General features: G+C 53.0%; 4 protein-coding genes across 6 annotated transcripts; 2 read left to right on the forward strand and 2 right to left on the reverse strand.

Annotated features, from left to right (window-relative positions):
- The first annotated feature begins 39,699 nt into the window (after positions 1 to 39,699).
- On the forward strand, positions 39,700 to 44,239 carry RLIM (ring finger protein, LIM domain interacting). 3 transcript variants are annotated; one of them, XM_086469819.1, is made up of 4 exons: positions 39,700 to 39,883; positions 40,737 to 40,820; positions 41,661 to 41,955; positions 42,004 to 44,239. In XM_086469819.1, the coding sequence occupies exons 1-4, from the start codon at positions 39,715 to 39,717 to the stop codon at positions 43,193 to 43,195; spliced, it is 1,740 nt and encodes a 579-aa protein (XP_086325945.1). In that variant the 5' UTR covers positions 39,700 to 39,714; the 3' UTR covers positions 43,196 to 44,239. The 3 variants fall into 3 exon arrangements, with proteins under 3 accessions (XP_086325945.1, XP_009954773.1, XP_086325946.1); XM_009956471.2 differs by having other exon boundaries at positions 41,661 to 44,239; XM_086469820.1 differs by lacking the exon at positions 40,737 to 40,820 and having other exon boundaries at positions 41,661 to 44,239.
- A 16,862-nt stretch (positions 44,240 to 61,101) lies between these two features.
- On the reverse strand, positions 61,102 to 94,104 carry SLC16A2 (solute carrier family 16 member 2). The gene is made up of 6 exons (XM_009956472.2): positions 93,756 to 94,104; positions 68,457 to 68,601; positions 63,920 to 64,382; positions 63,355 to 63,498; positions 62,598 to 62,826; positions 61,102 to 61,322 (listed from the first exon to the last, which is right to left on the reverse strand). Exons 1-6 carry the CDS (start codon positions 94,102 to 94,104, stop codon positions 61,102 to 61,104), a joined length of 1,551 nt encoding a protein of 516 aa, XP_009954774.2.
- A 19,238-nt stretch (positions 94,105 to 113,342) lies between these two features.
- Positions 113,343 to 118,456, forward strand: LOC104343563 (actin-binding protein WASF3-like). Its single transcript, XM_086470236.1, has 8 exons — positions 113,343 to 113,475; positions 114,914 to 115,048; positions 115,189 to 115,342; positions 115,690 to 115,807; positions 116,003 to 116,178; positions 116,597 to 116,863; positions 117,296 to 117,678; positions 118,299 to 118,456. Exons 1-8 carry the CDS (start codon positions 113,343 to 113,345, stop codon positions 118,454 to 118,456), a joined length of 1,524 nt encoding a protein of 507 aa, XP_086326362.1.
- Positions 118,457 to 134,971: 16,515 nt separating this feature from the next.
- Positions 134,972 to 136,051, reverse strand: LOC104339997 (G protein-coupled receptor 12). The gene has a single exon (XM_009960290.2). It carries the CDS (start codon positions 136,049 to 136,051, stop codon positions 134,972 to 134,974), a length of 1,080 nt encoding a protein of 359 aa, XP_009958592.2.
- Between the last annotated feature and the right edge of the window lie 4,026 nt (positions 136,052 to 140,077).

Here is a 140,077-nt window from a genome sequence, read left to right on the forward strand (position 1 = left end):
GGGAAGAAAGAGCTCGGATCGCTTCTGCTTTAAAGAAGTGTGGCCATTTTTAGTTGAGAAACGGAAACTTCAGCAAACGGACGCAGAAGTTGTTCCCAGTTCGCCTCCCGAGATGGGGCTGGGCAGAGCGGGGTCCCCGTCCCACCAGTGGGGAGAGCGGGGTCCCCGTCCCCCCAGCGGTGCTCCAGCACATCCCCAGACTGGCCTTTTCCTGGGAAGGCGCAGGTGGGTGCAGTGAAGTGCCCCGCAGTTCTGAGCGCTGCTGTCTTCATTTTCTAGGGGAAAAATGCTTTAAGAAAATTTAAAAAAATTACCATTCCTTTCGTTAGCACTTAATGTTGATCGGGACGAGGTGGGGGGCATTCATTCAGTCTGAGGTCTTTCCAAGCCCTGTCAGCAGAAAGCAGGACGTGGGCACCGCGTTCAGCAACCCAATCCCTCGGCAACGGGGTGGGAAACGATCCCCCAAAAGCCAACCTGGTACCTCCACAAGCTGCCCAAGTTCCCAGACTGGTTGCAGACGAGCGCTGCCTCCCGAAAATTGCGCCAGATGGGCACAACGGGACACAGGTTTTCAGTGCTTCCCACCGGTTGTGCGGATCCCAATGCTGGGAGCCCGGAGCAGCGAGCGGGGCAAGCACTGGAGCGGGGCTCCTGGCTGGGGAAGACTGTGGGCAGCTCGGCTTTAAGAAGGGCCAAACCTGAGCTGGTGCTGGAAGGTTCTGCTTTCAGTGAACAAGAGGTAAGTAAGTAAGAGGCGTAGAGGGGCTGGGGCAAGCCCATGGCCACCAAACCCATCCAGTCTGCCCTCCTATGGGGGATCGGTCCCACAACCCGCGGACTGAAAATAGTTCTGGCTCCTTAGCGCAAGTCTTGGGGACAAATGTTTTGGGAGGGCCTGTTGCAATAGGACAAAGTAATGCTTTTATGCTAAAAGAGGGCCGATTCAGACTAGATATAAGAAAGACATTTTTTACACTGAGCGTGGTGAAACACTCGCACAGGCTGCCCAGAGAAGCCCCATCCCCAGGGACGCTCGAGGTCAGGTTGGAGGGGGCTCTGAGCAACCTGATGTAGCTGAAGATGTCCCTGCTCCCTGCAGGGGGGTTGGACTGGATGGCCTTGAAAGGTCCCTTCCAGCCCAAACCAGTCTGTGACTCTGTGAAACCGGTGTGCCCGCAGTGACGCTGCAGCAGCGCGAGGCAAAGGATGGCGAGCCACCACGAACGCTTCCCCTGGTGCCAGCAGGAGCCCTGCGAGCGGGCGGGGGGGGGGGGGGGGGGGGCGAGGGGCGGGCGGGAAGGCTGATGTTTCTCTGAGCTATTATTGCAGGTTGTCTCCAAAATCGGGGTTATGTTGCTTAAAAAAAACAACCAAAACACGTGCTTTTGAGTCCCTGTTGCAATCTCGTGCTTTCTGCAGTGAGACGCTGACCCGACCCTGCGACTGGCCCGGCCGCCTGCCTGTGCGTGTTTGGTGTGGTACCAAAATTTGGGGTGGGGAGATGTGCTGGTGTGACCTCCCCTGCCCAGGGAGGACACCCATTGCCGAAGGACAAAAGTTGCTCTTTCAGTTTCTGACCCTCCCAGGTCCCCATGAGATGGGGGACCTGGCGGGGGGGGGGGGCGGGTCCTGGGCTCTCTCACAGCTGGCTCATGGGCTACGAGTTGGCACAGCCACCAGCACCCTTCCCACTACAAAGATCAACACCAAAGCACTGGGCTCAGCGGCTTCTCCGGCCACAATCGCTCCTGCATGGTGCGGGCAGTGCCTGGGGGGCGTCTCGCTTAACCCCCATCGATGGTTAAGGCTGTGGTTGACAAAACCTCAGCTGTTCCTCCAAGGGGCTGCTCTGCTGCTGTCATCGATGGTGGCCGCTTGCATCAAGACTTTTTTTTCGCTTGCTGCAGCATCCCGCCCTCAACGTCCCTATGGATGCAGAATTTGCTGGGAATGGGATGGAGCAGCCCGGTCGCGTTCCCAATTTGTAACGGCAATCGAGCATTCGGTGGCTGTGCGAGCGGTGCTGCCCCGGCGCGGGGGCCAGACGGAGGTTTGGTGCGGCATCGGGCTGGGGCGGGGGGTTGAACGTACGTAAGGAGGGGTGATTCAGCTGGAAAAGGGATGCTCAGGGATCAGCCCAGGAGCAGAGCGACAAGAAACGTGCCTTAGTGACTGGTTTCAAATCCAGCTGCGTTGAAGAAAACCAGGCTTTTGCAGCTCGTTTCCCGTTACCCTGCCTCCAAAGCCTTAACTCCGCTGAACTCGGTGAATAAATACCTGGTGTAAACCAAAGGTTCGGCGTATTTCCCAGCCCACTGATGTGATAAACTTAAAAGCAGGTCCCTGAAGAAGGCTCGCACCAGATCCCCTGAGCCATTCAAACCAGGCGATCCCAAAAGCTCTTGGAGCCTCCCGCCATGGACAGATCGAAAATTCAGGCTGGTACCGATGGGGGCTCCACGCTCGTGCCAAGCCACGGGCAGATCTCACTGCCCGGCATCCAAACCAGCGAAACAGAAACCGATGCTTGATGGCTGAGCTCCAGCAGCAGTTTTTGGAGCGACCCGAGGCATTTCCTCTCGGCAAAGCCCAAACCAGCTTGCAGAGGTTAACGCTGCTGGTCCAGTGACCCCTCGTGGTTTTGGTTTGGCCATCTGCCTGCTTCACTTTGGTGAGTAGAGCTGGTGATCCCAGGCGTGGCTGGATGGAAGGGACTCATGGGGATGCACGGAGAAGTGCTCCCATCCCGGGGCTTCCCGGGTCGGTGGTTTACTGCAGAGCTGAGCAAAGCCAAGGATGGCCATCTACAGCCATCAGTGAGCTGCCCAGAGCTTCTGCTCGGCAGCTGGGGGGAAATTCTTCACTTTGGTCTTCCAGACAAGCCCCCGCTCAGGGAGCTCATGTGCTGCTCTGTAGGAGAGCATTGCATGAATCCTGATTTCCAATAAACCCCCATGTTCCGGCATTGTTTGTATAAAAGGTGTTGAAAAGAGGGACTCGAGTAATTTCAGTTCCAGCTGTACTTTTGTGGGAAAACCCACCAATACAAATATTTTAATGATTTGCTTCAGAAATCCCTGGGGAGCTATTTTTGACGTGCAGATTCCTCTGAAGTTTGAGCAGGATAAACGTAGCAGCCCCTGCTACAGCCTTCAGGTGGTTCCAAAGCTAACCAGAGCTGGGGAGCGCAACTGAAATGTCATCGCCTTGGCGAAGCAAAGTACTGGAATGAAGTCAAACAGTCCAGCTGGGAAGGGTGAATTGGGGTTAAAATTACCCTCCACTTGACTTGCACGGTCTTATCTTTGCAGTGTTTTAAAGGCAGAGGTTTCATCACGGTAGTGCTCCTTTAAAGGGTAAAATCCCCACTTTAAAAAAATGTAAAATACAGTGAGAACTACCCTATAAAATAAGGCAGCTGTTAACTGTATAAAGTCTCCATCTTTTACCCAAATAAAACACGTTTAATTAAGCAGCGGAGCCTTCATATACCTGAGTAATGCCACAGAAAGGGCCCTGTTAAAGTGGGTTTGCGTTTATCTAACGCATTTATATTAGAAACACATACTCAAAATTCACGAGCATCCTCCATCTACATGTACAGCCCAGTGACTCTTCCTTGTGAGAGGGAAACGGGACGCATTAAAGCGCTTGTCCTTGCTTTCTCTGCCTCTCCCACAGCCGGCAGCGAAGCAGTGCATGGCTGCTGGTTGGCAGGGAAGGGAGAGGAGCAGTGATGCCATCCAGTCACAGCAACCCCGCGTGTTTCAGCAGGGGACGCTCACAAAGCTCATCCAAATCCAGGTGGGAATTCACACACGGCGTCCCAGATTTCTGGAGCGGGCTGAACAACAGCATGGAGCCACTTCACTTGATTGATGGCCCCGTGGTCTGTCTGTCTCTCTCCCCCCCTTGAATGATGCTGTAGGTAAACCCCGTGGGCTTGGGCGTGAGTTTCCCACCGGGAAGGGTTCCTGTGGTGATGGGACCCCTCGGGTCACCCCGCTGCAGCCCGCTGCCGAGGACGGGCGGCTTGACCGCGCAGCTCCCCTTCGGCTGCTCACCCAGCACCTCCTCCAAGGAGAGGAGACATCCAGTTTTCATTCAACCGGGTTGAATCATGGTGGTTTTTACCTGAGCAGAGCATGGGAGAAGCTGATCAGTTATCCGATGAATTTGGTGCTTGGTTTTTTTTTTTTTTTTTTTTTTTTCTTTTCTTACTGCCAAAGCTTAGAGGCTCTTTTATTTTGAAGGCCGGGGTCAGTTTGGTTTGATGTATTGCGCTGAGAAGGGTCAGAGAATCTTTGGGGGCTGTTCGAGTGGGTTTGGGACTAGAAGGGTGCTTTAGATGTGGTTACACACATTTTGGGAACCGCAGCCGTGCCGTTTTCCAGCTGCTGGAGCACCTGCCTTGGCGAAGGGCGGACGAGCCCTCATGCCCACGAGGGACTCATTCGGGTCTCCCTGTTGCCAGGTGGCAGAAAGGGTGGGATGCCACCAGTGGGGACACGTTGGTTGTTCCCAGGCTCGGGGTGGACCCTGATGCTGTGAGCTGCAGTTCAGTATGGGCTGAGCCCTCAGAGGGATTAATTTGAGAAACGCCTGATCTGGGCACCTCAGCGCTAATGAGATCTGCGATAATCCTGAACTGCTCCGCACCGAATTGCCACGGGTATGTCCGTCTAGAAATATAGTGCCCACAGGATTAGGCATGAATTTTCTGATGATGACGCGTTGGGATGGAGGCAGGTCAATTCTACTGTGGCCCTGCCAAAGTCCTTGGACATTTCAGGACGTCTTTGACTTACCTTGAACTGACTGGTAAACTTGATGGAAGGAAGATTTGCTCCTCCACCTCCTGTGTCCCCGGCTGGTGACTGAGCTCCTGGATTATCTTTCCATAAACGTGCAAAATGCGTTGAAGCCCGTCGAGACCATTTGAGTCATCTCTCAATGAAGAGCACCGAGTAACTGTGAAGCTGAGACCGCTTTCGCCCCATGCTGGGAAGCCGCACCACAGGCAGCGCACCGGATCATTGCACGTGGATTTTCGCACACCGGGGAGTGGCATGGATTGAATTACATGTGGAAGCTGAGCTTTCCCCCTACATTTTCTTGCTTGGTCTTTGCTTTAATATAATCCATCTCTCGCTGCAAAGCACGCCGGGGGAAGATTTGCAATACGCTAAACCCTAAGAAGCTGGAGTGTGAGCGAACCAGCAATAGGCAAAATAACCCAACAGCCCCTAAACTTTGTTTAACTGCCCAGTGAACCACTCAAAAAGGCTCAGAAGTGCCAGGGCTGCTTTACACAGCCTTTAGGGATGGTGTAGATCCAGCCCAAAAGGTCTTGCGCAGAGGGACGGGCACGCAAACGTCAGAGCGAGCCGCTGCAGCCCGAGCTCCGCCGAACGTTCCAGTCCATCCGCCAGGCCGGCACCTCGGTTGGATTTCTAACCAAAAGAGAAAAGGCTGGGTGGGCTGCGGGACCGTTTGTTCTTTCTGCTGAGCCATTCCCTGAGTTGGCAACATCACATCTGGAGGCATCAAGACTTTTTTTTCTCCAAGCCTGGGCCTACGGGCTGGTGTCTGGCTCGCTAATGAAACCTTCCCCCGCTGCGCCACCGGCCGCGGCACAGCCCGGCCACCAGCCCAGGGCACGCGTGCTCCTGGCCCTCCTGGGTTCATTAGCTGAAAGGACTTAGCGCAGGGTGGGAATATTCTCATCAAACCAGCGTGTGTGCTGCAGCGTTTGCAGGCTGGAGGCCTCTAGAGGGTGTCAGGTGATGAGTTTAAGTTGCGGATGTATTTTTCTCTTTTCTGGCAAGAAAGTCGATACAAAAAAAAAAAAAACCCCGGGAATCGCTTTGTGTTGGGTATTTGTAAGTGCTTCTCTTAAATATATTTCAAACTTAGAAAGGACAGTGTTTCTGGGACCAACAAATTAGGAGGCCCGGTACAGCACTGTGAGAGCCCCCTCTCATCAGCAGGACGCGGGTGCCAGGGCCTGAACGGGTGCAGCGCGAGGCTCCTGCTTCACCTCCATGAAGTCACAGCCAAACCACAGACAATGCCTTACGCTGCACGCAGGTGGCATTGCACCATCCGAAGCGGGAATTTGGGTTAGGATTAATAAACTCAAATTTTACAGGTTTATTCTGTGTTAAATGTGTTACACGTCCAAGCTCTGCTCGCTGGAGCGATCGTTTCTCATGAGGGTTTGGGGTGCCCTGGTGCTAACGCCCATATGCTACAGCCATGGTGGTACGTACAGTCATGATGGTACAGTCTGATTTCATGATGGTTTACTGTGCTATGGCACCGTATGTTTGCTGCAAATGAAATAAAAACCAAGTCTCGGCCATTGCAAGTCATGGATTGAGAGGTTATTTCAAATAAGACAGTTAAGCTCCAAATTTGAAGCGTGGAAATAACCCTTCCCCCACCCTTCCACAATGCTAAATTCATAAATATTTGTGTTGCTCCTGGGTACTGGAGTGATGATCTCCGGTAGGAAAGTACGTGAGGAAACAAATAACCTTGTCTCTGGAGCTGGGTTTAGACAGCAGGCAGTAAATGAAGCCCAAAGTCACACATTGGCCATGAGGTGAAAACAAAATACCAAATAGCTGCTCATCAACCGGGCACCATCCGCTGTGGGCGCTAAATGACGCCGGGACCCGAAGCAGGAATAGAGCATGGCCTGGTAACTGCGACTCGTAATATTCTTTTACTACCGTTTCTAGCAGGAATGAGGGATGTTCAAAGAGCCTTGCTGGCGTGTTTGACCGTGGGCCAGGCCTAGCAAAGCCCAGTCTGCGGGAAAAGGACTCAACTGTGACCTGAGGATGCGTCTGTCTCCTTTTTGGCCAAGGACGAAGCTTGCCCGGGCTGCTCCTGGCCAACTGGATGCTGCAAACCTGAAGCTGGGTGAGTAGCAGACCCTCCTGTGGACTGAAGACTGTCAGGGTCAGGCGATTTGGGGGATCCAGCCCCTTTTACCTTATTCTCTGAAAGCCAAAGTGGTTTTTCCTCCTTTTGGCTTCCTTTTCTGCTTTCAGCTGCTGCCTAGCCGCTGTGGTGCCAGGAGAAGGGCCAGACCTCCCTGGCTGATGTCCCACCATGGCTCTGGCAGTCCCCCCAGGCCAAATGTCAGATCTCCTTGGACTCCTCTCGGAGCAACTCCAAGCTACTGCCACTGGGGTTACTGGCAGATTTTCTGGAGGGGAGGAGGAGGTTCAGGTGCCCTCAGGGCATCAGGTCTCATCCTGGCCCCAGTTACCACCAAAAGCTACTCCACCCTGAGCTTATTAAAGCTGAGCTTTACACCCAACCTAACTTAGCTTTAGTAGCAGCCAGCTGACGGATCCCTGCCCTGAAACAAGAGCCATTTCATACCAAAATCAACCATCGCCTTCACCCGGTGAGCCTTTGCAGATTCAGCAGTTCAGTTCTCCAGCCCATCCCATTCAGAAAGCCTGCCAGAAAGCCCAACCCTTCCTTCTCAGACCCAGGACCCAGCCCAACCGCTGAAGCCATCTCCAAAGCCTGTTTCTTCTCCTGCCCCATAAATCCGCCTTTCCACGGCAGCGTGCCAGCTCCGGTGCTTGGTGGAGTCGAGGAGGTCTTCTTTCCGTCTCCCACCCTCGCACTGCCCCAAAGTCAACACGTAGACCAAACCTCCCCCAAATCTCAGATGGAAGCCCAGCAAGCCATGCAAAACCCAGCAGGCATCCAAGCTGGGAAGGTCTTTTCTCTAACCCACAGCCGAGCTGTGAACGCTGCCGCTCCCGCTGCCATGGTCCCGGCACAGCTAATCGCGTTCCGCTGGCCTGCCAACATCATATCCAAATGTTTTTTTACACCTCATAAAACTGCAGGTACGAGCTGTCAGAACAGGCGACGTGTGGTTTATGGTGATAAATGCACACCGGCTTCCCCCCCGTCAAATTGCTGGGGTTTTTGTGGATTACACCTATAGCAGCTTTCGCTTCGCAAATACACTTTAAGTTACAGGGAAAGTACTGGTTCAATAAAGCACTTAAACACACACTTTATCTTAAGCATGTCGGAGATTATATCCCTCTTTAGCAAAGCATTTAAGTATGTGCTTAATTTAAGGATTTAATTAAGGATTTTAATTGTAGACTTCAGTATGTGCTTACCTGCTTGGCTGAATATGGGTGAGATTACTACATGCTGAAGATTTCTACATACAGCAAATGACTAATTCTGTCTGAATGAAGATGCTACATTATTCTCCCACAATGCAGTTAAAATATAAATAGGAAAAGGCAAGAGGCAGTTAACTCGATTCCTCTAGCTGAAAGCAGCATCCATGACCAAATCTGAGTTGATTAAAATCTAATATTATCAGTTATAAACTCTAAAGCGGCATTACAATAGAAAGGGGCATCTTAAAAATGAGTCTCCAGCTCATAAGCTTTAATTATGAGAAAGGAAGCATTCCGACATCCTCTCTCTCTCATTGGAGACAGAGACCTTGTAAATGGCCACCAAATAATGGGCTGTGAGGCCATTTCTCCAACCAACAGGGGTCTTAAGCTGAGGAAAAAGAGCCTCTGCACTTGCAGTGCCAGACTGTCTTTTGGCCCATTCCAAAGATACCGAGCTCCAACAAGTTTAACGCAAACAAGTGACTGGTTTTCTGTTTCTCCAGGAGTGTTTGCTGTCACTGCAGAGCTTCCTCCATCCCGATAGTGGGACAGATGCTGCTGACCTTTGAAGGTGGATGGTGCCCACCTCGCTGTGGGACTGAAACTTCGCTCTGCATTTCCTACTCTGTCTTAGGATGCTCTGAAGCTCACAAGCTAACACACGCTCAGAAGACATACGGCACTGCAGCTTTATCTGAATTATTTGCTAGGGTGTTCATTTTATTGCACGCCTGGAAAGTGTGTATGACTTCAACACACAACAGTGATACCACTCAGAGGTACAGGAGTCACCGTGCTGTACTGCTAAAGGCAGCAAAACACCCTTGTCGTTCCTTTGCCTTTTTGTTTGCTCAGTTTTTTTGCCATTTTTACTGTCCCTAGTTAAAGTTACATCATCAGCAATGCGAGGGAAGGTGTGGTAGCTATCTACAAGTATTTGGAAGAGACAAAGACATGCAAATGCGAGAGAAGGAGCTGAGACTCAGAGGGGTTGGAGGAAATAAAGAAAAAGGAACGAGCCTAAAGCCTAGCGATGCAAGAAAGGTGGTTTATCAGTGTCTGGTGGTACTCCTCACCACGTCTCCCAAAACAGCAAGAGACGTTACGTCCATATGGAGCTGGGTCCTGGGTGTAAAGAAGTAACTGGGATGGTCAGATTTTTCCTCTTCTTTTTTGGTTTCATTATCTTTCAAGATGCAAAATTTTCATTATTTTTTTTCCATTTCATTCAACTCCCCTCCATCCTCTACTCTCACCATCTAAAAAACTTACTTCTCAAGCACTTCCCTCCTTCTGCCTGGACTTCTGCATCTGAAAAGCATCTTTCTGATTTCTTCCAAGAGAAAAGGAACAACAGACGTGCACTGGGTCTGGCTGGGGTGGAGTTAACTTTCCCCCCTGGCAGCCCCATAGTCTCTGTCAGTAGAAAGGTGTTGAGAACACGCCGGTGTTTGGCCACGGCCAAGCAGCGCTCGCACCATCAAGGTGTCTCTCCAACATTCCCCACCCCCACCCCCACAGGCCAGCAGGCTGGGGGTGGGCAAGATTTTGGGGGATCCCAGCTGGGACGCTGACCCAAACTGCCCAAAGGGATGTTCCATAACATCAGCAGCCTGCTCAGCAGTAAGTGCTAAGAGAAGGGAGGAGCTTGGGGACGTTGATTATCGTGACGTTTGTCTTCTGGAGCAAGAGTGGCGCCTGCTGAAGCCCTTTTTCCTGGGAAGTGGCTGGACATCGCCTGCTGCTGGGAAGTAGAGAACAAATCTCCCGTTTTCCGTTGCTTTTGTGTGCAGCCTTTGCTTGTGCTTTATCAAACTCCCTTTATCTTGACCCACGATGCTACTTTTCCATCTTTCCATCTTATTTTCTCCCCTCACACCCTCCTGCTGAGGAGGGGAATGACAGAGCAGCTTGGTGGGCACCTGGCATCCAGCCAGGGTCAACCCACCACAGTCCTTTTTGGCACCCAACGTAGGGCAGGAGACAACGGCAGTGTTGTACTAAGCGTGCTGTAGCTAGAGCAGTTAGGAGGTGGCAAGCTTCTGCGGGGGTCACGGAGTGTGTTGGCTGTGCTGCCTATCCCTGTATTTTGCTGAGCTTGGGAACACGGGAACAAACAATGACTACGGGCTGTGCTCTCGCACTGATGGCCTTGCTGTGCTGGGGCAGCTATCTCGGGGAGAGGATAAGGAGCCCGGATCCCTCCCAGTGTGGCACTGGCCCTTCTCTGTGTCTGAAAAAGTGATCCCTCTGCTGACTGACCGCAAAATTTGGAAATTGCCTTCAGCACAACTCGCCCTCCTCCCTTTCAGCCTGCCTATCACTGCCTCGCGGTTTTCATCGCTTCCCACCTTTGCCTCCTTCCCTGCCATAGGAGCTCCCCTTTCCCACTTGCCCTTCTTGTCAGGATTGCTGAATTTTGGTTTTTTCACGGCGCTGCTCCCAGCTGTGGGAGGACCAGGACGTCAGTCCCATCCATCCCCGCCCACCATCCACGCACCCCGGGGCTCCCCGCGCCGGCTCCCATCTCGGCTCATCCTCTTGCCCAGTCCCAGTGCACTTCCAGCCTCCTCTCCCATCTTCTCGTTGGGTTCCTGGCTGTTCAGGGCGACTAATCCAAGCCGTGCAAAAAACGTTTATTCTGCAGCATCCCTTAAAATGTCTTTTCTGCTTTATCTCCTTTCACTCCTACTCTAGAGGCGTCCCACTGGGCGCTGTATGACAGGACTGGTGTCCATGACGCCGTAACGCTGCTCTCCTAAGCCTCTCTAATCTGCTCTGCCTCCACCTCTGTGTTTAAGGACATGGAGGGGTTTTCATGCCATATGGAATCCTCATATAGCAGCAGCGATGCCTTTTTTGCTGGCAGCAGTCAACAAACAAGCAGAGAAGATGTGTGTTACCCATAGCTGCTGCTTACGGACAGAGGAAAAGATGGCCCTGGCTGTGCGAAGGTACCTGAGATGGAGAGCATAGCCTGCCACGGCTTTGTGCGCTGCCTCGCAGAAACGATCGTGGTGTGCTCTGGCCAACTGGTCCTGCTGGGATGGGATGGCAGGGCTTCACGGTCAGCCCATAATTAGCTGCAGCGACCATAATTAGCTGCAGCAACATTCAGCGCAGTGGCTGGACGTGACACCTGGAAAGGGCTCAAGAATGGGAGATCGGACACTGGGTAAGAACTGATCTCATAGAAACTGGCGGGAAAGAGGAAGCTTCTGCTCCTCTAGGCTGTAAGGTTGCTCTTGAGGGAAACCCCACGTGTGACCTGGTTTGGGACGGAATCCCAGCCCGGCCATGTGAAGCAGCCTGTTAGCAGTTTTGAGCCAGCCAGGGTGGCTGACCTGGGTTAGCTACAGGTGTAGCCCATCCCATAATGCCATGGTCATTATAAAGGGGGGAAGGTTAATTGGCTGTTTTTCTCACTGGGGATCCTGCTTGGGGTCCTCCTGCTCCTCTTCTTTCCTTCTTCTGCTGCTCCCGAGGACTGCAATGGCCAGACATTCTAGGCTGAGTATAACTTTGTGCATTTTATTGGTTTTATTGTTTCATTAACTCTGTCTTTGCTTTGACATGTGGATCTCCTTTTCCCAATTCCCCTTCTCAACTGGGGAAGGGTCATTGGGCGATAGAATACCTGCTGTAGTTTAGCCCCAGGTATGGGCTAAAGGAAGACAGTGTGTTTGCAAGTTAAACCCAGTTTTTTGTTGGTGCTTGGTCTTTGCTGTTGGGTTTCCTGCCCTGCAGTGAGCCCGGTTCAGAGGAAGAGCCTGTGTGCTGCCACCCTGCAAGTGGCTCAGATACCCCTTGGTGTACCAGTTCTAGCGTCTACCAGCGCTGCAGGCTGCCTCAGAAAGGCAAAGTCTGAGTCCCCAAGGGGCACCCCAGTCTGCCCTTGGGCTGCTAAAAGCTGAACGGTGCCAAACCCGACGTCTTTTTGTGCGATACCACAAAGTATCACAAGCCCTGACTGGATTTTTCCTTTAAAGTTTATATATTGAGCCATCTCAAAATGCAGAAGGGGAAGCAATTGTGATCTGGAGAGGGACTAGCCAGAAGATCTATTAGAGGGTACCCAGTCAAGAGGCCTTCCAGCTGAGCTGTCCCAAGAGATAACCCACGCAGCCAAAATGACATGGCAGGCTCTTATTGATCCCTGTCTGAGGGACAGAGGGACTTAACCAAACACCAGTGAGTTTCTGTGGAATTTTGCATCTTGCATCTCTTTGTTTCCCTGCACAAAGCATAAAGGACACTCCTACCTACTCTTGTCTATACCTGCACCTTTTTTTTTCCCCCTTTACCATCAGGATTCATTTAGAAATCTTCCAGACTGCATGATTATGCAAGGCTAGGCTTCCAGCCTTTTAATGGAAATAACAATAGGGGTGGGTGGCTGTAAAGGCAGCTTCAGACAGCAAAGAGAAAAGTACTTAAGGGCTGTGTTCTGTGGAGTGCGAGCTGTTTTGCAGGTAGGTTGTGTGGCAGAAGTGTCCCAAGAACGGTGGCTGTCAGCTGGCAAAGTGGGGATGAGGGTACCGAGGAAAATGGGAGCAGGAGGGCTCCGTCTGTCCTGCTGTCTGAAAACACAGCGTGAGTTACTGTAGCAGCAAACGGCTGGTGTGAGTCAGCTTTGCCTATCACAGTATCACCACTTCAGAGGGTCACTCATCGTCATTGAACATACCCTCAGATGATGATCTAGAGCAAATAACCAGGGTGATGCGTGATGTACCAACCTTACTATCAGACACCATGTGTTTCTTATCTTTTCGCACACTGCACATCTATTTTCCTCTTGGAGAGGAGGGGGGAAGGGAAACTTTGGGCATTTAAAAAGTGGAAATGGAAAAAGAGGTCTTCAGATGTGGTACCAAAGCTGTGATGACCAGGATCCTTTATGCCTTATACTGTGCGATACAGTGTGATCACGGAAAGCTTTATGTGGAGGGCAGGGCTGGGACTGACATGCTCCTGTTTCAGTGCACTGCCAGTCCAGACAGAAGAACATCTCTGCCAGTTCTGAGCCGGTAAGGTATGTGACCTACAGATGAGTCAATCTAATTTTATCCTGTAGTGAGCACTGGTACACCTGTATAATGAATAGCACATTATCACATCCTTTGCTTGACTATCTCAAGGTATTTAGTCTTCATATCCTTCGGTACATCATCTTATTTATTCTTTCATCTAATGTATTCAGAGCAACTTGCTAGCAAGATGAAGCCCTATTTATCCTTCTAAGGACAACAATAGCAGGAATAAATGTTAAACTAAAGGAAGGAATAAAAAAAAAATAGCAGCTCTATTTGTGCTATGCTGAGATGCATTTCTTGGCAGCCTCAGAGATTCAACAGTCTGGTATTTATCACAATGAAATGCAGAAATGTCTGATGATTACACGAAAGAAAATAAAGAGATGGAGCATAAAACTGCAGACTGAGAGATAAGGGCACATTTTTACAGCAGGCAGCTGCTAAAGCGGTGGTATGTTGAGACAGCCCCGTGCTGCAGCAGAGGAGGCTGCACAGGACAGGGCAGTCAGGGGCAGAGCTGAAACCAGTGACAAACAGGACAGTTTAATACCAAGGAGGAGAATTAGGCAGCCTGCTTAATCGTGTTATTTAACACCAAGAGATTATTTTTAAGGAATTTATCCCTCCTTCATCTCCCATCGGGTGATGCTGCAAAATGCTGGCGTTGGCTATGGAGACTATTTAAGATCTTTCTATTTGAAACGGGCTCCTGGTGCGGTGTTCGGCGAGAGGAGTCTGTCCAGCAGCACCCAGAGCTGCGTCAGATATTTAGAATCGACTAGAGTCTCTCAAGGACATGGTCTGGCCCTGGCTACGAGGTGGGGGCTACAAGCTGCCCGTGAGATGCGAGCTGGATGTGGCCCTGGCATGACCCCTCCGCAATGCGCCCTGATGCAACAGGGACAGGTCGCACTATTATAGACCCTCTCTGGGAACAGGCTTAATGCCCTCAGGGGTTTTAGAGGTTGAGTGGAGGAGGAGAGTTTCTCTTTCGGAGGGTGGGAAGCTTCCAGTCTCTGTTGGGGTTATGATACCAGGATTATTGCAAGCAAGAGCTGAAGAGAAGGTTTTATTACTGAATCCAAAAGGCCCAGGGAGCTCCTAGTGCAAGGGAGACAGTTACTGTAGGGCTTTGGTCAAGGTTGCTTGAAGCTAGGGTTAGGATTTGAGAACAGAAAGGTACAAATGTCTCCATTATTGCCAAGTCTGTAAAGGCTGCTAACCTACAGGAATTGTGCTGAGGTGGAGGCTCGTGTTGGTGGTGGAGAACAGCTGCTGTGTTGTTGAGCAAGGAGTGGTCACCAGTTTAACTTGAGGGCTATGGTTATGAACCGGGTTAAGACTTCAGTTCAAAAAAAAGAAAAAAAGAGAAAATATGCTGTTGCTTGGACTGTTCTGACATCACCCAGGCCACGTTCTTGGTTGAAGGATGATGATGAAATTCATTATTCTGTACAGAGGGAGAGAAGCTCCTGGTCTTCAGCAGTTGCATCCCAGTGGTAGAAGTCCTCCATTCCCCTGACACAAGCAGAGAGCCAAACTAACACATGATCCTTCTGGTTTGGCTTCATTTCCTCTTTTTACCGTATGGCATAGCTGATGCAAGATTCAAGGGACTGATGATGTGGTGGTTTGACCCTGACTGGATGCCAGGTGCCCACCAAAGCTGCTCTGTCACTCTCCCCTCCTCACCTGGACAGGGGAGAGGAAAATGTAACAACAGGTTTGTGGGTTGAGATAAAGACAGGGAGGTCACTCGGCATTTATGGTCACGGGCAAAACAGACTTGACTTGGGAGACAAATGTAATTTATTACCAACTAACTCAGAGGAGTAATAAGAAATAAAACCCAAATTTTAAAACACCTCCCCCCCCCCCCCCCCCCCTTCTTTCCCGGGCTTAACTTTGTTCCCAATTTCTCTCCCTCTTCCCCCTGAGCAGTGCAGGGGGACAGGGAATGGGGGTTGGGGTCAGTTCATCACACTGTTGCTGCTGCTCCCTCCTCCTCAGGGGAAGGACACCTCACACGCTTCCCCTGCTCCAGTGTGGGGTCCCCTCTCATGGCAGACAGTCCTCCATGACTTCTCCAGCATGAGTCCTCCCAGGGTCTGCAGTTCTCCATGAACTGCTCCAGCGTGGGTCTCCTCTATGGGGTGCAGTCCTTCAGGAACCGACTGCTCCGGTGTGGGCCCCCTCCACGCTCCGGTGTGGGCCCCCTCCACGCTCCGGTGTGGGCCCCCTCCACGCTCCGGTGTGGGCCCCCTCCACGCTCCGGTGTGGGCCCCCTCCACGCTCCGGTGTGGGCCCCCTCCACGCTCCGGTGTGGGCCCCCTCCACGCTCCAGTGTGGGCCCCCTCCACGCTCCAGTGTGGGCCCCCTCCACGCTCCAGTGTGGGCCCCCTCCACGCTCCAGTGTGGGCCCCCTCCACGCTCCAGTGTGGGCCCCCTCCACGCTCCAGTGTGGGCCCCCTCCACGCTCCAGTGTGGGCCACAGGTCTTGCCAGGAGCCTGCTCTGGTGCAGGCTTCCCATGGGGTCACAGCTTCTTTCAGGCATCCACCTACTCCAGTGTGGGGTCCTCCATGGGGTGCAGGCAGTCATCTGCTCCACCGCCCACGGGCTGCAGGGGGACAGCCTGCCTCACCGTGGTCTTCGTCACAGGCCGCAGGGGAATCACTGCTCTGGCGCCTGGAGAACCTCCTGCCCCTCCTTCTGCACTGCCCTGGGTGTCTGCAGAATATTTCTCTCACATATTTTCACTCCTCTCTTGCTGCAATTACTGCTGCACAATCACTTTTTTCCTTTCTTAAACACGTTATCCCTGAGGCACTACCATGGTTGCTGACGGGCTCAGCCTTGGCCAGCGGTGGGTCCGTCTCGGAGCTGGCTGGCGTTGGCTCTATTGGACATGGGGGGAGCTTTGGGCAGCTTCTCAGCAAAGCTACCCCTCTAAGCCCCCTGCTACCAAAACCTTGCCACACAAACCCATTACAGATGAATTGCACTCTAGAGCTGACATTTCCGAAGGACAAGTCAATAAAACCATATGGATGTGGTGCACATGATATAGATCTTACACTCTTTGTTGGGTTAACATAGGTAGGAGCGTGAGTCTCTGCCTGGCAAACTCTTCTGACAGATGCTTTCCTCATTCTCTCTGCCCCAGATAAAACGACCAGCCTTTTAGGATCAATAATCTCTCGTGCAGGTGAGGAGATTATCGAGTTACCCTGGTAGCTTCCTAGGCTGGAGTGCAGACCCTGTCACTCAACAGAGCCAAGGGCATCAGAAGCAATTAAAGAAAAATGAGAATTGATTTGGAGAATGTAATAATAATTCATCTAGCTGGGGAAAAAAAATTACTTTATCATCGATATATTAGAAAGAGTAACATTTACTCTCTGATAAGCATTATGGCACACACCGAAGTAAGTCTGAAACCTCAAGGACTTGCACCGAAAATGATTTAATTCTAAAGGATAAGAAAACAATAATGTTGCAAATCGATCCAAGAGGCTAAGGCTAGAAGTGGGCAGGGGAAGGGTTTCTGACTCCAGCCTTGGCCCAAAGTAAGAAGCCAAGCATCTCCCTGGACCCCATGCCTGCCTCTTCATTGCAGTTTTGCTTCCCAGCATATCACGCCCAGCTTGTTCCTGTAGTCAGTGTGGTAGCGACTCTTGGAAATACATGGATGTTCACCCTTCGTGGATCACACGTGTCCTGTCCTGCTGAGGCAGATGTGCTCATTGCAGGGTGAACTTCGATGGGGACGGTGATCTATAGCTACAGAGCATAGAAAACCAAAGAGAGTAACAAAGCAAGGTGGTTTTGAGGGAGAAAACTGAAAACTGCCACAGCCTGTAAGTATCCCTGCTTGTACTTTGGTGGCTGCCCTTGGACAGGCAGTTTTGTCACTCTGTGCTCAGCTCCTTGTTGCTCTAACAAGGAACAAGGAGCTTCATTGATCTTCGTAAAGCATTCAGTTAGCGCCACATTTTTCTTTCATGTTCTGGATGTCCCTGCTATAGAACACATACATCAAACCCTGCTCGTAATGGAGTAATTAAATGGCACTGCTAAAGGGATGTCATAGGATGGGACTGATTACAGCTTAACCAGAAATGTCTTCCCAAGTCCCAGGCCCTTTGACGTGATTCTCCCCCCTTTCTCTGAATTTCTTCCTGCATTAATTTCAGCCAGTCCTGGGATTATTTGAAAAAGGGCCTTGGGGGACTTGTTCAAAGGCACTGCCACCACGGACGGCTTTGCTTTCTGAACTGAAGCATTTCGCTCCTATCTGTCTGGACATATGAGCTGCTCAGCGCTGCTTCATTAAGCAAGTTATTTTTAAATTCCCAGAAAGAGCAAAACATTGAGAGAGGAATTAGCATTTGCTGTTGAAACAGCTGCAAAAAAGACCAAGCAGAAACCCACTCTGGGTTCTCCCTGCCAGCCCTGTGACTGCCCAGACAGCCGTACCCAAAGTCACTGACACGTGCTGCACAGGAGATGTTAGAAATCACACCCAAAGATAAGGGTTGGTGAGAGACCATCAAAACTGCTTTGGATGTAAATAAAAGGGCGACCATCAACACTGAGTAAGAAAATGTCTTCGAAAGATCTCTCTTCCCTCCAACCCCATCTTGTGTTTCACACTTTTTCCTTCCCCCATTTTTCTCTTAAGGGCTTTGGCACTTAAAACCCCCTCCATTTTGGTTTCTCAACACAAATGAATGAAAAGATAAACCCTGCCCAGGGTCCTTGCTTCCATTAAACAATAACTAAAACCTAGTGGGCACCAAAATGCCAAGGGACAGCAATAAAGCTGATGTTATTCGGTCGTACTCTAGCCTGGTAACATATTTTAAGTTTCCCAATGGCTAATACTGCTTTTACAGCATGGAGTGAAAGCGAAAGGCATGGCAATAAAACTGTTAGGGGCACGTTTTGGTAGCTGTCTTTTTGCAACTGCTGGTTGCCCTGCAGCATGCGCTGCTGAGGACAGCTATGGCTCACGCTGATAATGTGGGGAAAAAAAAAAGCCCTGCAAGTCTGTAGGCTGTTAAGGATACAGCCTAAACCTGAAAAGGGAGAGAAAAAACTCAAAATGGCCTTTTCACCTAAGTGGGAGCACGCAGGTACTGCAGCTCGGGCTGCCTGCCTGCTTCACCTCTCCCCTTCAGCCCTGCCTGCAGCCGTAGTGTTGCTGTATTTACTCAGAAGAAATCTAGCAGGAGCTGTTCTAATAACCTGCTCCCAATTCCAGCCTAATGAAGGCTGCCGGATTCCTCTGAATTAGTTCTTGTTCAAACTGGAGTGTTTCCTTTGGAAAAAAAGAAAATCTCATTAAGTTTTTCCAGTGATTCTTCAGTGACGGGCGCTCTGCCGTAGTCGGCAAACTGTGGGTGGGCTGTTTCAGGGGACAACTTTCCCCACTGCTAAAAATATACAGCAACCTATTTTGATGTCCAGGTACCAAGCACCACTTTGCCAGATAAAGAACGCTTTTAGTGTTCAACCTGCCATGTGCCTTCCTAGAGACTGCATTTACAATGTCCCTTAACCTTTTATTTCTTAATAAACTGTGTTCCCTGGGTGTTTTCTCAGGAAGGTGTGTTTTCCAGCCTTCGGGGAAGTCTTCTTGGAGCCTGCAACAAAGGTAATAAAACCTCCCTTGTCTTCCTTAGAGTCTCCCTTTTTGGTTCCATGGAAGCATTAGCTCCTCTTGGTAGAGCATCTCATTAGGAGCTCAGGTTCAGCTGATTATTCCTCTTCTGAATCACTGTTTTCTATGACTTTGTCACCCACCCCGTAGTCTAGCTGCCGCTCTATTCTCACGCTGACGACTTTACATCTAGTGGCATTGAAAAACATGTTGTTTACTCAAGCTTAGCTCATTAAGCGATCCAGATCGGGTTTGGTATCAGTGACCCGCCCCTAACTTCTGTGCACCTGCAGTTCACCAGTAATGATCTTATATGTCCTTGTAGGTCACATTAAGCGGTGTGGGGTCAAGGAAGGGAGCTGTGCCTTGTTCAGTGATGCTTCTGCTCACAATTACACTTGGAGACCTATCAGAGAGTTTTCAGTCCAATTAATGTTTGTCATATTGACTTACATCGTTCCTCTTTCTCAACCAAAATATTGTGAAAGACAAGATGAGATGTCTTACCGACTGAGGGCTTATTCTCTCAGCACTACTACTTAAAATTAAGGAAAGTATCTCGTTAACTTGACAAAGCCCACTCTTCATAATGTTACACCATCTTCTTGAAATTATGTGTTAGCGAGGCCTCTCGCCTACATTACTCTACATTAGTTTGCCTGGCAGTGCTGTCAGCATGACAGAGACACACTGCGTTTGCTCCAGGAAAGGCCCTGCTTTCCCCCCGTCCTCAGACGGGCTCAGTCTTTGACGGAGTCTTTCCTGGGGCCCTGCTTTACTGCAAAAAGCGGTGTCCCTACCACCTCTTTTGCCGCTGGCTTGTGCTTGTTTGTGACCGCTTCCAACAGGACACAGCATGAAGGAGTCAGATTTGAGGAGGGAAACTGCGGAGTCAGCATCATGAGGAGTGGTAGGCAGCTTCTGCTTGTTGAACGAGCACGAATTAAATGTTTCGGAAACCTGTAAGCAACTTCCTTTCACAAAGGTGCAACGACACTTCTCTACCGCAAAGTTTTACCCAAACCTGCCCGTTGTTACTCTTTCTGAGGGATCCTGGATCACGGAACGTTAACTAATCTGTTCCGTTAACTTTTTAGGAGGCCAGTAGCTGCAGCAGACTCCATCTGGGCTCTTCTCTTGCAGCTGGCACCTGTGAGAGGCCAGGCCAGCTGCCCCCTGCCCGGTTTGCCACCGCCTCTGCCCAGAGACAGGTCTCCAAACCAACCGTGCGCGGCGGCGGGGGAGCCGCGGCGGTTTTGCCCAGCGCCGCGGGAACCTTTGTACCTGCGATGGGAAATCCAGCAGCTCCGGGGCTTCCTGCGCTGCGTTTGGCACCGCGGGGTCTCTGGGCAGAGCTCAGGTGTCCTCCAAACCCCAAACGTTTGGTTGGACGCTTCCAGCTCTCGCCTTTGAGAGCTCAGCGCTGGGGTGCGGGTACACGAATACCCAGGAGCTGAGGAACACCAAGGAGACGCCTTTTCCTGTCTAAACAGAGAGAAAAGGAAAAGAGCTTCAAGTGTTTTTGACACTTGGAAGCGAGAAAAAAACCATCTCCTTTGTAGGACTCTTCACCAACACAGCCCCGGGACGGCCTGTTTAATGGTAGCGTCTTGCAGTTGTGCCGTTTCTTAGCGTGTAACAATTTCTTGTTGGGTTTTTTTGCTGCTCGTTTTGAGGAGAGGCGATGGAACAAGGTTTACGAGACTGCTGTAGATCCATCCGCATCGGGAAAATCCTGATACAGAGCGACGAGGAGACGCAGAGAGCGAAAGTGTACTATGCCAAGTTTCCCCCAGACATTTACAGGAGAAAAGTTCTTCTTATGTACCCCATACTGAGTAAGTGTCTTTCATCATTATGTACAGTGAGACTCACCTGAGCAGTGAGTGCGCTGAGTTTAGAGGAAAGTTCCCAAATTTCAGGGGCTTTGAGGAGGTTTTTTGCTCGGTTTAGGTGACACCACGGGGAATTGATCAGGCTGTGCCAGAACACGCATTAGCCAGCCTGCACCAGCACGAAGGCAGAGCGAATCATGTGGGCACGCCTGCGTTTGTGAGAAAGGCTGAAGCATTAAGACTTGATACAAATTTGATGGTTTCAAATTTTGCCATGAGAAAAGACTCAAACAGTATTTTTCTCGTGCTATTAAAAGACATTTTTGGATTAATATTCTAATCCTAGAAGTAAATGACTTTAAAATTAAATACAGTTAATACTACCAGAAAAGAATAAATCTGGTAAGTGTGGTAAGGAGTTTGTCGGGGTGAAGTAACTTTTCCAGTCTAAGATTTAATGCTGGTTCTACACGTGGAGCTCTTAATGGCCATTTTACTGTTTTAGATGAGCTTGCTTGCCTCAGGGCTTTAATAAAATCCACCGACTTCAGTGCTTCAAACCTGGCAGAGTTGGTCTCAGAGCAGAGATGAAGTTCCTTCATGAGGAGACCAAAGTTTTCTCCAATCAATACCTGCAGAGGAGATAAGTTTTCCAGTGGGAAAGGCCAGCGTCATCACTCAGTCACACACCAGCGTTAACACAGATATTCTCCGATGGCCTGGGACAAGTTCTTCAGCTGGGGGGGGGAAGAAATAAAAATCTCCCTTTTTTGCCTTTCAGGTACTGGTAACACTGTCATTGAGGCTGTCAAAGTCCTTGTGGAACATGGCGTACAACCAAGTGTCATTATCCTGCTAAGACTATTCTGCACACCTCACGGTAAGTTGAGGCCTTTGCCCTCTCTCAAAAGGTGCCAAATCCATCATCCAGGAATTCCCAGAGATCACCATTTTAACTACAGAAGTCCATCCCGTTGCACCAACACACTTTGGACAGAAGTATTTTGGAACAGACTGACACGCTCGGAACAAACGGATGTGACTGTATGACGATACAGGAGGGGGTTTTCTACGGTTTATTACTGTCGAGAGGGTTGAGGGCATGTTCAAAAATCTTTTTGGCCAAAGGGGGTAATACTTGACTTAGGTTAGTTCTGGCCAGTTACTGCCTGAACACGGAATCAGGGCCAGTGCCGAAGCACTCTGTCAGCACAAAGCCAAGCATCTCAGCGCTGGGGTTGTAGAGATCGCTGCACTCTCTGCTTTAACTTATTTATTCTTCTCTAGTCTGGATTTTTTGGGTGCAACTGGATTTACAGCACCTAACTAGGTAGAGACTGACAGTAAATGTCATGAGAGAAATCCTTTGGGCCTTTTCCACAATGCAGCATACAGATCTATCCTACAGACTGCAGCACTGAAAGTGGAAATGGATTTTACCCCTTCAAGAGCTATTTGCCTGTTCAAAAACCTGCCGTGCACTCAGATGAATACTTTAACTCTTTTGTCACCTGCAGCAGTGATTACAGCCTGAGGAATTTGTTTTCCAGTGCATTTACCCAGCACATTCAACAGGACTTTATGCATTTATCACGGTCTTTGTATGCAATTTTCAGAAGCTAAGGAAAAAAAGGCCGATTCAAAAAGTAAACAGCAGCCCAGCTTTCAAACCACAGGTAGCAGGGGGTGCAGTCGCAATTACTGCTTTTACGCTGCCCAGATGTCTAGTTAATAGCCTTGTTAAAGGCCAGAAACGCTCCTTGGCAGAACTGTGTTCTCCTGAGCGGGCCATCTGCAATTCTGTTTGCGGCATCAGCTGCAATCGTGCATCAAGCAGGAAGATCTCAGCATCAGTATTTTGAGAAGCACGAAGCTTCCCCTCAGGGATCCAAGCGTTCGTTTACGAGCTGCCTTGAAGAACACGGACACGTCGTGTCCTCGGCCAAGGCCCCACTGACGCCGCGTTCCTGGGCGCCCACCTCCCGCTGCAGCTTTCTGCCCTCGGCTGTAACCGCGGGACGCAGAGGAACCTGCCCAGCTACCCTGTGCCGCGGGAACGCAGCCCCAGCGGCCCCAACGCCGGGCGCAGCGTGCGGAGATCTCCTCTAGGGAAGCAGAAGAGAACGAAATGGAGCTCGTTCAGGCCCTCACACGTGTTTTTTCCACGTTTCGTTCTGCCTTATTTTTACACGACTCCTGTAGGTGTTTCATGTTTCATCCTGAAGCTTCCAAAAATCTGACGTGGGACTATTGATTCGAAGTGGTTCTGAAGCGATCAGATGATTTATTGTGTCTACCTGGACGAGAGTTTGGTATAACCAAGCGAGGCTGAGGCGCCTTTAAAGAAAGGGGAAAATGGGCCACAACTAACTACAAGAAAAGCTACTCAATAAGAGCAAGTTACTTGGAAACCTATAAACTCTTTCCAAATCTGAACTGGATAGCTGCGTTATCGTAAAGACATCTGGTTTAATAATAACTGCAAGACAAAACTGATTTTATATACTGCCCAATGAAGAGTGCTGCAGCCAGACAGCAGGCAGGGACGCTGCCTGCCGACCTTGTAGGTAGCTCTGCTGCTGCTGCTGTTGCTGCTGCTGCTTGGCAGAGAAACGACCCCGGGAGAAGGACACGGCTGGAACCAGAACCGAATCCAGAAAGGATGCAAGAGCCTGCTCAGAAAACTCCCGTAAATCCACACGGCTGCAGACACAGCTCTGATGCTCCTGTCTTAAAAATACGCTTCAGTTGACAGAATGAAACAAGAGTCGCCAAATCCTCTTCTTGTTTTTATATACAAGGAACTCGGAGCTTTAAAAGGCACAAAGAGCACCTCTGGTGGTGCTAAACTCCTAGACATCTCCTATCGCGTCCAGCTGCCATCTTCCTCTCGAGATCCCCCGGCAGAACACATGTTGCCAGACACGAGGTGAATAATTCTGCTGCCACCTTTCATCAAACACCGCTTGAGGTCCACCATGAGACATGCATCAGAAGCGCAGGTTTGGATTGACAGGACAGAGGTCCTGGAGGGCGTCCAAAGAAGAGCAACGAAGCTGGTGAAGGGTCTGGAGCGCAAGTCTTACGAGGAGCGGCTGAGGGAACTGGGGGTGTTCAGCCTGGAGGAGAGGAGGCTGAGGGGAGACCTTATCGCTCTCTACAACCACCTGAACGGAGCGAGGTGGGGGTCAGTCTCTTCTCCCAAGTAACAAGCGATAGGACGAGAGGAATCGGCCTCAAGTTGTGCCAGGGGAGGTTTAGATTGGACATTACGAAAAATTTCTTCACCAAAAGGGTTATCAGGCATTGGAACAGGCTGCCCAGGGGAGTGGTTGAGTCATCATCCCTGGAGGTATTTAAAAGACATGCAGATGTGGCGCTTAAGGACATGGTTTAGCATGGACTTGGCAGTGTTAGGTTAATGGTTGGAATCAATCCTAAAGGCCTTTTCCAACCTGAAGGCTTCTATGATTCTGCCTGCTCCCCAAACAGGCTGGGAATTTAAAAATTTGGATGGGAGGGTCAGTACCTGAATATATAAGTTCTCACCGCACTGCCAGACAACCAAGACCTAGACCAGAATTTAGCAAATTACTGAACACTATTAAAAATGCTTCTTTAAGGCGCAAATTCTCCTCCACCTCTTTAAAACTCTAGCGTGCCAAACCTGCTGATTTAAAAATAACCAGCTGGAATAAGCTCCTAAGATATTGTTTGAATGGAAAATACTTTGTTGTATAAGACAGAAATACGGGTTTCTCTCCCCACCAGAGAAGGGACCCTCCATCTGCCTGCCTACCAAAGGAGAGGGCCTGTCACCAGCCCGGTACAGCAGCGTAGGCAGAGTGCTGAGATGGAGAAAAGAGCCAAGTCAGACTGTCAGGAATCGTTACATCCTTGGGGTTCCTCTCAAGTTTGTTCTGGGCTGGTACATTAGTACAAATTGGCTTCATTTGCCTGCTCAGTACTTGGCTCTGTTAATATTTTGAGTATATAAGGATTTGAGTTTGTTGGGTCTTTTTTTTTTTTTTCTTTTTTTTGCTTCAGGTTTAGAAGCTCCCAAGAGATTCAGATTTTTCTCACCTCACAGCATTTGGATTATTACTTATCTATATTGTGAATAAATTATTTTAATATCTTTTTAGGAAAAAAAAAAAAAAAAACCACAACATTTTTCTCATCTATCACTGCATACCAAATAAGCAGGTTTTAAGACCCTGGGGGATTTAAAGCAAATTTATTTACCCTCATTGAAGCAAACGACATTAAACTTAGGATGGAAAAGTGTTGTAATTTTCCTTCGCTGTACATACATTAGCAATTTGAAAACACTTAAGTATGAATTACACCCTGCTTTTGCGATAGATTTTGGATTTTTCCCTATACTGCAAAGTTCTCTATGCAAATATATTTTCCCCTACAAGCTTTTTGAAATACACTGCTACACCGATCCGAACTTTTCCAAAGCTGTGAAGGAGCTATGTGTGCACAGGCCACTCATTGTTATTAATGTCAACTGGATACTGAAAGCCACTAAGTGGTTTTGAAAAATCAGAGCTTGTTCTGCACCTGATCTACACAGTGAGGGCATTTGCAAATAAATCACCAAATCTCACGCCGAGGCAGGTACTTTTTCTTTAGCTGTCTGCCCTGGACCTCAGCTAAAAGGTCCTGCCACTCAGGTAAGGTGTGAATCAGCAGAACCCAGCTGATCGGTGGGTGTTCATCTCCCAGCAGACTGGCAAACAGCCCCTTGAAGAGTCTGAACTCACCCACAGAGGTAAAGGATAACATGTTTTATTCCTCTGTTGCTTGCCATTTGATGATCTTCAAGGCTTTTGTTAAGATTAATCACCTAGAGGTGTTATATTGAGGGGGAAAGAAAGAGACAAACAAAGTTACTTGACAGATGTCATAAAATACAGAGGGGCTGGTCCAGGAGCATAAACCATCACCTTATCCCTCTGTTCAAACAGCAGAACGTGTTTTACCTCCCATTTGCTCAATAATCCCTTTTGCTCAATAATCCCTAACATTTTGCTGCTCAGTTTACCGGTGTATTAATATGCCAATTAATATGAAATATTTTCCTATGAAAAGCCATACAAACATGACCATGTAATTCCCTTCTAACAGAAATGTTCCATTAATATTTCTGATAGAGGTCATCAATTCTTCATCATGTTATTTTTACCATGACCAACAGTTATCTATGACACCAAGGACACCAAACATGCCCCCTATGCTTTTTTTCTCCCCTCCAATGTTTGAGTTCATCTTACCACAGAAGTTTAGTGATGATGAAAAATCCCGGACAGGAGCCTGCGCAACTTGGAAACAGGGCAACCCTCCCTTTCCCATAGCACCCCTGACATTGAAAGGCAATTACCCAGATGAAAGAGGTTTGACTTCTGTGCCCGTTCCCCCAAAGCCTTGCTCTGAGGACTTCCAGAAAGAAGAAAAAACCCCCACAAATTCAAGTTGTAATGCGGATATTTATCCATCAAATATGTTAAAATTACAACACTTGCATAGGTCACCAAGCACTTATCATCTGGCACGCTTTTATCCTGCTCTGACCTTGCCTGGTATTCAAAAAAGTGAAGAGACAAAAGACAGGACTTACTTTCACGCGTCAATCGCTGTCGCAGCCACATCCCCTCCTGTTTCTTCAGTACTCTGAGGTCTGCCATTGGAGCACTCCGATGGACATCCTGCTGATTGACTAACTTCCAATACTCACACCCAGTGGCTGCCTTATCAATCGTTGGCACGAGGCTTTCTATCATAAAGTGCATCAATTGCACGCCGATCGTCTGCTCCCTGAATTATCAGTGTTTGACCACGGAATGATTTTTTTTGCCGCCTTCAACGATGTCTGCCTAAAATGAAAGGGTACGTACACACGCAGCCACAGGGTCTCTCTCTTCAGGGGATACAGTTTCTCCAACTACTGGAATCTGACAGAGGTAGGAGCACTGTCTACATAAGAAGATCCGTTTGTCATGGTTTGGGAACAAGGCAACTTTTCCCAATGACGAATATTTTGGTTCATTGAAACTGCAAAATTGCTTTGTGACATTAAAACTATTCTTCCTAATTTTTCTTTTTTTTTTTTTTTTTTAAATTTTACTCACATGGAACAGTCAAACCCGAGCTGTTAGGTCATGGTTTGACCCTACAGTAAATGCAACTGTAATGCAGGATCTCTGTTGCAGCCATGATGCAAAGGACTGGTCTGATTTAAGCTCAATCTCCCAACTCCAATTTACTTTTAAAAATGTAGTGGGTTAAACTTCTGGAAGCAAGTTTTGTGCTGGATTAGGTATCAGCTCTTCGTCACTCCAACTATATCCCATATCAAGTCTCATCGGTCCTCCTGCAGCTGGAATAAACTTTTGTGCTTTATGTCCTGGTACTTCAACGTAAATATAGTTGGGAACCTACATCTGCTCCAGATGAAACCAGGAGTGTTTCTGCTCTCCGTTACTAATGGTTTTGGTTCAGTGAGTTTCTAACACTCTTCCTTTCCTGGTCCCGTGCTGTGCCAAGCAAAACTGATGAGAAATATGCCCTGTACCTGACCCCTCCGTTCTCTCCAGCACGAACACTGGAGCTGCCTTTGAGTACCCAAGTCTGAAGGGGGAAATTTAAACTGCGAATATATAAAACCACTTCATTTACACTAAAAGTTGGGTTTGTATCTTTCTACGCATTTAAGTTTCAACAACCTTTAAAGGCAACTCCCCCCTAAATTTGACAGTAATCTCGCTATCATTATAATAACCTGCCAAAAGGAGAAACGAAGGTGTCTTGTGAGCTTCCTGAAACCACGTAAATCCTCAGAAATACGTTTTTTTTTCGCTATGTGCGGGATCTTGCCTAAAGATGAAGACGACTTCCTTGCAAGTCCTTTGGAAGATAAGACTTTTCAGACATCAAAATAGGATCTTTCAAAACTCCATGGGAATTCCTTCCGTTCTCAATGGGAGACAAGTCTGTAGAGCCTTAAGCTTTCCCTCTCCTTCGACCAGCACTGATACCCAGTATGGCAGAAGCCCCCTTGGGTTCAAACGTGACGCTGTAGCTTTTTCTCTCCTGGTTCTCTCCTATTACTTTTCAGACACAGTTTTCTTCCCGCGATGTCTTACCGATTCCTGGTTTCACTTCTCTGCCAGAATGCCACGAGTGAGGTGGGCCAACCCTGGCGGTAACACAGCTGCCACCTATAGTTTCAGTGGTGAGAGGGGAAGAAGTGCAGAAAAATTTAACCCAGGAACAGGCCTTACAGAACACATGGAGCCTGGTGTTCAATTAATTAAGGCTCATATTGGAAAAGAGGAATGTCTCAGTGTGACAGTTTAATACACAACGCGTTAAGCAGCAGAGAAAAGGCAGTTTGAGAGGTGAAACCCTGCCGAGGTTGGAGGGTGAGGAGGCTGAACATCCCCGCTGACAGCCACCGGTACTCGCTGCCAGTTTTCAACTTGGATTTTGGAAATGTTGGCCACCGCCAGCCTTGGGCGCTGGCACCTCAGCATGAGGCGACGTGAAATGGCCCCCACACCGACAGGCCCGGCTCTTCTGGGGACACAGGCCCTACTGCTGCTGCGCCCTAACGGCACCACAAGTGGGCACTGCTGAGCCCCCCGGGGCACCAGGAGGCTGTGGGCCGAGGGGGTGGCCCTGAAGGCCGCCGGCAGCCGCCTCCCCTCCATCCCACCCGGCCACAGCCCTCGGCCTTGACCCCTCTTCAAAATGGCGGCGCCGCCGCGGCGCTGGGGCCGCTCTACCCACACGGTCCTCCACGCTCCTCTCGTTGGGCCGCCCTCCCCCCCCCCCACCCCCCCGGAGTGGGTGGCGGCGCCTGCGCAGAGGCGCGTGCGCCTTCACTTCCGTTTCTCGGCGGCCGCTTCCGGGCCCCCGTTCCTTGGTAACAATGGAGCAGAAAATGGCCGCCTGAGAGGGGAGGGAGGGCGACGCTGCGGGTGTTTAGGGACGGACGGAGCGGGGCGAGCCAGGACCGAGCCCGCTGAGGAGCGGGGAGAGCAGCGGACCGAGAGCTGGGGAGGCGGCGGCGGGCGGTGGCGGCGGGCGGTGAGTATCGAGGCCGGAGGCGGACTCTCAAAATGGCCCGGAGAAGGGAGAGGCCCAGGCCCAGGGGAGGCGGCGGCGGCTGCGGCCCCCGCTCGGAGCCGGGGGCGGCTGGGGGCCGCGGGGACCCCCTCTGCCCCTGCTGTGGGTCCCCGCCGTGCGGACTGCGGTGTCCCGGGCAGAGCAGGGCGGCTCCTGGCTCGGCGGGGCTCGGGAGGCCGAAACCGCTCGGCGGCAGAGGCGGAGCGGGGTGCCGTGATGGAGCTGGGGGCGGTGATGGCGGTCTGAGCGCGGGTGTGCCCGGGGCATTGCGAGGATCCTCGGGCCCTGTCTCTGCCGGATGGGCCGGGCTCTGTCACCCTGGGGGCTTCTCCCCTTTCTCCCAGGGCGTGGGGCAGGGCCTCCCGCCCAAGGCGGGCCGAACCTGTTCCTCCATTTGGAGCTGGAGGATGGTTTGCGCCCCCCCCTCCCCCCTTCTCGGAGAGGGCTGCTGGGCCTCTCACCCTCTAGGTATGCGGTTGGGCTGGGGAAGGAGTTGAAACTAGCCCCTTTTTGGAGGGGTGGAGTGTGTGGGGGAATTGCAGCCGCTATCTTGGGCCTCGCCATACTCTGTAGTGCCTACTTAAGGAATCGCAGCTTTTCAGGACTATGTTTTCAGTCTGTTCCCGTGAGTTAAGAGGAGAAGCCCTGTTGTGGGAGACAGGCAAGAGGAACTTTTCATATCTTGCCGTGTCTGTTGTAAGGGTCTTGATCAGCCTGGGACCTGTTAAAACCTGTGATGTTTGCTATTCCTATCCCGTTCGTTTCTCTCCAGTTAATAACGTCATCTTTGCTCTGTTCACCGTAGTTTCCTGTGCAGGTTCTTCCTTCCCTTTGCTGGTTGTTAACACTTAAGATTTCAGTTACTTCAAAACCGTTGTCAAGTCCAGCTGGATGTATGTATTTCTGCATCTGCAGTTACCTGCTTTAATGGAGGAGCAATATCTGGTTGTATATAACAGTATATATGTAATGTAGTTATTAAGGTTTCTTATGTGTCTTGATTTTAGTGTGCAGTAGAACAAGCCTGAGTAAAGGTTTCACAGCAAAAAATACAGATTTTTTTTCTTTTATAATAGTTTAGTTTGTTTCACAATTTTTCAGGAAGATAAGAGTCTTTATACAGAGAAGCGCGTAAACAAGAATTCAAACTTGAATTCAAACTAGTACCATCACGCATCTGATTTATTTTCCCTGTCCATACTGGCAGTACTGGTTAGTTTCAAGTCAAAAATCGTGGTCAAAATGCTGAAGAAGCTCTGACACCGAATTGCCTCTGAATTTTAATTGCAGTGACTTGTCAAGTCTTTTTAAAGAAATAAACAGTTGGCTGCTTCTTATGCAGTTAATTATCTTAATTGAGAGTCAGATGCTTAGTTTTGTTGTACTGGTCAACTAGCAGTTAAACTGACTGTATTCCCTCTACAGGTTTACCATTTTGGAGTTAAACTATAGCTTGGAATTATGTCTTGCCTGCTCCTGACAGGGAAAAACACACCACACATCGTAAAATTAAGGGCTTCGTGTTATGTTAGACCACTAAAGCATAACAACTGCAGTGTTCTCTTCATCAGCAATTCTGGCTACGTAAATGTTTGTCACTGAAATAACCACAACAGCATTTTTGAAGCGTGTAGTGGTTGTTGTCTGTATTGTATTTATTTTTCATCTATTCCTGAATTCACAGCCATGTCAAGGTGTACTGGAAAACAGCGTTACAAGTGTCTGGTCTCCACTATGTGTCTGGGTTTTGGTGGTGGTTTTTTTTTTTTTTACTGGCTTTTTTAGGGGAGTGGGTAGTGTGATCCTTAAATGGAAACGCTTTCAAAACACCTATATATTAGTATACCTGCCTAGCTTGTTCCTTTATTCCTCTTCCCTACGGGAATGTGTCAAAATAAATTCCTTGATCTTAGTAGAATGCTTCTAGTTGCAGTGGAGGTGATGTACTTTTTTTTTTTGACAGCCATAACAATGTTATGACTTCATATGCTTGGGTCTAAAGTGTGCATTCAAGTCCCATTTAATAAAGGTTAACACATTACTAGGCTGTTTTAATTTTTTGGTAGAGAACTCTGTTTCCATCTATTAAAACATTTGAATCCGAACAAGATTATTTGGTATTTATCCCAAATTTTTCTGAGTTCATTTCAGGCTTGATGAAAACTTACCAGCTCTTGAGCTTGCAAAAATCAGTCTAGAAGGGATAAAGCCAAATGGGAACATCTCTGTCTTCAGTGTATTTTTGTGACAGTCTTGTGGATCTCAAACCCAGTACTTCAAGACAGTATAGCAGTGTAATAACTTACGAGTCGGGACGTTTGTACGGTGAGTAGGGATAGCCAGAAGCATCACAGAGACTCCATTTTGCTTTTGGACAGGTTCCTGGCTGCAGTGAAGATCGTAAGAAACACACAAGCCTGTGTCTCCTTCAAACTGTTTAGCTTTGTACTAACGAGATACTTGATAGTCACTTTTTGCTGATGTGCGGTGTTGAAGCTCAGCTTTTTACTCAAGGAAGTTTGCAGAGTTCTCTCATAAAACCACCTAATGATCATTGAATATGTAGGAAAAGTCAGCGCGTATTTTGTCTTAATTTAGTAACTTAAAAACATTTTGCTTAGAGCATTCTGAATTCCAATATGCAAGATCTGTGTGCACGTAGTCTTGTTGGAATGCTTGAGCCTGCCTTGGTATATAATCAGAAATGGAGTTCTAGTCTCACAGATACCTGTTTAAATTCAAGTAAATTTTACTTTATTTTCCACTTCTGTATTTGTTAGGCACTAGACATCAATGACAACAGAAGTCCATGTCTCAGAATTCCTATGTGGCTTGTGGTTGTAGTGATTGTCATTCTTTTATTCGTCTTTTATTTTCAGTAGTAGCTGCGTTAGCAGCAGTTTTGTGGAGATGGTGAGATTTGGTGGTAAATTTAAAGATGAGTTTCTCTCTTTTTAATTGAAATTTAGTGAGTTATGATTGGCTTAGTGCTTTCACTAACCAGAAGTTCTGTTTCTTCAGAAATCAAAACACTACATGGTGGTCATCATGTAGTTTTGTGGGTACAGCTTCCTTGCATGTCAATCCTGTTTATTCTGCTGTCTTCAGTGTCAACGCTGGTTACTTGCGTGTAACATTACTTCTTCCTTTGAGCTTCAGAGCGGGCCTTCTGCTTGCTGACCTAGCAAGAAGCTCAGTTCTGGGGGAAAAGAGCATCATTTCACGAGACTCCAGTGCTAGAAACTTGTTACACCTTGTATACGCTGAGCTTTTTTCTTCTGTGATGTCATATGAATTTGAGGGCAAAAGGCGGTACTATCTTAATTTTATTTTCAACTTGTATGTGAAAAATGTTGGTTTAGTAAGTGCAGATGATACAATACGAGGCCCTGGGTTTTGGCAGTTCTTACTGCATTTTATTTTCAGAGCTCCATCTTCATTTCACATGCTCTCAGTATTCTGGAATTGCTAAGCTCTACCCTTTCATATGGAAGATAACATTGGAAAACTCGGAATGAGTTTTGTTTTTTATTTAACTAGGTCTCTTTGAGTTGGGGATTTATACAGTAAGATGTCTGCTCTGCCTTGGCTACTGTAGGACTGTTGGAGCCTGCTGGGATTTTGCACCCCGATTTCTTCACTTCTTTCTGACTTCTCGGGATTTGATAGTACATCTAAGAGTGTTTCTCTTCATCTCAGCAGTTGGTTCTGTTGAAATGTTTTCCCCTCTCATTTTTTTTGTTCTCTTGAATTTTCTACAACTCTTCTGCAAGAGTATTCATCTGCTTTCTATTGTTTAAAATGCATGTTCAGAACGACATCTTGTTTTACAGCCTTTGCTTTGAAATATACTGGGGTAGTGAAATAGCTGAACTGATGTTTAACACTCCTTGTGAAGCTGGCATTTAAATTTTATAGCAGTTTACATGGAACACTCCGTAGAAGACAAAATTTTCTTCCAGCTTTCCAGAAGTTGATACATGTTCCATGATATTTTTTGAGGCAGAGGACATAGGGAGTTCTTGAGTGCTTAATATTTGTGGTAAGTTTAGTAGAAACCTAGTAAGAGCATAGATCTGTTGTTCATCAGTGTCAATAGAAGGGAAGAATATCAGAAAAGCAGGAGTATATAAAAAATTCATGATGTGACTTTGAAAACTAGAAAAGTTTGTCACTTGTTGCTCTTTGTAAAATGTAGATGAGTGAATTGTACCTATGCTGTTGTCAAGGGTTGAGGCTGGGCTGGCCACTAATGAATGGCAGACGCTCTCTATTAACCCCTCTCCCCTCCAAGAAGGGGAAGGGAGAGAGAACAAGGGAGAGAGACTTTACCATTTGGAAGAGAAAACTAAAACAGCTTTAATGAAACAATAATGATGAGAGAAAAGATAATAAAAATAAGAAAATAAAGAAGTAGATACAACACCAACACCGAACCCAACTCACCCCACCCTGATGGCAGTATGTCCCCACTGATGCTGCAGGGCTGGCACTGGGGCAGTCCCAGGCTGGACTGGGCAGCAGACAGGGATGGGAGGCAGGAGCTGGGCTCAGGCACTGGATTCAGGGATGCACGGATCGGGAGCGACGACAGAAGGACAGACAGAGCCCTCCTCAGATGTCGCCATCGAAGAAGAGAGACAGACCCTCGTGATCCCTCAGCTTATACTGAATATGACATCTATGGGATGGAACACTCTGTGGGTCAGGTTTGGGTCACCTGTCCGGTTCGCTTCTCCCTGCAGGTGCGGCCTTTCACGTGCTTGTGACCCTTTTCACTCCCACACCCCAACACACGGTACAAGATTCAGCAGTGACCTTGGTCGCTACAAGAACCAGTCCAAGCCAGGGCCTCTCTGCATCCCGTTCCTTGGGACTGACTGTAAACACCAGGGGTTGGCACTGCTGGGAGCGGTCACTGTCTGGGAAAACATGCTGCTGTTTCAGAAAGTGCAGTTACTTAGAAGAGACTTAACTGAAAAGTAAAATGACTCAAACAGAATTAGTTCTGGTTTAACCCAAACCAGAACAGCTATCAAAGCCTCCAGCGTGATCACAAAAGGAAACTAGTGCACCTGCACAAAAGGGGGAAAAAAAAAAAAAAACAAACCACCCAAACTTGACATAATGAAGCTGCATGTATAATGCAAATAGATAGCTGTTTCATTTCACTGGTTTATGGTATCTTCTTCCTTTAATGTTAGGATTCACTGACAGTCAGTTCTTGCTTCTACTTGTGAGCTTGCAGACTTGAATGATGAAACATTGAAGATGAAAATGTAGTTTCTGTTATGTCTTACTTCCTGCTAGTTTTAAGTATTGAGAAATCGGATACTGACTGGCATGGAGTTAAGTTTTTCAACTTTTAATTCTTCTAGGAAAACCTAGTAGTGGTGAGGTGGGGTGGGTCAGCTGAATACCGCACGTGAAGTTGGTTCTGTTTGTGCTTAAAGAACATGGGGTAGCAGAACTGCCTGTTCTAGCTGCTGTTCCTGTGTCATTTGAGAAATGGAATTGGAGAGACTGCTGGCTGGGGCTGGTCCTGCCAAACGGGATGGTATGTTGGAGCTGCTGAAGTCAGAGTTCATGGAGAGCACTTTGAACAGACAGCTGTGTTGTGCTTCTGCTGTAGAGCTAAAGTGTCTTTGAGATATGTTCAGTGAAAGCAGGGGAGGAAAAAATAGTTAATCTGTAACAACCCGAAACAGAAAATAAGTATTTCTGGCTTCCACTACTGAGTCACTTCTTTTAGTCAAAGCATTTGATGATTTCTGCAGCCTGGAAGTAAGCAAGGTGCTCTACCGGTTGAAGTACCTAATTTTAAGATGAGGTTATGAATCATAAATGAGAAATTAGCCTTCTGCTGAGCACACCTATGAAACACTCATATTGTCATCATCTTTTTTGTTTATTCAAAGGTGTTAATTATGTTGCTGGGACGTGAGGTAATTCAGGAAAACGTTCCTAACGTACAGGGCGCTACAAATTCTCATGTAACGTTGAAATCCCGGTGGCACCTAGATGGGGGGAGTTTTAGAGGAAATTTTTGTTGCACAGCTAACTCTGAGCATCTGGCTTGTTTCTGCAGTTTAACTACTTCAGTACCTTTCTCCTGTTAGAATTTGAGACTTGCCCCATAAATGTAGTGAAGATAACAGCTTTAAGGTATTGCTTTTTCATTTAACCCCGCAAATGAGCGGTTTCTGAGTTTGTTAGATCTTCCGAGTATTGCCTAGTTAGTTTAATGAGAGTTCTAATGTTTTATGTAATCTTTTTTTTTTAAATTTAAAAAATCAGAAATACGAGCTAAGGTAGTGTCTTGGTATTCAATATAGATAACTAATGTCAGGAGATATTACACATTGTTGAAGGAGGAAGAGCTGGTGATGTATCACTGTGCCTCGTGGTCCGTTAGTACTATTTCTGGGAAGAATTCTGTAGTCCCTAAGTGCTAAGCAATGTGGAGATACACAGCGTTATTGTTGAAGATAGATGGACAGCACAAGTATTTTATCACTGCTTGCTGTCCCACCAGATTTATTTTTTTTAAAGTAGTAAATTCCTGACTGATTGGATGTAGTTTACACATGACTTGGCATAAGGGAAAATGTAAAATATTTCTTGTACTGTAAGAATGATAACTTTGCATTATTGAAGGAATATCCAGTACTCTTATGCTCTTGTGGATAGGAACAATCTAATATTACTTCCTCTTGAATAAAAGATTGTAAGAAACAATACCTTTTGTGGGCTTACTGTTTGTGCTGCTGCAGTCTCTAGTGGAGAGACAGCTAGTCGTTTGTGCTCTGAAATCTCTGAGATTGTTGAAGCATAACAGCAGGGAAGATGCTTTGCTGACTTGTGGAAGGATGGGAACAGCAATTAAGAATTCGGTGTAGTTATGTGTCTGGATAGTCAGCTGCTGAAGAGTAATTCCTTTTTTTTTTTTTTTTTAACAAGAAAATAATTTATTCTAGCTAAGATTATGTTGTTTTGTGCAATCTTCAGGTGATTCTTGCCCCCCTCCTGGTTTTCCCATAAGGTGATTTTCATTGCTGGGTATCTCAGCTGAAGTTGGCAATAATCATCAACAGATCTGAACTTCCTGCTGATAATTTGACCTTCCCCACCCTTTGTCAACTCAGTGCTGATGAGGGAGGACACTAAAGAAGGAAATTCTGGATCTTTAAACTTGGATAAGAACAAAGTCTTACTTTGAGTTGAACTGAACCACTGGAAGAAAGAGAAATGAAGTGTACCTGCTTATTAGATAATCAAGTGTTGGTTATTTTGTTGTAATTTAATAGTATACCTGTTGGTTTTCCCTCGCCAGGTTTCCCTGTGTTACTGTAGTCAGCTTCAATTAAGCTAGTCTTAATTTTCTGCTGTGTATGAGCTGAGAGCAGAATCCTGAATGAGGGTCAGGTTTTCAAGTTATTTCTGCAACGCTCTACCACCCTGAAATAGGAGCGAGGTGACATAGTAACTGCCACCGTGGAAATCCTGTTGTACAGCCAGATGGGACCCGTGGAGTCATGCTGAGACAGTAGTAGTCGAAATATTCTGGTAGGTTCAGTCTGGTAATGTAGTGCTCTGCAGTGGTGTGTGGGCGGCGAAGCTTAAAATGGACAATGTGGACATTGAGCTGAGTGGACAGTGAAGAGAGAGAAAGTAACAGAAGCCTTGGGGTAGAAATCCTATTTTCCGTTTACTGGTTCTAATATCAGAGCTTGAGTTTGAAGAGTGTTGTCCCATTTGCTGTCGGCAGTAAGGTAGGGAGAATGTGTTGCTGTGCTTTTACGTGTTTCTTTGTTGTCTGTTTTTCCATCAGTGTAAATGTCCCATCTAGATATATGGTATTTTTAGGACATTGAAGCTGAACAGCATGAAATTGGGGTACAGTGGGCTAGCGTAATCCGTTACAGTAGCTTGCAATAGGAAAATACCGTGAGTTTGTCACTAGTAGAAATAGTTGTAAAGTAAATTAAAGGCTTAATTCAAGATCCCACCTCTGAGGCTTTTTTCTTAGCAATAGTGTCTCTACAGTCTTGGCTTGGTTTGATGGTTTAGGAGAGAAGGTATGAGATGGTGGAGGAGAAAAGAGGAGCAAACCCGGAAATAAGTAAGACTGACTTTGGCTTACGCCGAGCATTTCCGAAAGGATCACCTGTCGAAGTGTACATCTGCCTGTGGGTAGAGAAGAAATCCCCACCCCCCCTGCCCTTCCCTTGTTTTGAGTTTCCCTTTTTCCCTGAGCAAGAATGGTGCCCCTTCCTCTTCTGAAACGGAGCAGGCAAATGTCTTTGACTCAAATAGGCGTTATATAGCTAAGGTGCCTGCAGGCACTGAGATTTGCAGTTAAAAGGAGAACTTCAGAGCATAAGCAGTAAACAGAGCTCATGCAAAGTGCAGTTTTCTTTTTTTAAAAGCTGTGGTAGAATTAGTCTAATGCTTACAAATATGTTAATACTGCCATCTTTATGAAGACATTCTATGTGTTTTAAAGTCGGTAAATACCAAAGTGGCAGTCGTTTGGGGGAAAATATTTCACAAAACTTTGTGCTACTGCTGTCCCTGAGCGTCTTACTACGTTCCCATATTTTCTTAATCTTGTTGTCAACTTTCTTTCATTGTTGTCCTAAAAAGGAATGCCTGTTAGATTATTGCTGTGGATCCCCAGAGAGCCGGTGCATCTTTCAAGGTTTTATTTTGGATGCAAGTCTCTCGTTCTACTTGAGGCTTTATTCAGACGCTTCTTTTAAAAGCAGCTGTCTTTGTGTTTCTGGTACCTTCTCTAGAATGAATATGTCCTTAAGTGAAGTTACTTGGAGTCATAATTCTGCTACAGAAAGCTTGTAAAGAGTTGTTTGAGTGTCCAGCAAGCTATGTTCTCATTAGAAATATGTGTCTTGAGATTTGAAGGGCATACAGCTTTCATAACTGAGCCCAGGCAGAGTGGGACATACCTGATGAAACCATTGCTCAACGTCCACTGTGAATGGGCTCATTTATCGGGGTATTTGACAGCACATCACATGCAAGTCTTCAGACGGGCCATGCAGTCTGCAGATTGCACCAGAGATTTGGCAATGCAGGGAAAGCTGATAGGCTTCCATTTGAAACGGTGGCGACCCTAGTGGTTGCTGCTGCTTACTGATAAAAAGGTGAAAAATAATTTCTTTGGTAGAGTGGCAGAAGTTCACAGAACCAAAAAATACCAGCAGCCTCTCTCATACTGTATTACTGAGTGGCAACAAGTCATTTGTGCTTTAATATGACTGACTTAAAAACAAGTTCTACTGCGTCAGAATTCAAGACAAAGAGGGTTGGAGCAGCTCTTTTATAATTTGCAAGTCTGCAATAATGGGATGTCCCATCCTGTGGAATTTTCTACTCTCACACACTGAGGTTGTCAGTGCGCTTTAATTTTCACAACAGCAGCTGAAATAAACTACCCGCGGAGATCATGCAGTGCTGCTCTTCTGTGGAGAAGCACTAATGTAAACTGTGGGCAGTCTTGACTTGACAGCTGTGCTGACAAACCAAAAAAAGATGCTTTTTGCACTAGACAGATGTCTAAGTGTTGGAAATTTTCCAGTGAGAAGCAGAAAAGCTTTATTCTTCCAGTATTTTCATGTCACATGAAGTATGGTTTAAATGAAAGGAATGTTTTCTGATGGGGAATGTTATTGCAGAGCTTTTTAGCATGCAGAGGATTAGCTTGCTAATCACCTCTCTGAGTAACTAGATTCTACCAGTTGTACAGGAAAATTCTTGATGTTGTGAATAGCAAGGCATAGTGATTAAGGAAACCAGTTATTATTTTAAATTCATTTGATATATTTGCATGGTGCAACTAGTGCCAGAATGTCTCCTGCATTTGCATGTGTTTTATTACAATGTTTATCAAAGGGAGGCATGGCGTTCATCAATAATTTTTTTTTTTGAGAGAGAGATGTTGTCAAGGGTCTCATCCAAATCAAAAACAATATGAGGAGAAGATTATTAAAGCATGCAATAGAGAAGACAGCTCTTTATAGCAGAAGTTACACCTGGTATACACTGTGGAGTTTTGTCCTGGAAACTTGATTTGTCAACATCAGTAATTCGGTAAATGTCAAAACTTGCAATTAAATTTTTCTCTTGAGAGAGAACTACAAAGGTGATTTACAAACCCTTTTCCTGTTTTGAGGAAACGAATACTTGTTTTCTTTTTGCACACACAGTGTTCCAACAGCATCCTCTGTCTTCTATGCTGAAATTCTTCATAGCCCCTTCATTCTGCTAAAAATCACTTGGATGGTGAAGGGGGTGTTGCTTGTCACAGGCAGGAGGAAGCAATGAACGTATAATCCCATGTTCTTTTGGAGCTGGAGAGCGTAATCAGGGCTGGCTTCTGCCTTGCGCTGCCCTGTTGTGTGGCACTGTAAGGCATGCTTTGTGAGGCAGGTGCAGTATATGGGAGTATTTTATGCTAAAAGCAGGTAGTCATGGACACCTTGTCAACTATGGGAGTGTACAGATGGACTAAGGGTGATGGCTGATGATATTCCACGTGTTCACACTTGCTGCTTTATGCTTTATGGAGTATTTGGTAACGATGGGCATAGATTTTGTTTGTAGCTCTTGAAGAGGTTCATGCTTCGAGAATGATGTCATTTTTGATCCCCGTGGTTATGCACCTCATCTTAACTGAAGCTTCATTAGCAAACTACTTCCCCCCTGCCCCACCCAAAATTTAAGGATAGCCATGAAGAATGTGGTACAGGTTAAACATGCCTAAATTTCATGCCGTATTTCACTACAGTGGATGAAGGGTTTGTTTTGTCTTTTTTTTTTTTAGGTACTCTTCCACGCATCAAGATGGAAAGCTCAGATTCTAGTGACAAAGGAAGTATTGATCAATCGGAAGCCCAACGTCAGAGTCAGCTAGATCGGTTAGATCGAGAAGAAGCTTTCTATCAGTTTGTCAACAACCTGAGTGAAGAAGACTACAGGCTTATGAGAGATAACAATTTGCTAGGAACACCAGGTAGGTAATGCTCGTGTACAGACATCTCACTAGAGTTACTTGTAGGCGGTTTGTGTCGTTTCCTGTTCTCCTGAAACTGTTCCACCCATTTAGTTTGTGTGCTGCAGTTGTGTTCCATGGGAGGAAGCAGCTTCTTGCTAATTTGTGCATACTCAAATTTGAGCAGTCCCCTGTAGTGGAGAGGTAGTTAGGATCATGTGGATTCATCTGCTACAAAAGTCTAGTGTTTACTTGACAGGAACACCCAGAGTTGACCCAGTTCCACTTATGGACCCTTAGACATTTTTGATGGAAAACTAATCTCCCTTAAGCATCTCTGTGAAAATTTTGTGCTGGTGAGGTTAAGGGTTTGTAACTAGGGTAAGTAGTGTGGTGTGAGATTGTGCATGGGCATTTTTAATGTCAGTTTTCAGTTGACTTATTACTTTAAATTGACTGTAGGATGATACCTAATTCAAACCAGTTCCAGCTTAAAACGTGACTTCAACTAATTTAAACCTTTTTTCATGCTTGCGAAGGGGTTATCTTGAATATTTCACTCTGGACAGCCATTTAATTGGTATAGGATGACAAAAATTGCTGATAAGTTGTAGAGATTACGGAACCAGAAAGCATATCGGTCTTGAATAGGTTGAAACTGTTGGATCTTCCAGCTTCAGCAAAACTTGCTTGGGACAATGGTGCTGAGGTCTCTGAACTTCCCCGTAGCAACCTGTTTGGCAGTCTGATTATGGCAGGATTTAATTAGAAAACAAGACAAGCAGTGGCTTGTACCTTCTTTAGAAGCTTTTGATAATGCTTGCCATACATATGATTTGGAAATATTTTTGGAAAATTTTGCTTATTTTCTAAGGTGAAATTACTGAAGAAGAGTTGCTGAGAAGGCTACACCAAGTTAAAGAAGGTCCGCCACAGCAAAACAGTGATGAGAATAGAGGTATATACAGTATTTGTGAAAACTCTTAACTTTAGCATCCCATACGGACCTTAACTTGAGTGCAGGAGTGGAACAAGTTAAGCCTAGGCAGGTGCAAGGTGAGCTTTGTTTCGAAACTAAGTGAACGTTATGTCTGATAATCTGCTGCAGAGGTCAGTTTGGGACAGATTTCACGCACAACGCATCTGTTACTTGCATCGAGATAAAGTTTCATTTAGGTTTCTTTCTTTTCTGTTTATTTATTTAAGATTGCCTTCCTCTCTGCTCCCTTCTGGGATGCTTTTTGGCAATTCCCCCCCCCTTTTTTTTTTTTTTTGATTCACCATTCTTCCAAAGATGTACTGCTCTCGTTGTCTCCCTTCTATAGAGACTGGTGGAGGATGCTTGGAGCTTACCGCTGGGATTCCTTCTTAGTGAGATAGATTTGCTATAAAGCTATTCTTCAGGTGAAGGGTCAGGACAAACTTAGTTCTCTGTTCAGCGGTCGATGGATCACTTAATTGTTTGGAAAGGAAAACACAGAATATTGATGTGTTATGACACCTGAAATGTGACTTTCCATTTCCTTACGATAAACAAGCTGTGTTATGTTGATGACTTGTTCGCTATGTGATGGCTGCAGCCTATCTGTACATGTTAGAAAAATGTCCACTCCTGCTCCCTTAAAAGAGCTCTGGTAGATTAGAATTGTGACACTACGTGTGAAACCACGATAGCACTCGATAGGATTAAGCCCTTCTAAATTGTCCCTTGTTAAACTAAGCAATTATGTTCTTGGAAAAGATCACTCCAAAATTAGCTCAGTACTCTAATTTTGGTAGTTCCCTGTCTTTTTCGCAGGTGCAGAGTCCGCAGAAGATGTTTCAAATGGAGATTCTATAATAGACTGGCTTAATTCAGTCCGACAGACTGGAAATACAACACGGAGTGGGCAGCGAGGAAACCAGTCTTGGAGAGCAGTGAGCCGGACTAACCCAAATAGCGGTGACTTCAGATTCAGTTTGGAAATAAATGTCAACCGTAATAATGGGAACACAAATCCGGAAACTGAGAATGAACCATCTGTAGAGCCTTCCAGTGGGGAGGATTTGGAAACCAGCCAAAGTGACTCTGAAATTCCAAGGTCTGAATCACCATCTGTAAGGCAGCCTGGATCAGAAAGGAACACGTCAGAGGAGCTGACGACTGAGGGAGCTTCCCCTCCTAGAGGGCAGAGGAGAGCGAGAAGCAGGAGTCCAGAACAGCGGAGAACGCGGGCTAGGACTGGTAGAAGTAGGTCACCTATTAATCCGGTGAGTGAGACTCCTCGCAGGTCTCATCACAACACATCATCTCAAACACTTGACCACTCCTCGGTGAATGAAGCTGAGGGAAGCTCTAGAACTAGGCAGCATGTGACCTTAAGGCAGCACACGGTGGGGACTGAGGTGCCAAGTGAAAACGCGGTTCTGTTTTCGGCCCCTGAAACAAGACCTGTTCCGCAAGCAGCAGGTTCTTCAGAAACGAACGGCACCAGTGAGTCCGCGGCTCCTGGGCAGAGGCCTCCTACTATAGTCCTTGACCTTCAGGTGAGAAGAGTTCGGCCAGGAGAATATCGGCAAAGAGACAGCATAGCCAACAGAACTCGGTCCAGGTCCCAGACACCCAACAACACAGTCACTTACGAAAGCGAGCGGGGAGGGTTTAGGCGCACGTTTTCACGCTCGGAACGGGCTGGAGTGAGAACTTACGTCAGTACCATCAGGATTCCGATCCGTAGGATCTTAAACACGGGCTTGAGTGAGACCACATCAGTTGCCATCCAGACTATGCTAAGGCAGATAATGACAGGCTTCGGAGAGCTGAGTTACTTTATGTATAGCGATAGCGATGCAGATCCCAACGGCCCGGCTCCCAGTCAGAACGTGGATGCTTCTGAGCCGCAGAGCGGAGGTGGTGGTTCTTCAAGCAATGAAAGTACAGATGTTAGCTCAGGGGAGGTGTACGAAGGCGGTAACGAAGGGGGTTCAACCTCTGGTGCCAGACGGGAAGGTCGGAATACGAGGGGATCGGTCACATTTGAAGAAAGTGGTTCTCTACCATTCCTTAGCCTAGCGCAATTTTTCCTACTCAACGAAGATGACGACGACCAACCAAGAGGACTCACCAAAGAACAAATTGACAACCTAGCCATGAGGAATTTTGGTGAGAGCGATGCTCTGAAAACCTGTAGTGTGTGTATTACGGAGTACACGGAAGGCAACAAGCTCCGTAAATTGCCTTGTTCGCACGAGTATCACGTCCACTGCATTGACCGCTGGTTGTCAGAAAATTCCACTTGTCCCATTTGTCGCAGAGCAGTCTTAGCTTCTGGTAACCGAGAGAGCGTTGTCTAAAGGAGATCTGCGTTTATGGCCGAGCAGCTAGTGTGATAGTGATGGGCAAAGAAGTCACTTCCTTTATGGCCACTTTTTGAGTGGTACCTCAATGTATAGTAATGACTTGGAGTGAATCTTCCCTCATGAAAGCCTTTTCTCCGGATTCAAGCTTTTAAAATTGGAAAATGTCTTTAATTAGGGTTTTCAAGATCTAGTCAGTTTGGGTGTTAAATTTGTCCAAAGACATCTGACCACTTCAAAATTTATTTTTTTTTGTTTGTTTTTTTTGTTTTCCTTTGTGAAGAGTATTAAGTTCTTTTCCCCCACCCAGCCTCTGCCATCCCGGTCCAATAAACATTTTGTCCTCAAGGTTGTGCTGATGAGGAGTTCTTTGAGAAGTCGTCCCAACTAAATGTACATGAGTCGTAGAGGAATTTTTGCAAGAAATCCAACTATCTGAAACAATAATATGAACTTAATTGCACACTCGAACATATTTTTAATTTTCATCCTGGGTTAATATTGGACGTGTCTGTGTAAATAACACTAATGTTAGCCCTTTCCCCATCACTATGGCACGCTGTAGGATGAGCTGTTAGCTTAATTGGGATATTTATCTTGTTGTGGAAATATAAGAATTGCCTATGCTTGTTTAAATAAAAAAAAAAAAAATCTGTTTTAAAATTGTAAAGCTTTTTTGTAGAAGCTCAGTACTTTTCCAATGCACTGTTGTACTAACGCATTAAGAATTAAAATTGTACCATGCTTAGAAATCAAGAATGCTTTTCATACAAAACCCACCACACCGAGAGCGAACTGAATACGAGAGCTGCTTTTGTAACTGTGTACCTGTCAAGAGCAGTGCATATCTGTACTATTTATGTGAACAGCTACTGTAATATAAAAAACAGTCGAATTAGACATCTTAATTGCATTAAAAAAAAAATGGAAATTAAATGTTATAATTGCAGTGTTTTGGCTCAGTAATGCCACCAAAAGAGATGATAAAAATTAGAAACTTTTCTAATGACTGGTTATTTCTGGGTATGGTTGTTCATATGTAATAATACAAACCGGTACGTACCAGCTCATTCAGGGAGGTTTGTGCCCAGTTTTTCTGTCAACTTTTACTTTCAGTTTTTGAGGCAACTTGTGTAACTATTCAGCCGACAAGCATCGACAGGTTTGGGTTTGTTTTTTTTTCTTCCCCCACCAGCTTCAACGCTGTTAGTAAGTTCCGGACCTGTGGAGTGAACGTGCTGATATATCCAGCGTTGGCAGCCTGTGACTCGAGTGCCACAGAAAAATAACTTCACTATTAACTGGGAAACAGATTATTAGAGCATTAGGTTAAATTTGAAAATTATGTTTAAATGTGGAGCAAGTTCTAGTTAAAAAGTCCAACAAACTCTTTATACTCCTGTTGGACAGTTGACAATGAGTTGAATTTAAAATTACGTCCACGGCATATTGAGAATGGGAGAACGTACCTCAGCTCTCATCAGTGGCAGGAGAGAACGTCCCTCCCCCTCAGTGACCCGTTCTTTCTTTTAGTCTCTAATTTTTATTTTTTTTTTCTCGCTTAGATGTGCATCAGGGAAAGTGAGTTTTATTTCAACTCCAGGGCGGTAGTTGGGAAGGGATATGAACTGCTTTTGCGGGCTATAGGGGAGATGTTGTTCCTCAGATGACAAAACCAAAGCTGGCCTATCTCTTTTTTTTTTTTCCTAATTAAAACACATTTTTGGTGTTTTACGGTGGTGGTTGCATAAACTATAGTCTCTGCTTTAAGCCATTGGAACGTCTCATCAGCTAGTTAAGGATTCCGCAATGTCCCGAAATTCCAAATTTTTTCTACGTGTGCGTTTTTGTGGTGTTTGGTTCGGTGGGAAACCCTGCCTGGCTGTTGAGCTCGCTTTCCTCCTGGTGGGACGCCGTCGCGGCAGAGAGGACATAGGTGTTGGTTTTGAACAGAAGAGTAAATAAGCTCATGTTTTTAAATTCTTCCCTCTGACATGCCTCACTGTAAAATCGGAGGTTAGCTATGAATTTCAGGTGCTGGACTCTCTATGCCAAAATTTCCTCCACAAAGTGACACCTCTGAATCTCTTCCAGTAGTATTCACGTAGCAAATACGTGCTATCAGGTGCAGTTTCCAGTGGCTTTACTGACTTACTGGAGCATAGAATTGGAAAGGGGAAAAAAACCCGCTGTCTACGTGAATCCTGTGTTAGATTTTGAAAGTCTGATGTGCATCTCTGAGGACTAAAGCTGGTGCCCGGAAAGCGAGGAGCCCACTAGTGCTGCTTCACGCGAACCACGGCTGTGGTACACGTCATTCACCATGGCTTTCTTTTTGATGTTCTGAGTTTCCAGTAACTGTTCACGTTGATAGGATCAACTTTACAGTTTTGTTATAGCTTAATTGTGGCATGCCTTAACATTTTCTCTTTCTGTAACAACAGCAACTAATAAAACGTTGGAGGTTTCCCAAACGGTACGAAGAACGAGTAATTTCACCGCAGTTCAGGAGACCTTGAATGTTTTCAGTGTTTTCAATGCCTTTTCCAATGCTGAGCGTGCTAAAGGTGCTGGGGTTCGTTGGCTGACGTCTGGAGGAGTTGGCAGAAATTAAATTGCTGATTCAGCAAAGACCTCTCTATGTAGCTGAGTCATCTGTCAGCCGCTGTGGTGATTCAATTGCTCTTCTTTTAAAGTCAGACTGGAGTTAGGAAACGCCGACAGTCACACTTCAGTTGTTAACAAAATGTGAAAGACCCTGATTTACCAAGGGTCACAATTAGCCTAATGTAGTTTATGAATTGTTTTGGGATTTGAGTGTACTTGCCGCTTCCCCTCGGCTTGGGCTTTCTCGGTCTGGCAGGAGGGCTACAGCCGCTTGAGTCACGTTTGTAGCCACACGAAGGGTTAAAAGGGCCGCTTTGGGTATTTTCCAAGGCCTGATTGTACGGAACCGGCGGGTCTGAAGAGGCAGGCAGCCTCTGGAGCACCGGCTGCCTGGTTCACAGTGCCACCGTGTGGGAGCCTCTCTCAGCCTTCCTTCAAAGCCGGGTAACCGGCTCCTCCCTGGGAGCGGGACAGGGGTTTTTGGCGTTGGAGGCTGTCACTTTATTTGAGTTTGGAAAGAGCTTCCTTGCTGCTGCCTGCCTCAGTAGTTAGCATGGGGGTTTTCAAACTCCTGCTGGGAATATCTGTCCGGTGTGTGAGCTTAACTCCTGTCTGACAGGGCAGACCTGTACCCCCAGGACCTCCATCCACAGCAATTAAAGCAGTGACGAGGCCAAAACCTAGAAGAACACACAGTATTTTTTGTTTAAGGGTGTGTTTGGTAGTTAGATTGTGAACCAATACCCAGTTGTGGGTGCTTACTTTCTTTTTTTTTTTGATTGGCGCTTTATCCGTTAAAAGGACTGTGGAGAGTTATTCCTGGGGTTTGTTCCGTTTCTCTTTCACGTGCACTTTTTTTATCTCTTCAAACAAGTTGGGGTTTTTTGGCAGAGAACTCGTAGGCAGTTAATCGGCAGCTTTCAAAATGATTTGGTTAGTGTAGGTCCTGCCTGCCTAGAAATCAATAAAACTTTTGTAGAAGTACCGATGTGCAGGCACAGCAGCTGCGCTGACGTGATACCCTACCGGTTTTGAAGGGAGCCATAATTGTCCATTGTGTCAACTTGCAGACGAACGGATTTCCCACCGAAGTGGGCACAATGGTCCATAATGACTGTCATTCCAGTTTCCTGTCACTCGTCTGGATTATGCAAATGCGGAGAGCCCAGAGGACTCTCTCCCGTGGTATATCTGCAGTCGATGTTTATCCCAGAATGGTTTCCTACGCCGAGAATCGGTTCCCAGTGGTCTCATGGTAACGAGGGTCTAATGTGAAGACGAGAAAAGAAGCACAGTTAAGGCTGACCACCGGTCTCCGACTTTTAGGAGTGCGAGGGGGGGATTTCTGAATCTCCCAGCAGCCTTCTCGTTAGTTTGGGATCCTTTCCCTGAGCGCGGCACTGTCCGGGGTCTCGGTTGTCTCACCGCTCATCCTCGCTCCAACCGCGGGGGCTCGAGGGTGTGTCGGCAAGCACGGAGCTGGTGAGGTGCTCAGCCGTTACGGAAATGCCCGCCTGCTCCTCTGCCTTCTCCCGGCAGGGTTGGCGTGGAGCCACGTTAAGGGAATTTGTAACAAATTCAGAAATATTTCCGACCCTCACTGGGCTTTTTGTTTGTTTATCCGTGACTAGGGAGGGAAGAAGGAGGGTGAAGAGACAGAATCAGTGGTAACTTACCCAAAGTACGTACAAATTGTGCTGCGTTAAAAAAAAGGAGTTTGCATCTGTTATACCGGGGCTTCCCAACCTCTTTTTGACAGGAGGTGTCTCTTTTTTTTTCCCCTTCATCTTACAGGGAAAATCACCATTGAATTTATTTTGATTGTTTTACCAGTTTTGTTCCCTTAAGCTAAAATACCTGAGACCCCGTCCTGAATTTCACTGTCTGCTAGTAAGGCTGTTGGGAAGGTTGGGAAGCCCTGAATTCAACTGAGAATGTAACAGTTGGGGGGGTTGAGGGGTTTTTTTGGTTTGGTTTTGGTTTTGGTTGGTTGGGGTTTTTTTGTACAGTGCTTTACCTCTGTTTATACAGGACTTGTTTAACACGAAATGGTACTCTGAGGTCGTGGGACAACAGTTCGACCAGATTTGGTAGCTAACATCTAGGAGGAGTTTGTTCCCTGTGTAAGATGTCATAATGCAAATTTAAATAGACTCAATAAAATGCATGAAGTGTTCATTTTGTTCTTCATCATCGCTCCTTGGGTTTGTTCTTCTTGGCGGTGGGAATGCGCTGGAGGAAAGGACAGTGGATGCGGTAGGAATTTATTCCCCCGTGTGCCTTTTCCCTTTGAGGCTAGGCAGAAAGGAAAGGGCCAGCATGGTACAGAGTGAACTTCTCGGAAGAATTTATTGCTTCTTCTTACATAAAACTGAAGCAATAAATCTCGCCGTGTCCCAGACTTCTGTAAATCTCTCCGTGGATCATGTGGGATGCCAAAGCAGCGTCCGCAAGTTGTCTTTCAAGTAGTAACTGGGACTTTTACGGGTCAGTACCAGGGCCCGGTGGTCAGGGCTGCTGGAAATACACTTCGCAGCGTTCAGTGGCTTTTCATGAGAACCTCTCACATATGGCTAAAAGCTTCGTCCTAAAATTAGTAGCTGAAGTACGTGCAAATGCTTAACTGGAGTGGGAAGGAAATTTTGGAGGGCGTGGGAAGCTCTCTTGATTACCGCCGCTTCCCTCCCCTCAGCTCCGTTCCTCGAGTAGGAAGCGGGAGCCGCTCCCCGCAAAGGGCTGGGCTGCCAAGAAGGGGGAGGAAGGTGGCGTGGGGCTTGAAAACACGCAGCGCCCGCTGGTTCGGGTGCCCCGGCCGCGGGGAGCAGGGGCGCAGCTGGGAGCCACGCTCTGGTGCGGTAGGGAGGAGAGTCGGGATCCTGCCCCCGCTTCGCTCTCCATGGGGAAAGCTCTGGGATAAGGATGGGTTTGTTTTTTTTTTTTCCCCATTCCCACACGCTTCCTCTTGAGCTCCGTGGTCTGTCTCGCTCCGCGAGCGTACGGCTCGGCCCGAGGCAGGCTTTAACGTAGGTATTAACTTCTGTTTCGGTGACTTCCTTCATGAAGTGGTTCCCGCACTTTCTGTACCAGGAGCTCTTTGCCAGGTCGCTGACTCCAGCCCCGCGTCTCCCTGTAGGGAGTCCTTTGGTTTGGGCAGCCCTGTATTTATTTGTTCCTTAAAAACTGTTGATTAACCCCAAACTGCTTAAAGAGTCCGAACCAACCTTGGAGCGTGTTTGTGGCTGACTTCATCCCTAATGTTTGTTTTCTTGGGTAGATTTGAGGTCTTTGTTCTGACCTGTAAAACTTTATATAACCTCGTTCCTCCCTCTTGGTGCTCAAACCCTGTAACCTTTTACACTGTCCTGTTCCTCCCTTCAGGGTAAATGTCTGTGGCAGATCCAGACCTTTACAGGGGAATGTTTGGCCGCTCTGCTGGTCCTGCTGCTGGGTGGGAGGAGAAAGGTTGTGTTTGGTGGACCTGGCCATCCCAGAGCGACGGGGGTGCAGGAATAACCGTGCGTTCGGGGGCTTCTCCCCGCCACAAGGGCTCTTTCTGACCGCTCCTCGGGGGGATCGAGTGTTTGGAAATAGAGAGGCGGGGGAGAAAAAGCAGAGGCTGGCTGCTGCTCGCTTGCCCTTCCCAGCTGTTTCGAGTATGATTGAACCTGTTTCGGGGCTGTTAATATAACGAAACGAAGCTCAGCTCTGTTGTGGCTCCCTCCACACTTACAATAAAGTTATATAGGGGAAATGAAACCCACTTTTTCGCCTTAAACTAGAGGGGCATTGTCTCTGACACTAATGAGATGCCGATGCTGCATGCTCCAACTGTTCCCCTGAATAAATCCCCTGTTAAGCCGAGCATGTGAAAATCCAGGCGTCAAGTCCCCTCAACAATGATTACTTCATAAACCAGGAGTCGTCCCGTCTTCCCTGAGAGTTCCTTGAGGTTTGGCACCCTGCGCCAGCAGCCTCCTGCCTTTTCACGGGAAAAGCTGACCCGTTGGATGGCGCTGGGAGCAACCTGCTCGAGCGGAAGGTGTCCCTGCCCATGGCAGGGGGTTGGAGCTGGATGGTCTTTAAGGTCCCTTCCAACCCAAACCCTGCTGTGATGCGATGATGCCTGCGATAGCCCTGGGGGAGTTGGGCTGCTGGAGCTGGACGGGGGCTGCGGCGCGTTCCCCCCGTGCCTCGTGGGCTCCTCCTTGCCAACAGAGATGATTTTCTTTTTTCCCCCCACCATTTTGATTTCTCGGGGTGGATTTGCAGAATACGTTTTCTCCAGGCTGCAAGTTTTGAGGCTGGTGGGTTGTTTTGGGGTTTTTTTTTTTGATCTGGAGCAACAGCTTTGCTCGTTGTGATGGGTACTGTATGAAACGCCGTGAAGTTAAAAGCGCCTGGCTTGGTTTCTGGGCTTTAATACCTGCTCTGGTCTCTCACAGCAGTGAAACACCCGCGACGACACCACTCCAGACTGAAACCCCACGTTTTGCCCTGGGTCTGCAAAGCCAGACCGTGCCCGCAGGGTGGCTGGCGGGCGGTTTTGCTGGTACTGGAAGGCATTATGGGTGTGAAAGCTCTTGAAACAAAGCTGTTTCAGGAGTCCACCGGGTTCATCTCCTGACCCCAGAGCAGGGATCTATGCTGGGATACGAACGGAGGTGGCACCGCTGCCTGCCTGCCCTGAGCACCGCTGCCTGCCGGCCGGGGGGAAGGCAGTGCCAGGCAGGTGAAAGGCAGGAAAATAAGCAGTGGAAGAAACAGTTTCATCTCAGTAGGTACTGCTGCCGTCTAAATAAATCCTAAAGAAATCCTAAATGAGCTTGGAAATGACTTGGCCTTTGCAGCTGGCACCTGTGGGACGATCTTGCTTCGTTTGTAAAGATGGATGTAAATAAACTGAACTACTTGTGGGAGGGGGAAGAGGTTGGGAAATGCCCTGACTGCTGATCGCTGTCGGCTGGTGTCCGGGCAGTGCTGCTCGTCCATCTTCCCTGCACATGTGGTGGGGCCAGGAGGGAAAGATGGGGGCGGGGAATGATGGAAAGGGATGAAGGACGGAGGAGGGGAAGGGAAAGAGGAGGTGAATTAAACTGAAGGAAAACTAAAGAAGGGTAACAAAAAAGAAAAGGCTTTTGAACTGTGCTCGTCTGAGTGGGACGGGTGAAAACATCAACACAGGTGGAAGAAGAACACGGGTGGGAGCAAAACCACGGGGAACCCCAGGGTCTGGTCACGAGGACGCAGAGCAGGTCCAGAAGAGACGCGGGGCCCACAGTGCAGGACCCTTGGCGGGGCTGAGCGGGAGGGCAGCAGGCGCTGCTGGGGGCGAGGCGGTGTTGGCCCAGTGCGCAAGGGCTGGCCCAGCCCGAGGGATGCTCCAGATGAGACGACGCCAACAGGTTTGTAACCATGAAATCCCGATCCTGGGTGGAAGAGGTGGATGCCGGAGCAAGAGCTGGAGCCTGCGAGGGTGGTGGGGGACACACACACACACACACACGGGGCCCTGCTCACACCCCACCCCGCAGCCCCAGGAGGGGCTGTTTGCACAACCCTGCCTAAAAAAAGCCCCCGACCGCTGCTTGTGTTCCCAGTGCGGGATCGAGCGGGGCTGCAGGTGATTGGGAGGGACTTGTTTGCTGCAGCTCTTGTGCCAGAGAAAGAAAAGATGAAACAAGCCTACCCCGAAGCCTGGGCCAGGATGAAGCACGCACAAGCCCACGGGTCCAAAAGCAATCAGTGCTTCTTGCAGCCCAACGTGTTTCTCTCCTCCTGCGCCGGTGGGGTGGGCTCGGGCTGCCTCCCACCGCGGGGGTGCTGCGTGGTGAGCGGCGGTGTCACCCCGCCACCAGGACCACGGGGAGCCTGGTCTCTCCCCTTCCTCCCAGCCACACGCACCTCCTTGCTCTCTTTTTTTTCCCCCTCTCCTCTCCTTCTTTTCCTCCCCTCCCCTGCGCTGGGTTTGCCTTAGATCTAAGCCGAGCTGTATTTTTTTTTTTCCCTCCCTCGCTTTGCCCTGCTGCCAGTACGAAGCAGTTTCCCGTACTGCATTTAAAAAAAGCCCCGACAACCCAACCTGAAGGAAAACGAGCGCATCCCGAGCTCACCCCAGCCCTGCTGCACCCTGTGTGTCCTCCTTGCACCTTCGGGGACACATCCCAGGCCCCAGCCATGGGCGCTGGGCACCCCGCTCTGGGGACAAGGGTCCCCCTGGCTCGATGCCCTCCCACAGCTGCCTGAGCAACAGCCCCGGAGCCCTGCTGAGCGTGGGTGCAGCTGCACAGCCCTGGGAAGGGAGCTTTTCCAAATTATTGCTTTAAATAACGACAGCAAAGCAACGGCTCTAGGAAAAAAATTTGCATTTGAGAGGCAGAGATGATTAAAAAAAAAAAACAAAAACCAACCTCCTGCCACTCGTCGGTGCATCCTTCAAGTCCTTCAAAGGCACTTGCAGATGGGGTTTGGTTATTTTTTGGGAAGGATTATGAGATTTAAGTCCCATAAAAAGAAAACAGATGGAGAAGAAGACAATGAGAGACAAGCAGCCCAGTCCAGAGCCCACGGGGAGAGGAGCAGTGGGGCGGCTGGGCACAGCACACGCCTGTGGCCTCCAAATGCCCAGTAACCACAGGCAGGCGGTCAGCCTCACCCAACAGCAGTGTGTATACACTGCACATACATATATATATATATATATCTGTGTGTGTATATGTATACACTAAAAACCCAGCTAAATGTAAGTATAGGTATCATATATGCCATTCGTGCATGTATATGTCTAAAACGCACCTAATTTATAACTATTAAACTAACATAAAACATTGAGATGTGTTCCATATTTGATGAGTAGAATGTACACGTAGATTTTGCATTTTGTAAGCACAAATGTAAACTATTATATATAATCAGCTTGTTTCAATCTATGATATTTCGATTTTAATGCATGAATAGATATATAAATACTCAACTAGTGTGTTACAGTAATGAAAACATCCTTTTGGTGGTGGTGTTTGGTTTGGTCTTCTCTAGTTTGTAGCTTTTCCATCAAAAAACTCAGGGCTTTGCTCTAATCCAAAATATGGGGGGGGGGTGTTTCCCCCCACTTTTTCAACTTTTCCACATCTCAGGGCCAGAACCCAGCAGCCTGGCAGAGCCCGAGGAGGCTGGTGCTGCGCCGTGCCCCGGGCTCAGCCAGCAGCGAGGCTGAGCGGGGATTCCCAGCGGGCACACGCACCAACACACCGATGGAAATAGATGTAGGTATTTCTTTATTTCTGTGGAGCACGTGGAGGTGGGCTGTGATGAGCTCATGCTCCCGGCAGGGGCTTCCCCCACCCCATTGCCTCTCTGGGTGTCCCCGTGGGTCTCTTTTATCACACCCCCCCCGCAGCCTGGCAAGTCCCCCCCCCCCAAATCTGCAGCCATCCCAAGAAGATGGTTGTCATGCTGGGCGAGCATCGCGGGTTGTGCTACCCGTAAGCGAAGCACCGTGCTCCCCGGCACGGGCTGCAGCGTTGCCTCCCCTTGCTCCGTCCCTGCATGCACGGCACGAAGTCCTCCGGAGGAGCTCGTTGCTGTAGTCCCGTTCCCTTTGAATCTCTATTTTCATCACCTCTTATCTCCTCGTGGGTTTTGGTTTGGGTTTTTTTTTTTTTTCAAATACTATTTGCAGTAAATATCCCCAACTTGAAAAAGGGTTGAGATGCATATTAAATAAAAAAACCCTGAGCTATATAAAACTAATGCATATGTCAGCTTTCATCTAATGTCAATTAAAGCACCTAGCATAAACAAATCGTTAATATAAAGCCCTTGATTAAAGCCTTGTTTTCAGTGTCTCACAGCCACTGTAACCTCACTTACAAACAATCCTCCCCGGTGTTTCCCGCCCTCAACCCTCCCGTAACTGCTCTTATTGACAAAAATATTAGCTCTCCTGCGACCAGCACTAATACCTGGGATGCTCCCTGTGCCCCTGAATCGCTGCCAAAAGGAAGAACTAATACTGCTAATAATAATTTAAAAAAAAAATAAAAAGCCCTGGTGTTCTCCCCATGCAAGAGCCCCTGTGGAGCAAAGACGCCGTCGAGCCGCGGCCCCTTGGCGATGCTGCGTGATTAAAAGCCAGACCCAAAGCCGTGCCCAGGGGACCGGAGGGGACCGCTTTGACACCACTTTGGGCACCAAGATGCTCTCAGGGTTTTCTTTCGTCATTATTTTTGGTTTTCAGTGCCTCGGGTGGGACAAGGACCTTCCTCCACCCACCGACGCCACCTCCAGCTTTTCCCCCTTCTGCAGCAGGAGCCTCTTCTCCCCCGCTAGGTACCAGCACCTCGGCACAGCCTTTCCCCAAGGTCTATGGAAGAGTTGATCAAAATCATTCCCGTGTTAAACTGCCACCTCTCCAGCCCCTTTTCTTTCGACATCCTGGGCTGGCACCGGGCAGAAGGTCGGCAGCAGCCAGGAGACCAGTGCCTGCAACCAGCCCTGGGGAGAGGAAACCTGGGGAGACACAAGCACGGAGCCCTTTTCTTTTTCAACTGGTTTTATTCTACACAATTTTTTTAAACAACATTCATAAAACATTAATTACAAAATGTGCTAATATGGGGTAGGGCTGTTTATTTATGGGGTTTTTTTTTGTATACCAACCATCAGAAATTCACATTTTGAAAGGACAGTCATACTTTTAAGACACACATTCAAATACTTTACTTCCAGATACAAAATTTTAAGGGAATATAAATCACTTACTTACAAGGAGCAGATGTCAAAAAAAAAAGAAAAAAAAGAAAAAAAAAAAAAGAAAAAAAGGGATCATTTTAGACTTCAGGGTCTGACTTCTGCATCAAATTGAGCGCTTGTTTTCAGGCTACTGGTTCTGCTACTCTGCCCAGGGCACCCAGCAGCCCCAGGCACCTCGCAGGTCCCAGTTCGGAGCCGCGCACAGCTCCTGCTGAGCCAGAGCTGGGAGCACAGTGAAAAAAAAACCCCATGGGGTTGCAGAGCTACCAACAGTCTTGCAGCCTTTTATTGAGTCTTTCCAGTACGTACAGACACCGTGAGGGTGAGCGTTACCAGCACATCGGCAGGGCAAAGCAAGGCATCCCACCCTGAAAAACCCACGGGCAGGATTTTTTTTTTCCATCAGCAACGGAGCTAATGCCAACGGCGACGGCCCCGGACAGCGGCCGGGCTGGAGAAAGGCACGGCATGGGGATGCACTAAGCTGGGGGTGATGGCAGCAGGCTGGGAGGTCCTGCTTTAAAACCAAGTTACCGTCTCATGAATTATCCAAAATGCCCAAAATTGAAACCTCCACCCCAGCGCTCTTATGTGGAGTCGGCTCCAAAACCCGCCCAACCGAAAGCAAATATTTGGCTTCATCCTGCTGGATTTCAGAGCAGGGGAGGGAGGGCAGGGTAATTTCCTAATTGCCCTCAGCTTCCTCAAAACAGTCCTGTCTCTGGCTTTAATGGGTTTAAATGGCTGAAACGGGATATGCTGGGAAAGTTCAGGCCTCGAGAAGTCGTGTTCTTTCCCCAAATGATTTGATTGAATGCACTCGGCAACCGAAAACCCAACTGCATTCAGGCAACCTGGCTGTCACGGACCAGAAGCGGAGCATCAACGCTACGCAAAAACCTGCTCCAGTAAACAACTCGTCTTACACACCACGATTAGAAATGTACAAAAAAAAAAAGCTTCATTCCTTAGTAAAATAGATGCTAAGTCTCGTCTCTAATGCTACGGTTAAGAGCTACGCTTGCCTTGCCAGTCAGAGGTGGATGTAGGGTGAGCGTTGGGAAGTACGTCAGAGGAAGAGGAGAAACTTTGGAGGTACCAAGCCGCCTTCCAAAGCCATGTTTTGCAGAAAACGGGAGGGATTGGGTGTCTTTCCGCTCCTGCCTCGCCTCTGCCAGGCGCGGGGACCCTAGGACCGGCGGTGCCGGTGTTTTGCCGCCACAGCGGCACGGCTGTGGTGGGAAGCGGAGAGACGCGGGGGCGCTCGCAGCGTCCGTCCTTGGCGGGAGCACCAAGGGCATTGCAACGTTCGCAAAAATAAATCAACACGACACACTCCCCCCCCCAAAAAAGGGGTCGTGCAGGATGAGCCTGCCAAAACCCAGCGATAACCTCACTGCCACCAGGACTAAAGTCCACGGAACCGCCGTGCCGAGCTGATAAAGCACCCAGAGCGACGCTCAGCCCCGCAGCCCCGGGGATGGTCACCCCTGCAGCCACTCCCGGGACTCGGCTACAAAGCTCATCCACCACACAGGGATGGCAGCTCCATCCATCCCCACGCCTGCTTTCCTTCCAAGGATGCTCAAAAAAGAAGGGAAACGGCTTTATTTCGGGTCGTCGCTTGCCGGTGGAGCCTGTCTGTGGTGTCAGCTTCATCCCTGCCCGGAGGACGTTGGAGGAGCATTTAAGGAACCCTTGTCCATCACACCATTCTCCCCAAAGGTTACAAGGGCGGCTGAGATTTAAACAAAAGTGCCCGAAAGAGCTGCCTGAGCGCGGGTTTTTGTGGCCGAAAGGCAGCAGCTCCAGTGGTGAAAGGGGGCTGCTTGGCTTGCCTTGGCAAAGGAGCCGGGGCTTTCAAAGTCACCCGAGTTTTCTGCTTCCAGCTGGAGAAGGAGAAGCAAACTCTGCCAGCGTGAAAATTATTGAAGCTAAAATAACCAAACTCCAAAGCTGTTGGGTACAGAGGCTTGTGCAAGGCGGGTAATGGTCTGCAGTGAAGGACGGAGGGTTGGCGAGGGTCTCAACTGGATCTGTGTCGTCCCCCCCTGCATCCAAGTTCACCTTTATGCTGGTTGTTACTCTGGAGACTGTATGGCCACATATAGATGCAGATGTCAGCCAAGGTGAAAAATCCACCCGAAGCCTCCTGAGATGCTGGAGAGACCCGAGCGAGCGTAGATGAGACTCTCAGCGCCAAATCAGACTGCCCGGAGCAAGTCGCTCTTAGCACCAACATACCAACACCAAAAGAGACCTGCAAAATCCTCCTGTGGCACTGAAACGCATGGAAGGGCAGGAAAGTCCTCGCCCAGCGGCAGGCCACCTCCCTCTCCCAGCTCCTCCAGTCCAGGCAGCTCAGCCCGGCGGGTTACGATGCTCCCCGACTGGCGGCGTAGCCAAACTGGCAGCTCCAAACCACCGTGATGGCGGGAGGCAGAGCCAAAACGCCTGGAAAATGGGGGTCCCCCAACCCCACAGGACCGCAGCAAGACCTGCAAAAGCCCTTGAGCTTTGATGGCAATTAGGATGTGGCCTTCCCACAGCTCCCACAGCAGGGAAATGCTAGAAAACCTCAACCCCAGCCAACGAGTGGCCAGAATTTGTTAAACTTAAGCTATGTGACTTAGAAATGAGTATTCCCCCGGCCGCAGGACCTCAGGGCAGGGCACGCTGCAACGAAGCAGCTCCCGCAGATGGTTCCAGCTTTGTTTCCCAACTCAAAAAAAAAAAAAAAGCTCTAAGCCATGAATCACGGCACTTCCCACAGCCGCTGCCCTACCAGCCTTCCCATCACCGGGGCAGCCCTGAAAGGCTGAAAAACCTTTCCCCCAAGCCCTTCCAGCTCCACTGTCCCACTCTATCCCTCAGCGAGACCGAGAGGAGTTAACCCTGGTGCCTCACGCTGCAGCAGCAAATTAAAAAGCCAAAAAAAAAAAAAAAAAAAAAAAAAGAAGAAAAGACAACTTGTTTTTGAACACCCTCAAGCTAAAGGTTTAGGAAGGCAGCCTGAGCCAAGCCCCGAGCAGGGCGCTGCTGGGACACGTCCCGTGCTTGCTGTACACTTACATAAGGCTACGCACCCGCCTGCAGCTCTCCAAACACCCCGGGCATGGAGAGAAGCTGCTCCCTCCCTTGCTCCCTTCCACCCTCTTCCCACCCATGGGACTCGACCTGCTCCTGTGCCCTCGCTGGCTCCCAAAAGTGGCCGAGGCCGGAGAGTTGGGCCCTACCTTCTCCTCCCGGAGAAAGAGAGCGGGGTGGGAATCACCACCCAGTACCCGCAGGGGAGGGAGAAGTTGGGGGTCTTGTTTTTAATTGGAAAACTGAGTAAAAGGTAGTTTTTACCACGAATGTTGCCTCCCGTCCAGCCCTCGCCCACCCAGAGGAGCTAGGATGGCTGATCCTGGTGGGAAGAAACAGGAGGGGGTTTAGGATGAAGCTTTTTGCAACAGGTAGGGACCTATTTGGCGTCACAGCAGCAGACTACAACAGGCTACGAGGATGTTTCGGAGACCAGTGCATTTCTCCCTGTTTATAGATGCTCAGATCGCCACGACCCCCCCCTCTCACGTGGCAAAAGCCCGCAAAAATTCTTGCAAGCTGCCTGATACTCAAGGGACAAACCCGACGCACAACAGCAGCATGGAGCTGACAAACAAACCCCCAAAATACCCCCCTTTACGTTGACAGACTGCTCCAACCTTTTCCTTTCCCGTTCCCACCTGTGTTTGCAAATGAGGCAAACCTTTCATTGCCTTGTCTTGATCAAGGGCAGGATCTCGACCGAAGATGCTGAGAGTGGGTTTGGGAGGCTGGTACCAGACGTTGGTCCGGGATAGGATGAGGGGTGGATTCCTTTGCCCAAACTCGGGTGGCCCATGAATGCACCTTGTCACTCAAAAGTCTCCTAGAGGGTCGATAACGAGAGCTGTGGGCAAAGATCAAAATTTAGGGGGCATGAACGTGGGTACCACCATCCCTCCTGGGCAGAGCACTGGCTCCTGGCTGACACGGAGCTGGTCTGGTGCCGCCGCAGCGTTAAGCACCCATTGCCCCCAACGGGGGCTTCTCCCGAGGCAAAGACCTTTGCAGGCAGGTGGAGCATTTAAGGCAAATGGAAATCTGTAGAAATTTGGGATTTGAACCACAAATTGCCTTACGAGCCAGAGAGGTTTTACGGCCACGAAGCCTCATGCAAAGCTGGGGGCAGTCACCAGCGGGCTCTGCTGCGCAGCCGCTCGCTCGGCCCAGATGTGGGTTTGAGGCAGCTCTGCTCTTCCTCTTGTTAGTCTGAAAAAGCTAATTCTTGAATTCAAATCATTCACAAGCTATCATTCAGGGAGCATTAAGGTCAAAAATATGATTTCAAGATCTCCATCGAGCTCCGATGGAGAATAAAAGCCCCAAAACTCCCCAAAGGAGCTACGATGCAACATATTTCTTTCCTTCATCTGTCAGACGGCTTTGGAGACGCCCCACTGCCAACGCTCCCACCTGAAAAGCATCACTTCGATGCCCTGCCCTAGGCTAAGCCTGGCAGATCACGCCGGAGCAAGGGCACCACAGTTCGGGGCCCCGCAGCGCACGGGTGGACGCGTGCCCTGCCTCCTGACGCAGCTCCTGCTGCCTCCTGCGGCTTCCTAAACCAAGCGATGGGTCAGCAGCGCCACAGCAGACGATGCAATACGGGCAACGGAGGGTCACAACAGTCACAGAAAAGCGTATTGAAGAAAAGAGACAACTGGACATCTCATTTTATAGTCATAAACAGACGCGTCACAACACACCAGTCAACTTTCCAGCTCGTACGGGGACAGAACGGCCACAAGACCACAAGACCTTATAACGCATTAGCCAACATGGATTAAAAACAGGGCCAGAGGGGCATGCAGGATCCTCAGCCTATATACAAAGGTCCCACCACTGCCCACGGGACGGGTCCTCCCCTGAAACCAAGCTTCCCCAGCAAAGATTCGTCTTGGTCATACAAACCCCCACGCTCGCCGAGGGACGATTCCCACGCACGCGCCCCTCCTGAGGCTTCTCATTTTTTCTCATGGCAGGTGGATAAAATGAAAATCCAATGAAGGATGGTTTTGCAGCCAGGATAAATGCAAGCTTTGTTTCTTTCTCTCTCTCTCTCTCTCTCCTGGGTTATTATTCCCAGGAAAAGGTACCCTGGTGCCAGCCGGCACCTCGTTCGCATGGGGACCCACCGGGGCTTCCCTTGCTCTGTGCCACGCTCATTAGCGACGCCTGGAGATGACGAGTTCCCACGCAAGGCTGAGTGCTGCCTTCGCTCTCTGGGGTGGGTACCCATGGGCTGTGCTGTTTTCTGGAGCTCTCTCCCTCTCCCGCCGCCGCCGGGGACGGCACTGACCCTGCACCGGCTCTGCACGGCAACGCACGGGCTACGAGTTAAACGCTGCTGGGGCTTTGAAACCCTTTGGAAATACCGGGCTTCCCCTGCCAATACTGACTCGTGGTTATTGCTGCATAATATACAACTGGCCCCCCCCCCAAAAAAAAGCGCGGTGGCACCCGGTGCCCCGAGCCACCTGCATCCCAGGGTGCAGGGAAGCTGCTTCCCGGCACGGAGCGGACTTGTGACACGTGGGGCTTTGTCCCGACCCTGTGCGCCTCAACACCTCCGAAGTGCCCGTCCCGGTGGCTTGGCCGCGGTTTTCACCGGGCAGAGCCGGCCGCCCTGGGCTGCGCTGGGAGCTGCCCCTCTCTTTCGCCCCTCAGAAGCCAAATCATTCGTCGCTGGGCGAGAAAAACGGAGGAGGAAAGTGGACGAGGGCCCTGCTGGTCTTGTCCGTGCATTTTTAAGGCATATTTTGCAGGAAGGGGGTGCTCCCGCGTGGCTCCATCCGATGAGGGCGGCAGGACCGGAGCTGGCCGAGCTCCCCACTGTCCCAGCTGCAGCTCCCTGGGTGTGTGGGAGAGCAGCGGAAAAGGAGGAGAGGAGAAGATTAAAGCGGGACTCGCCGACCATTTATTTGGTTTGTGCATTGGACTGAAGCAGCATTTCCTCCTTCAGATCTGCTGGCTCCAAAACAGCCTCTGGTGCCGGACGGGGAGGGGGCTGTCTCGGACGTGACACCCAAGTGACACCAGAGGAGAAGGATGGACAGCTGCACGGGTCAACAAGCTCCATCTGTGGCCTGCTTTCAAAAGGCATTTATTAGCTGTAAACCTGTCGTGACGTATAGAAAACCGGGGAGAGAAGCGGGAGATCGATCAAGTTGGAATCCTGGTGAGAGTTCTCCTTAGAAAAATGGTTAGAGGACGAAAAAAACCCGAACAGGTGGCTTTGAAATCAAAACTGTCCCGAAAAAGAGTGTTTCTGCTAGTTAAAAGCCTTTAACTAGAAGAACTTTTTGTGTTTTGCTTTGTTGTTTTTTTTTTCTTCCTTTACAAACATAGTGCATCTGCGATCATTGAGAATTACAGTCCGTCTAGAAAAGGGCCTGTGCTTGGGCTATGGAGAGGCTGCTGGTGGCGACAGTGAGTGCCGGTGAGCGGCGGCGGCGGCGGCGCTACATGTGCGCTTCGGAGGCAGGACAGCCCGGCAGCAGCTCCCCGTTCACCACCGCCTCCGAGACCAGCATCTTGTCTTTGCCAGAATCCAGGCGCTGCTTCTTCAGCATCTTCTGATGGACCAGGGGGACGACGGAGAGCACCAAACCGCCGATGATGGGGGGGACTCCGGCAAAATAGAAGGCCGCGTCGTAATTCCCAAAATAATCATTGAGGTATCCTGAAAGAGAACAACAACGGCGGTTACGGCCACGGCAGTCAAATGACTGACTCGTCTCGAGTGAGAGCTGTAGCTTGCTTCAACCACCAGATTTGGGGAGATTTGGGGGTTTAAAACAATCTTTTTTTTTTTTTTTTTTTTTTCCATTGCATTCCTTGGAGTTTTTATGCCCTGGATTAAAGGATGTGCGCAGCCAACACTGTGTAGCGAGGACGCCAAGAAGGAAAGCCCCAGCCATCCTTCCTAGTGAACCAGAACAGGACACAACCAGACACATTCCAAACACAAACACTTCAGGTGGCTCTTCCTAGCGCCTTGCTGGCCAGGAGGTAATGGGAAAAGCGGGCAAGGGCTGTTCCTCTGGAAGCCCTGCTTTGCTATTTATTCTATTTTTTTATCTACATGGGGATGTCAGCTGAAAAATACACGCTGCCAGGTACAAACGATAACCAAACCCTTAAAACCCAATGAGGTTCTTGTTAGTTTGGCAAGTTCTGACACAGCCAGGCATCCTTGGAGAATAACACGTTGCCATTTATCAGCGCCGGGAAAATCCCTTTGGGTTTCCTCCTGCGAAGACACTTGCCTGGGGATTACATCTGTGAAATGAGCCCCTCCACCCAGCCCTGTGCCAGGGCAGGGGGTCCTGCAGCAGCACCCTAACGCCGAGACGTCTGCAACCCCCACGAGTTCCTCCACTGAATTTTGCTGCCAGAAGCAGAAAGATCAGAGGCGCTTACGGAGCTTTAGCTTAGCGATTGCTGATGCGGACGTTCTGCTGTTCGAGGGCCAGCTTTGGCCACGTGCTCGCTGTTAAGGACGTTGTGATTATTACTGGGCTCAAACACACAGCCAAGCCTTGGGAAGACAGAGGCTCGGGTGTCTCCGTCTCTAACTTTGACTCAATAATCCAGGGGCTGAACTTACTGATTAGCAATCAGGCCCCAGAGATCTAAAAGAACTTCTAGAAAACTAGTAGCTGCCAATTTTCAGCTCAGCTTCAAATAAAAATCGCTTAATGTGACCTTGAGTCACTCTCGCTGTTCCCCTGCTGGTCACCTTTCATCAGCCTGGAGAAAGGTCCTGAGATGCCACAGGACATAGCATGGAGTGATGCTACACCCACACTGCAACCCCCACACGGCACGGTAAGCCAGAAAATTCAAAACCGTATGGGTGGTCTTACGCCAAGGTATCACCACGGGTGAAAGCCACTACAAGCGTCTGCTCCCTCCCAACAGCTGGGTCCCGTTCCGGCACCGTGGCGCTACCAACCTGCTATCGGCGTACCCGCGGTCATGGGCACAGCCATCAGCCCCATGAGGTACCCTATGGCCTGGGATGCCTGCATGGGCCCCACCAGCTCGAAGGCAATGGGGGCCATGATGGTGGTGAAGAAGCCATCGCAAAGGCCGAGGAAGAGGCAGATGACAATGACGCCCTCGAACCCTTGGCACTGGGGGATCATCATGCACAGGATGCCCAACAGCATGAAGGACGCAACCTGGGGAGACAAAAGTGGGCATGTCACTGGGGTGCAGGACGAGCGGGGACGGGCAGCAGGAAGCGTCATGAAGACGACACTGAACAGGTCAACGACATCACCCCCTCCTCTGGACTCAGCAACGACATCCACCCTCTGCTCTCGTCTCGGAGAGGCCCTTAAGAATAACCTTTTAAGAAGCTTTACGAAGGATTAGCTGCTGGATTAGCTGCTAGATTTCAGCAGTTTGTTCTTCAAGAACCACAAGAAGGTGAGAGGGTGTCCAGCACTTTGGGAAGAGTTGGGACCACAGAATTTGATTGCTGAAAGGACACCAAGACCTCAGGCCAAGCGTGTAACTTCTCTGTACACCTTTCTATAATAAATTTTCTTCCCTAACAGCAGACAAGGGTGTTAGGAAATCGTCAGGAAAGGATGTGCAACCTGTGGTTGACGGCTATTAAGCAGTGTTGATACTGCTGTAGAGATGGTGTCCCCTGACCCGCCGTGGTTAGCTGGCAGTTACGTGGAAGCTTGGACACAACGTACCTGCAGGTAAATCTTCTTCAGCCCGGGAATGCAGTCACCAATGCGGCCTGAAACCAAGCGCCCCAGCCCTGACATGGCTCCGAGGCAAACCAGGAGGATCCAGTCCTTTTTGGTTTCTTGAAATCTCTTCTCCACGTACTTTACCTAGGATGGAGGGACACGAATCACCAGTAAGTTAATCCCTCTCGTATCCCAAAAAGGGACAAGACTTCCCACAGGGGGCTTGCGGATTTGGGGGTGGTTGTGTGACCCTCATGTCCGCACCACGCTGACTGGCACACCCCACCTCTGCCCACCCCAAACCCAGGAGCCTCCTCCTCTCCTGCTTGTCCTCAGGAGCCGCAGGAAGCGACCGCTCTGCCCACCCTGGCCCAGAGGACACGTGGGAGCATTAAAAAGCTGTCTCCTCCCATCACTATTCCTGTTTACAGGACGTGCCTGGAGCAGCTTCTTAGCTTCAAGGCTTTTGCTGGCTGTGTCCCTACTGCCCGTCTCCACCTTCCCACCTCCTCCTCACTCGCATGGAGGAGCCCTTTCACTCCAGGCAAAGGGACCTCCCTCTTACCAGGTTCATGTAAGGTACGAGATATCCCAGGACAGCAGTAGCGATCCCAAAGGCCCAAATCCGATAGGTCTTTCTCCGGAAAACCCTCAAGTTGAAATATTTGCGCGTCTGGGACCAGCACTGCTGCCGCATGCTCCGGCTGCCCAGCTTGTCCTGCCCATCGTGCTGAGAGTCACAAGAAGGTGGCAGGATGGGCCGATAGGTCAGGGACAAGAATATCTGGATGAGCATTAAGGCACTGAGTACTTGGAAAGTATGCGCCAGCCCAATGGCCTTCCCGACCATCTTCAGGAAGAAGGGGAGCGGCACGGAGATGAGGCAGCTGCCGCCGGCCACGATGCCGTTGGCCAAGCCAAGGCGGCGCTTGAAGTAGTGCCCGAGGATGACCAGTGAGGGCTGGAAGGCGAAGGAGCAGCCGCAGCCGAAGAGGATCCCATACGTGAAATAACGGACTTCCAGAGACCTAGTGGGGGAGAAAAAACCCCAAATGGAGGTGGTTACGTTACGCAGAGGTAAGGAAGCCTTCTCCCCCACGGTCCTGCAAAACCTGGAGTCAAGACCCACATACCACAGGTGCTACACAGACATTCTGACCTCAAGGAGCTTATTCCCTAGCCAAAGCAAGGATTATCCTCATTTCACAGCTGGCACGTTAAGTCTTCAGGAAGATGAAGTCTAGCTGGGGAGTGCTTTCTGCAAAGAGGAGATGGCAGCAGCCAACCCGCCCGCCTTGGGAAGCTGACCTAACTTGAATGGTTTTTCAATTACAGCAAGCAAGATTTTCTGAGGTAGGCAGGGTGGGTTATTTTTAGCTAGAAATTCTTTTTTTTTTTCCACTTAAAGGACTAATAGAAAACATTCTGCACCCAGCGTCTGAAAGCAGAAGGCACCGGGCCTGCTGGTTACTAGCCACTTAGGAAGGGAACATTGCCCTTTTGCCCAGCCTCCAGGCTGGTTAATGAAGTTCTTGTTCTTTAAGCTCCTCTGGGAGCTTCAATTAGTTAATAGATCTCATTTGTACCTTACATTGGTGGCCGCTCTCAAGGAGGGAGTGAAGTGGCTGCTCTACAGGTGGAAAGTCCTGAGAGCCCTTGGAAGGAGCCATTTCCCAACGGCCAGCCCCGTTTTCCCAACAGAAGCAGCTGAGAAAGGAGTCTAAAATTAGGCGCTGCAAATAACCTGCTGTGTTTCTCTCCAGAGGGAGGATTTTTTTTTCCTCCACCCTCCGTGCAATACATTCAGCTGCAAAAATCTGCCATGAAATACCGCATGGGAAGAGAGCGTGATGGAAACATTTGGGCAGCTCGCTGGGCAAGCGATGCCGCACGAACGGTGTCTTTCCTCCCAACACTCCCAACGACTCACGCGAAATACTGAGTGCTGCTCGTGCAGCAACGAGAAGACAGCAGCCCAGACCTAATGAAGCAGCTTGAAGCTGAGAAAAACGTTTACAAGCACATCATTTCTTCCATTACCCGCTCGTCTCTTTAGCTAGCCAAGCAGAAAGCAGAACGTGCTTGCTGTACCCAACGGCTCAAAGACAAATGGCTGTCATGAGAGGCAATTTCCAGCTACTCCAGAACGAAGCCACATCAGAAACCCCCTCCGCAGGAGCCAGGCAAGCAGCTGGGCTACGCAGGCTGTCTCCGACCTCCCACGCACCAGCCCTGGCCATCTCCGCTGGGTCACACCAGCTTTGGTACTGCAGCTAAGCCGACGTGTTGGATAAGTGGAGACAAATGCTGCAGTTCCCATCTGCTCCCCGCTGACGTTAAGACACCCCTGCGTGAGCGGGGGCTCCTTTCAGCCATGCCTCTTAGCCAGGATTTCCCGCTCTGCTTGCTGGGAATCAGCCAGCTGCTCTTTGGTGGGAAGGGTGGCATCATCCCCCTCGGACAATGAGGTCTCCCGTGGATAACATCTCCTGAGACAAGGAGGTCTCTCTCCAACGGCTGCCTCACAGCTGGCAACGGGAACGGCCCTGGTTCAGCCCTGCTGGTAGAGGTTTGGGGGATTTCTCTCTGCAGGAGAAACTGGGCAGAAATTGCAGAGGGGAAGGAGAGGCAGATGGAAAGGGACTCAAACCCCACCACAGAATGCTCAACGGTGCAAAAGAGGAGGGCTGGGAGGGCACATGAAGACAGCCCTGCTGAACTGGCCATCATCTCCCGCTCCTCACACTAACACATCCCCCTTAAAACCAGAGGGAAGGTGAAATCTTACACAACTGGGATTTCTCTCTTCTCGAGGGCGCATAAGACCTGGGGTGGCTCGAGCTGACTACGAGTGCAGGAGATACCCCAGTGCAAGGTGGCAAAGAGAGGAAAACCCACGCCTTGACCCTATCCAGAAAACTTCAGCCTTCCCCAGAGCTCTGCTTTGGGGCACATTTTGTTTATTTAGTGGGTTTTGTACAAAGTTCCCAGCATTTTGAGAGTAGGAGGCACTGAGCAACAGCTGGGCGCTGGGGTCCTGCCGTGCAGGCTCGGCGGCTGGGAGCGGGTTTTTGGATCGGCTCGGCGCAGCGCCAGGAACCGCGGCTCCTCTGTTTGGACAAAGCAAACCCATTTTAGAGAAACCAGGAGCTAAAGGGTTGATGAGCCTTGATCCAGCCCTGCCTGAGCCCACCAAACCCCGGCTGCGTCGCCCTTTACGGCAGCAGCTCCCCAACAGCAGCTCCCTTTGCACCGGTGCACGTCGCCCAGCCGGCGCGGGGTGCGTCATCCCCAGCTGCAGCTGCGGGGAGCTGGCAAGGGGGCCCGAAACAAACAAAAAAAAAACCAACCCCTTCTCCATTGTTCTGGGTGAGCAGGAGCCACTAGCTCTGAATTTCGGGACCGGCCTTCGCCATCCAGATGGAGCGCTGCCAAATCCCGCAGCTCCGTTGCCCTTCCTCCGGCTCCAGCTCGACTGTGCCGAAGGCAGTTTCCCTCGCCAGGGGTCCAGCTGCAAAGGGGCTCCTTTCTCCCTTAAAAAGCAGCCAAAGGAATGTGAACCGAGAGCGAGAAGGCAGGAAATGGGGATTTCAGCTCTGGAGCTCTCCTGGAAATAATATTCCTCTCTGCCTGTACCGTTTGATTAGGTTTTTTTTAAGCCCCACACAACAAGCCACTGGTCCCAAGAGCTCTTGTTCTTCGCACGAACGTTTTACAATGGGAGGGCAGAAGGAAAGTCCCAGCTTCGTCGATTAGAAGGGAAGCAAGATTCCATGGGAAGCAGCTGTGATCTGTGCTGCCAGGAGCCTGGGCATACCTCCCCTCAGGACCGCCTGCACTTTCTCCAGCTACTTTTGAACTACAAAGGGGTGGCATCTGCGAAGGAAGTCGCAGAGGGTGGTTCTTTCCACGCCGCTGAAGAGGGTTTTAGCATCCCAAGTCCCCCGGCTGCAATCGGCCCCAGTCCCCGGGGCTTCACCAGGAGGCTCAGAAGCTGCCTCCCCTGCTCCCAGCGTAACAGGGGGCTCGGGAGCACATCACACACAGCATGGAGCCACCAGGGTTGGGGCAAGCACGAGGGTCTCGTTGACCAGGGTAAAAGGGAGCCGGCGTCCCGCTGCCCCGTGCGGGCAGGGCGGGCAGGGAAGAGGACAGCGCAGGCAAGTCGCCCTCTGGGAAACTAGTGTGTAATTGCTTTAAAAAAAACACCCACTTCTTGAAGCATTTTAATTAAAGCAATATTGATTTTAACTGAAACCCAACCCAAAGCCATGCTTTTATTCAGAAAAACTGGGGGAAATGATGCTTCGGGGGGTGTCTCCCCGGTGCCTTTGAGACAACCGTTGAACAAGCGCCACGTAAGGGACCCCAGAGGTGACCTCTTTGGGCTCCCACAAGGATGCAAAGGCCTTGGGTTGGGAAGATTCTCACACCGGGTCAGGTGCACCTGCCAGCCGAACGCACGCCGGCGAGCACCTGCCAGCAGAAAGGCACGGCGGGGGCTCGGCCGTGGAAAGCGAGGCGCAGCCATCGCCCCGCGCTGCCGCCGCCGCCCGAGCTGGCACGGGAACAGCACAAACTGCTCCAACCCCCGGCTGCGCTCTCCCCATCTGCCCTGCGCTGGAAACTCCCTCTTGCCAGGTGTAACCCACCAAATACTATTTTTAAGCCTTAATTTACTTTCAGTAGCAAACGTGAAATCGGCTGCAAAGGAGAACGGTTTTGTCCACGAGCGCCTCTTTGAAGCCGCCCGCAAAAGGCGTGCCAACCTCTCGCTGCCTGTTTTAAAGATCAAATGAAGGACCTGAGGGCTGAAATCCCATAAAACAACTCCCAATCCCAAAAAAACCTTCGCTCAGGTAAAAAATTCGCTCTCTTGTTACATAAGGACAAAAGAGCAACCTGGTTCAATGGGGAGGGAAACAGGCTGTGCACACATGGGCTGCACGCGGGCTGTGGGGACGCCAGGAGACCTCTCATCTGGATGGAAACCACCTGCTTTGCCCCAAAAGGCAGCAGCAACGTGTAGGCAGGGAGGGTTGCAGGGAACAGTGAGGAAGAGGAGCTCGTCAAGGGGCTGGACGGCCCCTCTGCAGCCTTACTTGGTGAAGGAGCTGGAGAGGAGTCCAATGAAGGCGATGGCAGCTCCCAAGGCTGCCGTGGTCCTGCAGCCGATCCGGTCGGTGAAGATGCTGACGATGGGAGAGCAGAAAAAAATCATGCCCATGGCCAAGGAGCCGACCCATGCTAGGGAGAGAGAGAAGAAAGGCGATGGTCAGGGTGGGACAGCAAACGGGGGCCAGGAGGGAACAACCAGGGACCGACTCCAGCTTTGAAGGTGGTCTCGGCAGAGAGGCAGCCCCATCACTCTGTTAATTAACAGGGCGGCTCACAAAGAGCATGGTTACCGCCCGTGCTGCCGGGGTGCGATCTGCTGTGCGGCCATGCGATGGAGGCACGGCCAGGTTTTCCTTTTATTCCCCTCCGTTGGGTTCATACACGTCTGAGGGAAGGCACTGAGCTTTCAACGCTTTTTTTTCTAGCTTGCTGTGCACGAAAAGATGCTGATGCCACTTCTGGAGGGGACACCTCCGTGGCCAAACCCCCCCGAGCTCCTGAGAGCCCTCTGCTCCCTGGCTTTGCCTATGAAGAGTGAAGGGTTTCCCATCTTGAGCTGTAGCTCTGCGTTTTTCCAGGTACCACACTCACCCATCACTGCTCCCCGCTCCCCAGAGCCAGGATTGCCCCACCTCCCCCTCGCCCCACGTTCAGTGGGGATTTCTCCTCGCAGCTGAGCTGATGGGAGACACACAGCTTGTGCCAGGTTAGATCACAGCCCTGGTCCTGCCAGGCGATTTCCAAGCGGGACCGTGATCTCATGCCTCTTTCCAACCCACCTCTGGAGAAAACCACTGGCTGGCTGGCTGGCTCTTTTCAGAAACTTTATTATTTGCAGATTATTTCAGCCCACCGTCTTCTCCCTGCCCTCCACCTTCTCTCTTGAACGGTTTCTGTGACTATTTTGGGGAAGAAAGGCAGGCTTTCAAGAAAAGCAATGTGGTAAGGGAAAAAAAAATCTCAGTCTACCAGCTCTGAGGAAAAGCAAGAGGTCCCCTCGGTGGGGTGCAGGGCAGGGCAGGACAGACAGATGGACAAGGGGCCCCCAGCCCTGCCCAGCACCCAAGCGGAGGGACCTCCTGCAGCATCTCCCAGCTTCAGGTGCCGCCTCTGGGCTGCCGACCGCAATCTGCCCTGCGCAGACCTCAGGACGTGTGCTCCTTGCTTTTTTTAGTCCCTTTTTTGGGGCTGGGTTGTTGGTTTTTTTTTCCCCCAAACCGAGCGCTCTGCAAACCCTTTGAGCACAGCCCCACGCAAGAACAACCCGTCCTTTAAGAGCCGTGAGATTTTCAGAAAACAGCCAGGTCCCTATTAAAAGCAAATCCCGACTATGTAAGAGCCTCTCCAACCTCTGCCTTTCAAAAAGGGACCACACAAAGAAGCCCTCGCGAGCCTGGGAAGAACTGACCCTTCCAAATTAATTGTAAGTTCGCAAGGACCCAATTTACTCCAAGTCTTCCTTAATAAATGCAGAGTGGAGCAATAAAAAGAAAAGCGAGGGCTGCGCGGGAACCTCGTGGGACTCGCCGGGCTTTCGTCTCGACACCAGGCGAGATGCAAAACGCCGAGGGAGAGGGAGAGGACCCCCCTCTCCGGCTGATTTTCTTGGTTATAAACACAAGGCACAGTGTAATGAAAGTCCTTCTAATAGGATTAGGTGGCACGGCTCCAAAGAGCCGTCCAAAACAATTCCAAGAGGGGGTGAGGGGTGGGAGCGAAGCCAAGATGGGAAAGGCTCGTTAAATTGGATAATATACTTCCAGAAATGTTCCTTCTACTCCAGCCAAGGCAGTAAAACGTTAGATGGCCCCGTCATGTTTGAAGTTTGTTATTTTTGGAAATTACTTTAAGAAATGCGGAAATAAAAGCATAAAGCAAAGTATTAAATTTAAAGGGCCAGATTCTGATCTTAATAACCCGGAGATTTACATGCAAATAAGCAGTATCAATCTCTGGCCCCAAAAATGCACACTCACCTGCAGAGATCAAAGCAAACCCAGGGCGAGAGGCTCAGCAACAGGCACTTAAAAGTTCCTCCAGCTTTGGGTTTGTAAAAAGGAGATATCGCTCAATTAAAATCGGTAAACACACCAAAAAAAAAAAAAAAAAAAAAAAAGAGTCCTGTGGCAAATTGCTCTACCTTAGAGAAAGGGCTTACCACAAGCAATGAATAAAAATAGGCTTGGGGAAGAACATCAAGTTAAAATTAGTAAGAACAATAGCCTCACTTCCAGAGCGGGGTTTTGTCTTCCCAGCGAAGCCCCGGGAAGCCGGGAGGGCTGGGCGAGCTCCAGCGCTGGAAAGAAACATCGGCAAAATCTGGGGGCACCTCAGCCCCGGCTCTGGTCCCAGCATGATTCACGCCGAAACAGCCCCCGGAGAGCAGGTTGCACAATTTACCCCCCTGGTTTAGCCCCAGCGTGACGGTGGTGATCTCCTTTTCCCTGGGTCCGGGCAAGGCTGGAGGAAAGCCGTGGCAGAAAACAACAGGTTGGGGAAAAAAACGGGGTTCAGGTGAAGTGTCTCCCCAAACCTGCCCCTCCGGACATGGAGCTGGAGTTCCTGGATCTGCTCCAGGGGATGAAGGGTTTACTTCTGGCAATCTGTGTAACGGTATTGAAGCTTCTCCTGGACTTTCCTAGACACGGAAGGCAGAGGCAGCCATTCCTCCAGTGGCAACCAGACGGGGCTTAACCAGCCTGAGTCAAGGCTTCCCTTAGGCAGCTCCTGCGATGCTGGAGAAGTTACGGCTTGATTTAAAGTGCACAGGTTAAAAAAAGAAAGGGGAGTCTTTCCTTCTGATTTCCACAGGGTTTGGATGAGACGGTTAATTCCTAGCCTGGCCACACCTCGCAACCCTCTGTGGCTGAGAAGCTGGGCGAGATACTGAAACACACAAAGACAAGCTGCCACAAGAGGCACGAAGCCTTATCAGCGCCGCAGTGGGGGCGAGCAGATCCTAAAAGAAACGATGGACTGAATCCAGCTGAGGCCGGGGCTGGAAGGAGCTCAAGAGCTGCACAGAACTTGGACAGGAGTCAGGCGAAGATTTGATCGAGTCTCAAGGTGCCGTGAGTTCAACCACCTCCTGGGAGCGTCAGCTGAAGGGGCTGGTTTTGGAGCTGCCTGTCTGGGTGCCACGGGGGGATGCGGCTAGTGATGGGCGAGAAAGCCTCTCTTCAAGGGATGCCTTTATGGAAACACCAAATGCTTCAGAAACTGCTTTTTTAGTTAAAAAAAAGGAAGGGGGGGGGGGGGGGGGGATGTAAAGCACTCTCCTTTTGCGAGGGGGCACCACTCTGCGCTCAAGACAGAGTCAAACCTGGGGAGGTGACTCATTTGTCCGCCAGCCCAACATCATCAAGCTGTGCCCACGATGGAGGAGCTCTGGGCCTCAGCCATCAGGTCCTCTTCCTGCCAGCAGGTGACAATGCTGGTGGGGACCCTGTGGCAGAGGAGGACCGGCACGCGGGAGGCAGGACCTGCAACGGGGCTGGCGATGCCGAGGGACCAGGGAGGGCCGTGAGCGCCACGTCCACACGCTCATGGCAGCAAGAGGTGGGCAGGGACCCCAGGCAGGTCCCACCACACACCAGACACCGGATCAGCTTTCTTGCCAGCAAGACCATCCCAAAAGGATGAAAAGCTCCTTCCTTGACAGTATTTTCCTGAGCAGAAAAAGGTTTCTGGGCACGGCGGAGCAGAGCGAGGTGGGCGCAAGGAGGTGAGAAACAACATCACCACTCCAAGATGCAGATCCAACCCCCTTCCTTGGTATTTAGCTCATTGTTCCCCCCAAAAAATCATTAAAAAAATTGTACTGCGTGGTACTTGCGGCCGAGCCTATTTGTTCCTTTAAAAATGAATCTCCAGGGAGAGAGAAGGAAGGGACGTCGCTCTCAGCTGTGCTTCCCCGCTGACCCACATACCCCAGGCTGGAGGGATCAAGGGCCAGGAGGTGACCTCAGATCCGCCGCTGGAGGAAGTGTCTTCCCTCGCTTCCCGCGGCTTCTCCCGCTCGCGCCGCACAGCCGAGACAGGGCGGCCGCGGGAGGGGATGGGGACATGTTGCAGAGAGTCACCTTCCCCAGGCACTTGGCATTTCCCAAAGGAGAGACGGGGCAGCCAAAGGTCATTGGCCTCCACCTCCCCATCTGCGCTGCTCCTCCTTCCCCGAGAAATAAGTAATTCCTTGACTCGTGTTTTCCAGGGACACGGGAGCTCTTCTGGCATGACAAACTCCATCCCACATCTTCAAAGCCCTTCCCAGCCCTACCTGGCTCCCTTTTGAGGTGGCCTGGGAGCCCAAGCAACCTGGTGGCCCTGCCCAGGCGGACACTGCGTGGCTGTAACCCCCCGCCTGCCCAGAGCTAAGGCGTGCCACCCGCAGCACATCTGCAGCGGAGGATGAAGCAGCTGTTTTATCTTGTGCCCTTGAAAAGCAATTTGCGTCATCCTCTTGCTCGCTCAAAGTAAAGCCTGAAATGCTCCCAACGGCTTGGCCCCATGCGCTCAACACCCCCCGCGGACCGAGCCCATCCCGGGGAGGGTTGGTCAAGGCTTAAATAAAGGCAGAGGCAAAGTCACATCTGAGGAGGCCACCGCGGCGCACAGCAGGAAGGGAAACCAAGCGCAAGAGCAGCAAACCGAAGCTGAGGAGCAGCAAACTGAAACTGCGGAGCACTAAAACCACAGCTGAGGAGCAGCCGGGCTCCTCTGGATGGGAGGCGGTGGTGGGGCGGTGCGGTGGCAGCCACCGTGCATCACGTGCCGCTGAAAGCCAGATAAACCCATTAACTGTATAGCAAGCCCTGCTTGGTACCATACCCTAAAGCTTCAGAACAAAGTCCTCCTTTATCAGGTTTGGCTGACTTCTCCCTGCCCCCTCCCTTCTTTTGAGAACAATTCCATAAAAGCCTGAAAATTGGAATAAATGGAATCATTCAGAGGAATTATTCAACACCAGGTCTGACGAAAGACCCTTTCAGTGTCCTGTTCGTGGCGGTATTAGGACAGACTAAGGGAAAACGTGAATGCTGTAGGAGAAGTGGCAGCTACCGTCATCGTGACATGGTCCCATGACCACGGATAGATAATGAAACAGCTTCTCAGAGACCAGACCCAGCAAGTTTTTGCCATAGGAGGTTTTTAAAAAATCAATTTTTAACTGGTTCAGGAGCACGGGGCACCAGAGCAGAGTAGGCTGGGAATGTACTTTGCTTTAAAAACCCCTCCACATCTCTCCTGATCGGGCCTCTCTGCCTTCCCTCGCTCTCAAGGATGCAGGGGACTTCTGAGAGACGATGTCCAGGCCACCTCCTGTAACCACTAAGTGACAGATTTCAGCTTATGTGAGAGAAAAGTCCCCATATTAGCTGCCCTGCGGCCACGTTAAGTAGAGATGGAGACAAATCTGTGGTTTCGCCTGGCAAGCAGCAGGCGTGGAGTGTTTGCCTGAGGTTCGTGCGCCGAACGTCTCAGAGAAACTCAGCCCCCGCCACATTTTGCATCGTTTCATCCCAAAACCATAAAATTCGACCCCAGTTAGAGCAAAATGGCGTTCGAGCTCATGTCTGAGCCGCATCACGTCCTCCCCGTCCGCAGCCCAGCTCCTGCTCAGCCTCGGAGGCTCCAGAGCCGGTCCAGAGATGCAAATTCTTGTGAAATCCATCCAAAAGCAACAAGGCAGCATGTGCTCTGCAGCTGAAACCCACCACGTGCCCAGGCTGGATTTTTCTCCCCAGCACTCCCCTCGGCAGGCCAGCAAGGTTTTTCTTCTCCGCGTCGCCTTCTGGCTTACAATTTTTGAGAGATGATTCACCTACCACACACTAAAGTTACCCAACAAATAGGAGCTGCAGTTGCAACAACTTCATCTCCATGCAGGCTCCCATCCACCACGTCCCATCCAGGCGTCTTTCCACGACCCGCACCCTCAAGGAGGCTGGGGATGCTGTTACTCCAGTCTCTCCCGATGTTGGGTGACTCCAAGGGATGTTGGATTGGACCAAGTTTGCCCATGTCCCATCTCCCCAGGTGAGAGCCCAGGGCTCCACGCCCAGCTCTTGGGATTCAACTGCTGTTGGGCAAAACCAGTGACCTCACTGACCAGAATAAACTGGCAGAGCCCCTTTAGTACTGGGGGGGGGGGGTGTGGGGTGAAAAAGACCATCCCGGGGGCAAGCATCCCCTTCTTCAAAAACCTCACCAGCCCCTGGGTGCGTTTTAATCCAGCAATTTTATGAAAAACAGAAAAGTTCCATTTTAATTGGTGAAAATTCCCTCCTCCCACCCGCGGAGCGCCAATCTGTAATTAGCCTTTCATGTAAAACGATGTTTATTCCTGACAGAGTTTATCTTGGCACAAACACGCGCTCTGAAATGTGCACACATTTGAAGACTCAAACCCTGCATTTAATTCTCTATCTGCTTGTTAATCCTCATTGTTCCCAAGCCCCTTTTCAAAACACACCCACGGGGAGAAGAAAGTATTTTTTTTTATATATATATATATATAAAAACCCCCATTCCAGCATCAGGAACACCAGCAGCGAGCGCAGCACCACAGGCACTGGGCCTGGGGTTCGGTTGCCCCCACAGCTCCCAGCGCTCACCCAAACACACGGTGCCAAACCCAGGAGGCCTCCCTCCTGATTTTTTCCATCTTTCCTTTTTTTTTTTTTTGTTAAAAAATAGAATTTTTTTCCCCCAGCTGTGATGCCCCTTGGATGTCCCCCCTGCAATGCAGCGCACGAGCCTGAAGGACACGAGCCCCCGTGTTTACCTGGCAGCTCTGCACCAGGAGAGTGGGGAAAACAGAGTGGGGAAACCACCAAGAGACCCCAGCCCCATTCTGGAGAACCTGCCCTCAGCGAGGCAAGCAGATGGAGGCCAGACCCCAAGTTTCATGATTCCCAGGCTTAATTTGGAGTCATTTGGGATTTACACGCTCCTGGCACGCAGCGGCCACATCTCCTAGCGTAGCAGTTCAGGGCTGGACCAGCAGCCCCCAGGGACCTCCCAGCTGGGACTGGGTGACTGAAGTGGACTAGGTCCTTCCTCCCTGTCCAGCCCCAAGCGCAGACGGCAGCACAGGGCCCGTCGGGGTGAGTGGTGAGAGCCAGGGGGGGTCCCGAGTGGCTGCCAGTGGCTGCTCCAAGTTGCCCTGCTCTGGGTGACCACAACGGTTCCAACAGGGCAATAAACACGATATCTACCTTCTAAAATGAAAAGAAGAGCAAAGGGTCAGGGTTAGGGTCTGGGTCAGGGTCATGGTCAGGATCAGGGTCAGGGTCTGGGTCAGGATTATGTCCAGGGTCAGGGTTTGGGTCAGGGTTAGGGTTTGGGTCAGGGTTAGGGAGCCTAGCTCTCCCCAGCCCAATGCACCCCGGCAGGCTGAGGTTTCTTCCAGGCCCCACGTGCTGGCTCCTCGCCCTGTGTTTTTGGGGAAACATTCCCATTGCTGAAGCCAGGCAGGTCCCATAGCCGATGGCAATGATTAACTCCAGCGGGACAGCGTGGGTCAGCCGCGGCCCCAGACGCAAGCTGCTGCACGTCCGAAATTTTAAGCCTTTGGAAAAGCCATGACCTGACCAAACTTCACTGGGCTTTGACTATGATTAACCGCCTCCGGTCACTTGTCCAAGCGCACGAAGTGCTTGCTTGGGAACAGCTCAGCGCTCACACCCTACCACGGCCACCCTCTCGTCCCCAACAGGGTGGTGGTGCCACCCTTCCTCTCCCCTCAGCCCAAAAACGGGCCATCGCCTCTGAATCCTCTCTGTAGCCACTTCTTGTAACTGACAAACTCATACTGGTAACCAGTTCCTGCGGCACACAGAGAACTGGGAGGACAGTGAAGCTGGGGGACGGGGGTGATGGAGCTTCAGGAATTTGCCCCATCGCTTTATCTCCCTTTGGAGACCACCAGCACCAAGAGACCACTCTGCAAGGTGTGTTCCTCCACCCAAGGCAAAACCACCACATTTGCAAAGAGGCCAGGGAGGACGCCAGCGGGCGGGTGCCTGTGAGGACACCAGCAGCGTTAAGGGGCAGCCCGCCAGCCCCAGACTGGCACCAGGACTGGGCCAGCAGCACCGGGGCATACGGCTGACCAGCGCCAGCCACCGCTTCCCAGCCTTGGGACCCAGATGAGCGCTGCCACTTTTGGGGGGACACCTGAAACCCCCAAAAGCGCAGGAGGATGACTCCGGGAGCACCTCAGCCCCTGCCCCATGCCTACCTGCGCCCTAGCGCCCTGCCAGCCATCCCACGCACGTGGCTGCTACGGCATTTCCCCGGCTCAGAGCAGCTCCTCTGCCGGGACACAGAGGTTGTGGCTCCCGGCCAGCAGGCATCAGAGCAGATGGCAAAGCAGCGCCGTAGCTCACAGCCTGGGCCAAGGGGACAATGCCAACAGGGCGCTTTATGCCAAGGTCAGTGGTTCATCTCCCGGCCAGGCACAGCATCCACGCGCATCCCTACGGGTGCCTACGCCCAGCGCAACCCCACCACCGCAGCTGGCATCGCATCTCCCATCCACACGGCGATATTACACCTGAGACGTGGCTGCAGGACGCCAAAAACCCCCAGGGTGAAAGCACCTGGGCCATCCCAACCCCTCGATGACTCAGGGAGAAGACAGGATGGCTCCCAGCCCCTGATGGGAGGCAGGTTGGGGACCCCTCCCGAAACACGGCTGGTGGCCCAAGACTGCCCAAGACAGCTCCATCCCTTGCAAAACCACCGGGCACTTTCTGCCTCCTCTCCCCCTCTCCAGTAAACCCCACTTGGGCTGTGTTTGGAAACTCTCCACCTTCTGCGGGGAGGCTGGGATGAGAAAGGATGCTTTTTTCCAAGCTAGAAGAGACAGAAAAGTTTCCCTCTTTGCCAAATTTCTCCCAAGCCATCTTCTGTTTCCCATTAACGGTGAGAAGAAACCCTCCAGCCTGGGTCTCTGCTCCTCCCACTGCAACTCCCACAGGCACTTGTCAACATCCCAGTAAAAAAAAAAAAAGGAGAATTAAACCCACCCAACCTGACTGGCCATGACGCAGGGACCTGCAGAGCAAGGACTGGCGGCGGGTGGAAAACAACCCCCCTGCTCTGCTCTTACATCTCCCCCACGGAAACTTTTCAACTCCAGTTGCTGGCAAGAGCCAGGCTGATCCCAGCTGAATTCCTTCCACTTACCAGCAAATAAATAGCAGTTAAATGGAGGGAAAGAGAAAAACACCCTTCTTTCAAAGGGAAAACAAAGAGGCTGGGGAAAATAAATGGAGGCGAAATGTTGGGCTGGTCACAGGCTCATGAAGATCTTTTTCCCCTCCAGTTGGGTACTTGACAGTCTTCCCTTTCAGTTAATTAAGGGATACTCAGAAAGAAAAATACTTCCAGCCCTTTGCCAGCCCTGACCGTTAAGGGGAGAGTCACGGCGCGCTTGAGACCAAACCCAGGAGTCCTGGCCACAGCTCCTCCACCCGGCCCAGACACTTAAACCACCACTTTTTTCAAGACAAATAGATGCCGTTGCAGGACACCTACGGTCTCCTCCCAGCCCTGGCAGACTTCTGCCCAGCCTTTTCTCCAAAGCCTCTGGTGACGGGCATTTCCAACCTTCCGCTAGACAAGGGCTGGTCGTCTCGCACTCCACGTATTCCTCTCAATCGACATCTTCCTTGCTGCAAAATTTCAAAGCATCACTTTGCAACCCTCACTGGACAGGGAGAACAGCTTCTTTCCTTTTTTTTTTTTTTTGCAACTTTTTAAGGAGCTGAAGGCAGCGATGCACCTTCCCTCCTCGAGCAAGAACAACCCCAGCGTGGCCTTCAGCACCGCACATCTCCTCCTTGTCTCCCAGTTGGCCTAACCCTTTCCTGGTGTGTCATGCTCAGCAGAGACACCTTCCCACATCCCTCCTGGGGACTGATTAATAATTAATTGTCCCTGGCCCCTTCCCTCCAGCGCAATGCGGGTCCTGGCTGTTGTCACATTGCACCCCAACAGTCTGTAAAGGCACCCACCCCACGGGAGCCCTGGAGGGAGGGACGGCTCCTGCCACCTCCGATGAGCTGCATCACCCCCAGCCCTGTGTTGGGGTGTCCTCGCCACGGCCCGCCTGCCGGCTTTCCAGCCCCGAAGGCTGTTTGATGCTTCGGCGAGCGCTGGGGAGCAGCCTGCCTCAGGCAGGATGGGGACGGGGGGAAGAGCCAAATCTCCCAACCACCCGCCAGCCAAGGTTGGGGCACCCTGAGGATGAGTGAGGTTGGAAGAAAGCAGCCCCCCACATTCCTCCCAGCAGCAACCGCATGCGTTGCCGGCTCTGCCCCACCACGGCGCTGCGTGGCAGCATCCTCCCCCGTAACCACCCCACGGAGCCCTCCAAGCTCCGACATAAAAAAAAAAAATGCTGCAGCAACCTCAGCCTGAACCCCCCTGGGGCAAGCATCCCGAAACAGAGGGCTGGGGCGGCAGCGATGCCTCCCCTACAGCACCCGAGCCGAGCCGCCCGCCCGAATATTATCAAAATATTTCAGTTATGTTACTTATTTGCTTACACCCAACAAGGCCTCAACCTCCCCGAAGACAAAGTCCGCCCAATACCAGACTATACATGGAGCTAGAAATATGAAAGGGAAAATCTAGGCGGTGGCGGCAGCGGCTGCTGTGGGCCCTTTCTGAAGGGAGGCCCCTCTCCAGGCTGCGCCAGTTGGCTTTTAAGTTGTTTTGCCCCCAAGCTTCCTTCACAAAGGAGTGTCCCTGCAACGGCCTCTTCCATCTGGGCTCTCCCGCCACACCGGCGGCTCCCCAGGCTGGTCCCAGTGCTCAGCCCCAGCCCAAACCCTCCCACAGCACAAGGGACAGCACACGGTGATGACTGACCGCGGTGAGGGCTCCGCCGGGGAGTCTCCTCCACTGAGCGAATATCTTTAAAAATCTAGATAAATGAAGAAAAGGTGTTTGCAAGCAGGTTAAGCAGAGCCCTCGAGCGGGAACGCAGCCAGGGCAGCATCCCGGGCTGTGGCAGCTGTGTCCCTGTGGCAAAATGGCTCCGTGGTGGAAGATCTGGGCTCTTCTCCTGATGGCCATTGGGGAATTATTTCCTCCTCCAGTGCTGGAGCGTTTCCCCTGTGTCTCCATCACAAAGATACTAACACCTTTGGACGGTGCTCCTGAAGCCTACTGACGGGGAAAAAAAATCCCTAAACAACACAAGGCTTGCGTATCATCATCAAACCAAACACCTGGAGACCAAAAGAGGAGTAAAATATCCATGTGATCTTAATCTCTTGGAGTTTCCTAATTAAGGCACACATTTGAGAACAACTGAATATCTCAGAAAAAACAGACCACGCTGTAATTAAGCAAATCCGATAGCTGAAGGAAACTGAAGAACAGCAATATTTTATTTTATGTCTTTTCCCCCCCCCCCCCCCACAAGAAACAGGTTATACCCCTTTGCCAGTGGGCTGTTACTTTTGGCTGACCTGCTCTCATTTGAAACTTTTTCAGACGCTGGGTAGCTTCAGCAGCCACCCTGCAGTGCAGGGAAGGGCCAGCCCTGCCCTTTGATGCTCCGGGCGGGTGGAGAAAAGCGATGGCCGAGGCGTCGAGGTTTCCTCCTCGGGATGGTACCCAGCCCTGCGTTTCCCATTAGCATCTCAGGAGCCCAGCCCCGAGCCCTCCAGCTCCTGCTGATGCACCTTGAACGGGGATCCACGACACATATCCACACACATATACATATATATGCATATATACATGCCCGTGTGCATCTATGTAGACATGCACATATACATATATATTAAAAAAGCAACACCCCAAGGGTTTTAGCCCACACGATGGCTGCGGGCAGAGCCATGCCATGGCTTCCCCAGAGCTGCACAATGTTTAACGAGACCGAGGGGAACCGGGGACAGCCCGTACCATTTAAAGTGCCTCGGCAGCAAAGTGCTTCGAAGCCCGGTGAAACATTAATGGGCTTCCCTGGAGAAATGCCTTCGCTTTTTTGCCGCATCAAGGGCTTTGAAATCGGAATAAATAACAGGGCAGGTTAATGAAGGTTTCTATCAGTTACTGGGCGAGTTGTGGTCCTCCTGCGATTCAGGTTTAAAAGCCATACATCCTGCTGCCGGGGCCAGGGAGCCTCCTCTTCCTCCCCAAGGAGATATTTCATTTTGGGGCAGGGGCAGGAATCAAAATTACCCTGTTTCTGCAGGAGTGGGATTGCTGTAGGTAACACAAGCTGCAGTCCCTGGGCTTGTTTTCAAGCGCCTGAGCTCCAGCTGCTCCTGTGAAGCCCACCCGTGCCCAAGGGCAAAGGGAAGAGCAGGGGCCAAGCGGCTCCAGCGGCGTAGAGCTTGGATTTTGGAGGAAGGAGGGATGTGAGGGGCCACAGGAAGCCCTGGGATGCAAAGCCCCAAGCACGGGGTGCATCTAACCCCGCCGCTCATCCCAGCACCGGACCGTGGAGATCTGCTGGAGGCCACCGGCCGCTCCGTGACAGCGCTGGGGACAGTCTATTTACTGCAGCATCATCAGATTGCTCAGCCTGTGCAATGACCCCGACACGGGGCTCTCCCTTCCCAAGCCCTGCCAGGCCACGGTGAGCTCGTGCACACGCGTGGTGGTGGCATTACGGATGCACAGAGCAGGGCAGGGGACCCGAATGCCGCCACGGGTTCAGTGGCTGCGTGACCTGAAGCTGAAATTTGCTCCCCCCGCACCCCCTTCCCCCCCAAAAAATCTGTGCTGCAGCACTGACCAAGGACAGCAGAAGGCACGGGGTGCAGATCCCCATTTGCATCCGCCACTTGGTTTGACCTGGCCACAAAGCTTCAGGGTGTGGAACGGGGTGATGGAGAAGCCGAATTTGCGCCCCTCCTGCTGCCGCCAGTCCTGCTGGGCGTTGAGACGGTGGCTGCGGGTCGGCTGGGGATCACACAGCATTTGCAGAGCCGGGGAGAGGCTTGCTTCTGTCTCGATTGCTAATGAGATTAATACCAGCTGCTTCTCGCTTAACCAGTCTGACCATCCGGCTCAGCCAAATCTGATTCATTCAGAAGAAAATAGAAAAGGAGATCGACTCGTCACCAGCCCTGACTAATGGGGAAACCAGCCAACAACCTGGCGCTTTGCACACCGGCCCTGGCATCCTGCTTTGTCGGCTTTTCATCATCTTCCCAAATTCAAACGCTCGGACGAAGCCTGAGCTTTGCCCCGGCATAGCCAGGTGATAAAAGAAAGGACTATCCGCTGCAAAAAGTGTCAGCGTGTGGCCAGGGGACCAACGTCACCCAGCAATGCCTGACATTTTGCAAGAGCTAATTCCTGCTTCAGAAGCAGAGGAAACATTAAAAAACCCCAAAATGTTGCCTTTTGTGCTGCTCTGCCTGGCATCATCATCCTAATAGCTTTTTGGGGTTTGGGTTTTTTTCCTCCTCCTTCCCTCTTCATCCTGCAATAAAAATCTAAGCAACCGCCTTCATTGAGTAGAAAAACTCCCTGCCACCCTGCTGCAAAAACTGCTTTCTGCTTTTTTTCTGCAGCGTGTTTCGTTTTATGAGGCCAGTGGGGTACAAATCGTGGGGGGGGGGCTGCAGATGGGGTGGCTGGGAAACCTGGGCTGGGGGGGATGTTGTCCCAGGGGAAGGAAACAAGCTTTGAAATATAGACTGGGGCTAATCTTATCTGCAGGTGTAGCTTAGGATAGGCCAGCGAGGGTTAACAACCAGCCACAGAGGTCAAATCAGGACCTGAAGTACCTCCACTCCTGGGCTGTTTGGTTCTCCTTTGGTTGATGAACTGAAGCAGGGCAGAGTTTAGCAGCTTAAAAAAAAAAGAAAAAAAACAAACCTGCCATGATTTCTTAGCTTTGGGCAACGCATTTAATTTAATATGAATCTCCCTTAATAAAGTCCCTCTTCTAAAATGCAGATCTCAAGGGCCAGGCTCGCCCAGCTAAAAGCCTGCGACACCATCCCTTGTCGCCAGACATCCTGCGGTTTTATCGCCCTGCCCAGGATAAGCACAGCAAAACTTCGGTTCTTGGTGAGAAACCCACCCTGCACCAACCTGGGTCTCAAAAATCCCCAATTTCAAGGCAGAAAATCCCCAGCCAGGCCAGTCTGGGCAAGGAAGTGCCCCAAATCCCAATGCCAGGAGCACACAGCCACCGAGGGTTCCACGGGGACAGTGGAAAACCAGGACCCCATGGGTTAGAACCAAGCAGAGCTCCGGGTATCAGGGCCGATGCCTTGCTCACCTCTCCCACAGCAGCCCCAGCAGGCTGGGAAAGAGTTGCCAAAGATGGAATTTTCTTTTGCCCATCTCGGCGCAGGGGCACCGGTCGAGCATTTCGCACGTGACACCAAGAGCAGAAAAGCCTAATGCAAGAGCTTTAGGGTGCACACCCGACTCTCCCTCCCGAGGGCATCCAGCTACCCAACACTAGCCTGGTGCTCATGTGCAGCAGCGAGCATGCACCCTGCAACCTGCCAAGCAGGACAGGAGAAACCTGCAAGGGATGGAAACCGCATTCCCAAGGTGCAAGGGAAAAGCTGTCCAGAAAGCGGTCGACAACATCCCTCACTCCTTCCCCTCCCAGGCTGGTTTCTCACCGACTGCGGGCGAGCTTCCCTGGCATCAGGGCGGTTGGCATGGCTTTTATTTGATGCTGAGTTTCCCCACAGGCAGGGAACACGGTGGGGTATGGGCAGAAGGAGCCTCACAAAGACCTCACACCTCCAGCAGCGCCGAGGCCCCGCCAAGTTTATTTTGAAAAAAGGAAAAAAACCCAACAAACCCAACACCTCCGATATTCACCCCTTGGCAACATCCTACCTCAATAGCACTCTGCTATTATCCTGCTCTGCAATTAAGTGATAAAGCTATAATTGCCTTATCTGATGGAGCCAGCATAGCAGCGAGGAGGGAGCTGGCCTCTGCACCTGGCAGGCAGGGGTGGGGTGGGTTGACAAGGTGGACAGCATCGCGCCGGCATTGTCAAGTTATCCTGTCCAAAAGCATCCTCCTGCTTGGCAGACAGACAGACAGACAGGACCCCATGGTAGCACTGGGCTTCCTCGCCCTGAACCTGGCTCAGCAGCATCACCCTCGTGCCTGCCTGCACCCTCCTTCCATCCCTGCAGACCTTGGGTGGTGCCCAGGGAAGGCACTGGTGGCCTCCACCAGCTTCTGACCAGGAGATGGTCAGCTCTGGCCAGGATGGAAGCGCACACGGAGGAAAAAAAAGGGGCAGCTTTTGATCCACTCTTCCTGTGGGAAGGCAGAAGGACATGGTCGAGGGACCAAAGTGGAAAACTCCATCACCAGCTGCTCCCCAGCCTTCCCCGCATCACTGCTTCAGCATCCTGGGGAGCAAGCCGTGGCCACGCAGCCAGGAGAGCCCACCAGCGGCCTTGAGAACAGCCCTTCGGTACAGAATTCGGCACGCCCAGCTGTACCAGCCGGATCAGGGTACTGGTTTTAGAGGAGGCAACCCTAGTCCCCCTGCCCAGCGCCTCGGCGTGCCGAGCAAAGCTGCACCCAGCAGCTCTCAAGCCACGGTAAGTCCAGCTTGATACTGTCATCCGCACGTTCATCGCCTCTGAAAGAGCTCTGAGGGGCTACGGCATCCTTTCCAACGTGATCAGCCCTGATTTAATTTGTTTTTTTAAGTCTGGTGTCCCCTGAATCCTGATTCTTGCCATTTTTTCAGACCTTTCAGTATTTGACCTCAGCACCGCTCCTGACCCCGCAAGCTTTTGGCACAGCGCTATTCGCCGGCCTTAGGAAAGAAAAACAAAGCCCTCCAAAATCCCCCCCCGCGTGACTGTTTCCCAAATACGCCCCAATCCGCCCCGCCAGCGAAGCCGCCCGCTCCCCGCACCCCCAGCCCAGCCCAGAGGCCACGGTGAGGTGCGCCAGGGCCCGGCCGTGCCAGTGCCCCCCTCCCAGGGCGAGCGGGCTCCCGCCCGGGCGCAGCCACAAGAAAGGCCGATGCAAATCGCATCGTTAGCATTCTTTCCGTTTTAATAACCCAAGGTGTTACCAGCAACAGTGTTACTGATTTTTATCTCCGCAGAGCCTTTTAAGAGCTCCAATTTGTTTTTCTTGGAGATCTCATTTTGTTTTATTAAAGCTGACACCGAAGAGGGAAAGGAGACATTCTGGGCCCAGAACAAAAATATCCCGTTTAAATACCTCGTATTATTTTCTTGGAAACTCTTCCCCTTTGACTTTAATTAAGCTCTCCCCGGGCTCGCGAGCTTGGCGTGCTTGGCTTTCAGGCGAGTTTAATCCCAGACAAGCTCCCCCCACCCCCAGTGCTCCCCGCTTCCATCGCTTACACAAACCTTAAGAAATAAACGGGGTTTTGCTAAAATACGTGGATTAATAGCTGGCCCGCCATCAAGAACATCTTGGCGTCGCCTCTTCGCCACCGGCCAACCCCGGCGTAAGCGCGCGGCCCCGGCTTCCCGGTTCGCTTCGCCGACAGGCCCAAACCACAGCTTTTCTCTCTTAATTTTTTTATTCTTCTCTGCCATTGCAACGCTGAGTATGGAAGGGGGAGACCCATCTCTACCGCCTGACCATGCCCCAGAGCTGCCCCGGCTATCAGATGAGGGAGGCTCGCCCACGGTGCCGCTGCTGAGCCTTGCGCAACCGCGCCGGGTGCTGCCATAATATCAATAATTACCCCCCATGGTAGAAGCACTTTAGGATGATTGCAAAGCTAAACACTCCAAAAGTTGGGAAATCCCAAGATGGAGCTTGTCTGGGCATCATCTGGTGCATACCCATTATGTAATTACCGTCAATCTTTAATCACAGATGATTTTTTTTTCCATCGGACCCGATTCAGACAGCGCACAGGAGGCACAGCCCTCACTTCAGGAGCTGCCATCAGATTGGATTTCCACCTCGGCAGGCCCCAGCTTTTACGAAGCGAGCTCCCGCTGCTTTGCAGGGGTTCGTACAAACCCTCCGGCCGAAACGCCTGACTCCTTGGCAAGCACCAACACACCCGCTCGCACAACATCCCCCCGAGAGGGAAGGATTTCATCTCCCATTTACGCACAGGATCTGCGGGCGGACAGATTAAGGCCAAGAGCTTGAAACAAAAGCTTTGTTTTGGTGCCTGACGCGAGATGGCCAAGAAAGGGGCTTTTGGGGATGCTGCTAGGCAGGGCGGGGGGGAGGGGGCTGCGTGCCCTAGGCGTCCCCATCCCAGCTGGTCCCCAGGGATGGGAGTGATGGGTGGGGGCTCAAAGCAGGTTCCTTTGCTGCAGGCGCTGCGGGAGGGTTGTTTCTCCTCCCCGACCATGGCCCCGGTGTTTGCCTGGGGTGAACCCCAACAAGTCAGCCCATGCAGCGAGCGCCCGCGCCGCTCCGGCAGCATGTGGGGGCTTCCCCGCTCCGGTAAGGGCAGCTGCCGGCCCCGCTCTCTGCTCTGCATCAGGGAAAGCAAGCTGAAAACCATCACTGAGCTGCTAAATCCAAACCCAGAGCCAAAAAAAAAAAACCAACAAAACCCCAAAGATGAGGAGAAACAGGGTCTGGTGAGCTCGCCTCGTCTACCGTAGGGTTTTGCAGACCAGATGCTCCCAAAACCATGCTGCTGGCAGCGCCGACCCCAAAATACCATCTCCTACTCGCACTAAGGTGCCTGCACTGGGGACATAAGCTCCCAGCGCTGTGGTGCAATGGTCTTCTGCGTGTGCCCTGCGGGGTGCAGGGATGTAGGTGTGGGATATCTCCAGGCTGGAGCTCCCCTGGGGCGTGCCAAGCAAAGGTGCCAAGGGGCCGAGCCGGCAGCCTCTCACTGCCGTCCTCTCGCCGGTCCCACGCGAGCCCAGGAGGTCGCTGGCAGCACCCCGAGCTGCTCGTCGCACGGAGGGCGGCGCGGCACGGCTGCCAGGCACGCCAAAGACGAGTCCCAGCGAAGCAACCCGCCACAGGCACAGGGCTGTGACCTGGCAGTCGTTCCCGAGGGTTTTCCCTCGGCGCTTTGCCCTGCTCCGGCTCTCGAGGGATGTGCTGGGGGCAGCGGGGGAGCTCTGGCATCCGGTAATTTTTTTTTTAGGGAGCTACAAATAAAAGGGCAAGGGGGAGAGGTAAAAATAAGCCTGAAAACGTGCTAATGGAACCCAGGGCTGTGCCACCCTCCACGGCTGCACCCCTGCCCCGTGGGGCGCGCTTGACGGAGGACGAAGCAGCGGCAGGAGCTTTCCTGGCTGCGGCCCGTGCCGCGGGCAGGCAGTGGCGCAGGCGGCGGTGCTGCGGGCAGCCCCGCATCCCGCCTGCCCCGGCAGCTGGCAGGACCTGTTGTACGAGGTGCCTGGGAGAGACTGGAATGGTTCGCGCCTGCGAGCGTGTTGCAGCAATTCCCAGCACACGTCATGTGGGTTTTGCAACCGCCCCAACTGTCTCGGGGTGGGTGAATGGGAAGAGCCCGGAGTGAACCGAGCTCCCCAGCGCCCACGGCGGGCACGGGCAACACCCCGGTGCTAGAGCTGGGCAAGGGCCCCCACCTCCCCCCCCCGGCGATGCCCAGCGCGGCGCACGCCCCTCCACCAGGCTTTTTTCCGCGCGGGTGAACGCCAAAAGGCAGCGTCTCCTTCCCTTGCAACAGGGAATAATCAATCCTTCGAGGAAGAGGAAGGGGAAACCCAACAAATCCCCGCTGGAAGGGGTGCAGCGTGCATGTTACATCAGGGGGGGTTACCCAGTCCTCTTGCCCCTCATTGCCACAGCAGGTATGGTGATGCCACGGCCACACAGGCTGTGGAAAACCGGGGAAAAGCAATTCCCCAGGGAAACAACTGGCTGCAAGAGGCGGGTGCACGGCCACTGTCCCAGCCACGAAATGCTGGCATCCTCCTCTGTGCCCTGCCCGGCTTGTAGGAAACCCCTGAGGGGTCATCATCCCAAAAAAAGGAAGCGGTAGAGACCGAGGTGTTTGGTGACGTGCCAGAAAATTCCCTGTGGCACCTGGACGCCAGCCAAAAGTGGGCAAACCCCCCACGCCCGAGCCGGGGTGAAGCCTCAGCTGTTTCCAGCAAGGGGCGACGGCTTTGGGAGCCCACGTGGGGGGCGGCGGGCGAGAGCGAGCGCACGTGGCACCCACCCAAATGCCACCGAGGTCCCCGTCAGCCCGTGCATCGCTTTGCCCAGCCGCACTGTCACTCCACTGCTGGCACGCACGCCACGCTGCTTTGGCAGAGGTCCCAAGGAGTCACCGGGATAAAAAAGCAAAAGGTTACTCAGACCCTATATCAAGACAGTGCTGACTGATCCAAATCCCCCCGGGCACAGCATACCAGTACCACCATCCCACCAGGATTAGCTCCCCATTAGCGTGGTGGGAGCAGGGCTTGTTTACACGCTCCCAGCAGGAATTTCCCCCCTGCACGCTGCAGGACATAAAACCAGCCGTGGCAAGGTGGAAACCCAGGTTATTCCTCCTTCTCCAAACAGCCCTACAAACCCCACAGGGAAATCTGGCAGCCCATGCTCCACACGCCATCTTCACCAGGCCACCAGATTTTTGGGAAGACGGACTTTCCCACCACTTGCCCGGTACACGGTGGGATGGGGGTGCCCGACGGTGCTGCTCCACAAGCAGGATAAACCCCCGTGAATGGGTCTATAACACGTGGGGTAAGGAGGGAGGGAGCTGCCCTGGGGACACAAGGAGGGATGCTGGTGACAACGCCCACGCGAGCTATGCACAGCCGGCCCAACGGGCACTGCCGGAGAGGTCAGCGGCGCCTTCCGGCTACGGGATTTCGCCCAACCTGATGGGTTAGGTCTATTTTAAGGTGCGGGATGTCAACCGCCCTAGCTGGCGGTCGGCTTCGAGCTGCTGAGGGTTTTTAAGGGGATTAAAGGCTGATTTGTCAAACTCCTGGATTTCCCCCCAAAAGGGGAAATGGAACTGCTCCTTTGCTGCTGATCCCCCCCCCCCCAGCCCCACAGCATTGCACCACATCGGGCCCCATCTTACCCCACGCCTCCACATCCATCCCAGTCCTGCACCCTGCAGCATCCCCCCCCTTCGCCCTCCAATCCCTCCTCCTCCTCCTCCTCCCAGCCCAGTCTCAGCGATGGAGCTGAAACCCAGCGCCTTCCAAGTTGAGACTGCAATCAAATCCCAGCAAGGTGGGGTGGGTTGCGTTGGTTTGTTGTAACGGAAAGGACCAAAAAATCCCACCCCAAACCTAGTGCACAACCCCATGCGCTGCTGCTTCATCTACCACAGCAAGGTCACGGGAGCTGCCACCACTCGAGGACAACGGCCACTGGAAAATACAACCGAGACTGGAGCATCTCCTTGGCTGGCTGGTGGAGGACACTTAAAAATAAACTAAAAAAACCACTAAGATGGCAAATGTGGTGGCTGAGAGTCTCTAAAAACAAGAACCTCCCTTAGAAACAGCACTGCGGCCTCCTAGTAACCTTAATCACTCCCAACAGCCCCAAGAACCAGGTTTAATGACATGATTGTGTTTTGTTTGCTTTTCAGGCTGCTTTATCTCACACACCACCTTGCACTCAGCTCAAGCGATGAAAACCCAGTTCCTCCAAAATTTGCCCCCAGTTCCCCTGCGATCACAAGCTCCAGCTCCCAACACGGTGGGAGCTGAGCCGGGGAAGAGCGCTGTGCTGGCACGCCAGCATCCCACCACAAGAAACCCCCAGTAAAGCTGGGAAAGCTCTGCAGTGCCCTTTGCACTCCCCAGCTAGCAGGTCTGGGTGATAAAAGGCTTTTTTATGGCTCTTTTTGCCAGATTTACATCCCCATCCGGGCTATGCAAATATTGTTCATGACAAGGCATCACTCTGCAGGGTTAGGAAATGCAGAGGAGCCCTGGAAACCCAGATGGACATAGGGATGTCCCCAGGAATGCTCAGGTCCACGGCAAACTCGGCCAAACTTCACCCGTCTGTGAAACGGGGCCAACGCAGCTCCTCGGCAATTAACAAAAGCGCCAAATCCTGCGGATTTGGGTAAGAAGGTGACAACCGCAGTTACCACCTTCAGGAGCCTCCCAAGTGCCAGCACTGGGTGATGACACCCATCACAAGTCTCAGATCTATCACCGGTTGGTAATCTGTGTTTAAGAGTGTTGGTAAGAGTGCCCCCACCCTTCCCAAAGCCCAAACCTAGCACCTGGGGTCGATGTCTTTTGTTGCAGCAGGCTAAAATAAAGGGCAGTTTCACGGCAGCTGCCCCTGTTCGGTCTCACCGGGGCCACGGAGTGTTGCTGAAATTCAGTTGGGACCATTTCCAAGAACTAACCCTTGCGATTTACGCTCTCCTTGGGGTTTCCCTTCCCAGCTCCTAGTGCTTCAGCCACGCTCACCTGTCCTGGGACTCTTCTTCAGCCCAGAGGCTTCTCCTCCTCATCTTTCACTATGACTATTACCACTGAAATGCTCTATTTTCTCCAAGAAACAAACTCACTCTTTCTTAGCAAGCCTCCATTATGATGCTGGAGTAAAACCAGCCTTTTCCAGCTAAGCTCACCTGTCCTAAGGGTGTGAAATCACCGGAGGGGAATTCAGGCATCAAGGCAACACCAGCTCTGCCTTGGCTGATATCAGCTGGGCCTTGGCCTCCTGGGCACAATGAGATGCCACAAGCCAAGGGCTACGGTCCACGCACCAGCCCAGCTTCCCTGGGCACGGGATGCTCCCCTCCCAGGTTGGGGCTGCACTACAGGGGGAAGTTGCTCCCCAAGTTCCCGCACACAGGCTGGAGGATGCTGCCGGACACACGGACGCCCTCGGAGGAGCTGCGGCCAAGCCAGACCAGCTCCTCAGGCCATCTGAGTGCTTGCAGCTCCCGTTTCCAGCGACCGATACATTAAATATTAAGCAAAGAGAGTTAATCTATACCCAGGATATTGACACAAAGAGGAGGAGGGGAGAAGAAAAAGATAAATAAACATTTAAAAAAAAAAAAAAAAAAAAATCAATGTGCCTCTCCAGGCTGCCACACCAGAACTTGCCAGACCTCTGAGCACGGCACCAAGGGTGCACTTGGAAGAACAAGATGCACCAAGAAGTGTTGCCCTCACAGCTCTCCCCAGGTAACTGGTGCACCCTGCTGGGATCCTCCGGTGGCTCGGGTGCAAGCAGGACCTCCTCGACTGAGGGCAGAGCCCTGGCCGGGGACAGGCTCACCTTGAGCTCACCTCTCCCAAGGTTGGGAGAGCATCCAAGCAGTGGCAGAGCAGACATCGATTTAAGAGGGTCAACGCTCAGTTAATGCTTACCAGGGCTGTTCTGCCACTTAAAATTGGCTTTTGGAGCTAGGGGAGACGAGCACGCTGGGATGGCTCACCCATCCTCGGCTCAGCGGCAGCCCACGCCTGGCAGGGCCAGCACCGGAGTGACCATGCCCCGCCGATCCCTCGGCACCGGAACGAGCCTTGTACAACCGGAGGGAAACGCCACCATTCATCTCCCAGCAAAACCGCTTTCAAGCATCACTCAACACCTCTCCAGCAGAGGAGACTGATATTTTTTTTCCTGGCTGAGCGCTCACATGTATATTATTTTTTTTAATTCCAGTCTCAGCGATCCCCTCCAACCCTCCGCTCCCCCCCGAAAGAAAACAAACCCGAAAGCACAGAGTGTGCCTTGCAAAAGTCCCGGCTCTGGCGTCCCACTGCGAAGGGGCACGTGGTGGTCCCAGCAGCCAGCCCGCCTCAGCCCAGCACTGCTTGTTGACATATACGGCGCAGTATATTTCTTTATACAAAGGAGCCTATGCATTCAATGCATTGTTGAGAGAGGGTTTGTTTTCAAAGCCTGACCCCAAACCTGAACTCCGCGGATCCTGCGTTTCTCAAGATCAAACGCGAGAAAACGTGACCAATGCAAACAAGAAATAAACCTTGATAATTATAGCCGTGTGCTGGGGCGGCTATTGTTTAGTGCAGACGAGTACCCGCTTTAGCATAAACATAACCCTATTTTTAAAGGGATGCCTGACCGGCTTACAACATTACACCCCCATTTCGCCTCCAAACCCCCTCTTTGATAGAAAAGCACCTTCCCGGGAACGGAGAGGAGATTTAGGAGCAGAGCCAAAAGGTTAAGTGACGCGCCCATGCCGAATGCCGGTGTTGGAACAGGCAGCAGGTCCTCATCCCCTCAACCTGCTCCCGGTTGGTGGGGGATGAGGGGGACCTTGGGGTCCGGCTGTTGCTCGCAGCTGGCAGGAACAGACGGACGTCGGAGGACAAACAGACAGCGCCGGTCTTTTCAGGAAGGCCATATCACTTAGCGCTTGGAAAGGAGCTACAATATTTTCCTGATTATGTTTGCACGCAAACGAGCGCCGCGGGGAAATTATGCAACCCGGAGCGGGGAGGGGTGGGAGCGAGGGAGGAAGGGCTGGAGGGGGGGCCCCACGCTGCACCCCGCTGCCCTCGGCCCCCAGACAGCTGCAGCTGCAGCCCCCGAGGTACCGCGCTCCCCGTCGCAGATGGGGTCCGTCACCGCCACCTCTCCCCTTCGCCGCCGGCGTCTGCCGGAGCCCCTGCACCGCCACCTCCGAGGCAGCACTCGGCCGGCGTGTCGCAGGGGTTATTAACGGCCTCTTCATTAAGCACCCGGACCAAAATGCATATATTCGTCACCCAGGCAATTTAATTACCGAGCCCGGGTTCACCTCACACACCCACACGCCTTTCTTTTTCGAGGCCTCTGTGTGGTCATAGCCATAAATAAATAGATCGCAGGAGCGAGAGGCAGATGCTGACTCCTACAACCTCTGTCTTGGGCACGGAGCCTTTAAACCACCAGAACTCGGAGTATTTAATTTCTTTTGTTACCGCTTCTACCTTTAGAGCTCTGCCTTAGGCTTTCTAGATACGATCACAGGGAGCAGGAAACCAAGAGCTACACGATGAGCTTCCTGGGGATCACACGCACACACACACACACACACTCATACGGCCCATCAATCACCCTAATTACAGCCGGCCACACGTCCACAGCTCTCTGCAGCACTCCGTTACTGCCCATAATTACACGATCGCATCGTTTCTCCGGTAACAGTATCGCCAAGTTAATTCACGATCTGCAGACGCGGCGCATCTCGTAATGCATTTCATCCTAGCGCGCTCATCGCCACGATTGCCAGCCGTGCACCAGCTGAGCAGAGGGAACGCGGGCAACGCTGGTCCCCAAAATAAGACTTTTCAGGTCCTCACGTGCCCACCCAGCACTGCCTCTCTCCGCAGCACGCTCCCTCTTCGGTTTCTTACTGCTGCCCACGTCCCATCCCGAGTCAGGACATCACCACGAGCAGGTTCCCTCAATGCCAAGTGCTCGTCTCTACCTGACAGATAAAAGCAAGGTGGGCCATGGGTGTCCATCGTGGGGATGGGTAAGATCTTCTCGGGGAGGATACCAAGAGCTGGGATGAGGCCGAGCCTCACGACACCGATGTCCATCACAGACCCGCTGGGACCGCCACCCAGGCTGATGTCCCTCTGCCAAGTCTACTTAAACAGTGGGGTCTTTGCAGTGGGAAACGTCCCTTTTCTCCGCGTCAACACTAAACGGTGTCGATCCCGGCTGATCCCATAGGTCCCACCAAAACACAACTGGGTGCAGTTTGTGGGTCTTGCTATTCATGGATACGAACTACTCGAGACCCTGCACCGCCCTCGGTGTGACCGTGCAGGCAGCGCTGCCAGACCTGGCCTACGTAGCCTTCCCCAGTCAATGGATGCGACTTGGAGGAAGCGTGTCGGCGAGGCAGATGTTCTCCTGCAGCCGCCCCCCCCGAGCACCATCCGGCAGATTAAGGCAGACGGACATGGAGCTTGAAAAACCCGTATCGAAATAACAATAATAATAATAAAAAATAAAGGGGGTGGCTCACACACATCAGCTGATTCACTAGCGTGGCTCTCCTTACCCCAAAACACACCAGGCAGGACAAGCTAAGGGCACGCTTTTCAGATGAATTACTTTTAATTGAGTACATCGGAGCTTAGAAACACATGATGCTGTTGCAGATAAATATAGCCACGGCTATGAGGATGGAGGGGGGCAGGGAGCAATCGCGGTTCAACGCATCCGAGAAGCTTCCAGCCCCGCCGCCTCCTCCTCGGTGTGCTCCGGGAGGCAGAGCCGGCCGAGCCGCCGCACCTTCCCCCCCCAAACCCCGTTCCCCGGGGCTGACAAACCCCAAGCTGGTGGCCCAAGCAACCCCCGCTCGTCCTGCCCGGCCCGGGAAGGGACCGGGAACCCCGTACCTGTTTTAAACTCCAGCGCGGGGTCCTTCTCCCCCTCGCCCAGGTCACTCTGCAGCATCATGTAGAGGATCCCGATGGAGTTGTGGATGCCGAAGATGGAACCGTTGCACCAGGCGGCGGCGAAGACCACCACCCAGCCGAAACCACCCTCCGGGGGCTGAAAGGGTGCGGCGGCCCCGCTCGGCCCCCTCTCGGCCTCGGCCCCGGCCCCGGCCCGCGGCTCGCCCTCGCCCTCGCCCTCACCCACCGCCGCCGCCGCCGCCGCCGGCCCCTTCTCGCCTCGCTGCGCCATCGCGGCCGCGCTCCGGCCGCCGCCCGCCGCCCGACTGCCCCGCAGCCGGTCCCACATGCCCGCCGCCCCCCCCGGCCGGCCCCCCCGCCCGCCCCCTCCTGCCGCAGCCTCACTCCCCGCCTCCCCCCCTCCTCCGCCGCCTCCATCCTCCTCCTCCTCCTCCTCCTCCATCACGCCGCTCGGCCCCCCGGGTCTCTACCTGCGGCGGGGGCCGTCTGCCGCCCCCCCCCCCCGCTTCCCCAACCACCCCCCCCACCCACCCCCCCCCGGGCCGGGCCGGCTACGGGCGGTGTCTTCCTCAACGCCGCCCGCGCTCACCGCCCGCCCGCGGGGCTTCAAGGCGGCCCCGGGCCCTGCTGCGGCCCCGCATCGCCCGCCGGGACGCCGCACCGCCCCCCCTCCCCCCCCCCCCCCCGCACCGCCGCCGCCGCCGCATCCTGCGGCGGGCGCAGCCCCGGGGCGGGCCGCCGCCAGCACCGCCCCCGCGGGGCCCGGTCGGGGTGCGGGAGCCGCCGCTGGCCGCCCCCCCCCGCTGCCCCCTTTTACCAGGCCCGGGACAGCCCCGGCCCCCCCCCCCCCCCCCGCCCTCCTCCGGCTGCGGGAACATCCCGCGGGGACCAGGGGGGCTCTCGATGGCCGCGGGGGGTCGGTGCTGCCGCTCCGCTCAGCCCCGGCGCGGGTAAACGAAGCACCGGGAGCAGGCCCAGCAGGTGGCAAAAGGCAGCCCCGGCGGGGCGACCGGTTTCATTTCACGCCGGTGGGATTTTGGGCTCGCCGGCGTCCCCTAACCCCGCAAAGTTTTTGTTAACACCAACCCCGAGCCCCGCTGCGGGGTGGCGAGGCGAGGAGCGGAGCCTGGCGACTTAATCCCGGCAGCCAAATGTTCCCCAGGGCCGTGGGGTCACCCCGTGTTGCCTCGGCACTGGGGGTCACTGGGCAGGCTGGCGGTGGCGGCACAAACCGGGCGGGGATCTGCCCTCTCGCCTCTGTCTTGTTTTGCGATAAGCTCTGCCTTTTTTTTTTCCCAATAAATAATTACAAACCCACCAATATATTAAAGCTTGTCTTTTCACACGCTGAAGGTATTTAGGCTTTAATATATGCCAAGTCTAAGTTATTATTCTTTCTTTACCCTAATGGCTGTGTCAGTGTCAGATTCCTATCAGGGTAAAATAATACATCCCAACCTCACGCTGCTCTTTCTTTACCTCCGGGGTTATTAATTACAAACGCCTGGCGAGGCGGCAGGGCAGGGCGCGGAGCCGGCAGCGAGGCGGCAGGCAGGGCCCCACCACCAGCATCGTCTCCCCGCTTCTCCCGCCGCCGGAGAGCAGCACCCCGGCCACAGGCTGGGAACGCGTTTTGCCTACGTGCTGTGGCTCGCCAGGCTTGGCGAAGACCCTCTTGGACATGGCTACAGCCAGAAAAAAATCCCTCTCCTCGGCCTGCCCGCCTGCTCCTGACTGCAAATCTCTGCCGGCTCCCGCACCGCTCCATCGCCATCCGCTTCCTCCCACCCAGGGGATGACGAGCCGTGGTTCTCCCGGGCTCCGAGCAGCCTGCGTGTGCGTTGGCGAGACCTGAGCCGAAGGGCCGCGATGGTGGGAGACGCCACCTCCTCCCCTCGCCTTCTCGCTTCGCCACCGCGCGGATCGATGAGCCCAAATCCCCCTCTACTACCCAGCGGGGTGCCCGGCGGTAACGCCGCGCTCAGGTCAGCCTCGCTGATGGAGGAACTGCATTTTTATTTCCCTTCCTCTCTGGTGGAGTCTCCTCCCCGGATCCCCATCTCCACAGCGAGGCTGGGAGAAGCTTGGGAGGTTTGGGAGCATCTTCCACTGCCCTCTGCCGACACGAAGAGCTGCAGTGCTGAATTTTCATCACCATTTCGCCATAAGGCCGGCTGAGGTTGCTGGCCTGATGATTTTGTTTTGTTAAGCCCCGGCAAGCTGAGAGGGAAGGGGTTTGGGGGACCCCGGGGCTGTGCATAGGGGAGCTGCCCCTCGAAATGCTAATTCCGTGCAGCAGCAGTGCTGGGGCTGGATTAAAAAGAGCAGAGGGGGAGGTGGGAGAGCCCGTTGCCGTAGCACACGCCATCTCGCAGAGACTTCTCCCCTCCGGAGCTGCAGAAGGCTCTCGTGGAGTGGGAAGCGGGGGGGTTAACATCACTGTGAACCTGGAGCCTGACACAAAACCCACTGAGCTGCTTCTCTCCTGGATGTTGGCTGCACAGTGTCTTGACGGAGCGTTTTCTGGCACCGGCTGTGCCATCGTTGCAGCTTTCTGGGCTGGGCTGAACGACACCAGTGGGGCTGCGGGGGTAAAATCACAGAAGGGGTTCCTAAATAAAGGGGGGTGGGTTTGAAGGGCTGGTCTGGGTGAACTGGTGGAGGTTTCAACCAGGAGGGAGCCACGGCCTGGAAAGCTGTGGCAGCGTCAGGCAGGAACAGCTCTGCTCACTGGTGTAAAACCAGCTTTTATTTAGATCGGAGCATCACACCCAGAGGGTTTGCAGGTCTCTAACCACAAGCTGAACGAAATACTGAGAGAAAAAGAAAAAAAAAAAAGAGATAAAGCTGCTCTTCCCTGGTTGTGCTCGATGATAAAATATACTCCTGTGTCTGCGGCACGGCTTTCCTCAAAGCCCCCAGCCTGCCGGCTCAGCAAGGGATGTGGCGGACGGCTGCAGCCAAGCCGGGCTCTCCGGGACCCACATCCAACATCCCTGGAGAGCTGGCAAGCGGCGCCTCGTGTCACGGCCGACGGGCCTCCGGTTGCCCGGGCAAAGCGTGGCTGTCAGCAGCTTGTTGCTTGTCTACAAAACACGGTGCCAGAGCCTCTGCCAAAGGGATTGGCAGCTACAGAACGTGTGTGTTTGGTTTTGCAGAAAGGGAGGGGTGACCGAATGGAAATACCTTATGCAAACACCTTGGGAAGTGTCACGGCGGGACATGGCCTCAGAGAAGAACACAGATTCCCGGCGGGTTGGCGACCCGGCTTTGTTTCAGTGGGCGTCGCACGGTGGCGCGGGGACACGTAGGGCCGTCCTGAGGACAAAACGTCACTGACAACGCCTGCTGCTTGGCCAAAAGCTCCGGGAAAACAGCTCCTGTAGCGAGCAGCTCCCGGCGGAGACATTCGCACGCTGGGCACAACCCCTTCCCGTCATTAGCAACGCTTTTCTCCTTAGATTTCAGCCGTAGTTAAGACAGCTGTTACATGTGGCCTGACAAAGGCAACAAGTACCTCATCCCAGAGGAATAAACAACTCGGCGGCAGCCTGAAGGGACACGGCAGGGGTCACCCACTGGCAGGGATGCTGGGACACAGGGTCCAGAGCCCAACGCTTGTCACGGGGAGACGGCAGCGAGAGTACCAGGGCTTGTAGTGCTGCCGGTGCCGCCTTCAAAGGAGAGCAACCCCGACAGCGGGCAGCCAGGCTGCAGGCAGCACTGTGGGGCTGCTGCCTGTTACACCCAGCCAAGGCAAAACACACGCTGTAGCGTCCTTTCTCTTCCTGACCTTCCCAATGTTTGGGATCAAAATATTAGAGGTGGCGTTTTCCTGCCTCGTTAGCGAGATTAAAGTCAAATCTACTGAGTTTGGCTGAAAAATGAGGCAACTTAAAAGCGCTGGTGTGAGCAGTGGGTTTTCAGGGCTTGATGTGCCATCGAGCCCCGCGTTTGGTTTCGTTTCGGTGGTGGAAATCGCAGCACCATGTTCGCTCCAACAGCTGCAGCCTGGGTGGGGAGCACAGTCCGGCTCAGCCACAGCTGCTGTCCCACCTAATGTACCATCCAGTTGAGCAAAAAAGCTATTTCTGCCCCAAACGGAGCAACAAGATGGATCCATGTTATATTAAAGGGCTTCTGGAGCAATTTAGCTGCCTGCTGGCCTTCGCCATCCGGGAGAAGAGGTGTGAGGGGCACTCTCTGAGAGTGCTTCACTGGTTTTGAGTCTTTCCTTTAAAACAGGAGCTACAAGGGCACGTTCTTGCGGGGAAGTGGAAGCTCCTGGCCAGAGCCACCAACCCCAACCACCGTCCAGCTGCCAGCACCCACCCCAGCTCTGCCGCGTAACCCCGCAGGACCTCGGCAAGAGGTGCCAGAGATGCTCTGCTGATGGGAAGAGCTCAAGCCGGCGCACAAAGGAGGCAAGGATCCAGCTGTAAATTAATATTTTATAGAACACCAAGAAAAATCAGAGAGGCTAATTACAGCGATAATCATCGCGGCCTCGAGGCATTTCCATGGAAGTCAGGAATTACCCAGGATTACCTCAGCCCTTGCAGCAGCCTGCACGGGCGGCAAGCGCATGCGGCGGCGGCGGCACGGCACCCGGCACCTCCTCCTGCGTTCGCTGGGGGTCTGCAACCCAAACCCAAGAGCAGCCAGGTTTTGGCAGCCTCCCGGCACCCAACTCCAGATGCGCGGCGCTTCGTTTCGCTGAGTTGAGTGTGATGGAGGGTTGGAGTCGCAGGGTTTTGGGCTGGGTGCTTACCCTGGTGCCTGTGTGTCCCCAGTGTCACTGATGCAGGACCTGACGACTCCAAGCAGGTTAAAACCCCAGGGTGTTCAGGGCATTGCGAGCAGAGAAGTTTGTGGATGTGCCCCCAGGATAAGTTGTTCCCGTGGTTCGTTAATTAGTGGTAGTAACTGGTAATGGCATTGTTTATCTGGGGATGGAGCGAATTCCCTCTCAGCCTCTCAGTTTGGAGGCTGGGGGACACATCCCAGCTCTGGCACGGCAGGAGGTTGGCCCCACGCTGTTTGCGGCCAGCCTGGACCATCTCCACAAGCTGCACGGCCAGAGGGGCTGCCTGCTCCTGCCCCACGGCCCAGAGCAAAGCCAGGGCCAACATCTCCAGGGCGAGCGGCTCCGGGAGCAGAGGAGCATCAGCAGAGCTGGTTTGTGCAGCTGAGCTCGAGGCCACCACCACTGTAAGACCCAACCTGTGAGTGGGAAAGGAAAAAAAAGCTTGGGTAAAAAAACCCACGCCTGCTGCACGGAGCCAGGAAGAGGCCAGCCCTGGGCTGGTCAGCTCTGCGGGTGCTGCTGCCTGCCTGCACCCTGCCCAAACCATGCTGCAGCACCCTTGGCCCTGGCAGAGGCACCAGGCACAAAAAATCCCCTCCCACAGCTCCGGGCAGGCGTGGTAAGAGAAGTTCCTAATCCATAGAGCAGGTAGAGGCGGAGAAGAACCGCAAGGACCTCCCGTCGACAGCCCATCTGCCCAAATGTCCCCTCCTAGCACGTGGCCTGGCCACTGCTTGAGGCTGCGGTGGGACAGCGAAGGTGTCCCCCCCCAGCCCCGCGCATAGGAGCGGAGCTGATGCTCCCTGGCTCGCTCTCTATCTGCGACAGGAGCAGCACGCTGCCTTTCTCTGCCCGTCCCCGCAGCGCGTGGACCAGATGGCCAAGCTGCATGGGGCACTCCGGGCACGCTGCCCGCTCGCCAGCCAGGCACGGGGGGCTGCCAGCACGATTGCCCAGGTGGTACGGGAGGTGGTCCGGAGGCTGCTGGGGCTGAGGCCTGAGGAGGTTGTGACACCCATTGGATTCGCTTCTGGCGTTTTGGTGGGTTCGTGACGTGTTGCCCTGATCCTGCCAGCTCAAAGAGCCCTGGAGCTGCTCCAAGGAAGGGCTGGATGTGACCGATGGCTGCAGGCAGGGTTGGGCAGCTCCTGGCTCAGACACACCGAGCCGTGGCAGAGGGGCTGCTCGCACCTCCTGGATGAAGGTGACTCCTCCAAACCCCTGTCCCTGTGATGAGGTAGTGCTGACACAGGCTCTGCTGGTCCTGGGAGGACCATCAGCCTGTCTCGCCCTGCCCAGCTCCCCTTCTGACCCTGTTAGGGTCAGGGAAAACTTTTATTTCATTTTTTGAGCTGAAAACACCTCCAGGAGCACCAGCTCATGCAGCAGCACAGGGATAGCATGGCCCACCAAGGAAGTCCAGGCTGAATCCGAAGCAGCTGGCCTGAGTGGCCAACCTGCCCCAGCTGCCCGAGGAAGGTCCCTGGGAACATCTGCAGGTGGGGTGGGCATGAGGGTGCAGCAGCCGGGACTGGCATGGGCTGCAGACCTGCCTGAGCACCTCCGGGCACGTCAAAGCTGCCCTTACGCCGCTGCCTGCAAAAGAAACGGGCACTGGGACGGGACGCAGCCTTATGCCAGATCCCCTAGGTCCAGCCTAGCGAGTCAGCGGGAGGTAGAGCCGTCTCTTGCGGGGTGCCCTCGCCACGTGTCCATTCCATTCTTGTTTTCTCTTCTTGACGAGGACCGGGAGCAGTCGCAGCAGTGCTCAGGGCTGGGGGTGCAGCAGGCTGAGATGTGCTGGGGAACAGGGAGCTTAGCCTCGCTGCCTTTGTGGTGCTCGTCGCGGTGCCTTCCTTACAAACTTGGCTTAATCCAGCCCTGGAGCACTAAGTTTAAAAAAAAAAAAAAAAAAAAAAAAAAAAAAAAAAATCAAGGCGTGAGTCATCCCATTCCAAACCTCAAACCGTGCCACAGATCATCCCTCGCTCTGCTGAAGCTCCCCCCTCTCCCCCCACGTTCCTCAGTGGAAGGGGGAAAAGAGAAGCAAACACAGTTTTCCCACATCCCAGCTCCTCGCACAGCTTAAAAAACCTCCCTCGCCTGGCTCACTCTGCCCTCTAGTAGCGACTGGCTTTACAGCAACGTGCGATTTCTGTGCCCTGCTGCACCTCCAGCCTCCAGCCCCGAGCTGCCCCTTGGCTGCCCCAGCTGGGCAAGGGCACAGCCATGGCGGGTGGGAAGGGGTAGGGGGGCACCCGAGCCTGCCCTGGGCTCCACTGGCATCCCTGGCATGGATGCGCGGCCGGCGTGGGCACAGCCGTGCCATTATCCCGCAATTCCAGCCCCTGAGCGAGTCATTCGTGTCCCTGCTTGACCAGCTTGGAAAATCCTTGGTGGTCAATGGGGCTGGAGCATGGAGAGAGCCTGAGCAAGGGGTTTGCGTGGCCTGAGGAGGACAGAGCCCGGAGGTGGGGTTGTTTCTGGACACCCAAGCTTAAATTCTGTTAGCTCCAGCTGAAGGCTTTGACCTGGTCCAAGATCGAGTGGCACGTATGGGCTATGAAAAGAGGGGGGGCTTTTTTAGAGGCAGCGGTACCAGAACTCCAGCCCTGCTGCCAGACACCCCCGAAACGACGAGACGAAGCCCTTGCGAGCGTTGGCGCCAAATGGCAGCGTCGCAGCACGGTCCAGCGCTGGCCGTGGGGCATGACGAAGGCGAGGACCGAAAATCCTCGGGCCGTAGCAGTCGATAACGGCGGCGAGTTGAGGAAGACGAGGGTTTGCTTGCTGCGGTTCTTGGGCTGGTCATCCCCCTCCACCGGTGCTACCCACGAGCTGGGGACACCCAAGGCCACCACCGGGCGCGGAGGAAAGCGTGAGGGCGATGCCAAAAAAAATAAATAAATAATAAAAGCCCGAAGAAGACGATGAGCAAACCTGCTCCCTTTCCCACCGGAGCATCCTTTCAGCTCTTCATCTTGCCGACGGACGGATTTCCATCTGGAGGGTCTTAAACCCTCAGCTTCTGGCAAGTCCAGGTTGCAAAACTATGGAAAATTAGGTATTTCTTGGGGAAAAAAAAAAAAAAAAACCCCACAAAAAATCCCCCCAAAACCCCGAAAGTTAGAAGCTGGGGTCCGCACGGTCGGCCCCGGTGCGCGGGGCCGTTCCGGCCCCGCGCACCGGGGCCGATCGTGCGGAGCGGGGCGGAGCGGGGCGGAGGCGTTGGCGGAGGGGGCACATGCGCCGTGCGCGCACTGCGGAGCGGCGCGGAGAGGCGCGGAGAGGCGCGGAGAAGCGCGGAGAAGCGCGCAGCGGGGACCGCGGCGGCCGCCGCCGCAGCCCTGCGCAGCCCCGCGGGGAGAGACAACCCCCCCCCCCGATACCCACCCCCAAACCCGGCGGAGGTGAGGGATGCGGGAATGACGCGGGCCGGGATAGGGGGGGGTGGGGGGGGGGTGGGGTGTCTTCATCACACACACACCCCCCCCCCGCAATGTGGGAGCTTGCATGGGGTGGGACCCCATTGGGGTGGGGGGCGCTTTGCACCTTTTTGTGGGGGTCCCCCATGGTTTTGCATCTTTTTTTTGGGGGGGGGGGGGGCATCCGTGAATGGAGGGGATCCCGCACCGCTCTGCATGGCTGGGGCGGAGGGGGGGGGAGATATCTCCAGCGCCCTTTTTTTTTTTGGGGGGGGGGGTGTCCATGCAGCTTTGCATCCCTGTGTTGCAGGGGTGGCCCCCAGAGCTTTGCATGGCGGGGGGGGGGGGGGGGGGGGGGGCGCCTGTCGCTTTGCATCCTTGCATGGGGAGGGGGTTGTCCGAGCTGCTTTGCACCCTTGCTTGGAGGGGGGTCGCCTCACTTTGCACCTATTCATGGGGGCTGGGGGGGGGGGGGGTCCTCCAGCGTTTTACACCTTTGCACCTTTTTCTCGCGGGTGGGGGGTATCCCCGAACGCGTTTGCATCTGGGCCCCTTTGCATCCTCGTATGGGCAAGGGGGGGGGGGGGGGTGGGGGGGGGCGGGGTGGCATTGCTTTGCATCTTATATGGGGGAACCCTAGAAGCTTTACAACCTTGCAAGGGCGGGGGGGGGGGGGGGGCTCAGGCTTCTTTGCACCCTTGCATGCCGGCAGGGATGCTGTCACTTTGCATTCCTGCATGGAGAGAGGGGTACCTGGCTGCTTCGCACCCATGTGTGGGGTGGGGGGGGGGGGGGGGGTTGCCATCTCTTTACATCCTCGCATCTTGGGGAGGGCGGATCCACCACTGCTTTTCATTTTTTGCATCGTTCTGGAGGATAAGCTGTGCCCACGGTCACCTGTGCGAGGGGGAGGCACCCATAGACCCGGGGGCTCATCACCCCCCTAGCTGGGAAAGTGGGCGGTGGGGGGGGGGGGGGGGGGCTGCATGGGGAGGCGAGGGTGCTGCAGCCTGGTGGGAGACTGGGGAAGAAGAGGCCACAGGGCTAAGCAGGGCAGAAGCTTGGTGGCACCTGCCATGCTTGGCCCCCACCCTCACCCCAGCCTGGAGCCCTCCCAGGGGTTTGGACATCCCCCCAGTAGCCCCCCCAAACCGGGGCACCCCTGCAGGCAGGCTGCAGGCAGGCACACCCCCCTCCCTCTGAGAGTGCAGAGCCTGGGCCTCCACGCTCAGTGATTCAGCTACTTGCAGGGAGCTTTAATTTTATCGCTTAAAACTCGAGTTCTTGCTGCCTCGTGGTGGTGTCAGCGTGAAAAAATACCTATGGATTAAGATGCTTTTTTAGTGTAGTTTGTGGCAGCTTTGTCTGCGGCTGCCTGGCATACAGCAGGCAGCTGCCGGATACGCTGCCGGACGCGAGCCGGAGGAGGGAAGCGCAGGACCTGGATGCATGGGCAGACCGGCAGTGGCAGAATTAATAATTCATCTTCAAAACTTCAGCGTGCCAAGGCACACTCCTCCTTTGCTGCATCGCGTTGCCTGGGTTTTCGAGAGGTTGGTGGTTTCATTTGGTTAGGCAAAAAGGTATTTCGGTGGCGTTTCTGTGCCTCGGTAGCATCCCCTATGAGAGGTGGGACAGCTCCGTGGTTTAGGGGAGGTTGAAGACAGCATCGGTCCAGCAAAACTTCATCTGGCAGCTCGAAGGTTAACGTGCACCGTGCTCTTCTGTCGCAAACGCAGAGCACGCTGAGGGCTCTTACACATAATGCCTGTGATGCAACCTAGACCCCAAATGCCTGCTCCTTTCCCGAGGAGCTGAAGCCCACAGAGAAAACTCGAGTTGAAGCATATTTTGCTTTGAGCTGTCAGCTCCCTTGGCCCAGTTCTGAACCAAAGATGCTCATCCTCCATTTTATGGTGGATGACAAATCAGCCGCGGATGCCAAGATCTTGACAAGTTACGAACAACAGCCCTCAAGCCAAAAGTGTTAAAATAGAGGGGGGGAAAAAAAAAAAAGGCAAGAATATTTTTTGCAGAGCTGCTCATCCAAAAAGCCACCCTCCGAGCTGCACCCCACGGGCGCGAGCTGCAGCGTTTTGCACGTCTCTGTCAGCAGAGGGGATGCCACCGGCTCCGAGGCAGGAGCTACCCCCCGCTCCCCCAGGTCCCACTTGGATTTTTGCAGGGCTGCCCGTACGGTACCGGCAGGCAAAACAGCACCGGCAGCCCGGGAAGGGGCAGCCCGGGAAGCCCATGTGAACTGGCTCTGTGGCTGGAGATGCTGGTCCTGTGGCTGTTCCCAAAGGCAGCGAGCGCTGGGTTTCCAGAATGACCCTTGCTGCTCGCCGAGGGTTTCCTAGGTTTATCAAAGCGCCTTCTATACTGGGGAGAATAAGGCCGGTTTGTTCAGCAGCGTCCTGCTCACCCAAACCGCCAGCGAGCGAGAGCGATCCTTCTGTTAATGAGCTGAGCACAAAAGGGGGGGAAAAAAAAAGGTCATTGAAGATTTTCCTTTGGTGATAGAGAGTCATTAAAAACAACACATGATTCCCAGGCCAGCGGGGATCTTTTCCAGCCAAAACAGTGCTGGGATCTGTGCTGCCGTTCCCATCCCCAGCCTCCTCTTCTGAAGCTCAAGGCAGGCATCGGTGCTCCCAGGAGCCACGCACGGAGCAGCCGAAGGATGGTGGAGCAGGATCACACGTAGTTTCATCCACACCTTTTTTCTTCTTTCTTTTTTGCCCCTTTCTCCCTTCAGCAGTAGAGTATCGGGGCGTTGCTTTTGCATGAATTTCGCTTGTCCCTGAAGCAGAGATGAAGCCAAAAGGTGGTGGCGTTGCCAGCTCTGTCCGAGGGCTGGCAGCAACTTCTGTGGGATGGGAAGGACCCAACGAAGTCGCCCTCAGCTCCATGACCAGCACCGGGGTGCACTGAGGGCTCCCCGTTTCGAAGAAATCAAACGACAGAACCCAAACCCCACATGAGCTAAAACCCAGGGGAAAACAACTGCCTGAAAACCCACTTGCCGATTTAGTGTTTGCTAGCTGCATACCTGTAAAGAAACATAGATAAAAACCATTAAGGAGCCTGTTTGTTTTAAACCAGGCACGCAGCAAGACAAGCCTTTTATACTAACCCCAAGGTAACGAGGCAGTTGCATTTATGGCATCCTCCTAAGCAGGCTTTTTGGCGAAGGTTGGTGTTGCGGAGCGCAGCCTTCAGAGGCGTTTGTGATTTAGAGGCAATTTAGTCAAGTGCTGTTCCTAGAGCTGAAACATTTTGCAGTAGGAGGGAGGGGGGGAAAAAACCCCCCAAACCGTGGCATTTACTAATAAAAGTCTGTAGGAATATTTTTAGCTGTGATTTAACGTTGTGTTGCACTTTGCCGTGAAGTGTTCGCTCGCTGAAGCCTCCTGGCAGTTGTTAGCCGTGGTGGAGCTGCCTTTGGCTGAGTTAGCAGAGGAGGAGAGCTGCAGATGGACTGGAGGAGAGGTGCGGGCAGCGCTCCCAGCCGGGCGGGCGATGTGCCTTCCCGGCGGTGCGCAGGTCACCGATTCAGCCCCCACCCAGGGAGCGATGCAGCTCTGCCCCAGGGCCAGCGAGGCATCCAGCTCCCTGCTCCCTTTGGCGGGAGGGCCTGACCCTTTCCCTCCTCTTGCAGCTCAGCCCCAATCTGTTCTTGGCCGAGAGCAAATATTCCTCCGTGCCACCCAGGATCGGGGCTGAGACCTCTCAACTCATTTCACACTGTGGGAGCAGCGAGTCCACAGCCCTGGCTTCCAGCCTCCCCCGAGCCAAGAGCCTGCGGGTGGGGGACCAGAAACAGCATCCCACCTCCTGGGGCTTTTCAACCCCCAGGGCATTTTGCCACCCTTCTCGCTGTGGAGATGGGGCTGGGATGGTTTCGGTGGCCCCAGGCCATTTGTAAAGCCAGGCTGCTTCGTCTTGAGGAGGCGGCAGGCAGCGGCATTGCTTCTGCCGTGCCCATCAGCCTCGGTGCAATCATGAGGATTTACTCTCACTGAAGATCCGTCCCCTGGTTTATTTTAAGCAAGGGGAATGCTCGAGATCCAACCGGTCTTAATATATTTAATTAACCTTTGGACAATAGCTCTGGAGCGATTATCAGCTTCACACAAAGCGATGACATTTGTCATGCTGGTAGTGCTCACAGTCATTTGGGCGAGCAACAAATTAAAAAGTGGTCGCAGATGCATTTCGTAAATTAGAGCAACGAGTCCTTGCGGTGCAGATCACGCTCCATTTTGTGTGAAGTAAATCAGCAGATCTGGTCCAGCTCTAGCAAGCAGGTTGCTGGGCGTTGCAAAGAGCTGCCTGCACAATTTTTTGCTGGTTATTTTTTTATTTTTTTCCCTGAGACACCAAAGCTTCAGCCTGTATAGGCTCCAGACTTTGCTCTTCCTCCTGAGGCTCATCATGACCCCCCATCAGCCAAACCTCTGAGGCTGAGAAGCAGGAGCCTAGGGCCACCTGAGCTGGAGGTTGCCCCTCAACCATTAAGTAGCTGTTGGTGGCCCCGACTGTCCTCTACAGATTTGTCCTGGTGCTGCTTGAACCCTCCTGCACCGATTTCCAGCACGCTCTGTGGCAGAGCTCCACAACTCAACAGCTCGAACGCCTGCTGCTTTTGCAGCCACCGCTTCTTTCTATCTGCTCAGAAACATTGCACACCCCAGGGATCCTTCCCAGCTTTCTCCTGTAGCAGATCTGTCCCGCAAAACTCCGCAGGACAAGCTCCTTCAGGCACCTACGAGCCCAGCTGAGTGCCACCTCCGCCTCTTGCCCTTTTCCTGACTCCAGAGTCAGCTTTTTTTAGGTTTTTGCTCCTTTCAGTGTTTCAGGACTGCCTTGTGTCTCCTTCTACCTCCTGCCCCCACAGCCCTTTCCCACCTTGCCGTTCCCAGGGTGCCTCTGCCAAAACCCGAGCTGCTGTCCTGAACAGGCATTGTGAGATCATCTTGGTCTTTTGATATTCATTTGTAAACTTTCTTGTCTTTTGTTCAAGGATAATAGATTTTCAATATACCAGTTGGGGTTTTTTTTGCACCACTCTGGCTCCTGGCATCTGACCAAAGCTTTTGCTCCCTTGCAAAAGCCTCTGGTTCCTGGCAGCATCTGGTCCTTGGGGCTCAGCATCACCCTGGGGAGCCCAGTTTGGGTAAGAGCTTTGATTGCAAAGGCCGAGCAAACAGGCTGCCCCCAAAGCTTGGCCCAGAACTGAGCTTAGCTGCAGGGGCTGACCCAAACTCCCAGTCTTTAGGCCGATTTGTTTTTGCAAGCCAGCAGTGTGCAACATGGACATTCTGCCCAGCCCAGCTTGGCTCATCTCTGTCATGACTCCCTACCCAACCCAGGTTTCTCCTGCAGGGAGCACTCAGCCATAGAAAGTGAAGCCAAAAATTGCCTTCTGTCCCACCTTGGCCCAGTGAAGGAGGGTGACAGCAAGGGGACTTCTCTCTCCTCCCTCGTGCGATATGAAGCAGGGCACTGGGGCTGGGACTGCGGGTATCAGGCACTCACCAAACATCTGTCATGGGGATTAGCCAGCACCTGAGAAACAGGTTGTCACCCAGCCTGTCCCTCCTTGCAGGGCCATCTAGGGCATGCATGATCCTTCAGGCCACTTCAGACCCCGCCACAGGAATCCAGCTTGGCTTTGCAAGTCACAGCTCGATCCCCTGCCCAGTGGGAGAGGGCGAGTGGGTTTGGGGGTGCAGTGGAGGTGAGGAGACAGTTATGTACGTGAAAAGCGACTGCAAAGAATATAAGGAGCAATGGCTGGACACAAAACTCCTTTGTTTGGACCCTCTTACAAAGCAAGAGCTGCTTTTCTGCCCCCGATGGACCCCGAGGACCTGAGCTGCAAGATGTGATGGCTGCTGAGAGGAAGGATGACATCCAGAAGGAGCCAGCTGTAGAGGTCACCTGTGAGCCAGCATCTGCAAATGACACTGCCAGCCTGCTCTGAAGGGACCAGGGGGCTGGCAGTCATGGTCTGGGGCAGCGCTTATTCTCCAGTCCTCCTGCACCTTTCTCCTGCATGGTCTGGGAAAGCAGGGGCTGCTTTTCAGTAGCACCAGCACTTCCCAAGGTTTGGGATGTTGCGGTCAGTTGGCTGATTGTTCCTTGGGAGAAATCAGCTGCTTAGGGCAGAAGATAAATCTCATTTCTGGTCTTGGTCTCATCGTGTCTGCTGCAGGAGCATCTCAGCTGGTCTCTGCTTGAGCAGCAGTGAGCTGGATGCAGTTCCCTTCCAAGCTCCTTGGTTTGGAAAGCAGGCGGGAGGCTGCGCCCCTGCAAGCGGACGCCCGGCTTGGGGAGGATACAGCAGGCGCCGGGGTGGGTTTGCGGCCGTGGGGAACGCTGGGGCTCATTGCAGGGTGGGGAGGGCTGCGAGCTGGCCTGCAACGCTGGGCCCTGGCTCCTGTGAGCTGCCCCTCGCTAGACAGAGTGGTGGTGGGGAACTGGGCTGAGCAGCCCGAGGCATCTCCCAGGGCACAGGCAGCTCGAGGGGGGTCGGTGCCGCTGGCCTGGCGAGATGCCGATGACAGATGTATTATGGAAACCGCAATGTGCTGCCCGGGGAAGCACCTACGTGCTGCAGAGAAGCGGGTGCTTCCCAGTTACCAGCAGCTGGTCTCTCCTTGGCCTGACAGCTCAGGCTGTCACCACTGCTTTTCACCTGCCACGCTTCCCAGTACAGCAAGATTTAGTTATCGACACCTTCAGCAGTCAGGGAGAGAAGACCAGTGATGGGAGAGCTCCTGCAGTGTGCCTGTGCTGTGGCAGCAGCTCCTGGGAATCCCCTGGCCAGTCCCACTCCTCCTGCCTTCCACCTCCAGGAAATTCCTGCTGAGTTTGTGGCTCCCATTTGCCTCCTCCTGACACCGGTGTTATCCCACTGAGGGCTCCTCGCTTCCACTCAGGAGACAGCAAAACCACGTGGATTTTAGCCCATGTAAGTGATACCGGAATCTGGCTGATGTTCCCGGACCCAGCAGAAAAGCTGCTCGCCCTACAACAACGCCCTGTAGATGTGTAGAGAAATGGGAAGGCTCAGGTCTTCGCAAAAAGGTTTGCCTGGTTGAGGTCGTACCTTTGAGGCCCACACCCATGGAGCAGCCAGCACCTAAAGAAACTGGGACCACCGCATGAGAAAGAAGTAAGAGAAGCAAACCTTGCTGAGGGTGGTTGGAAAAGCTCATATAACCGTCTAAACCTGAGCGAGGCTTTGAAGGTGAAGCATCATGGGGGCTTGCACCGTTATCCCAAAGCAGCTGGAGGGTGGGACTGGAGGGGCTGTGCTGAGCTGGGCAGGGCAGTGGCTGGGGTCTCCCCACAGCCTCAGAGCCATCAGCTGCGTCTCCTAACGCACACTCAGCTGGAGAGGAAAGAAAGACCCAAACCCTCAAGAGCTGGCACATCGCGTGAGCCGCAGTCAGAGAGGGAGAGCTCATCCCCACCTACAGGCACCCGTCACCAGCGAGGACAGACACGTGTATCTCAAGGGAGGACTTTAGGAACTCCTTTTCACACCCTCCACGCCAGAGCAGGCATTTCACAGCAAAGCCCAGCCCAGGGCTGCCTGGACAGGGTCAGACACCTTCCACCAAACCTGGAGCAGCCTGGCAAAGTGGAAAATCCTTCCTGGTGTCCAACCCGAGCATGGACACAGAGGCCAGACACCCCACGTGCCCTGGATCAGGTCTCCCCCGCCAGCAGCACTGATGTAACCCCCCCAGCTGCTCCCACCCGAGCTGTGCTCTTGCAGCACAAGGACAAGGTCACCACAGCGCGCTCGCTGCAAGCAAGGTCCTGCCCCGGCCTCGCCGGGGTGCAGTGGGGCTGGCAGCTGCAGGGGGAAGGCGAGCAGGAGCCCAGGGTGACCCCAGAGCTCACCATCACCCCCTTGCCAGGGTCAGCGAGCAGCAGGCAGAGCAGGCAGCAGGGTCTGCTGGCAGCCCCAAACGCACCCAGAACCAAGTGACCAGGAGGCAGGAGCCAAAGGGGACAGGGAATAAAACCAAGGCTGTGACACAGGTCCACCACCCACCCTGAAGATTGTCCCACACCCAGGACTTGCCCTGGGTACCAGCACCCACCTGGGGCAGGAGCTGCTTGCAGGGGTGATGTCCAGCAGAGCATGGCCAGGAGCAGAGCTGGGAACCAGCAGCATCTTTCAGGAAAGGACTAACACCCTCAGCTGAGCTTAAATAACCCCCTGGGCCCATGGGTGGAGTGTGGGTCCCAGGTGAGGCTGCTCAGGCCCATGAACGGGTAGTCGTGCCCCTGGGAAGATGGTGATTTGGCCCTGCAGCTGCCCAGTTGAGGCTTTACTGGTTGCATGGCAATGCTCAGCTGGGCTCTACTGGGGTTGCCACAGCAGTCGCTGCTGAGCCTGGTGCACCCTGTGCCTTGGTGATGGCCCATGGTGCTGAGCACTGAGGCGGGGCCCAGTATGGCCGTATGTATGGAAGACATCATGAATTGTTCTTGGCCAAACTCTCTCCGTGTTCAGGCTTCTCCCCCTTGCACCAGGGAGTTGCCTCTGTGCCCGGTGGATCCCTGCTCCTGGGAGTCCTTTCCTGAAGGGCTAAGGACCAGCCACGAAAATCACCCTCTCAAAGGCTTGGAAATTACCCGAAATACCAGCACAAGCTGGAGCAGGACTGGGCATAACTGAGCATCCCTTCACTGGGGCTCAGGGCAAGCTGCCAGCACTCAGGATTTGTGCACAACCCCTTGGTAGGTGTGAGCAAGACGCGCCTGCGAGGACAAAAATTACGTTGGTGCCACTTGTAGCCCATCCCCACCCAAAGTGTTTTGGTCCCCTGAGCTGGGACAGGCCTTGAGATCGTGGTTTTAGGTCAGAAGTTGGGTTTTCAACCCAGAAGTCAGATCTTCAACCCAGAAGTCAGAGGTTTGGTGCCGCTGGTGATGCTGTTAGAGCAGGTTGAGATGGCAGTTGTCGCGGGAGGGGATGGCAGGGGTTTCTAATCCCTGTGTTCCTCTTAGCGGCCGTTATTTGGGGAGGTTAAAAAGCAGCTTCTCCCCTGGCTCAGTCCAAGTTGCCTGTCCCGGTTACCCTAGCCCAAAAACATGTGCCTAACTGCCCCTTGGTTTCTTCTGCTGCAAGCTCTGAGTCTTCTTAGGGCTTTTTTGGGGGAGGTTAAAGGCATCTTTCTTCTCCAGAGATGCTCTCCCATGGCATGATCTCAAATGCTGTTATCAGACCACATACCCACCTTCTGCCCCTCTTCAAGTCTGTCCCTGCTGGGAAGAGTTTCAGACCTCAAATCCTTTTTTTTTCTTCATTCCCCTCTGGGGTCCCCACGGGGGATGGAGCCTTCGTGGCCCCGATTCCTCCCGAGCCCCCTGCGGGGGGACAAAAAGCCCCGGGTGCCGGTGGCCGTGTCCCAGGCGGTTGCTGAGAATGGCTCTTTGTTCCCAGTTTCTAATTACTGGTCCCAAGCAGCTCGTTAACCGCTCTGCCCTGCGCCCTCCCGTCCCTGCAGCCACTGCTCGGGGGGAACCCTCCCTCCCCCCCACGTTGGGATGTACCAGGGCTCAGCTTCTGAGTGCGGATTTTGGGGTGACACATGAAACTGTCTCAAAGTGAGCTTGGGGTGAAGCTGCCAGCGTTGCTTATCTCTTTACACAACCCAGGGGGATTCAGGGAGTACCCAGAAAGGGGGGGTTGTACGTGGCCAGAGCAATGGTCCACCAGCCACCAGCAATGGTCCATCCAGAGCCTCCCTTGCAAATTCCATCGCAGTATTCTCAGCCAAAAAATAACCGGCTGGCAGAAGCCTATTGGTGTATTTTTGGGGGAGCCAGAGACAGTAGCTGCCCCACCATCCACGTGCGGTGGCTTTGGGAAGCGGCGGAGGAGACGTGGTTTGCTCTGAGCCTGAAGCATCACACAACCCTAAGGAGGGTTCAGAGCTGGAGTCCTTCCCCCAGCACCCCGCTTGCCCCGGGGCAGAGTGGAGCCCGGCCATTCACTCCCCGTGTGTCCAGATCTGGGAGCACAATCAGCCCTTTGGGAAGCTCGATATGAATGATTTAGAAACAAGTTTTGGACTCTTCCGTGGAGGGAGTTTGCATTTGCATTTGAAAACTGCGGAGGAGCTGGCGGTGCTGGAATGGGGGGGACGGGAGCACTGGCCGGGTGCTATCAATGGGAAACTGTTCTGTCTAATGCTCCCGGGGCCAAAAAATGTGAACTCTGCAGATTTCTGGCTCCGTTCGTGGTCAGAATTGCTGGCTCCGTTGTCAGTGCCCGGCTGCTCTGCTCTCAGCTATTACCGGCTCTGCTCGGAAGCTGATTTTCCTTTGCTGCCAAAGCGGAGAGGGATTTGGTGAAAGATGGGCTGGACGGAGGGTGCCCGGGATGTGAAACAGGGGGATTCGGCTCGCTGCATTCGAGAGCTGGGAAAGCTGTTTGTGCTCTTCGGTCCTGATCAGCCCAGCATCCGACCTGCACCGATTTCAATGCTAAAGCCATCGGTTTGCCTTTGCATTGGGAGGCCTGATGCGCTCACGTCACATAAGACCCCCCTTAAGATCCCACAGGCTTGTGCCCTGCCTGCTTTGTGCCTGTCTGTGTCAGCCCCAGGACACACCACCTCCTACCCCACCGTCCCCATCCTTCTTCTCCAGCCCCCACGCCTGCTCTCGCTGGAGATGGGGCCGGCATCTCCTTGAGCCCTGCGGGAAACCAACCACCCCTGGTTCAGGCGGGGACGGCGGCGGAGCGGGGGGATGCTGCGGAGAGCAGGGGCGAGCTGGCCGTGGCAGCTTGCCTCGGTGTAGTGCGTGCACGAATAAAACCCCGGAGAGCTTTGCACTGAGCTGGAAATAATGGCATTAGGAGCGCTTGCTCGCTTCTGGCCGCTGTTTGGGTTGGCTGAGGCTTTTCGGGGCCGGCTGAAGGGCTGCAGCACGTGGGGGGTTTGCTCCTGGTTTGAGCACAGCTCCGGGAAGGTGAGTAGGAAAAGCTCTCCGGGCGCGGTGGCTTGTTCAGCAGAGCACAAGGGGAGGGACAGGGCCTGGCGTGGTCCTCACCGCCATCCTGACGTCCGTGTACTCACCGGCATCCAGAGGTTTCCACTCATGGAGCATCCCATGGTGTGGAAAAGCTCTGCTGCTGCATCCTCCATATCCCAGTGTGGAAAGGACGAGTGCCCTGGGCAGAGAGCAGAGGGAATGGGGAGGAAAAATAGGCAAATGGTGAAGTGGTGTGTTTTCTTTTTTGTTTTTTTTTCTTTCTTTCTCCTTTGCCCAGGAGAGGCGTGAGGGCTCGCTGGCAGCATGCCGCTGGTGAAGAGGAATATCGAGCCCCGGCACCTATGCCGGGGGGCTCTTCCCGAGGGGGTGACAAGTGAGCTGGAGTGTGTCACCAACAGCACACTGGCTGCCATCATCAAGCAGCTGGGCAGCCTCAGTAAGTCACGGCGCAGCAACCCCGGCGTGGGACGGGAATGGGGTGGTTGGATGCTGGTGGGATGCTGGTGGGACACCATAGTTGCTCATTTCAGTTCCAGTCACAGAGAAACGGGGCCTATGTGAGAGCCACGCAGGCTGGAGCCACCCCTAATTCAGTGGGAATTATCCAGCTAATAAAAAAAAGGAGGATGCTCAGGGCCAAGCCCGAAGTGGGGGCTTGGTGACAGTTGTAGGACCCAGTTTCCATCCATAGCTGGTCTGTGCAGTGGGGGACAGAGAGCCTTCACGAGCCCCTTGCTTCTCGACTTGGCCAGAAATAGGAAGGTCAGGTGAAGATTAAAAAAAAACCCCAACCTGTTCTTTTTAATCTTAGAGCTTTACATGAAAGAGAGGTCTATATGAAAGGTCTAAATCCTCGGCTGTCTTCCTGCCCTGGGATTGATTTCAGCAGAAAAGGGGAGGACGAGAGCATTGCACGCACCACTGTGAAGGTTTAATAGGAGCAACCTATTTCACTGCTGAATAGCGACTTAAAATAGAGAGAGAAGCACAGGCTCTTCAGGGCTCCCCCTTTTTCTTCCCTCTCCAGAACTAGATTCTTCTCTGAAATACCCCCAGAAAAATAAACCCTGTTTTTAGGGAGCTGCTGGAAGCGCGGCAGCTCTCATGAGCAGCACCCATGGGTGCTCAGGCTATGGCTAACTTCTGCAGGGAACAAGGAATCAAACACAAATGCCTGAGCCGGGTGACAGGCTGAGCAGATATCAAAAGCTCCTTGCTCTCAGAAGCTGTTTGAGACATGGTTTTGGAGGAAACCCCGAGGAGCTGGGGTGCTCTGCTGTGCTAGGGGCTGGGTGCTGTGCTAGGACGGGGGCTGGGCTGGGCTGGGTGCTGGGAAGAGATGGGTGCTGTAGCCTGCAGGTGTCAGCAATGCTCTGCCAGACTCCCCACTCAGCCCTGTGATAATAATAACCCTAATAAAGAGCTAGCGTGCTGCGGGAAAATAACTGCTAAAGTGAAACAAATCACAGCTTCTCCCTGCTGTAGCCCTCTCCCCGCTGCCCTTCTCTTGATTTTCCACCTTCTGGGCTGAGTTTCTGAAGGTGATGCTGCATGGCAAGGGGGTGACGGTCGTTTTTTGGCTGCACCTGCCCTGGTAGATCCAAAGGCTTTTTAGGATGAGCACCGCCATGGTTTGGTGCCTCCCATGGGTAGCGCTCCTGCTGAAAAGGATGGCTTGTGCTCCCCTCCCTCCGTTCAGTGCTTTGCTGGGTTTGGGAGAGGATGAAGCTCAGCTCCCAAAAAAAAAAAACCCCAAGGCTGGGCAGAGAGCCCCACAGAGCCTGCGGGGTGGCGTGTGGCCCAGGGGACGGGCTGGGAGAGGGCTGCCTGCCCGCTGCCGCGGCCCGTGACGGGCGCACGTTGCTCTCTGCCAGGCAGGCACGCGGAGGACATCTTCGGCGAGCTGTTCAACGAAGCCAACAGCTTCTACATGCGGATGAACTCGCTGCAGGAGAGGGTGGACCTGCTGGTCATCAAGGTGACGCAGCTGGACTCCACCGTGGAGGAAGGTGAGGGGCTTGGGGCTATTTTGGGGTGATGGTTGGGCGCGAGTGGGTGGGAGACGTGCGCTCGGGGCTGGACCGCCCGCCATGCTCAGTTCAGGGAGCTGAGGCCACCCCTGCATCCCTTCTCCTTCCCGTGCCCCCAGTTTCGCTGCAGGACATCAACATGCGGAAAGCCTTCAAGAGCTCCACGGTGCAGAACCAGCAGGTTGTGTCTCGCAACTCCATCCCCAACCCAGTGATGGAGATGTACCAGCGCTGCGACAAGCCCCCGCCGCTCAACATCCTCACGCCCTACAGGTGGGGTGGCTGGTGCATCGCTCCTTGGGGGGGACCAAGGGGGTGCTGGGGGGGGTGGGGGAGGCCTTTCCAGGAGAGGCAGCAGGGGGGTGGCACCCTGTTTGGTGCTTGGTGAGGGCTGGGAAGAGGCTGTTTTCTCCGGTTGCTGTGTCACCACCCGCATTGCGTAGGGCGCTTGGGATGAGTGACCCCACGCAGTGGTGCTGCAGGTGGTGACCACTGTGTTGGGCGTATTCATGGTGGGGCAACAGCTTATGGCTGTGATCATACCAAACCCCTCTGTGCAGGGGAAGGGGGGTCATCTCCTTTGGCTGATGACCCCCTCTCCTCCCTTCTCGACCCCCCAGGGACGACAAAAAGGATGGCCTCAAGTTCTACACTGATCCCTCCTACTTCTTCAACTTATGGAAGGAGAAAATGTTGCAGGCAACAGAAGATAAGAGGAAGGAGAAGCGCAGGCAGAAGGTAATGGGCAGGCAGGGGACCCTGTGGGGGCTGAAGCTGGGGCTGCCCAGGACCTAGGGGACAGTTGCCTTCCTGGGGCACCCCATGTGCTTCCCCTCTGCTGCGGTGGGTGCGTCTTGATGCTCCCTGGGTACCTCTCACAGTGTGGAGGAGCCAGGCTGGAGGTGGAGCTGTGGCTTGTGTGTGTGCCCCCAGGAGCAGCGGCTGGTGGAGGACTCCACCCGGGAGGTGAAGAAAGTGAGGAAAGCCCGCAACCGGCGCCTGGAGTGGAACATGATGGCGTATGATAAAGAGTTCCGACCCGATAACAGGTTCTCACCATCCCCCTATCACATGGCGTCATCGGAAGGATCACTGTCCCCAGATAATAGGCAGGTTTTACCTACTATGCCTTTAGCTCACCAGCTCTCCTTCGCTTTTCTCTTCTTCTTCGTCTTTGGGGGGGGGATGTGCTGCCCACAGCAGGGTCAGGGTGATAGGCTGTAAACCCATGGTAGCTTCCTGGACAGCTGGTGTTCCCGGGGTCGCATCCTGGACCTCAGGAGCAGCCTTGGCGTTGGGATAAAGTCAGAGCACTTTCCATTTAGCAGCTCAGGGAAGAGATTGGCTCAGCTCTGTTGGTGTCCACCTCCCCTCTGCTATCTCTCTCTGCTTTCTTGTACCTCTGTGTTTTTGTGTCCTTTTTTTGTTTTGTTGTCTCAACCCCAAAATACCCCCCACACCCACGTCCCCCACCCAGCCAACCCCCTCTCCCAGGAGTACGATGGTTGGGTTTTTCCTGCGCTGCAGATCTTACGCGTCGGACGCGGCCGACCACTCGTACCCGGCGAGCCCCAACCACCCTGCTCAGCTGCTGGCCCCGGCGTCCCACCTGGCCCCGGCAGAGCACAAGGAGGGGGTGCTGGCGGCCGCCCCCCCCCAGGAGCACGTCTACCGCCCGGCGCCGCCGGCGGGCAGCCGGCAGAACAGCCTCAACCGCCTCCAGCAGCCCCACGCGCCGCAGCCCCCCGAGGCTATCCTCAACGGGCCGAGACCTCACTTAGTCAAGGATTACGGGTAGGGCTTCAGCCTGCCTCCTCTCTCCTGGTGGGGAGGGATGACCAGGGGAAGGGGGGCTTGGCGGGGATCTGACCTCCCATTTCTGGGCTGGCATAGCGGGGTGAGCCCTCCTCTGGAGCTGCCGTGGCCTGAAACTGCCGGTGAGAGGCCAAATCAGTCAGGAGCACTTTTGGGGTGACCTCATCCCAGATAAGGGGACAAGGCGGGTAGAAGGGACCGTTTTCCCCTGGGATGTTGGCTGCCTTCCCACCACCCACAACGCCCCATGGCCCATCCCACTAGCAGAGCCCCCCGCCTCCCTGACCCTGGGGATCGAGCTTAGGTGGGGGTCCAGAGCAGAGCCAGTCGGGTACTGGGTGGGTGCCCAGGATGGGTGACGGGTGCCGTCGTTCCTCGTGCTGCTGACACGGCTTTGCCCTCCCGTTGCAGCCCGCAGCCGGTGCCGATGGCGGAGTACTTCGTGCCGCCCGCCCCGCCGCCCCCGCCGCCCGTCATCCCCTCCGCGCAGACCGCCTTCGACAGCCCCATCTCGGCTCCCCCCGCGCTGGCCCCCGGCTCGGCTGCCCCCCCTTCCTACGCACCCTCACCACCCCCCGCGCCCCCCGGCCCCTACTCTGCTTCGCCGCCGCAGGCCGGCCCCATGGGACCTCCAGTGGCACCCCCACCGCCGCCACCGGGCCCCCCCGCCATTGCCGCCTCGCCGGCGCACTCGGCGTCGCCGCCGGCCCCCGCCATGGAGCCCCGGAAGCCGCAGATCCCGCTGATGCCCATGAGCGATGCCCGGAGCGACCTGCTGGCAGCCATCCGCAGGGGTGAGCGGTGCGGGTGGCGGCAGTGGGAAGGCGGGGGGACAGATCCCCAGGGCTGCCACCGTGGTGGCAAAATGCCTCTTGGCGTAGAGTTGGGTGGCGTTGGCTTCGTTGAGTGCAAGACGAGCCCCAGGGGATGCGTGAAGGTGGTGGCATCCAGATGGGACCTGGGGAGGGAAAGAAATGCGGTGGAGGGGGTTGGAGGGAGGTGGGGGAAACCCATCGCCAGAGGTGGGACAAGAGCCCCACGGGGAGGACCAGCAGCTCTTGTGCACGTGGCCTCCTTTCAGGCTGTAGCAGATGAGGTCCTCCAAGGCTTCTCCCATTTCCCTTTCCTCTAAGTCTTCAAGTCGAACGGCAGATTTAACCTTCGAGGAGGTCCAACCTCTTCAGGTTGAGGGGAAGCAGAGGAGGAGCTTTATTCTACTCTATAGCTCTACAATCACATGCATCACGTTATTATCTCATACAGCTTTATAATTGTGTTCATCCTGCAAGGGGGGCTGCAGCCACCCCATTTCAGCCAATACATTGAACTGGGGGGATGCCACACACTGGGTGCGCCCTTGGGTGCTGGGCACGTTGCCCCTAAAGCCTTCGCCCCCGCCCCTTTCCTACCACAGGAATCCAACTCCGGAAAGTGCAGGAGCAATGGGAACAAGAGGCCAAAAAAGAGCCCGTGGGCAACGACGTGGCGACGATCTTGTCCCGCCGGATCGCGGTGGAGTACAGCGAGTCCGACGACGACTCCGAGCTGGACGATAACGAGTGGTCGGACTGAGGGGCACCGGGGCTGGGCTGGCGCGGGGCTCCCCGGCTCCGTACCAGGTGTGTATAGGCGCCTTCCCCAACCCTCGATGCCAACGAGCGCGGGTGGCCCCGCTCATTCAGGAGCTTTGCTTTTACACTATGTCAAAAAACCCTTCGGGGGGGCAGCAGCAGCACTGGTAGGATACACCTCGGAGGCAGTGAGACCAGAAATTAGCAGCACCTTCACATTTAATGACTTCAAAAACGCTCTCAAGGCAGGTTAATAGGCTTACTCCAGACTTACACCTCGAGCAAGACCAGAGACTGGCCCTGAGTGTGCTTTGCTAGAGAAGGGAAACCCAGACCCAGCAGTGCTTTTTTAGCTAGATGTTAAACGTATGAACCAGGACCTCCTGGAGAAGAAACCTGATTGCATAGCTGGTGCCACCGTGGGCACTCAGGGAATGGCCGTGCCCTGGGTTTGGGGGTATCTTGCTGCCTGCACTTGTAGGATCTGGCAGCTCCAAAGGCTGCACGTGGGCAGGAGCCTCCTTCCCCGTAGAGCGACACATTTTGCGGCCGTCGCGTGGGGATGGTCACTGTCGTGCTGTTGCTCCTTGGAGAAGACCAAGGCGTGGGTCACCTGAGCCTGTTTCCACCCTTAGGACCAGTTTTCTGGGAGAAAAGGGTGAAGGCAAGGCTTGCCCAGCTGGCAGGGAGACAACAGCTATAGTCCAGGCTTTAAAGGTGCAATGTTTGCTGTCCTCAGGGGACAGGGGCTGCCAGCAAAGGAGCAGAGGTGTCCAGGGACCTTCCCCAAGCCCAGCTCTCCTTGACCGTTTCAGTGTTATTTGAAAAAAAAAAAAATTAATTAGACAAAATGCTGCTTGTAGGTAAACTCTCAACTTGCACTTTGCAGCCCCACAAACTGCGTCCGTATGATTGAGATCAGGTCAGACCCAGGCACTAATTCCCCCCCCCGGCCTGATCTTGCCCCATCCCGTACCGCACAGGCAGGCACTGATGGGAGAGCCTGGAGAGCTGGGCCCCCGCCATGGCGCTGAAAATACCAGTTTGCTTGTCAAAAAACCCAAGATTCATTGAAGGCTTTTCACGCAGCTACTAAGGGAGGCACGGGAAGGCAGAGCAAAGGAGCAGGGAATACTGAGAATATCACAGTCAGGAGTAAGAACCTCCAGAGAGGTGGGAGAAGTTTCCCACCAGCAGAAAATGGGCCGGAACCAGCCATGGACTTGCCCAACACGGTGTCCTGAGGTCCTCTCTTGTGTTCCCATATACCGCAAGTCTCTGAACTGGGAAAAACTGGGTCCCCACATTGCAGCTCTTCTGGGGAGAAGCTGGGCTCTGAGCCCGCCTCCCCAGCTCTCCCAGTAGGTGATGGCTACAAAAGTAGTATTTTGACCATCTAGAGGCGACCAGACCTGTAAAGGAGGTCGGAGGATACGGCTGGGACCCAAAAGGCTCAAAGGCTGATCCTTAAATTCACCCTGAGAAATGCTAATGTTGAACAACGCCCCAAGCATCTGCTCGTTTTCCCCCTGGTGAGAAACCCTTTGTGGCAAGACGTGATGAACCCCCTGCCCAGCCGCTGAGAAATATCCCCGGGAGCCCTCCTCTCTCTCGACTGACACGAAATGGTCTCTTGTCCCTTGGACGTGACACCTCCCGCATCTCCACATCTGGGCTGCGACCTGTGGTGCCGAGCGAGGTGCACAAACCAAGGAGCAACGTCCATGTGGGAGAGGGCAAGGGTGGTTGGGGAAGAGTTTTGGGAGGGCCTTTCCTTTCCTTAAGGAAAGCTCCCCTTGACTTCAGCAGGGCTGATTGTCGGAGCAGGAACTACAAATAAAATCCTTGGATTTAACCCCGGAATTCCCCATCCCAGCAACGCTGATGCTGTTTAAGCTGCTCGGGCACTAGTCCCACTCTGCCTGTCGAGGGGTAACCTCTCCCAGTGCAAGGAAAACCTACCAGTATGGGATTAGCTGTACGGATCAATCCCACTTCCCACATCAGCCAGCTGGGAGGCTGGCAGGGAGGCTCTGCACCTCCCGTTTCACCAAACTCCCGCTGCCCACAGGCAGGACAGAGCAGGCAAGAAGCAGCAGAGCAATAGGACACGTGGAATAGCTCATCTGCAAAACAGGATTGACCGAAGGAGGCGGGGAGGCATGGCGTACTGCAGGGGACCAGGAAATTCCTGATGCTGGGTGCTCACCGAGAGCTCTCGTTTCTGATGTTGACCCTCTGAAACGTAGAGAACCGGCTGCAAAAGCTTTTGGCCAAAGCCTGGCATCTCCACCCGGTCAGAGAGCCCCTGCAACGGGCTTCCCTTGGCAAGGCATCTGGGGTTTGGCCTTTGAGCAAGTTCAGAAGAAAGTCTTGGGAAAATCCAGAGCAACGTTTAAGCAGTCACCTGGTAGTATTGATTGTGAAGTGTTATCAATTTAGACTGACTGTATGTGAAGAGAAATTGTGGTTATTTGGTTAATTTAGAAAGAGTAATAACCCTTTGTGAGAGAGGGAGATTAGCAGAGGGCTGTCGGAGCTGCTGTTACATGGTACAGTGGTCGAAGGGCTGCAGGGACCTAGCTGGGGCTCGGGCAGAGCCAAGGAGTCCCACCAGCACGTGAAGGCAGGGTAGGGGCTCTGGGACCACGCAGGGCTGGCTCATCCCTCGGGTCTGTGACTGTCCCAATTCTGCAAAGCTGAGCTATCCTGGTGGGAACTGGAGAGGAGCCGAGCGCCCCTAGAAGATTGAGTCCCTTCTTCTCAGACACTAGTGCTCTGTGTGCGTCACATGAAACTGTGATAGTTCTGGTAGGACTTCATTGGTGCATGGCAGGTCAGGATTGTCCCTGTAGCCTCCCACTTCCCTGTCACCTCACAGCAACTCTGCTATGCTTGGGATTGGCAGCAGTCGGTCAACTCCTGCTACTGTCAGGGTCGATGCCGTCGCGTGGCAAAGCGCTCGACAATCACATCACTCAAGCCTTGCCTGCCCTGGGCACAGGCCACCTCTTGCAGAGCAGATGCACAGCTGGGAGTCTCAGGGGTGCCGGTAGCAAGGCTCATCCCCATCCCCACTTCTTCACACCTTTCCATTCTTACACCCTCTTCCCCTCTTTGGACATCCCAGCGTATCCTCACTGTGTTCTGCTTAAGGAAATTCCTAGCCCTGATATCGCAAGCCTATTTCATACGCTGAACTCCAGAGCAAGTCAGCAGGACCACAACCTCCTGGGATTGCCCATTGCTTGAAGACATCATCATCCAGCTCTTCCAGGGATCTGAGCTCTCAGCTTCGCAGAAGCTGTCTTGATACCAAGGTTGCAGGTGACCCGCAGATAGCCTCTCCCCAGTGAGATGCCTACATCGGAGCTCATTGCTCAAGTTTCTTGTGTAGCTGGTGGAGAACTAACCTGTATAGTCTGTGTGGGCTGTAGACACCCATTTCTGGTCTGATCATGGTGGACCTTGCTCTTCCTAGCTCTCTCCCGGCAGCACACGAGGCAGGCAAGCACATGGTGGCACCGAGAGCCCCAATCTCATGATACAGCCATTCCTGCAAGGCCAGCTCTGCCGGCAGGCCAACATCCTCCGTGCCTTTGCTTGAGGGACTCGGGCACGTTTGAGGATGACCATCTTTATTTTAGGAGCATTCATCTATCTTTTGCCCCAGTGACCTATGAAATCCAGCACAAGTGACACCAGCTCCTTGGTTGGGCAGGGCTGGGTTAGCTCTGCTGGAATTGGTTGTGCCATGCTGATTAACGCCGGCTGGCTGACCCCTATGCTGCGTACTCAATATTTTGTACATATGGGCCTATTTCCGTATACTCTTCCAAAAGTAGGCCGTGCTGCGTTACACAACCTGAAATGCTCAAATCCTCATGTGGGCTGATATAAAAGTGAATATTTAAATATTTTATCTAGCTTGGCAGCCATTAAAAATACAATCCAGGTCACAGATGATTGAATTTCTCCTCTCTCAAAGCATACCAGAAGTGGGCTGGGGAGATTCTCCTGTACATTAAGGTATCAGGTTCCACGTTAAAATATAGCAGCGACATTTCATTGCCAACAGATAATCACAGTGCCAAACATTTAATGAGCCCAACCGATCTCCTGAGAGTTCCTCTTTCCATTTTATCTGCATTCTCCTACTTGCCAATTTATGGGCATAGATTAAAAATAATAAATAAGACTGCCATCGGGGTGGAAGTTATTCCGTGTGCATCCAAATAAATCGGGCCAGAGACAGTGGAAGAGTAAATAAGCCAGTTTGGTTCTGCTTAGAGATATTAATGGAAGGCTGTAGTCCTTGAGGTCCATCAGGAACCTCTTGGACATCTCAGATTTAGCTGAAAAGAGACATTATGGGGACCACTATGCCCATGGTACACCAGTCATTGCCTGTGAGGGCTACATCAGGTGTGAAGTCTGGTCTCGCTCAAGTTTCATGAAGGTTGGTGGAAGTCTGGCAGTGTTCACGTTCTGGCGTTACAGCCCCGGGTGTTTCCTTGGTTTTAAGTGAATATTGGAACTGGCTGTTGATGCTGGTGGCTCTTAGAGGGTCAGTGTCCTGAAGGGAGAAGGGATTGGGTAGTTTCTAACTTTCTACCCTGGGCAGAGGAACGAGCATCACATCCTACAAGAGTTCCTAGGGAGGAACAAGCGTCACATCCTACAAGAGCTCCTGCTTTTGCAGCTATTTTGTCCTGGGAATGTTTTGTTCTGGTGACAAATGCAAGGCTGAACGTGGCTTCTCCAGAGAGCTCCCTTCACGTAAAAGCCCTCAAATTTCCTTCCAGCAACTTTCCCGTCTCTATCTCCCTTTCAAGACACCCAACAGCCTGAACAGAAGCTTTGCAGACAACAAACAGGGAACAGAGCCTGAATTAACACCTCAGCTTTAATGATAAATGGAAGTTTTTCTTGGAGGGAGGCAGGTTTTAGCACTGGAGGTGGTATTTTGGAGGGTGCTTTCCGGAGGTGCTTGGCCAGCATGCCTTGTAGATGGACCATGGGAAGCGCTCCCCATCATGGGAAGCTGGCAAGGGGAGCATCGGCTGTTCCTTTCACCATGATTCCTATTTTCCTGTAGTAGTAATTGTTATTTAGGGATAAGGTTTTCTCAGCTGACATGTCACTTTACAGATTTAAAAAAAAAAAAAAGTAAGAGCAAGGACTCTGTCCTGAGGAGTTTACAGTTTACAGCAAAGACCATATAACCTGCACTGCACTTTAGAAGCCTCAAATGCTCACTCACCCATGAATTTACCCTCAACCAGGCAGCAGAACCTCGAGGACTGTTGTACCTTCCTTAGGTGACCCCCACAACCAGCACCACAACCGCATCCCCCCACTGGTGGCAGCGGTGGGGCTCTCCTATCCCCACGCAAAAGTGCCTGAGCAAATACAGGAGTGCCAAGACACTCTCGTTTCGTCCCCGAATGGGTTGCCGTGCCCTCGGGGTGGGCTTTTCCCAGTCCCCACACAGCTCTGCTCCTCCAGGATGATCATGCATGCGATAGGAAGCTTGCCCAGGCGTGCTGTTGTGGCTACCTGCCGACACTTAGGGCTGCCCAGGCAATGGGATGCCCTCCTAGCTCCTAGAAAGTGTCCTCCTTCGGGCACTGATACCCAAGCCTAGACTCTGAAGTATTTCAATCTTTTGGAGAGTTGAAGGGTTGGGTTGTGGGGGTTTTTTTGTGACTTCATCTTTCTTTAACAAACCCCAGGTTTTCTAGGATCACTCGCTCAAGCTCTGCTTTCTCCAGGTGAGAATTACACCTGCATTTTGCTGGGGGAAGGAACAGAAAAAAAAAACACCACCACAATCAAAAACTTCAGTGAGGGGTTTTGCCCCCAAGCCTTCAGTACCATGCCGACGGGCAGGGTGGGAGGAGGACACTAGAATGTTCCCAAAGCAGGACACCATCCTGGTGGTGTCACTAGGCTGAGGCAGAGCCTGCAGCAAGGGATGGGCTCTCATTGCAGGGAATCCCCAGGCAAGATCTGGATGGGATGTGCTTGGAGACTGTGTCCCCTGAAGGCAACATTGAGGTGACATCAATGTCTGTCTGACAGTGGTACAGGGTCCTGAAGCCACGGACATCTCCATAGCACTACATGATGGTAGATCACTGATGCTTCACCCTCCTCCCATGGGCATCTCTCCTAGCAGATACCTCCCCACAGGTGCCACCTTCAGAGCAGCACCCCAAGGTCCCTCTGCAGTCTTTTTTGCTCTTAGCAGGAACAGGCTTAAATCTGCTCTTGGTCATTGCGTTTGGGAGCTTGTGAGCCCAAGTGTGTGTGAAATGAGCCTTTCCCTGCACACTCCTCCCACACTGGCAATGCCGTGGAACTGGGTTGGCCCTGGGGGACTTCCAGCCCGATGGTAGCTCTAGCGCTTAGCTGTGTAGCAAGTATTAAGACGCAGAGAAAAGGAAACAAAATAGAAAGAAAATAACTTGGCATTTTAGGTGGGTTGTGCTCCCACCACTCTGTACAACAGCATCCTCAGATGCAGAGCAGCAAGGGGCAGGGGGGAGAATCAGCCTGTTCTCCGTGCGTGTGTTGGACTAAAGCACAAGGCATGGGGTTGGGTGGCGGCAGAAAGGAGTTGAATCACGTCTCAGGGAAAGCTTTCTCAAGGTAAGGGTGGAGAAACTCTGAAACCAGTCACAGAGGTTCTACCGTGGCAGGGCTTTGAGAAGCAGGTAGGCAAACACCAGAGGGGAGCACTGGCCATGACCCTGTGCTGGGCCAGGGGATGGTGGAGGTACCCACAGGGTGTCTCTTCCAACTTGGCGTGTCTGTAGTTGTCTCATCCCGTCCTTCAGGCTTGCAGCAGCACTAGCTGTGGATCTGTCCTGGCAGGTTACAGCCCCAAAGCACTGCCCGTCAGCCAGGGCAGCCTGCTTGTGATCTCCACTAGATTTGTGGCCCCTTTTCTGATTTTGGTGTGGACCCTCCAATACAATAACAATAAAATTACAGCAGAACATAACACTTAAGAGGGAGGATGGGACCTAACTGCAAAAAAATGGGATGTGCAGCTGTTACTGCTGCATTTCAGTAGTTGGAAGGCAGCAGCTCCAGCAGCGTGCTCCTCCATGACATTGACAGCCCACAGACTGCAGCGTGTAAACCATGCTGGTGCATTAAGGTGAACAATTTAAAAGCTGGGTTTTGATTTGGGGTAGCTCAGTTGAGGAATCTAAAAATTAACAGTGCCCCTGCCCCAAAAAAAAAACCCAAAACAAACCAAACGAACAACTTACATATGATTTCCAGAAGAAAAATCCATCCTGTCTCTTTTCCCTTGACATTGAGGAAAAGTCAGACCCAACGTTGCTTCCCAGCTAGCCACCAAAAAATAGAGCTGTTGTCACCATAACCACTTTCAAACATCAGTTCCTAAGAAACCAGTGTTTAAGAACAGAGCAATCAGCGTTATCAGCCAACAGCACAACAAGGGGAAGGGTCTCCTGCTATCGTAGGAGGTGCTTTTGTCCCTGAAGGCCCCACCCCAGCTCAAGTGTTTCAAATCCCATTGATTTTCACCTGTTACTGGTGCTTGTGTATGCCTGATGCCTCAGCTGGGAACACTTACTCCATAGAAAGTCGCTTCTTGCCATGAAATAACCAACCATAAAAATCTTGCATTAGGAACGAAGTAGACTTGGAGCCTGATGAAGTTACTGTGATGCACGTTGAGGAGCTGTTGATTTTCCTGCTGGCAGCAGGCACATCTCTGGCGTGGTCCTGCCAGCTCTCCAAAAATCATACTGTGTGAGCATCCACACTCACCCCCACCCTCACCCAAGTTATTTTTATACTGAGATGTTTCAGGTCTACCTTTAGTTTTGGCTGGTTTTTGACAAATGGGGCCTCTCTTTGTGGTGCCTTTCATCAGAGCAGATTAGGAAAAAGAGAGAAAATCCCCACCAAAAAGAAACCTTTTTCTTTGAAATGCATTTTTAGGAGCGTTTCGGGGCTCCTGGCTCCCCATCATAATAGACTTCCTTCATTTTGGGGCTGCTCGACTTGCCTGGAGGAATCTGAAACAGAATATCCCCGGCGTGAATTTGGGTTGATGCTGAAGCGTTGCTGGCGCTCTCCTCCCCTCCGCTTTCGGCTGTGCCATGTCGCACGTGGGGCTGGGGTCCCGTGTTCCCATGGGGAGAGCAGCAGGGCCACAGCAGCTCCTTACTGACACAAGTGCCTTTTCTGGAGGTCCCCATTGCGTGGCCGAGGAGCGCGGGGCTTCCCGGGGCCGGTGGCCTCACCGAGCTGGGGAAGGGCAGAGCATTTCTAAGCGTTTCTGATGCTCAGCCTTGTCCTCACCTGGGTGGAAACCTGGACCTGAGGTATCTGCTGGGATTCCTCCTTCCTTGTGCATGGGCTGTTACCCCCGCAGCTGCACAGGGGTAGTTTTGGGAACAGCTTTTGCTCTGATCTTGGCCAACCCAAGGGAAAACCGCTCCAGCAACCACGTGTCTCTGGGTGCGCACGGGAACGTTGTACCTTCGGCGTGGGGACAGTCCCCGAGAGGACACGGTGGGTGTGCAGGGAGGTTACAAGCCCTGTCACCACTTTGCTGAGGGACACGCAGGTGCTGGTGGGTTTGCTCCAGGGTATGTGCGTTGGCTGTGGGACAAACGTTCAGGCTGGAGAGCCTTCCTCCTCCTCCTCCTCCTGCCCCAGCCCAGGGCTGCTGGGGCAATGCCAGCTGCTGCGGCAGGACAGGAGCCGTCTCGCTGCCAGGTTTCCATCGCCTTCAGAGTGAGTAGGAGCACAAGCACCTCGAGGTGAGGCCAGGCGCTGCGGGACCGTTATTTTGGGGGATATTGAAGACAGGTGAGGATCTTCTCCTGAGCCCTGCACCCAGCAGCCTGGGGATCAAGGCTAGTCCAAGCCGGGCTGGGAGCACCTCAGACACCCCAGAACCCCCTCTGCACTACCCCAACTCAGTAGCTACGAGGTAGGGAGACCTCCTGGAGCGCTGGGGCAACCAATACTCCTAAAGCCGAGCATCTGCGAGCGGCCAGCTTGAGCCGAGCGTTTTAAAAGCAGTTTTCTCCCCTTTTGGCACGGGCCGTTCACACGTACAGCCTGGAGCCAGGGCTGGGGGCCGGTCTTTAAGGACGGTGGCTCCAGCTCTGCAGGGGTGGCACGGCAGGGACAGGGAGGTTCCCAGGGTGCTCAGCATCGGTGGGGCTGCCCCAATGCTCCTGCAAAAGGCTCCTTTTTTTTAATATCAGCAGAAGTGTTACCCGTATTTCCTTCAACTTGCCGTTTGATAGAAGCAGCTGACGGGAGGTGGGTGTCTCTCCCGTGGGAGGGTCACCCGTTACAGGCCATAACTTGATTTCCATTATTATGTAGTTGACATTAAAAAAGAAGGAGATGTTCACTGTCTAATGGGATCTTTTAACCATGTGCACTTAGTCAATAGGTGAGTAGATGTTGCTGCTTGTATCTATCTACCGTACCCAGTTGCTACGTGTGAACAAGTGTATTTCTCCCCAGTGTTGTGGGTTCTGCCTGTCGTGACACGATGATGAAAAGGTAGGGACTACGTCGGTCGCAACACGAGCTTTCTTCTGTACAGTGTAGAGAGGAAATCTGGAACGATCTGAAGCACCGCTTGTAACTACATTTGTTCAAAAGATGTCATCTTAATCCCAAACTGTTGACACTTTATGCATGTGCTAATTAAAAAAAAAAAAAAAAAAAGTAATAATAAAGATTTTAAGAGGTTAAAGCAGATTTGGGTTCGGCTTTTTGTCAGCTTGCCCTTTCTGGATCCCTTTGCTGTGAGTTATCAGCCCTGTGATAGTTCCCTTCTCTATTAGAGGCCAGGGCACAGAAGAAGCAGCAGAAAGCTGTGATATTACAACCCTTCATTCGGAGAAACCAGCTCTCAAAGGCTAATTAATTCCCGTGCATATTTAATCCATGACCGCCTGGGTGAGCAGAGGGCAGAGGATGGCTCACTGATGGAAAAGTCCCCATCCTCGTGCGTGGAGGCTCCGAGCAGCTGGAGCTGTTCCTTCCCCCCCCCCGTGCAACCAACGTCTCGAGCAGCTCTTAACCAGCTCATTGCCAGTTCTTATCCTCAACCAGCTCATCGCCAGTTCTTATCCTCGACCAGCTCATCACGATCCAAGTGGAAACACAGACCCCGGGTGAGGGAAAGCGGAACCCTGTACTAGACTCGCTTCCGCTGAAATAAAAACACAGACATGCACAGTGTGGCACATACCTGGGACAGGAGCCCAGATCTTCAAATGTTTTAATTTTAAACCCCCCTCCCCCTATTTTTTAATATCCTCTTGACAAATCACTTTAACAGTTTTATTTACAGTAATAAAAATAAATTACTCTTACAGATGAATGTATAATATTTTACACAATAGAGATACAGTGCAATAACAGCATTGGTTTGTTTTCACTCGTTCATAAAGTGCATTGAAGGGGCTTGATTTAACCATAACTGAATGATAACTGTACATTTTTCTTTGAGATCAACTTTCCCCGTCGAGTTAAAAGGCTGATGAAAACACTCACATCAAAATAAGTCGCTGTTTGAATTGCTGTGAAATGGCCTCGTTCCTGGGATGCAGCTAGGACAGGGATTGGGAACGGGGAGGATCGTCTCCCGCTCTGTCCATCTGCGCTGCCAAAGGCGACTCTGACGGACACTGCCCTGAGCCTGGCCGGGCTGATCTGGGTTTCGGAGCCTCAGGAGGGCGACTACGGTGACCGCAGAGCAGGACCTGGCCCTGGGCCACGCTATGTCTCTTGCTGAGCTTTGCCGCCAGAAACTCGTCCCTCCCTCCGAACTAGAGGATTCTCTCTAGGGAGGATGCTCTTTATCCTGCTTGGGGCCTGATTCTGACCTGCTCACAGGGGACATCAGAAATGAGCCCAGTGCTCATCACTCTCTACGGGGGGTAGAGGAAAGGCAAGGCAGAGCCAAGAGGCCAGGCTGCAGCAGACTGGAAAGGACACCTGCTTTGCCAGCAGCGGCCAGCACTGCGTCTTACCCTTAGCCGGATACTGCTCAGTTGGAAAAGAGCTTTCCCTGGGACAAGCCAGGTGTTTTCCAACTCCCAGATCCTGCAAAAGGTCATAAACCTGCGCTTGTGATGTCGGTGTCCATCGATAGAACGCGCTGTCGGACACCCAGCCTCCCGCCCGCTGCAGCGTGCCCGAATTGTGAAGAAATAACCTTGGTTTAGACACAATTCCGCTTGACACCGAGCAGAATTTGTGAAGGCAACTATTACCCTTGGAGTTGGGGACAATTTATTCACATCCCTCAAAGTCAGGGACAAAAGAGCCTTTGGACCACCCGCTCTGATTTGGGTCTTCTCTATTGAATATCCACTTTATCTCTGTAATGCTCCGTATTGCAGAGTTTTCCAACGGGAATAGTTCAGCTCCATTCCCGGGGTTGCAGGGACAGCGGGAAGGGCGGCTCTCGGGGGATTTTGCAGTAGGCAACCGTTAACAGAAAAGGTACAAATGGTACAAGTGAAGCCGTCAGCCGTGCGGCAGCGTGACCCCTCACCGAGAGAAGAGGTTGCATAAATGAAAGGAGTTACAAGGAAATACCATGTGCATTGAACAATTATTCCCAGCAATTAAAAGCAAACTGTTAATTAACTGTTCACAATTACGTGAGTTGTCGATGCGGGTCAGTACACACCAATACAAGTGATGAGCAAGATCAATGGCTTTTTAAAGCCCTCCCCACCCCAAATTTGATGCTTCTACAAGAAAGAGGTACGTCATCCCCTACTGAGAACAGTAATGGTTTCTTGGGTTTTTACTCACAGTTCAATTTAAACTCTTTGTTTGAGATGAACATATTGTGGCCGCCACATCAGGACTGAGATCCTCGAGATATTTACTGCTGGTTCCTGAAATGAAGTTGGCTAAAAAGAGATGGTTTTACTGCTCAAAGTCCCAAACGGAACCAAATGGAAAGGAAAAAAAAAAAAAAACCCTAAGCAAATTTATGTAGGTAGAGTCTATACATTTTAATAGCTTTTATTTTCATTTCTTAGTTGAAACGTGCTGGGACAGTGACCAGGGCTTGTTGTAAAGGCACAAGCTCACACCCACCCCTAGCACGTCTCCACAAAACTCAAGGCATTCGTGCAGCTGTGGTTACATCCCATCCAACAGCACCCCTGGCTTTTTCACAGTACATTTGAGAATGTTTTCTCCTTCTTTCTCCTCCTCACCCTTCCCTCATCCCCTCAACTAAAACACCTGACCACCAACACAGAAAACATTTCATACCTATATTCTGCCTGCCACCAACTCATAGTAGAAAAGCTAAAGACAAGCAGAAACCTGAAAATAAATCAACCAAATAAGCAGAGGATTAATTTCCCTGTCTACGCTCATCTCTGCCATAGGTTTGGGGCTGGTTAGATACCTTGTGTAATTGCTCAGGACCAATTTTCTGCTTGTTTCCACTGCTGTAGATCTAGACCAGCTCCAGGAGGGTCCAAAAGTGGGTATAAGCAGGGCCAGGCTCTGACCCTTCCTCTGTTGTCAAAAGCTATTCACAAAGCTCAGCTTTTGAAGGTACAATGGCAAGACCTGGGCCAAAGGTGAGGACACGGAGGTCTTCCCAACTAAACACCAACCAGCCCTCTCCAAGCAGGTCCCAGTTTCTACCTGGAGTGGCCACAGAGGCTCTGTGGAAATAGAAGGACACCTGCAATCTTCCACTGACTAAAGAGCTTGTGCTTTGCAGAGCTACCACTGTCCACTTGTATCTCATCTGAAGAGCACAACAACGAAATCAATGGCTTTTATTGACCTCAACTTTTCTAATGACTTGTGACACAGGAATCCCAGCTGGAGGAGGCTTACCAATACGTTCAAGATCAGGAAATGGAGAACAATGAGCCATACTCTGGTTGCTCTGCGCCCTTCTCGTGATGCCCAGGAGCTAGACAGGGGCTGCTTGGCTCTTCTCACCATGTTTGCAGATGTTTGGGACCCTCAGGGAATTCACAGAGGCTTCACTGTGCTGGAAAACTTTTTCTGTTTTCCAGTGTTCCTCTTAGCGTTGGTGGCCTGTTCGCGTGTGACACCATTACATTCATGGGAGCTGCTCCTTGTTTAGGGCAACACAACCTCAACCAAAGCCAGGCCCTGTGCTCTGTGCTAAACATGTCCCAAAGCCAGCACTGAAGGTCACCAGGGCATTCCCACCCTGCTCACAGCATTACCAACTTGGGCAGTATTTTAAGGTTTTAAGTTAGCTCCCCTGTTGTCCAACGTAAGGAGGCTCCAACATCCAGTGTCCTCACTGATGTCCAACATGGCCACTCAAAACTTTTTCTTTAGGAAAAAAAAAAAACACAAAACAAACAAACAAAATAAAACTCAACAAAGCAACGGTGTGGTGAAATGGTCAGAGATTTCCACAACACAGTGTATGGCAGGTGAAGTCATACCTGTTTATCTTCTTCCTCACTTCTCCTTGTTTTCCCCTCTTTCTACTGATTAAAAGAAAAAAAAAAAAAAAAAAAAAAAAAAAAAGGAAAACAGCAAAGGAAAGAAAAAACACCTAGAGAAATGCTTTTTTTTTTTTTTTTTTAGTGGAAAGACAGCAAAAATGTCAATTTATCAAAATGTTCTTTAGAGGAGATTTCTTGAGACCTTTCCTGAAGCCTATCGAGCGTTTTTAACAACTTCCATGGCCGCCTCTCACAGTCTCCAAGACGGAGATCCTAGACCATCACTTGAAAAAATAATTAGATTGGCATTTTATACTAAATCTGAGCACGCAAAATACTTGTGTCACATCTTGCTGCAGACTGTGAGTTGTGAGTCTCCTTAGTGCAAGGACCAGAATTTAGGGAGCGGAGTTTGCCTTCGATAAAGTTGCTCTAAATGTGTTTGGGTGAGTACCAAGCATTTCAGCGAGGACATCTCCACCTCCTCTCTAACATAGCTGTCTGGTAGGGACTGTATCCTCAGCTTGAGCTCCTCACATCCCAAACCTTTCTCCTACTGCTGGGGAGGGGCACAGGGAAAAATTGTTTTCCGTTGACCCTCGTATGCCCTTGTCAAAGCTTATCAATGGATCCCTCAAACTGGGACAAGTCTCAAGTTTACAATTAAACTCTAAAAAGAACATTATTAAAATCAAACTCTTCAGCAACAGGGGGTTGACTGGAAAGCCAAGAAAAAGCAACTTTTTCCATGTCAAGATTTCTCTGGAGCTGAATAGTTAATACTACGTTTCCTTTAAGGGTCCAGAATGAGTTGCCCAGAGAAACAAATGCTATCTTCTAGGTAGGGTTGTATAAAAACGTTTAAAAATGTTCACAATGTTTCAAAAACGGTTTAAACTATGTCTCGAGTTCTCACACTGAGGAACTGCAGGGACCTGGCTGCACTTAGAGAAACCAGAAGAAATAAAATGAGCAGAGGAAAGTGTTTTTATATATCTCACTATTTCTTTTATATATATATATATATTTAAACATACGCTGATTCAACATTGTGCCTACTGCCCATTGCCCAAGGTATTCAAAAGAGAAAGGAAATGGGAAAAAAAAGCAAAAAAAAAAAAAGGGACTGGCCACCTTTCAAAGGCAGACAATGAGCCCAAGCCCCAGGCACGCTTTGGAGATTCATAGCTATCTCATGTGCACTTGGTTCTGAGGAGCAAGAAGTTCATTGCACGGATACAGAGAGAAAATACGGTTGTGTCTGCGTCCAGCCCTAAAGCGGCTTCGTACCCACTACAGCCTGGCAAAGCAAGGACCCATCTGCCTTCCACGTAACCACGGCACCCACGTGGTGCGGTTTGGCGGCGGCGGTGCCGTTGGGTTGGGTCGGTAGGAACCCTTCTCTGTCTTGCCCATGGGGCAGCAGAACCCAGCTCCTGCTTTGAAGAGGGGCCTTTCGGGTGCTGGAGGTCACAGCACCTCCCTCTAAAGGAGGGCAACGTGTCTGGGACACCAGGCTCAGCTGCTGAGGGGTCTCCTGCTGCAGCCACTGAGCTGTGCCCATGCCAGCCCCGGAGGAGCACCCACCACCTCTGCCCTGAGCTGCCCTAGAGGTTTCACCCCAAGCCCTGCCATCTCTCTGAAGGTTGCTTGGTTTCTTGCTCGCTTTTTAAGTGAGCGCACTACTCCACTTCTTGGCCAAAAGAAAGCACAAGATAAAGGACACTTCATCATGGTTTCACTAACACCACAAAGCACATGACACAGTAGAGGAATGTGAGGGTACCCTCGCTTCTCTAACGAAGCAAGTTAATCTGGAATAACACATCTGATTACAGAGGTTTCCCCCCTGGGGGACCCCAGCAAGCCCAGACCCATCTTTGGATGAACATCCCACCCCATGCAAAGGGTCAGCGCGGCAGTGAGCGCAGCTGGGCCAGCGCATCACCCCATGGCCCCACGCCGGGCAGGAGAGAGAGCCTTTCCTCAGCCTCCCCCCCAGCCTTGGGGTGCGGGGCACCCCGCCTGCCCTCCCTCCCTGCATGCCGTAAGCCCCCACCCTGCCTGCAGTCACCTTGTATTTATCTCTTTTTTTTTGGGAGGGTGGGGGATGGATTCCCTGGGTACCCCCATCCCCACGACAGCCATACCCTAAAGTGCCTTTCGCTTCTCAAAGTGCTTCGCAAACGACAAAGAAACAGAGAGGCATCGTCCATCCATGTGTGTCCCCCCCCCCCAACCCAAGGTCCCCTCCACCCCAGCCCCCCCTCCCCTTCCCCTCCTCCAGGCTCCCTGCGCTCCTCCGTGCCACCACCCCCCCCCCCCCCCCCCCCCGCGGAGCCGCCCCGCCGAAGCTGTCCGCCCCCGCGGTGCCAAACGCCGACGCTCCCCCCCTCCCCGCCCCCCCCCCCCCCCCCGCTCCGATTATTGCATAGCATCGCAAGACCTGATTTCAGGGGGATGGGCACCCCGCACAACATCCCCACGCGTGGGGACCAGCCCCGCCGGCGGGGGGACACACAGATGACACACACACACCCCCCACACACACCCCCTCCCCATTCCTGTGGCCTTCCCCGGGGCTGCCACTCGTGGGATGTGCCCCCTGGGAGGGGGGGGGGGGGGGGGGGGATGTGGAAGCCACCTGGCCAGGGCTGGCAAGCCTGCTGCTTCCCTGGCTCCTTACCCCGAGAGGAGACAAACGTCATCGTACGGAGATCCTTTTTTTTTTCTTTCTTTTCTTTTCTTTTTTTTTTTTGGTGTTTTGTGTTTTTAAATAAAAAATAAAATGTGTAAGAAAATAACATTTCTAAAGGAAACCATTATCATTCTACTCTCTCTCTTTCTTTCCCCCTTCTTCTTCCCTTTTCCTTTTTTCTCTTTTTTGGCCATCTTTTCATGGAACGAGATGTGCTGGCCGGGGGGGGTGGGGGGGGTTTTCCTCCCGGTAGGAAACAATAACGACAGAAGGGAAAAGGAGGAGGAGGAGAGCAAGGGAGCGCGTCTCGCTCCGTGCTCAGTCCTCACACATCGCTGGATGTCCTTGGTCTGGAGGAGAACGTGGAAGGGACGCACCCGCAGCAGGCCAGCCAGAGCGACTTCTGGATGTCGGGGTTCCTGAAGGCGTAGATGATGGGGTTGATGAGGGAGTTGCAGGTGGCGGGCAGAGCCAGGGAGTAGGTGTAGACCACGGGGTAGCTGGAATCGGCCACCAAGGAGTAGATGGCGAAGGGGATCCAGCACAGGGCGAAGGTGCCGAGGATGAGCGAGAGGGTCGAGAGCCCTTTGCGGGTGGAGGTGGCCTGAGCCGTGGCGATGAACTGGTGCTGCACGGCGATCTGCTGGGCGTGCCGAAAGGCGATCTTGCAGATCTGCAGGTAGAGCTGCATCATGAGGGCGAAAAGGAGCAGGAAGGTGACGGCCAACACCGCCGCGTTGTCCTTGGTGACCGGCCGCAGGATGCTGCAGGCGCTCTGGTCCCGCAGGCAGTTCCAGCCCAGGAGGGGCAGTAGCCCCACGCCCAGGCACAGTAGCCACATCAGCAGCACCATGGCGCAGGTGAAGCCCAGCGTGCGCTCGCTGTGGTAGGTCAGAGCGTTGTACAGCGACAGGTAGCGGTCCACGGTGATGGCCAGCAAGCTGCAGACGGAGGCGGAGAAGGCGGCCAGCAGCAGCCCCGCCGCCCCCAGCTCCGCCGCTTCGCTCGGCGGCCGCAGCAGGTACCGCACGGCGAAGTTGGCCACTAGCCCCAGCCCGGCCAGCAGATCGGCCAGGGCCAGGCTGCCGATCAGCAGGAACATGGGAGCCCGCAGGCTCGGCGTGTAGAAAAGCACCGCCAGCACCAGCGCGTTTTCCCCCGCCACCGCCGTCCCCGTGGCGCACAGCGCGATGTCCCAGGGGCTCACGGAACCCCCGGCCCCGCCGCCGCCGCCGCCGCCGCCGCCGCCACCGCCGCCCGGGGCCGCCGTGCCCGGCCCTCCCGCCGCCGACGGCCAGGCGCTGGGCTCCGAGGCGTTGCCGAGCCCCGGGAGCCGCTGCTGCTGCGGCTGCGGCTGCGGCTGCGGCTGCCACGGCTCCCCCATGGCGGCGGGGCCGTGCAGCATCGCTGGGGAGAGAGGGAGAGGGGAGGCGGTGAGGGGCGCGGGCAGCGGGGTGCGGGGAGGGGCGCCGAGCCCCGCGCCGAGCCCCGGGACCCCCGCACCGAGCTCCGCACTGAGCCCGGGGAGCCCCGCACCGAGCCCCGCGCCGAGCCCCGGGACCCCCGCGCCGAGCCCCGGGACCCCCGCACCGAGCCCCGCACCGGATTCCGGAGACACCCCGCACTGAGCCCCGCACCCAGCCTGGGGAGCCCCGCACCGAGCCCCGCACCGAGCCCGGGGACCTCCGCACCGAGCCCCGCAGCGAGCCCCGCACCGAGCCCGGGGACCTCCGCACCGAGCCCCGCAGCGAGCCCGGGGAGCCCCTCACCACGACTCTCACCGAGCCCCGAGACCTCCGCACTGAGCCCCGCACTCAGCCTGGGGAGCCCCTCACCAAGACCCGCACCGAGCCCGGGGAGCCCCGCACCGAGCCCCGCACCGGATTCCGGAGACACCCCGCTCCGAGCCCCGCACCAAGCCCCGGGCCACCGGGCCACCCCTGCCCGCCGCAGGGCACATCCCCGGCCGCCCCCCCCCCGCCCCCCCCGAATCCGACTGCAGCTTCCCCGGGCAGTATCACCCCCACCCCCGCTCCCCCCCGGCCCGGGGTACGCCCGTTAGCCCCCCCGCCCCACACGCACCCCTCGCCCGGGGGAAGCCTCGCCGCTAGCTCCCGCTCCTCCCGCTGGGCTGAGGCCGGGCACAACTCAGCTCCCCGCTGCCGCCAGCAGCCTCCTCCATGCGCTCTGCCCCGCGCAGGATCCGCAGGCTCTGCGCACCCCGCCGCCGGGGGAAGCAGGGTGCCGGTTGCCCCGTCCTCCCCTCCCCTTCCCCGGGGCACGGCTACCTTTTGCTGCCTATTTATAGCGCAAAGCCCCCCCCCCCTCCCCCATCCCGCCCCCCCCCCCCCCCCCCCTCCGCAGCCCTTTCTTTTCTGCGTGCGGCGAGTAAAAATAAATACTATTAACAGGCCAACCCTCGCATGTCTGCGGAGCCGCTGATGAAATGAGAAGGCAGCAGCAAGGGACAGCCCTGCGTTAACTTTCTCCTTCCTCCCTCCCTCCCTTCCCTTCCTCTGGAAAAACCTGGTGCAAGATGCTCCCAGCCAGCTGCCAACAGCTGCAAGAGCCTGCCCTGCTCGCAGAGTAAATGCCCCCCCCCCCTCCCCATCCCCACCCCAGGCCGGGCATCCGAGGTGTGAAGGTCGGGGGGGGGGGGGGGCCACGACACTCTGCCCGCAGCCCGCTGCCAGCCCCCGCCGCTGCCATCGCCCCTTCCCGCATGCAGCCCAACCCCGGGGAGCAGCCACCACTGCCGGGGCTTGTTGTTTTACCTGGCTTTAATGCTCGAAGATCAGCTCGCGTCCTCCCGTTTTTATTTTTTTCCTTCCCGGTCCTTCCAGCCCTTGGTGTTAAGCCTCATTCCTCGGTGAGCATCGCTAATAACGTTGGCAGATAGCTGGCATCGACTTGCACTTAATATTCCTGCCCCATTGGATCTGCTGATAAATCTCAACTCTGACGTCAAAGTCTTCACTTATATTCATGATCCAAGCCTGTGAATCAGAGCCGCTGTGATCAGAATAACAACAAGCCCGGCTCCCTGCTCCACATCCACACCCGCAGGCACGAGGGGGGTGCGCGCACCCATGCACGCACCCATGCACCGCACCCTCCCCGCCGTTCATTCACCAGCTCTCCCGCCACCCCGACGCACCTCCCCAAGGTCGGGGCCCGCCGTACCTGCGTTTTGCGGAGGCAGCTTGGGTGCCAGCCAGGCCCCGGCGGCTCGCAAAGGCGGCCGGGCGAGGTTTATTTTTACCGCTTGTGCCGAGGGACGCGGGGATGGGAAGGGAGGGGAGGGTGATCCGGCGTGGCGTGGCGTGGCTTGGCCGCCCCGCTCTTCAAGGGCAATGCCCGGGGACGGCAGAGCCAGTCCCCCTGCCACCCCACGAGCCGGCGGCTGGAGGTGCTCGGGGGGCCCAGTGCCACCACGCTGGGGCAGATGGGGAGAGACATCCCACCCCAAAGCCTTCGCCCCACACGAGCTTCCCTCCAGCCGGCATAAAACCTGCGATGAGGAGGATCCACACCCGGGAGCTTCGCGTAGGCTGCCCAGCCCGGCGCCCACCGCCCTGCATGGGGGGACCCGCCCGAGGATGGCGGGTACGGGGGTCTGTCCCTCTCCCCGCACCGTGGCACCCACCCACGCCCAAGGCTTCCTTTCTGGCTGTTTGGGAAAGGATCAGCCTGGGAAGGAACAAATCCCAAAGACACGATTATTTTTCTGGCCACAAACGGCTCCGTGATTCAGCTCAGGAGCAGCATCTTCAAAGCAGGGATGCTCGGCTCCCGGATCCGCAATACTTCAGCTACACCTTCTCCCCCCTTTCCTGCTGGTTTCATAACACTCCAGCTTCACTCTTTCATCCCTCTCTCTCTCCCAGGCTGGAGCTATGCAGTGCAGCGAGCTCGGTGCCGGGAAGGATTTCCAGCTCCTGATGCGCAAAGATATTTAGGTGAATATCGGTGGTTTTGGCTGAACCCAGTCACCTCAGTGAGGAGCATCTGGGTTCTTAATCGGGCCGAGCCCCATCCCAGGGGACTTGAAGCGTCATCTACCTGAGGCCGCCGGCCCCGTGACTGAGCGCCGTTGTGTGCCGAGTGACATGAGCAGCACGAAAAGGGGCGGAGGGAATCTGAGCGAAGAGCTGAATGAATTCTCTCCCGCTCCCAGTAATTACGCACCGCCTGGGAAAGGGGAGGCGGGTGAGGAGCTCTGACTGACTCCCATCCCCAGCTGCCTCTGCCAGGAGGTGGGTGCAGAAGACGAGCTGGACTGAGCTGTCCCCACCGGCTCTGCCAGAGGATGCCGAATCCCCTACCCGGCAGAGGGGAGGCTGCTGCACCTCCAGGCCCCCAGCTCCAACCAGCAGCAAGGCTGAGCAGGGATGGGCACTCTGCATCCTCCCAGTAAGCGCCCCCAGTTGCCCCAGTCTGGCTCTTGGATCCTCTCCTCTCTCACACGCGCGCACGCCCCAGTGGGTCCCAGCTGACCCTAAAACGCCGTGGTCTCGCCGGCAGCTCCCTCCAGCACCCAAGCCCTCCCGCAGTCTCACTTGCAGGACACTCTCAAACGTCCAGGTCGATCCCTAGACTCCACAGTGGCCCTGGTAGCCCCAAACCACCCTGCTGCCTCCCTTCCCCACTTTCAGTTCCTCCCCTCAACATCCCCCCCTGCAATTCTGGCCCAAGCCCAGGATGGTTTTCCCACATCCTTCAGCAAGTCCCCAGCAGGTATTGTCCCCTTCCACACGAGAAGCCCCCCCTTGACCTGCACTCATCGCAACGGGCTTCTTGCCCAGCAATCGGGGCTGCTTGCCCTCCTGCCACAGCCCGGGGAGGAGCATCTCCATGTCTCCCAGGAGGTTTTTGGGGCTGCCAACGCCTGGTTGTGCTCCGTCCGTGTGCTAGGGGGTGTGCTGGGCTGGTGGCACACTGGGAGGCACCGGCAGAAGCCTGAAGCTTTTCCGCTTTCTCTCCCGTGGGCTGCGGCCGGATCTCTGCCCGGATCCTGCAGACAGCCGGCGGAACGCTGCTGCTGCCCCGCTGCACAAAGCAGCCCCATGCCTGGGTATCGCAGCCCCAGGGACCATGTCCCCAGCAAGGGTCTCTCCTCCGGGTGGCAAAATGGGCTGGAAAAAGTCTCAGGGCTGTGCCACATATTCCCAGCCTCTTCTCCCTTTGGTCCCATACCGAGGAGGAGGACATAAACCACCCAACGTGCCGGCCACACAACTGTGTCCCTAATTATTTCCCTATTAGCTGGGAGTCTGGGATGCCCCTAGACCCTCTCAGTGGTGCTGGGCACTGAGCAGCAGCAGAGGGGCTGCCAAAAAGGACGTTATCTGGCCATTTTTAAACCAAGGCACGCCACCTCCAGAGCTGCCCCGAATGCAAGCGGCGTTAGGTCTGTGAGGATGTGCCACCA

The sequence above is a fragment of the Leptosomus discolor genome, chromosome 9 (assembly GCF_034619465.1).
Source record: "Leptosomus discolor isolate bLepDis1 chromosome 9, bLepDis1.hap2, whole genome shotgun sequence".
Taxonomy (NCBI): domain Eukaryota; kingdom Metazoa; phylum Chordata; class Aves; order Leptosomiformes; family Leptosomidae; genus Leptosomus; species Leptosomus discolor.

Coding starts and splice junctions, on each gene's coding strand:
- RLIM (XM_009956471.2), top strand. CDS start 39,715: ATGGAAAGCTCAGATTCTAGTGACAAAGGAAGTATTGATCAATCGGAA. Junction 39,884..40,736: donor CAATTTGCTAGGAACACCAG/GTAGGTAATGCT, acceptor TTATTTTCTAAG/GTGAAATTACTGAAGAAGAG. Junction 40,821..41,660: donor AAACAGTGATGAGAATAGAG/GTATATACAGTA, acceptor TCTTTTTCGCAG/GTGCAGAGTCCGCAGAAGAT.
- SLC16A2 (XM_009956472.2), bottom strand. CDS start 94,104: ATGTGGGACCGGCTGCGGGGCAGTCGGGCGGCGGGCGGCGGCCGGAGC. Junction 64,383..68,456: donor CTCTCCAGCTCCTTCACCAA/GTAAGGCTGCAG, acceptor CTCCCCCACTAG/GTCTCTGGAAGTCCGTTATT. Junction 62,827..63,354: donor TGAAGAAGATTTACCTGCAG/GTACGTTGTGTC, acceptor TTGTCTCCCCAG/GTTGCGTCCTTCATGCTGTT.
- LOC104343563 (XM_086470236.1), top strand. CDS start 113,343: ATGCCGCTGGTGAAGAGGAATATCGAGCCCCGGCACCTATGCCGGGGG. Junction 116,179..116,596: donor TCACTGTCCCCAGATAATAG/GCAGGTTTTACC, acceptor CCTGCGCTGCAG/ATCTTACGCGTCGGACGCGG. Junction 117,679..118,298: donor GCTGGCAGCCATCCGCAGGG/GTGAGCGGTGCG, acceptor TTCCTACCACAG/GAATCCAACTCCGGAAAGTG.
- LOC104339997 (XM_009960290.2), bottom strand. CDS start 136,051: ATGCTGCACGGCCCCGCCGCCATGGGGGAGCCGTGGCAGCCGCAGCCG.